At 45.4% G+C, this 143,177-nt stretch overlaps 2 protein-coding genes across 2 annotated transcripts in view; one reads left to right on the top strand and one right to left on the bottom strand.

The window, feature by feature from the left end:
* Positions 1 to 12,515, bottom strand: part of NINJ1 (ninjurin 1) — a 14,441-nt gene extending 1,926 nt beyond the window's left edge. Inside the window, exons 1-3 of the mRNA XM_054280816.1 lie at positions 12,325 to 12,515; positions 4,995 to 5,229; positions 754 to 915 (exon numbers count right to left, since the gene is read on the bottom strand). Of these exons, the coding sequence (XP_054136791.1) occupies positions 761 to 915; positions 4,995 to 5,229; positions 12,325 to 12,396 (462 nt within the window). The 5' untranslated portion in view covers positions 12,397 to 12,515 and the 3' untranslated portion in view covers positions 754 to 760. The remainder of the gene's footprint in view (positions 1 to 753; positions 916 to 4,994; positions 5,230 to 12,324) is intronic.
* Positions 12,516 to 50,533: 38,018 nt separating this feature from the next.
* On the top strand, positions 50,534 to 137,530 carry WNK2 (WNK lysine deficient protein kinase 2). Its single transcript, XM_054280817.1, has 28 exons — positions 50,534 to 51,247; positions 85,139 to 85,311; positions 86,293 to 86,513; positions 89,584 to 89,741; positions 96,707 to 96,795; positions 97,603 to 97,822; positions 100,288 to 100,576; positions 102,649 to 102,845; positions 103,451 to 103,594; positions 105,738 to 105,929; positions 106,950 to 107,453; positions 110,369 to 110,683; positions 113,421 to 113,470; positions 114,093 to 114,258; positions 114,339 to 114,455; positions 114,608 to 114,775; positions 114,985 to 115,030; positions 115,212 to 115,328; positions 115,773 to 116,728; positions 118,297 to 118,348; positions 118,788 to 118,843; positions 118,917 to 119,608; positions 120,106 to 120,320; positions 121,819 to 122,025; positions 122,925 to 123,023; positions 128,390 to 128,434; positions 129,917 to 130,170; positions 137,183 to 137,530. Exons 1-28 carry the CDS (start codon positions 50,534 to 50,536, stop codon positions 137,528 to 137,530), a joined length of 6,804 nt encoding a protein of 2,267 aa, XP_054136792.1.
* The last annotated feature ends 5,647 nt before the right edge of the window (positions 137,531 to 143,177 follow it).

The following is a 143,177-nucleotide window of genomic DNA, read 5'->3' as shown; positions in this document are numbered from 1 at the left end:
CTATTTTAAAGGCAGATGTTGACCGTGGTTCTTCTTGCATTACGAGCCTATAATTTAGGTTTATGTCCTCCCAAGCTGCTCATCATAGCTAGGAAGACACCCAGTTTGATCCCCACAATTCCTATATTTATCCTTCTGCATAAGTAAAGAACAAAGCTGCAAGTGCAGGTAGAGCACCAAGACTGTCCTAAATGGGCACATGTGAAGTGACAGTGCTCATCCCTGTGAGCTGAGTCTCCCACAGAGCACAGCCCCGTCCTGTGAAGGACAGAGCAGCCACACGATCTGGAGCCAGCCCAGAAACTGAGAGACTCCAGCATGTGCAGGGTTACATGTCAGATTGAACAGCCCTAGCTACTTGGAAACAGATTGTCTTCAGCATTAAGTAACAGACTGGATGCAAACCTTCCTCAAAAAAAGGAGAGGCATTTGGAGAAAGCAGAACAACATTATTTCCCTTATTGTCTTGGTCAGCAGTAAGGAAAAGGAGTGGCTAGGCCAGGACAATCCTTACACTTCCTACGGGTGACATGTGCTGCCATCAACTTTTGAACTCCACATTCACAAACACATTGTAATAACTTACCAGTTCCCAGCAGCTTCTGCTTTTGCACTAATGGGAAGTGAGCTCAGGTATCTGCAAGAACTTCAACAGTACAGATCAGCCTGTGGCTGTTTCTGAGGTGCCCCAGTGTGCCCTGCATTCCTGGATGCAGTGCTCTGCTACCTCATGCTGCAGGAGACCACACTCACCTGGTCCTTACTGTCTTGATGCTGGCTCAGCAACTGGTTTCTGCACTCCAAAGGCAGTGATAAAAATATTCACAACTACTATAATGAATACTAGTCCAGTTGCAAGGTTGTTGAGGAAATTCAGCTTTCCATGTTTTGCAGGGTTGTTAAGGTCATATTTTACTTCAAAGAGAAAGGAGAAAAAATGTTTAATAATATGTATATTTCAAAATCCAGGATAGAAGGTTTCTGCTGCAGTTACAGAATTTATCTTATGCTAAGCTATTTGGATCAGTCATATTTAAAAGGAAGTAAGATTCTGCAGCGTCACTGAAAGTGCTAAGGGAAAGGTCTGTAACCACAAGGAGCTTATTAACTTCAGTAATTAGCATCTAATCTCTGTGGAGACACATGGGAAGTAATGGATGCACTAACATCACTAGAAATCTTTGAGTTCTTGAGGTTTTGAAGCCTAGCTTTGTTGCAGACTTTAAGCATTTAAAAATTATTTCAGTCTTGAATACATGAAACTTGAAGCCCTGACAGGATGAAGTTAAATTTCCTAGTTAAAATGCTACAAATCTCATTACCAGGGCTGGATTTTTTCTGTACTGGTGCCCTTCCCCAGCTTGTACCCCCTTGTACTCCCTGCCTTTGCCCTGATTCTGTTTTTAGAAAGCAAGGGTACTCTATCTGTTAAACAGAGGGGGGTGTCAGAGCAGTGTAGCTGCAGTCCTTTCTACAGAGAGCATCTGCTGTGTAAACATTTTCCTTTGTTTCTTGCAGCTGTTTTTTGGTTGAACTGCTAAAGGGAGTGAGGGAGGCTCGCACAAGCATTAATGGAGTGTAAGCTTTGATTCCAGGCCTTGTGATAGCATACAAATTACTTACATTGGGCTGATAATAGGTTTGGTTTTAAGACAGTGGGCACTTTAATAGGTTTTAAGTCTGGGGCACTTGCCTGGCATCATAGAATCATTAAGGCTGGAAAAGACCTCCAAGGTCATCAGATCCAACTTTGACCAAATACTATGCCCACTGAAATACCATGTGAAAACCCAAGAGTTTCCTGTCTCTATTCCCTGGCAGGAAGGGCCCTGCAGCTGAGACCCTTGGCTACATTCCTTTGATGCTGATGGAGCAAGTGCTGATGAATTCTGGAGCATGTTTTGAGAATGGGTTTTGTCTGTTGAGACTCCGAGTTCTCAACAGCATGTATCACTGGAGCTTGTGTCTGCATGTGCACATCATGTGAGAGAAAGTTTATACCAGACAAGTTTTTACAGCAACATAAAACCTAGGGCTCCTTCTGATGGGCACATACATACACACACAACTTATGACTCTACCACACAAAATAAATCTTGTTACTTGCTTGTACCATCATCGCTGTGTTCCATACTGCAGAAGTGAACCACTGAACCAATATCCCTTGTTGTTGAATGGTGGCAAACACACTTGTGATGCTGAAGTGCTAACAGCCAGGTTCACCTGGGGTCCCTAACACTGCTGTTTTGGTTTCAAGGAATTCTGAGCACCTGCTCAAGTCCTGTTTGCTAAAGCAGTGTAGCCAAACATCACAGGCCAGGCAAAGCATTGAAGAACAGTGTGGGAGAACTGGTAGCCCTGAGAAGCTACTGCATACCTTTGCAGACATTAAATAACTTAAATTCAGTAAGTACTTCGACTTTAAAATGAGTTTACACATCTGCAAAGTATCTGGAGGCATGTGGATGCTTGCACCCCAACAGGACCTGGAAGGACTCCATGTGAGTGAAGAATAAATGAAACTTAATCATGAGTTCTGAAACATAGAATAACAGCATTTGGGACAGTTGGATAAAAATAGAAAGGCAATAATGGCCTGACCTGTTATGTGAGTTAAAAGCAATCACTCTGAAAGGCAAACTGACACTTTCAGAGCTGTCCCTTTGTCAGAGAAGACAAGTAATACTTGTCAGTTTAGGAAAAGCTCTAAACTTTCAAGTAGAATTGCAGTAATCCTATCTTTGTAATTACAGCACTTAAGATGAGGGTGCTTGTGAAAATGATTTCAAGCCACTGAAACTATTTCAAGACATTCTTTGCTTTTCTTCCAAAAAGTTAAGGTCACCAAATCCCTTCCAAGGACAAGTTTGCTGAACATTTCTCACATTGTTTTTGTGAAAGGCTCTTTAGAAGGAGGAAAAGCTTTTAATACCTAGTAGAAACTGTGAGAATTGGTAGCTCCCAGGATAAAACCCTGACTCAAAGAAAGAAACTGGATCATGGCACAGACTTTTGTTTGGCCGTGTGAGAGCTTGAAGAGACAGAATTTCATGGCTGGACAGAAACAAACTATTCCTGCAAGCCAAAACTATAAAATATACATTGTGAAAAGCAAGTTCTTGGTCTGATACCTGCATTTTCATACCTTTGTGTCCTGTTTCCTGTCTTCTTCCTGTCTTTGACCTTAGCAGGACAACACTGCTCCAAGGGTGCATCACCATAAGCCAAAGGCCCTGTTACCCTCAATGTGACAAAGATAAAATTGACAGCAATTTGTCACAGTACAAGCTGGCTTGTACTGGGCAATTGATTTGGCTATAAATCAGAAATCCAATGGTTCCATAAACTGGCCCCTGGGTTGACAGACAGGAACCTCAACCAATTACATTCCATCCTAAGCTGCAGACATCTCACTGGTCAGGAGCTGGGCTGTGTGGGGATCAGATCAATCAGCAGTTGGGACCAGGGGTTTCAAATCCCCTATATATACTAGGTTTGGACACCCAAACACTCTGTTTGTCAAATGGGGCTTTGAGGTGTGTGTGTCGGCCCTGTCTCCAGCCACCTAAGGGACTGAACATGTGGCCCGTAACATAATAGCAATTTAAACCATTTCAGCAGTGTCTTGCAGAAACAAGTGTTAAAAAGCAGTATCTCAGCATATACTGAGAAACTATTGCCCAGCAGAAAGACAGGGAGCTTGTTTACAGCCTCAAAGCCTGCTGAAGCAACCAGGGAGACGCCTTCAACTGAGGAACATAGAAGTATTTTACTGATTTTTCCATTACTTGTTTCCCACACCTGCCAGCATCAACAGGTTGGGTTTTTTCCAGTCCCCTTCTGCAATCTCCTCTGAGCCAAGACCTGGATTCTGCTTTTGCACCAACTCTAACAAATGCAGAGACAGCTGTATTCCATCTCTTTTGTAAGAAAGAAAAAAGCCACATCAACTGTGACTATTACAAGCCATGTATATCCTGGATCCCTAGGAACTTTCTCCTTGAACAGAACGTTGTTTTTTCAGCTGTGATAAGAGAGCACAACACTGAAAGATTGTCAGGGATGCCAAACTCATTAAATGCCATGTGTGAAGTCTGCCTTTTCATTTGCATTAGGCCCAAGGTCAGTTACCTAGCTCCCACTGAGGTAAAGGATGAGATTTGAAAAATGTTATGAGAATAAATGATCCCACATCACTAGCAGAAATGATCCACAGCTGTTTCCTACCATTGGCAGTGTCATTTATTCCAGCTGGGCAATGGTAGATGCAGTTTGATTGCAACACAGCCAAGCCAAAGACAACATGCCACACCAACATGACGATGGACATTTGACTTTTACTTCCCCTTTGGAGTTCCCCATTCACATTATTTTCTTATATGATATGGAAAAAACACATTTCAGTCATAAGATTAAGTAACAGGTCTTGCCAAAACCATTATTATGAAACTTGATAGACCTCACTATCCTATTTGACCTACTGATGTTTCTTTTACAATATTTCATAACTTTCCTTCCTCCTCAGGCTTTCTGGAGGAAAAATATTCATAGTATGGGCAAATGAGTAGGAGAAAGGTGATAAAAATTGAAGATTTCACATAGCGTTGCCTTTCCTCCCTTTGTTGCAGTATTTCTATGGTTTCAAGAGAAAATCTGCTTTTTTGGATATCAGAAAAATTTCTTTACTGAAAGGTTTGTCAAGCATTGGAACAGACTGCCCAGGGAAGGGGTTGAGTACCATCCCTGGAGATAATTAAAAGATGTGCAATTGTGATGTTTATGTACATGGTTTAGTGGTGAACAGGGCAGTGCTGGGTTAACTGTTTGACTAGATGATCTTAGAGGTCTTTTCCAACCTAAATGATTCTGTGATTCTAACCTGCATCGGTTCTGAGGTAAAGGCTTTTTAAAAGCAAAGGGTGTTTATTTACCATCCTATAGGCCGTGTCATATAAGAAAAATACGAGTCAGTGGTTCTTGCTGTTGCTACCTACCAAGGAATATCAAGAGCACTCCCACCATAACTTGCAGGGTGAGCGACAGACTGATGAGAATGATCAGCGGGACGTAGAAGGAGAAGGAGGGCCCTTGCTCCATGACAGCTTTGAGCTGGGAGGCGTTGGCCATCAGCAGGGCGATGTCCAGCATGCTCTCGGCCGCGCTCTTCTTGTTGGCATAGTGGTTGATGTTGATGGGTCTGTTCCTTTGGAACCACTGCCACCTTCTGCGCTGGAGCCAGCAGAGAGGAAAATGGTTATTCACATCTCTGTATTGGTGGTGAGTGGGACATCACTTGGCCCACCAAACGACTCCTGTGACCATATGGGCAGAACCACAGCAGTGCTGAGATCTTCTGTGCAGCTTTCCCCTGTTGCCCCCGTCCTCCAGAAGGAGAGCAGAAACCTGCCTGCTTCTACTGCCCTTTTACACCTTTTCCAGCTTGCCTATAGGATCAGTTCAAACAGTCAGCATGTTTCTACCCTGGGAAAAGAGGAGACTGGAAAGGCTGAAAAGTTTGCACTGAAAAAGTTGAGAGGGAAAAACCACTGTAACACAATCCAGCAAACAACAGGCTATTGTGACTAATTTACTCCTGAAGGCACACTTAAAAATACAGATATTTATTAAATTCACTTTCTCTCCTTACACATCCAAAAAGTTCTGTCATTTCTCATGAATCTTCTTTTAAAGACAGATGTGAAGTTGGCCACTGTGTGAGCTTTGCTTGCCCTCCTTTCCTTGCTACTCCTTCCTTCCATGCCACTCTTTCCATGCCACTGTCCAGGGCCATCCATACACCCATACACAGATGTTTTTCCACTTAACTATCATCACATCATATGATGTGTTGTTGCCAAGAATTGCCCAATTACAAGGGAATCTTTTTTCCCCCATTTTCACATCAGCTGTTTCGGGTTGTTTTTCATTTGTTTGGTATTTTTTAAATTGCTCTGCAAACAAACAGGAAAATAAAAACCAATTGCAGGGCAAACTTAGGGCTAGTTAACCCAACAGGATGAATATATGAGTGTTTCCTGATGATGATTCATGTGACCTGACTTGCAATTTCACTGCTTGTCTCCCAGCGGTGCCTATTTCTCTATGGATTAGATGCAGCTTAGGGTAACTAGGTTAGACTTAGCAGCCCAACTCTGTGAGGAATGGAGAGTAAGTGATCCTCTATCCTGCTGTCTCTGAACAGGTTGGGAATTTCATTCTTTCTGCTCTTCTAGACTTTAAAAATAATTGACAAATATATGAAAAGTAAACTTGTTCTAGCTGTCTTCTTTAAACCTACTTCTTAGAGACTTTTTTACTGCCCAGATGTGTTGCTCCTTGCCAGACTCCTGTGAAGGGAGTCTGGCTTTGCAAGTTAGCTCAAATGCAGAAGACACCCTCCCATTACTCTCCTCAGCAGCACTAAACATTATCAACTCCCAAGCCAGGCTTGCCACAGTCCAGACCTAAAAGCCTCCTTTTAAACAGGGTAGATATATTAATATACACATTGCCAGTTTTTTCAGAGCATTTAAATACCAAACGACCTGTTTTCACCAGACATGTAATCCATCACAAGCCTAAATGTTTGACTGAGTGTAATAGGGCAGCAGAAAATGTCAGAGGTTTTTCTCAGCCTGTGATCTTGCCTTCACCAGGAAAAATGACCTGTAATCATGAAAACCCCTGAAACATTCACTTCCTGCCTCCTGACTGATGCTGGAAAACCAGAAAACAAAAACCCAAAAAAGAGAGCAAATTAGCCTTGTCTTCTGGGAGCAAGCTGAAGGCCACTGCCAGAGGTATTGAAGCTGATGCAGTCAGTACTACATGGGTACTTTTTAAGATCAGATTGTGTGTTACACAGCAATATGTACACAGGTAAAGAAAAAAGAGATGTTGCCTTAACCTCAGGAGAGGGACAGTCTGTACAACAGAAATTATAGTAGAACTTGGTTATGTAGCTTTATGTTTTCAGAGGGATTCCAGGCATGCAGCAACGTGTGCAGCCCACAGCACCAAACAACACTTGCTGTGCTTTGATCACCCACAGGAGCACAGAGGGACAGTGGAACGTCTGGAGATTTTCTAGGATACACCTAAAGGAATGCTCTTCCTGCAGGTGTCACTTGGCAAAAGAGCAGTATGCATTGCACAGGACCTGCTTCAGCCTCAGGGCAACCAAAACATCTCCTCACACACATTCAACGTCCAAATTCCTTGGTAGAGACAAGATAAGCCCTTGTGTTTGTGTCTCCAAAGGACTTTGAGCAAAGCCAGCACATGTGTTCACATGAAAGAGCCATGTGCAGCTGGGACACCATTCCCTGCAGTATTCCCTGCCTGCCCTCAGGGCCTCACAGCACAACAACCTGCCCTGCTGGTCCATGCACAGTTAGACAAAGGATGGGAGTGAAGAGCTGATTTTCACAGTGACATGGTGCTGTCCCCAAGGCAGTACCACTGTGGGTCTCCTCACAGAAGCAGGGGCTGTTTGCTTGCCCAGAGCACTGCACTCTGCAAGGACAGAGCTACAATGCCATGTCATAAACAGGCATGGTTTTGGTTCTGTAGGACGGAACCTTCAGTCCAAGACTGCACAAGTCCCTCTGTGTTAGTACACACTCTGCATCTGCTTTGCTTCACTCCCCCTTTCAATGGTACACCCAGAAAAACTGAGTCCCTCTCAAGTACAGAAAGAATTTATTGGTTGCATTTATTAAAAAGCAAATACAGGTGGCTCTGCAGCAAATGTCCTTAGGTGCTGAGTGTATGACAGAGAAGCCCCACCTGGTGATTCAGCAGGAAGGAAACAGCACTGAGAATGGAAATATCTGAAAACAATAAAGTATCTTTGCTAAACACAGCAAATTGTTATAGAAAGGATTACAGCAGTTTTCCTTCTATTTGGGGTTAGTTATTAGTGCAATTTTATGGGCCAACAGCTTTGATTGAAAATGAGACTGGACCAGAATGACCTCTGGGTTTGCAATGCCATAGAGCAAGCTTCCTGAAAATCTTGTGTTTAGGATAAGTCTGAATTATAAAACAATGGAAACTTGCTAAATAACAATGAAGCTATGCAGAACTAAAGCTGAGCCATACTGAACTTAGTGGGGCTGCTCTTTACTGTGTTCTGCAATATTCTTCCCAATCAGAACGGATAAAAAGATGCTAAAAAGCAATTTTGTTTAAGAAGTAATTTACTATGGTTTTGAAGTATTAATCCTTCAGAAAAATACCACACGGCTGATTTTTCCAGATCTTTGAGGGAAAATTTCATGTTTGGAAAAAATTCCAGTTAAATCAAAAAAGAGATGGATCAGACATAAAAGGAATAATACAGGACTAAAATAGAACACCATTTCAGAACTTTTATTTTTTTGGAAGATCAAACTTACTGTTACAGGATTGAACGAGCAACTTTGCATTAGTATTTAATAATACTTATAGTTGTAGAATTTCTGTCCGTATCTCCATCACCTACACACTGAAATTGTAAAGGGCCATTTATGGCCACTCTGAAGTTACTCCTCCCCTCCATCTCAGGGACCTTGCTGATCTAAAACCAGTCAGGTAAAATATTCAACAAAGAAAAAAAGTATTTGCCCAACAAAAATATTTTAAGCCATATCAGTCATGTAATGGATGATTACAGATTCACAGAATAGGCTGAGTTGGAAGGGACCTGCCGGGGCCACCCAGCCCAGCCCCTGTCCCTGCCCAGACCCCCAACAGCCCCACCCTGTCCATCCCTGGCAGCGCTGCCCAAAGGCTCCTGCAGCTCCGGCAGCCTCGGGGCTGTGCCCGTTCCCTGGGCAGCCTGGGCACTGCCAGCACCCTCTGGGGCAGAGCCTTGCCCTGAGCTCCAGCCTGACCCTCCCTGGCACAGCTCCAGGCCATTGCCGCAGGCCCCATCACTGGTGCCCACAGAGACATCAGTGCCCCTCCAGCGCCGCTCACAAGGAGCTTGTGACCCCCGTGAGTCTCCCCTCAGCCTCCTCCTCTCCAGCTGAACAGACCAAGGCTTCCCCTCCAGGCCCTTCACCATCCTCGTGGCCTCCTCATCTCTAATGGATTCTTTGTACACGGCCTCAGAGGATACTCTGTGGTTTATCCTTCAAAATAACATCAGATCACTTGCTCAGTTTAGTACTGACTCAAGAGAGAAAAACCCCTTCTCTGGCCCTGGAATGAATCATCAGTTTCATTTCCCATGGAAATTTCATTCTGAGCAGAGGGGGCAGATGTTCACACAAGCAGTAACCCAGTGTAACACTAACTAGTTTGTGAGAACTCTGCAATCACATGCTGCAGTTGCTGGCAAATACAAAAAAATTTTAAAAAAAAGAAGAAAGAAAAAAAAAAAGAAAAAAGGGAAAAACTCAGCATGTATTTGTGTTTCATAGACATCATGATTTTCTAGCAGCTCCAAAACCTTGTGCTTAAGAAGAATCACTTTTATACAAACAGATCATGCAAGCATGACTACATTAAGAAAAAATCTGTGGCAATCATGTTGAGTCCTGGGAGCTAAAGAAGTTAATATTAAAAAAGGGAAAAGTACAGTCTGCTGAGGGCCAACTTTAGCAGCTTTAACAGCTTTAGCACTGTTTTCCTAAAGCTGTACTGGTTCCAGGGTCCAGTTAAAATATTTCTACTCATTAAATTACTGTAAAATAATCAGCACATCTCATGACTAAATTTGTGAAATGAAGGAATAACTTAAATTTGTTCACACAGCTATTTAAATAGAAGTTTGCTCCTGTAAAATTTTTTCTGCCTTGCATTATTACTACTCATTCCACTCATTTGGTCTTACAATACTATTTCTCACAACTGGGCTGTGGACTGTCTATTTTGTGTGGTTAACACACTGTTTATTATAGCTACTTAAAAATATTCAAGCAAAAACTTTACACCAATAGTATCAATATTTGGAGTATATAGAACACTCCAAATTCAGTTTGATATGAGTAATGAGAACATACTATTTCAGGCTATATGCAGCAAAATAATTTCAAGTTCCTACAGGCTGGTTACTTGCAATATGATGCCAAGAAACTGCTATGTTTCAAATTACTTTCATGTTCCAAATTACCCCTGAATTAATATATGGACTTCAACACATTTTTAGGAATAACATTATTAAAACTGTTTATTTCTACTATCCAATTCTTGTTCACCTTTTTCATAGCTCTTCTTTAACTCTTCATCTAGCACGTCCTGTTATCTTGGAAACACTAAACTAGATTTTACATCATGGTGGATGGAGAGTGCTCCAATATGGACCATGAACAAGGAAAGCAACTAGATGGATGAAAAACTAGTTATAATCTGTATTTGTATGAACAGATCCTTTGAAGAAGAGATGAGATACTTGTGCCAGGTGTAATCACACATATTAGTCAGTGAGGTGTGCCATGCCAGACCAATCCTAGAAGCAAGGAATTTCTTGCTTCCAAAAGTCTGACATCTGCTAAAAAAATGTATTCAAATTAATGCTGGAGTAAAAATAAACCACATCAAACCACTGTGTGACCCTTGTTCAGATCTACCGAGAGCTTAACTGGTCTTTTTAAAATTCTTATGCTTTGATTGCTTTGAAGGTAACAACTACATCTGCATTTCATGCCAGCTCTTCTGTTGAGAAGGCAGTGGTCTGTGGCGAAGGTGTGCAAGAGAGTCTGTTTTGAGGAGAGGACAGATGCTGGGACAGGCAGGAAGGAAACAAGAGTGACCCATGTTCCCATGCCTGTGAGCATTCCTCAGACACACTCTTGACCCCAATACAGAAGATTCAGGCAGCTGCAGATGGTCCCTCCAGGTTTAGGTGGCTGCTGAGCTGGGGTGTTCTTTTGTTTGTGGGAATTGTGAACACTGGCAGACTTCTTAAGGTATCTTCTATTCAGAGATGGGTTTTTGGAAAATCCATTTGTTTTACCTGGCATATACTTTGTGTGTGTGAGTGTCTGTGAGAGAGAGGGAGAGAGAGAAAATTTAAAAAGTGTTTATCAAGTTCACTGAAGTGCCACTGTATACATTTAAAACAATGGAATAGCATGTCTCACTGCTTATTCTTTATATGGCACTCACTGAGAACTGGAGTTTTGATGGGAAAGATGTAACAAAATGAGGGCTGCTTGCAACTGAAGATGAAGTAAAACAGGTAAGCTACTGAAAAATTCTTGGAGCAGACCACACTGGGGGAAAATACCCCATCAAGAGTACTTGTGATGCAATCACAAAACTGCATCAAGAAAATGAGAGAACTCCTGAGAAGTCAGAGGTTTAGAGGAAACCACTGCAGACCACCAGTTTGACTTGCATATCTTAGGCTTGATTAACTTTAGGTAGGATTTCCAGGATTTCTTAAAACCAGATTTTTATTTTTCTTGGTTTCATATTCATGACTCCAAATGTTTGTTAGGGAGGGAGGGTTGGAGGAGGACAGATGTGCTACACAATCAGCCCAGTCTGTCTGTAACCATAACATTTTACCAGCGACACAGAAGAGGGTTTAGTACAGTGGTTTCTGTGTGGCAGAGACTTAGGCTGGAGTAAGAGCTGCCTTTAGAGTTTAGTCCTTTCCAAAACAAGATAAAAGACACTCTTTTACCCGTCTGTTTTCTTCAGATAAGTGGCATGTTCTGCAAATATCCTTTATACTTAAACAGAATGCGAATGAACGTTTCCCAGTGAGGATGTCTGGTCATGTTTTGACCATACATAGTATGAAAAAGCTGCGTATTCTGGCTTTTATTTTGATTACTGCATGGAAATTAACCATACAGGCACAACCGCTTCAGTAATTCTTCCTGCTTTTGTAATTGCTTATTTCGCGCGGATGTCCTCCCCCAAGCCAGCTGGGTGGGCAGAGCCCTGCAGGTGAGGCGAGCTGCGGGCGGGCCCCGGCCGAGGAGGGCCCTGGTGGCCCCGGGTGACAGGTGACAGCTGTAGCAGCCAGGAACAGCCCCGGTGACAGCTGTAGGAGCCAGGAGCGGCCCTGGTGGCCCCTGGTGACAGGTGACAGCTGTAGCAGCCAGGAACAGCCCCGGTGACAGCTGTAGGAGCCAGGAGCGGCCCTGGTGACAGCTGTAGGAGCCAGGAGCGGCCGGGGATGCTCTGTCCGGCCCTGCCCGGGCACACGGCCCCGCGCAGCGGCCTCCCCGCAGGAACGGCAGGCTAAAAAGCCAGCAAGAAGCGAGCAGCACCGACCGCCACCGCACCCCGCGGAGTCCCCGTCCCGCCCGGGCTCGGGAAGGACACGGCGGGACGGACACGGCGCCGGGACCCCCGCCCCGCCCCGCCGGGCCCGGCCCTCACCTGCTCCTCGGCCGCCGAGTCCGCGCCCTCCGCCGCGCCGTTGAGCTCGTGGGTCTCGCTGCCAGAGTCCATGGCGGCCGCCCGGGCCCCTGTTGCTCCGGGCGGGGCAGGGGAAGGTTCCCCGGGGGCAGCGGCTCCCGGAGCTGGCCCGGCCTTGCCGCAGCGCGCCCGGAGCCACTCCCGCCGCCGGGGCCGCCTTCCCCCGCCTTCCCCCGCCTTCCCCCGTTCTTCCCCCGCTGTTCCCCTCCTCCTTGCCTGCCTCTCCCCGCTCTCCCCTCCCTGCCCGCGGGCGGAGGTTTCCGCGCAGGGCCGGGCCCGGCGGAGCTCCGCGCTCGGCCCGGGGCCCCGAGGAATCAACGGTTCTGACAATATCAGAGTCCTGAAAGTGACCTGAATATTTTTATTTACTCTGAGCTTTCATGAAAAGCCAATGATCGAGGCAAAGGATAGTGCCCTTCCTTCCTAATTAGCAGGACCTGGAAAGACATTTCAGAACGTTTTCCAGACATTCTGGAAAGACATTAGTGAAAGATTCCCTGTCCATGGCAGGAGGGTTGTGACAAAACGATCTTTGTGGTTCCTTACAACCCAAAACATTCCATGACTCTGATTTTGGTTTTGCTTGCTCACATGCAACTGGTGTGGGCTTAATACCTGAAGCAAATAAGGAAATTTCCAGCCTCTGTTGTTGGGAAGATCAGTTTCAGCAATCACATTTTTCCATTTTGGATTTAAAGTCTTGAAGCCAATGATTATGTATATATATAAATATATAATTTTTTTTTTTTTTTTTTTTTTTTTTTTGCTTAAGATGCCTTTCTTGGCACACACATGTTTGGAACAGACTTTATGAGAAAGAGAAGGTTTCCAGCAGTGTGGACTTGTGCCAGAAGGAAATGAGTAAGCTCCTATGTAGAAATAAGCAGAAACATCTATGCAAGTTGTTTAGCATTAAAATGGGGATGTCTGGAGTTTGTGAAAATGCTCTTACTGTGAATATACAATTTACCAATACTCTTTTGGATTATTTTTTGATGCATTTAGAAGTGTAAGGTAGTTAATTTTCTCTGTAAAGAGCAAGTACTACCCATTAGACAAAGGACTTCTCTGTGCAGTAGTGCTCACTTCGCCTGGGCTTGCTGCCCTCCACACAGTCCCTCATTGCTGTGCAGTGTGCTGTGTTCACAGCACATCACTTGTACACTTGAATCAGCCTCTCAGCTGCTCCATTCTGCCTTGTACAAACTGCTGTTCCATATTCTGGAATGCTGGCTGCTGTTTGGTGGGCAGCCAACGTGTCTGCAGTGCAGATGTCAGTCAGACTATGCCTGGCAGGGCTGATTTTAGGGAGAAGAGGGACCCGATGGCTCTGGGAGTGCTCATGGGTATCTCATCTGAATGTGAAGTTCAAATTTGCAGCATGGCCACAAGTCATCTGGAGACCATAGGATTGTGCCTGGGCCCAGCATGGCATGGCATGGCATGGCATGGCAGCGTGTTGTCTGACTCCAAACCTCGTGTTCAGAGACAGCTGTGTGATCCCCCAGCCTGGCCCTTTACACAAATTATTGGCATTCCTCCCTGGAGAGTTTGATGATCAGTTTTTTACATATTTTTTTAGAAAATTATGACAGCCTGCCAGGTTGTCAGGTGGCTGTACTGTTCTCTAATTCTGGAGCACGCTTCCTGAGGAGATCTGGCACTCCTGGCTTAAGCCTTCTATTAATTCCCTCCTGGAATGCCTGCTTTGGGGTGTGCTTATACTGCTGCACCTTCCCTGCTTCAGCAAGAGTGACAACACAATGCTAGCTGAGAAAATAGGTGCAGCCTTGTACTTAAAACAGGAAAGAAATGCCAAGAATTTGGATAGAAGAGACTCAATTGCAGGAAATAAAGCTCCTGGTTTTATCCTTGGTCTTAAAGACTTCATAGCTGTTATACTTTCTGGCTGAAATTGCATAGGTTAGTCTATTTCTATATATTAATTTCTTCTTTCAAAAGTCCTGGTAGAGTCTCTGCACCTTTTTTAACCACAGCATATATATATGTGTATATATGTGTATATATTTACGCGCTAGTGCAATTAGAGGATGTGGTTTTTTTGCAAAATTTGTTGAGGAAATTGTGGAGCTGAAATGAAATGGTATATAAAGTTGCAAATTTGGCATGGGAAGCCTGGTATAAAAGTTCTGCTGTGCTTGAGCATTGTCTTTTTTAAAACGGTGTGTTAATGATTTCTGTTAGCTGGTAAAGTGTCTTGCTCAGAAAATCACATTTGCATGTGCCTGAAGCTGCGTAACTTAGCGGTTTCTTACAAAATCCACAAACAACATAGTGTTTAGGAGATGGTGGTGTGTTTTTAGAGGATGTACTTCAGTTCACTTCAGAGGTGCTGAATCTTAATCTAGGTAATGAATGAGACCAGGAATCAGTTGCATTTATGTTCCTGAACTGTGTTGTCATTGTTTCATTCTAGCCAACAAAACTTTATTATGATTAATGAATTCTTTTAATAGATTTTGTTATATCAAATAGATGGAGAATGATTTAAATACATCTATGTGCAAATCTTGGATTTAATGTTTACTTTTGAAAGGTGAATTTAAACTTTTTTCATCAAATGCATGGGCAGTGATAGGCCAGAGATGACCCATTTGCAGCAATATACCCCAAAAGAAAGAATTCAAAGAAAAATCAAACCTAATGTATTTTTCAGGATTGTGCAGCAGTGGAGCAGTGGTCTAGAAGAGGGAGTGGAAGGAGGTTATCTGTAAACCAAACTAAAGAATGCATCTGTTTAAAATGCCAGGTCTCATTACAGGTGTGAATCTGAATTGTATGTCCCCACATAACTTGTCAGCAACCAGGTCAATAAGAGAAGAATCAGACCCTAGAACTACTGTTGGGAAAGAGTAATTCAATGAAAAGACTAATCTAGTTAAATGAAAAGGCCTTTGTGTATGGAATTACTCCCAAATGTAAGTCATAGAACAATGCATGCTATTGAAATGCATTTAAAAAAAGAAGAAAAAAAGAAAAGAGGAAAGGAAAAAAGGAAATAAATTAGCTGTTCCAAGGGTTCTTTTGTATCAGACTCATGTTTTCAGGAGTGGTTCCCAGCTTCCAAGATGCATGGGGAGAGGAGGGAGAGAGGAAGGCAGAAAAAGAAGCCCCCAGGAGCCCAAGCTCCTGCCCTGCAGTGGCCCAGAGGGAAGGCATGAAAGAAGCAGCCTTCATTACCCAGTGCAGCCTCTTCCCATTTGTTGTGTCTTTTATTAATATTACTAACCTTAAAAACCCACCAAAAACCAAAACCAAGCCAAACCAAACAAAACCACCAAATCCCATACAAATTCCAAAACAAACAAACAAGCAAAGCCACCAAAACAAAGCAAACAACCCCCCAAAAAAATACAACTACAAAAACCCAGGTGATGTTTGCCAGCTGTCCCAGTTCTGCAGCATCAGTCAAGCTTTTAGAGCTGCTGTGTAGCTGTAGCATTGTGTCTGTGCACAGGGCTGTAGGGCCTGATCCCTTTTGGGGTTTTTGTGCTCTCTCAAGACTGAGTTCAGGTTCCACAGTGTGCAATGGAATAAGTTTATGTGCATTGCATGTGCCCATAAATACTGCAAAACAGGCTTGTGAGTGTGACTGGTGTGTGCAGCATGGGAACTCACGTGTCTGGAGTGTACAAGCAGAGGGGCTGGTTTCGTTCTCTAGAAAGAGTTCCTAATTAAGGCTGTTTTTTCCAGAATTTCTGGAAGTTTTTGCTAGATTCTCTGGATAATCCAGGTTGAAAGAAACATCAGGAGGTCAGCTAGCCTAACATTTTGCTCAAGTAGGGTAAGCTGTGAGGCCACACCAGGTGATTTAGGGCTGGCTCATGCTCATTGGCCTTTGAGCATTTTTTGGTAGTTTCTTTGTCATGATAATATTCCAATATATGAATTTGCAAATATAAATTTCCATCCCTGCCATGCTTTCTTTTGCCAGATTCATAGACGGAAGCTTTTTGAAAAGTGAGGAATTTGACAGTATAACTTTTCATTTGTTTGTTTGAATTTTAAAGAAAAACACATGAAATCTTTAGGTCTGGATGATTTAAAGTGACCAGATAGGTACCAAACACAGATTGTTGTTTACTACTGACACACAGTTTAAAATAGTAAGAGGATATTCAAGCCCAGATGGAATTTTGTGGCCAGAAATCCCTATTGCTTGAATTTCATGCAGCACCACTCCCAGTTTGCTCAGTAGCTTGTGGCTGAACCAGAGAAGGATAGTTGGCTTTGTTGGACTCCTTGGCATTGCTTTTAAAGCTGACATTAAAAAAACTTGACAGCTTTGGGATGTGGTAAAATCTCAGCCTATAGACTAGACTGGACTGAAACCATTAAATATGATACATAAGGAAATTTTAAAATCTGTTTCACCTTGAAGTGGCCTCAGCAGAACCTGTAGACATTAATTCTCTCTGTGATCTGTATTCCCCTCTGCAGTTATGGTGAGGGCTGCCTGTAAAAATACAAATTTTCTGTTGTTTTACTGGCAGACTATCAGAAAGACATTGCAAATATTTCTCTCTTCTGGTTCCTATCTCCAAAACCTCATATAAACATAAGGGCTTTTCCTTGCAAGACATGTTGCCTGATGAAAGCAGCGCCACCTGGCTTTCTCTTCCTTTTTTTCACCAAATATTTGTTGCAGTGTATAAAACTAATTTCAACTCAACCAGTTTATTAGCACTGTTGCTATGTTTTCACTTCCTTATACTAGCAATTATTTCCCATTGTTGTTTTTTCTACTTTTACTTGCTGAGTGACTCTTGTGTTTTTATTAAATCTTGATGATTGCACTACTTGTGAATGATTTTCTTTGACTTAGAGTATAGTGATCATGGAAGTAATAGTACATAAAATAAATACAAAAGGTATCAAGAATATAATAATGTCAGTTATATAGCCCATGGATATATAAACAGCTTGTATTTACAGGGTATTTGTTCTAATTAATTCCTATCTGTTTTCATAGAAGCTTTGTAGAAACTTACATGGAATGTAAGTTTAGGATAACTGCCCCATTAGCATGCACATTTTACTTTTTTAACTTTGCTGTGACAGTTTCTGCCATTGCCAAACTGTGCTGCCAACATCTCTGTTTAATGCTCCTATTACTCGTGAAGGAGTTGAACATCAGTCCAGTGTTACTGAAATCCTGAGGTGTGGAGGAAATTTCCAATAGATAAATGGTGTTAAGATCTGCAAATGTGGTTTTTAAACCCTCTGTCTATTCAGAGATTAAAATCAGTAGTTGTGCTTCTACCTAAAGAAATGCTTTCATTGAGCATCCTGCTGCTGAATCTGCCTGAAAGCTGAACCCTGGTTAACTCACCTCCCTGAGGGTCTGAGCATGGAGCTGTTCCCCATCCACCCCAGGCATGTCCAGATTATATGGACAAGACTCAGGTCCCTCTTGGCTACAGGGTGAAGATGCAATTTTACTTTAAATCATAGGCCTTAGAGGAGGTAAATTGGTAGTACTAGATAAAAGTTTGGGATTATGCCCAGAAGTGAGAGAAGTTTGGGGTCTCAGCCCAGCATGGAGCTGCTCAGCAGTGCTTTGGGGAGCAAAGAGAAAGTCAATCCAAAATCACTCTTTTGCTGATCCAGCAAGTATTTTCAGGGGAAGTGACATGGCTGCAGTGTGAGAGGCAGATTACCGTGACCCTGACAGTGACAAAGCCACGATTATGGTGTCTGGGGCACAGGCCTGAATCCCTCCTGTTGATAAAGGAGTTAGCTGAGTGCTCTGACAGCTACACTGCTGCACTTTGCTAGGGAAAACACACTCCTTCATTTCAGAAAAGAATTTCACACATCTGCTGGAGGAGGAAAACCATTCTAGGCTGTGAACCCTCATTGAAGCTGGTTGACTTGAATGTCTGAGGATAGAAGGAGAAAAAGCTGCTGCCTCAAAGCATTGGCAAGCCAGGCATGCTAATGAGAGTAAGCCCCAAAGGGAAATCCAGCACTGCTGGCTGTGTCCAATCCCATTGTGATAAAACAACTGGGTACAGCCACAGAATCCCCTGATTTGGCTTGGGATCAGCTGGTTCAGGATGAAGCACTGCTAAATGCAATTCTGTAGTGGAGCTGGCTCCTAAGGGAGCTTGCAGTGACTAAACACAGGCCAGATCCAGTGCTTGGAGCAGAGTCCAGGTGCCTGCACCTGCACCCCTGTGCTCTTATTCACTGCCAGCCTCCACAGGCCCAGGGAGGGCTGGGCTCAAGGTGTGGATGCAGGCAGAATTGAATCTTTTCAGCTAGAGCTGTCTCTGCTGTAGGACTGTAGAGAATCACTGCAGTGCAGTGGCTGTCAGGAGGGAGAACTGTGAGGCCCTAAATCAATGTGATGGATTGTACAAGGGTTATAATTCAAGGGGAAGTCATTAGTCCCTTCTGAGGGTTTCCTTCTTGAGCACCACCAAACCATTTTTCTGACTTCCTAAGTAGGCAGGGGGATTGAGTATGAATTTATCTTTCTCTCTGCCATTACTTTCCTGCAGGATTAATATACAAACCAGAGGTAATCAATGACAGAGACAGGAAATGTCCTAATGCTGAGGCCAGGGCAGTTGTGGTTTGGATGCTGTTGTGTGCTGCATCTCTAGGCACTTGGTTTTTATTTCAGAAGAGAAACTCCAATGGCAGTGTTTAAGAGTAACGAATACTTACACCACAACACTGGGCAGTCTCAGGACCTTTATAAAAGCATTGCAACTATAGACTCAAAATACAGAACAGCAATTTTGAAAATATTAAAAAAAGAAAATGATCAAGACAGAAATTAACACCTTCATATTTTTAAGAAAGGAAAACACAGAATTTCAGCCTAGCTTGGAAATGCTGCATTTTTTTTATATCGGTGGTGATAAAAAGGTGAATTAGGAAGATGAGAAAGAAATCTGTATGTGGACTCCTTAGCCTGGCTGCACCATGCTCCAGCCACCATGTTTATATTATGGTGTAAGCCTTGGTTTATGTTACAGTGTAAATATTGACAGGTATTATTGTCAACAATAATTGTTAGTCTCCTTCTGGGTAAGGAACATTGCAGATTTCCCTGGCTGAGGCTTCTGCAATGGTGCTGCTGTATGGGAAGTGAGGCATTAATACCTTGAGCATAGACATTAAAGAGCTCCTGTCAGGAGAAATGCAAAGGGTGAGAGGTAAAACTGCTCTGATGTACTTAATTGCTACTGGCCAGTCACTTACCTTCTAAAACCACATTTCTACCAAACCTAGTACAACTGCCATGAGCATGAAAAGCTTCAAACTGGGGCTGTTTTCCAGACTAGCTGTCTGAAAATATTATAGGAAAACTAAGATGTCCAATTGTCCCAACTTCAGGGGTGCCAGTTTCTGGTTACATATATGTTCCAAATACTTTTTGTCTTAATGTATTAAAAAAATCAGAATTAAAACTCCTGAAAACTTCAGCTTTGATATCTTTATGTCAGATCCACTGGTGATTTCAAAGACCATACAGTTTAGACACCAAGTTGGGCTTTAACATCCTGGTTCCAAATATCATTAATTTTTTGTTTTATTAAGTGTTCTTAACTGTTTTTCAGACTAGATATAGTCAAATGCATCTTTATTAATTTTGGTGGACTCTTAAAAGCATCCATATAATGGGATAAAATAAGAGGTATGTATATGAGCTAGCAGGTAAAGAGATCCATCCTGTTCTGTTCTAGCAGAACAGCAAAGCTGTTAGGAAAAGAAATTAGATGTTTATTCCATTTTCACTGCGACATGGGATCAGTGTGGCTTTCCAGGAATTTAAAATTATTTTGGTAACCTTAGGGCAAGGTCTGAAGGCGAGTTCACAATGTAAATCCTCCCAACATCCTGCCTTTGGATGGTGTTCATCCAAGTCGTAGACAAAACAATGCAAAGTGAAATTGCACTGTTATATGGGATGAATTGTTGGAAACCAGCATCTAGGAGTCTATTATTGTTATTGAAATGGCTCCAGTTTATTAAAGGAAATTTAATCCACTAAATATATACAAAGCTTGTCTGTCAGTTTCTCTGACTATACAACAATAGATTTTCTCTTTTTTAAAAAATTTTTTATTTTTCTTTCTTTTTTACATAAATCTGGCAAAAGCAGTAGGAAAGGGTATCTTTGGTCAGTGCTCTGAGTCAGTTTATTCTGATATTGCTCAAGGCACAAAATACATGTTTATGTTACCACGTTGAAGTAATGATCCCAAGAAATTATTTGCTTTGCTTTTAAGTGGTGTGCCTTGCTGTAGACAGCATTACTGTCCATTCAGGAATTCACTGAAAGTACAATTAAGGACAGGTACACAAGGCTTGAGAAAATCCCAGTCCCATAGAGCCAAACCAGCACAAATTAACCAACTGCATGTTGTAGTTCTTTAACCTGCTTTGATCCTTTGGGACGATTTGAAAATGGCTGCTGTGTTTAACTGTGTTTTTCACGAAGGTTTTAACAAAACCCTTAAATTCCTGAATAATCAAAATAAGGGGCCCTATTAAACAACGAGCTAAAGCCTGGTTAAGCAGTTGCAGACAAAGTAAGTAATGACTCTGTGTCTGTAGGTAATGCTGAGTGGTGGCTGAGGTGCAGGATTCTGCCCTTTTGGGAAGGCTGCGGGGGAAGCTGCTGCCTTGTGCCTGTGGAGTTTCCTGGGAGCAGCTCTGCCGTGGAGCTGTGCTCTGGTGTGCAAGGCTGTCCCTGCAGCAGCACCTGGCATGCCATCACATTGAGTGCGCTCCAGACAGGCAGAACAAAAAGCAGCTTTGTGCTGAGGCCATTAGATGCCCTGAGATTTCTGCTGTGCTGAGGAGCCTGAGTACGCACTGAAACAAGAAAGCTGCTCTCAGTTTCCAGCTCAAGTCAGAAGACAAAAATCAAAAGTATGGTGAAACATGCCTTCAGAAATTACCCATAATAAGCAAGGGCTTTTAGTAAAGGTAAAGCAGGCCTGTAGACAGTACATTTGAGGTAAGTCTTTCGAAGTATGATTTAGAATGCAATTGTAGACTTTTGCACAGGTTTTTCTGCTATGCCACTGAATTAGCAAAAGGAGAGAAAGATTTAAAAATTATTTCTTGTGTCTCTCAGTTTATCTGCTCAGGTTCAGATATACAGCTTGCTTTGATTTAAAGAAGCTCAAGGATATCTGGGGCCATTCTCATCAAACACAATTCACTATAGACTTGCTGTAAAAAGCACCTAAGTGTGACTGGAAAGGCCAACAGCCTAATTTAGGAGAAGATCTGCAGACATATGCAAACATAATCAAAAACGCTTTTTCATGGGGCTAGTGATTTGAGAAACAACCTGGCACAGCCAGGCATTATCTCCCTGATAGGTATACTGAAAAATGCACTGGAAAGAGAGTTAAACTGCCTACCCCACCTCAATATTTATATCCTAACTGGGTGGTACTGTGGTACAGAGCACAGCTGTGTGTGCTGGCTGCCAGACAACATTCCTGAGTCTGCCAGTGCAGAGCAATCATCCTGATGCATCTCTACAGACACTTCTGATTGTTGAGATGAAGTCACTCATGGGCAGGGGGCTGCTACCAACACGATTTCCAAGCTGTGGATTGTGGCTGAGCCTCTTGCTCATCATGCATGTGTGTACTCTGCATCTTTTGTGGGCCAGTGCTCCCAGTGACCTTAGGGAGGTGACTGACAGGGCGTTTGGGCCGGGTGAGCCCACTGAGGTCTCTTCCAACCTGACCCATTCTATGGTTCTGTGATTCTGTACTGGAAAGAGAGCCTGTATTTTTGAGAGTTGATCCAGATCTTGTCGAAGTTGAAGGAAATCCTGCAGTGAGCTTTAGCTGTGTTGAACGTGAACCAAGACTGCGATAAAACATATAAAAATGCTTGTGTTAAAATGAAAAAGAAAAAGACATTTGATACCTGTTGTGCAGCTTGCATGTTTGATCTCCCTTGCCTACAATAGCTTTTCTTTTTTCAGACTCAGTGTATACAGAGTCTGCAGCTGTGGATTTCCCTTCTTAGCTGGTAGTCTTTTTTAGGAATAATATACGCTGGCAGGAGGGAGAACCAGGCTGCTTCCAGAATAAAAATGTACTGCCTGCATCAAATGTCCCATTGACTTTCACATCCTGTCTGTGAAAAAAACCCCTTATTTAAAATCTGTATTGCTGTGGGGTCTTGTTGGGGTGGTTTTGGGTGGGAGAAGGTTTTGTGTAGAATGGAAATGAAGTTAAGTGAACATGTACGGAGACAAATATCTTCATGTGTGCCCTCCTCTGCCAGTGCTTTCCTTCCCCCATTTCTGGGGGAGACTCCACAGCTTCCAACCCCAGCTGCAAAAGTGACCTTTGGTTCTAACAGAAGGTCTTTTTCTACTGAGGTATGGGCTGGAAGAGCAAAGATATCCTCTTTACAGAGAGTTTATCAAACCTCATCATTGACAAACAGGGTCTGAGACCACTAGCCAAGGGGTTTCTCTGTTCAGACTGGAGCTGCGGGAGGCGTTCATGCAGGTACATGGTGGATGGCTGGCAGCCCTCCCATGGGGAATGGCCACCATCCTCAGGAATGCTAATCCATCACATAAAATGGAAAAGCCTTTGATTCAGACAAAGGTTAGGTGTGTTACTCTTTATTCTAGATCTGGGGCTTGAATTAAGCTTGATAAAAACCCTGATGCTCCTGAGTACTATTCAGCTCTGAGTAAATGCAAGCCAGGTCCAGGGAACAGCACCCTGCAAGCCCTTGGGAGGGGTGAGGAAATAACTCTTGGGTGGGTTCAGGCTGTCAATTAAAACTTAATTATAGCCTTTGGCAATATGAGAGCAAAGGTTGGGTCTAAAGCCTTTGTGCAGTCCTATTAATAAGTCCAAGCCATTAGGTGACAAATTAGGCATTGGTCATCATTGACAAGATAGGTCTTGCCAGTAAACACAATCAACATCAGGTGTGAGGCTGTAATTGTGAGTACAACTGTGCAGTGACAGAATACAGCTCACCAGTAGTCTGTTTAATGTAAGAACTCTGCAGCCTACCCACCTCACACCATTGCTTCAGACAGAATGAGTGTGGAGAAAACCTGAAATAGGACTGACTTCCCCTAAAAACCCGGCAGAAGATGTGAAGAGATGGGAGGTCTGGATAATAGGAATGTCTCTCCCGAGAGCATCCAGCCCCAGGCAGCTTGTTGCTAGGCAGAGGCACAAAGGATACATTACACACTTCAAAGAGGAGTCTGCACATTTGATTTTAAGAAAAGAGCTGAATTTTTGCCAAGATTTACATATTTAGGTTTTTTGCGCATGGCGTTTGATATTAATTTTAAAAGCAGTCCATAATTTGCCCTGCTGACTGTTGTGTTTTAACTGTGGCACAATTCTAACACCTCCCATTACATTTTTTCACCTCTGCAATTACCTTATGTAAAATCAGGGTTGCTGGGTTTTTAAAATTTTTTTGAAGAAAATTGCCTAGAGTACGATTACTGTGCAATGGCTTTTTCCAGTGCTCTTGTTCATTCTCTTACACAGTTGAGCATGTGTTCTTAAAATGCAATAGTGGTAATATCATGCAGCTGCAATTTCATTATGGAAACATCATCTTCAGAGGATGATGGGACTTTGGGGACACAGCATAGTACAGGTTTCCACAAAAGCATCTTGAGGTTATTTTACCAGCATGATTATGTCTCTCTAGGCATGCCTTGAGACTTCTGCAATGCTCTTGGACTGAATGCAGAATAATAAAAGCTGAAAAGTAGCTCTTCCTTAAGCTTTTAAGCAATTTGACTGCCTTTTTGGAGTTTTTAATAGCTGGGAAGTTTAAACTGCTGCGGGAGTTAATCAATACATGTATATATTTTGATATATCTGCATTTACACACATCAGACAACATCTTGTGTGTGTGGGTGCTCATGTAAATCCTGTTGGAGTACATCTATTCAGTGATCAGATATCAACAGATTTCTTTTTCTTTCACTTTTCTCAGCAAAAGACAGGCGTCATAGAACCTTAAAGCTGGCCTTACCTGTTGGCCTTACTACTCCATTACTGCCCTGAGCAGCCTGTTCCAATGCTTTACTGCTTTTTCAGTGAAGAAATGTCAAGTTTTGCTTTACTTTTCCATTGCTAGGAAGCTGGGCAAAACCATAATCTAAACCATGCTGCTGCTGTGTCCTTGTGCACATCTGGAATGACCTTGCTCCTTGCAATCTTGGCAAGACATTGCTGATAACTCAGGCTCAAACCACTTCTGTGATGGAACACACAGTGTGCTGTGACATACTGAGCTTCCAGTAATCTCGTACAGGTGCAGGTGAGCGCACTGGGGGTGGAAATGGCCTTTTCAAATCTCTTTGAATTGGAAGTACCTCCCCTGGCTGCTGTCTGAGATTACTGGCGCATCCAACATTGCTGGGGCATGTGGTTGTTCACAGCCAGCCCAGCCTGATGGGGCTCACGCACCACTCAACCATCAGCCATGTGTACAACCAACTCCTGTTTGCCACCAGCCCACGGTCTGCACGTGGGGTTTGTCCAAGGCCCAGAGGCTCTGCAGCTGCAGCAGCCATCTGGCACCTGGGGGAGTTGGAACACTCCGTGCACCACCTGAGGATGGGCTCGGATTTGTATTTCTGGATGGAAGAATCTGAGGGATTCAAGGAGTCCCAAAGTGTCTGGAGTTTTTAATTATCACTTTTATTATCAGCCAAACAGTTAGATATATATGTTTAAGGTGTTTTTTTAGTCTTCTCTAATGAGTCATGCTCTCAGTGAAACATGGTCTGTAATTATGTTCTCCCTTGGTTTTCATAGTCTCTAAGCATTTTTTTTATATTTGTCTAAAGCTTGTACTGTTTCTTCTGTCTCTTTTTAATTTTTATTTTAATTTTGTGACTAAGAGAAACAATTTAAAAACCATTCAAGTGTTACCCTTGATGATGTGCTTGTCAGACAACAGCTCATAACACTCTTGTAGGACTAGAATTATTGGGCATCTTCAAAGCTCAGCTGGCAGAAACCAAGCAAGAGAATTAGCCTGATCTATGGGATAGAAATCCCTTTCTGTGTTTGCCAGAACAGAATAAAAAGGACCATTGTTGGTGTGAGGGAAGGATCCTCCACCGGGGCCCTGGCCGCTGGCCTGCATTGTGAGACGTGGATTATCCACCACTGGAGGTCTGCTAGGAACAGGCTGGAACAAGATGTAACTTGGCAGGAGTGGTGCATGCTTTGAGGAGCCTGCCTCAGAGCATCGGGCTGGGCTGGGTGAACTCTCTACAGTGCTGTTTTATCCCTGCTACTCCAATAGAGTTGTCTTTTTGCCTCTTGACGGGCAATACAAGTGTAAATGCCTGTGTGTAGCTAAGCAGCAACTCTGTCTAGTTCTGAAGTTTTGCCCCCAGAGTAATTTTTTCTATCTCTGTCTGTGAGAAAATAGAGAAGTGGAGGTTCAGACCCCAGGGGAAGGCTGCAGAGATGGAGAGGAGCATGCAGCTCCAGTGGGAGCATGGAGAGGGAAAGGCCATGAGCTGTTCCCATGGCACTACGCTCCAAAGGGCCCCACACACAACACTCAGAGCATGGAGAGCAGATGGACAGCTCTGTCAAGGGGACTTAGAATGCAGGATGCACACAGAGAAGACAAAGATACACAGATGGGTTCCAAGAGGGTACTCCAAAATCTACCTAAATTCCTTTTGAATCTGCCATTTAAAAACTTTGGGAGTTGAACCAGATCTGGAAAATTCATGCCTCTAGGAAAACCTGCTGCAATTCTTTAAATCTACCCCATGCCTTTGTAACCTTTTGAGTTTGCAAAAAAAGGTCTAATTTATTTGTTTATTAGAAATGATAAGAAGAAATGCATTTAAATTGGCTGTAATTCAATGGAAGGCCTTGTGGATTCTTAGAATGATGTATCCAGGTAGAGCTGGATGGGGCCTTAATTTGCTTGGAAAATGCAACCATCCTGAAGTGGTGGATGTTGTGCTGTTAATAACAGTGGGTTGTTTTAATACGTTCTGACTGACAGGGATGAACGCTGTTAAGTTATGATGCATCAGTATTAATGACCCAAGAGCTTCTTCTCTTACTTTTAAAATTTTTTCTTCTGTTTTTCTCCAAGCAAATGTATCTCATCCAGTCCTCGGCTGAGCAAGGTGGGAATGTAGCAAAATCACTCCTCTCTTCGTCCCTTCTGAGGCAATTTAACACCCAAAAGGTGTTTAAGCAATATTCAGCTAGTAACTATCCAACAGGGGTTTTATCCAGAAGTTATCACATTTCATTATTTGAATCATTCAGAGTACTCTGGAAATGTCACAGCATTCAGTGAAAACCACTGACAGCTATTTGGATCCTTCCTAGGGCGTCCTATTATTGTTAAAAATGTATCCAGTAAAAAATAATGTGATGAAAACAGGCAGAAATCCTCTCTATCTCTCTTGATCTAGTCTAAATTTAGCATGAAACCCTTGCTTAGTTTTGAATAAAGACAACTTTGCTTTACTATCTTGTGCATACTAATACAGTCTTCTTTTAATGATAAAGAAGGCAATATTCTTAAAATTTACTTTATCATCAGTTAGCTGGTTAGTGTCATGATACTTGGCTTGGTTTTACTTGGTTTACAGCTGTGACAAATAAAATCACAGAATGGTTTAGGTTGGAAAGGGCCTTAAAGCCCTTCCCCCTTTAAAGCCTTTCCCTACCCATACCTTCATTTTAGCTCAACAGTCACAAAATTCGGCAGCCACTACCATCAAACTTTGATTTTTTTACATATTTGCACTTAGATATTTTTACTGTCATGTTTTTAAATAAGGTTTACCAGGTCTATCTCAGATTCTGTGTGTCTCAGCTGCCAGAAAAGGTAAGGGAGCTGAGGTATTAACTACTGCTGCCACTCCACACATGCAGCACCCCCAACCTGATGTGCACATCTTATCCACCTGTTTCATGTCTTGCCTTCAGAACATGTTGAAGGGAATGTGCAGGTAGAGGAAGCACAGCTCACTGAAATGAGCCTCAAGCCAGGCTTCCCTCACAGCTTGGCTGTGATATGTTACTGACATTGCCTGGTCCATTACCTCTTGCTATTGAGTTGTCTTCCTTTGAAGAAACTCGTTTGTATTGAAGAAGGAAGGTCTGAACAAATAGGAGTTAGGAATAGAGTTGCATGGCAGTGAAGCCCTAATGAAAATGCACAACAAGCTGGAGAACTGCTGAAAGCAGAAGGCTGTTGAAAGTGTGGTGCATTATGTGCTTTATTTGTGTTTTTGGCATCAGAAAGTGGTTTTGGACAGTGTGAGTCTCCATCCAGCTACAGCAGAAAACAGCACCTCTCTGCAGTTGCACTGGAACTGTCTCTGTTTGGTAAGGTATGTCCTCTCTGACAGCAGAAATAATGACCCAGTAAAAAAAAACTTGACCAAAGGTTTTTTAACTCCCAATTAGTGTTTCCCTGCTGGTTTTCCTTATTTTCCTGTATCTGAAGCTGTTTTTTATCTGTTGTTGTGTTCATTAACTTCAGCTCCAGAATGAGCAGCTGGAATCAGCACGTTTCCCTATAAACTGATGAAACCTGGAAGAAAGATTGCAAGACCCTGATGCATCTTCCCATAGCTGCTGGTCCATGATGGTGAGGAACCAGTTAGTGACCCAGGGTGAGAGCCTGCTTCAAGCAGGCAGCGGCTGCTTGCTGTGCTGAGTCTGGGCCAGCGAGGAACACACCCATTGCAGCGCTGGCAGGAATGTCTGTAGCGTTTTCTTTCTGTTGTTTCCTGGTTAGAAACTGCACATTATTTCACAAGTGCATATGTGTTAGGAACTCCGTTTACCTCAGGAGGGAAGGCTTCAGGCTATGGTGAGGAGGAAGGAGACGGATTCTGTCGGAGGGTTTATTCCATGGTCACAGAGACCTGAATCGTAGTAACAGCTCCATATTTTTTTTTTTTTTAATATTCTCCAGGTTTTATTTGGAAATCATGGGAGCAAGGCTGTTTTTAGGTTCTGAGAGCCTGGACTTAGGTTACTCAGAATCAGTTGGGTTTTGGAATAGAATCCCAATATTACCAGGTAGGTTGTGCCTGGGCCAGTCTGACCCCTGCTGCTGGGCCAAAGGCAGCAACTGTGGTGTATCACCCCAGAGATACCTTTAGCTGGCTGGAGATTGCAGCTGGGCACTGAAACAAGTCCAGGCTTGGTAGGAACTCCGTTTACCTCAGGAGGGAAGGCTTCAGGCTGTGGTGAGGAGGAAGGAGACGATTCTGCCGGAGGGTTTATATCCAGAGCTTTATTCCATGGTCACAGAGGTCTGAATCTTGGTTACAGCTCCAACAGAATCCCGGGCACATGGTCTGATTCATCTTTTAAGCTCCAGAGGGAGGGGGAGGGAAGGGACAGATGAGCACCAACCAGATGGGAGGGGCAGGGTCTCAGGGGAGGATGACACCCAGACAGGCCAATGACCTCTGGGCATAGGGGCATCTTTTGAACTTGACCAACCACACGACGACCTTCCTGGAATGTTAGGCCTGATTGACAGGACTCACTCAGCAAGGGGGCGAGGGGGGAAGGGGAAGAGAGGTATTGGCACACCTGGGGAAGGGACCCGGAAGTTTAAGACAGGATATTACAACACACTGCAACACGTATGTATGGCAGTGTGGGTTATCCTGCTTATTTTTATTATAGTCGTTAAGGTCTTATGTGTCTCAAAATACTGTCTGCTTTGACAAGGAAATGCCTCTGCTGTTTGGCTGGGAGCTTCCTCTGTGCAGCGTGTTTCCAGCAGATAAGGTGTTTGAACCGCTCAAGTGGAAAATGTGAAGGAAAACCATCCAACAAACGGGGAAGGTGCCTTTATTGAGTTCCAGCTGGTCGTGTGGATGGGGGAACCTGAGCAAAGGGAATCTCTGGTGGGGAGCTCGTGTCACCAGGTGAGGCTAAGGTGGAGCTGTGCCTGCTGCCCACTCTGTGCAACACACGGAGGGACAGAATCACAGAATCGCTCAGGCTGGGAAGGCCGCCTAAGATTGAGTCCAACTGTTAATCCACCCCTGTTCATCACTAACCCACATCTCTAATCCATTCTTGCAACATTCTAAGCTACTCTGTTTCTGTCAGCTGTCTCTTGTGCAGATTTACTCACCAGGGTCACTCACGCTGGGGAGTTCTGCTCCAGGAGCCTGTTTCTGTGCTTTGCCAGGTGGATGCATTAGGCAGGGAGTTGGACAATTCCTGTGTCTGAAACTGACTGTGTATTTCAAAGTCACAGTAATTAACTCTGCCATAGGAGCTGATCTGCTGAACTGTTCCCCCAGCTAACATCTGAAATGTGTTTAATGAAAATTCCAGAGCTAATGGGTCTCGTCCAAAAGCACCTACTTCCAATGACTTATTCCAGTAAATCTATGTTTATGAGAGTGCTCAGGTAATCTCCTGGGGGTTATATTACATCGACTGTAGATTAATTTCAGGCTGTTGTATTTGTTCTAAACAATTTTCATAATGAAAATGAGGTCTCATTTGTTTTTATTTACTTTGTAATTAATGTCAGCTACATATTAGATACTTGGAAAAATGTTTATCAAAGGCCTGGGGTGATAAATTGGGCAGAAGTCTCCCCAAAACAAATGGCCAGCACAATCTGGAGAATGTTCTTGAGATTTCAGTGGTTTAAAGAAGGTGACCTGTGTGATTATTATTAAATATTTCTGTTTCCATTGTGGGGGTCAAAACCAGTTTCCAGAAAAAAAAGGGAAATAATGAATTAACTCATCAAAGTACATCTAGGTCTGTTCTGTAAGGAAGTTTAGCTGTTAATTTATTCAGATCAAGTCACCTACCTCCAGCTGTCTTAAAACACATTCAGAAGAAGGGGAATATTCATTCTAGCAAAAATAGTACACTCCAAAACTATAAAATTAAGAGTGGGTCCTAATTATTCTCATCTCTGGAACAGAAGAAACTGCAGAAGGCGTTAGAGCAAAGAGGGCAAGGAATTAAAGGCGGATGACTCATATCACAGCTTTCAAGGAGAAATTTCATTTAATAGATAAAACCTGAAGGCTTCAGATGAACATAACCAACCAAGCCACAAAATGGATAAAATTTAGGGTTAATAAAAAACAACCTACAATAGAAAAGAAACTTGAAGCATCTCTAGACATTGCAGAGATGAAATTAAAGGAAGCTGATCAGAGTGTGGCTGTGACCATATCATAAAATGTGAGAAGATGGTTAATAATCTAGATAAATGCCACAGCAAATGCAACCACATCCTGTTTGAGGTCCACATCACCGCCTCACCTGCAGCACAACTTTCAATTCTGTTTGCAAAAGGATTTTTAAAATAAAAACTACTGAGAAAAGCAGGTAAGAGATAAGCCAGACAAATGGCAGGCAGGGAGCATACAGGCAGGAGGGGACGTGCTAAGAGATCTGAAGAGAAATCTCACACTTCTGTGTACTTTGGTTGCAGAAGCAAGTGTTTTAAATCAAGAGACATCAAATCAGATGTATTGAAAAGGAAATACACAGTTTCACTGAGGAGCCACTTGTTCTCAGATGTTGCCTCTTTGCTGGACAAACATTAAGCACTAGAAAAGATGTAAAAAAAACACCCCTAAAACTGCTTGAGCTGCCATAAATGATTGCCATCCTCAGAAATCTACTTCTTAAATCCAGAGCAGGCCCCAGGGAACTGCAAATGTACCAAAGGTTTTCTAGGCACCATATGGTGGTTATGAAAAAACCTAACACAGGCCTATTTTTGAGTCAGCAGAATGGCAAAGAGGAGGGCTAAGCTTTGGAAAGCAGCATGTTCATGGTTATGAAACCCACAGTGGCAGACAGGCTCAAGCCCTCGACACTTCAGCAACACTCAGTCTATGTCTATTTATAAGTCATTTTGCTAGGGGGACATTAATCAAGTGAGAAAATACTCTTGCTCCAGCCTGCGAATGAAGCAAGTGTCATGACAAAAGAAAAGCAAATAGAGCTATTTTAAGATATTGGAAGAGGCATTAAATGCAGCCATGTGCTCGCGGAAGGTTTAGCCTTGGCTGCAGTCTCTTGTCCTGGGCTGTGAGAGCCATGGCAGCCCAGCCTTGCCCTGGGCAGCTTTGCAGAGCTTGTGTCATCCTTGATAAAACAAGGCCTGATATCGTACAACTACCTACAGAAATGCTGGCAAAGCATTTCAGAGAACGTTCATAAAAGCAGGCTGAGTGCCTTTAGGACATCTGCCTTGCATGAGGAGATTTCTGTTGCTGTGATCTCTTACCCCGTGTCTGGGAGACACCGTGTGATGATTTTTAAGAAATTCATTAGAAAGTGTTCAAAGGAGGGACACAGGATGAGGAGGGGTCTGGAGGGGCCCTACAAAGAGTGTCTGAGGGCACTTGGTTTGCTCAGCCGGAGAAGGGAAGATTGAGGTCACAGCTCCAGGGGCTGCAGCTCCTCCCGAGGGGCAGCTCCAATCTCTGCTCTGGGACAGGGACAGCACCCAGGGAACAGCTGGAGCTGGGCCAGGGCAGGGTCAGGGGGGACATCAGGGAAAGGCTCTTCCCCCAGAGGCTGCTGGGGCACTGAACAGACTCCCCTGGGCTTGGCCATGTCTCCAAGGCTGCCAGAGCTCCGGGAGCATTGGGACAACACTCTGAGGGACAGCCGGGGTGGGATTGTTGGGGCGTCTGCGCAGGGCCAGGGGCTGCACTCGATGGCCCTTGCAGCTCAGGAGAATCTATGAGTCTGTGGTTTTACTGGTGCTGTCACTGTCCTTGTCCATGGCACGCCCAGAACCTCTGTTCCCTTTGCTGCTTTTCCAGCTCTGGAAGACCCCGCAGCTGCCGTGTTTGGGGAGGTGGGGTTATGTGTATATTCATGTGTCACACTGGGAAAATGCATTCCAGGCAGTGGTGGTTTCCTTGCTATGATGCAGCTCCAATGTCTACTGCACTAATTCTATTATATCTTTGATATAAACAACCTTAGGGATAAGCAGATTCATTTAAATAGCACAAATTTGAAACTGATTCTTTATTGTTCCAATATTTCTATTATTTAGTAATTAGATCAAATGGACCTGAACCCAATAGCAGAATTTGGCACTGAATAGTTAATTCTGTAATATAATCTGCAAGATCACTGGAAAGAGCCAAATTCAGGGTTCCAGTGCAGAGGATAGAAGTTTATTTTTGCTCCCCTGTGGCTTAGATAAAGGATGTTCGATCTACTGAACACAGATAGAGTTTCAATTACTTATTGATGTTGGAGTCTATTGGTAAAACTAGAATAACACTTTAGAAAATGTAAATGCTTAAAAGAGTGAGCTTGAAAATTGCCTACTGAGGTATTACCCTAATGCCTTATAGAGTGCAATTCTGCCCCACAAAATGAAATAGGAAAAGATCCAGCTGTACCAGGATATTGCGCAAAGGGGAGAACTGACAATTTTTATTTAAAATAATACTAAAAATATTTTATTAGCTGGTTTTATTTAATTTTTGCAAATATTCTCTGCAAACCTCGGAAAAACTTTGTAAGTCCATCTGCACAACAGATAAAAATTTGTACAACAGATTTTGTTATTCAGATTTGTCCAAAATTGTAATGAAATGCAGTACAGAATGGTCTGTGTCCCGTTGTCAAAAGTTGCCCAAAAATAATTAGAGTGCCTCTCTGATGCATGACCTGAAAGCCCCATGTTTTAGCTGCTTTTCCAGCTTTTAAGATCTTTGGGATTTTTGCACTGAACCCTTGATTACAGAAGTATTTAAGAAGCAATGATATTATGAGGTGACACTATTTGAAAGCATTTATGATCCCCTATAAAGTGCAAGTTAATTATTAAAAACCCACTCACAACCAGTACCAGCAGAAACATTGTTTATCCTGTTTCCTGCAAAAGCCGAGCTATTAAGCCACCTAAAGACCCAGTTAAAGAAGGTATGGAAGGCCAATGAAAATTCGGCATCCTCATTCAAATCCTCAATTGTTTCCCACAGTATTTTCCACCATCCTGAACCATGGCTGGCTTTGAGTTTGATGTCCAGTAGAAATGAGGGCTTTTGCCAGTTTAGGCTGTATATTCTAATTTTTACCAATTGTTCTGAACTGCTTTAACTTGGTGCACAAGGAGTGACTTCCCAGGCAGGATCAGCATGTTGGAAGCTGGCTTTAGGTTGTACTGTGCCCAGGTGAAGTGCTGAGCCACCCTCAGCTCCTGGTCTGTCCAAGGACAGCACATTCAGCCTCTGGAAACTGTCATCCTATTTGCAGTTTATTACATGTCATAGAATCCCAGAATGGTCTGAGTTGGAGGGACCTTAAAGAGAATTTTTTTTCACCCCCTGCCATGGGCAGGGACACCTCTCACTGTCCCAGGCTGCTCCCAGCCCTGTCCAGCCTGGCCTTGGGCACTGCCAGGGATCCAGGGGCAGCCACAGCTCCTTTGGGCGCCCTGTGCCAGGGCCTGCCCATCCTCACACCCTTGCATTACCAATGTAATGCAAATTGCAGACTTAACTTTCCAGTGTGCCCTGAAGCACACCCAGCCCTCATTCATTCCCAGTGACATGCTCACAGTTCCCTGAACCTGTTGCTCAGGCATTTAACTGTGAAAGCCACGCACTTCTTTTCCCGGTCTGATTCAAACTTCCCTGTGTGATACCAATATGCTTTGCCCAGATAAAAGGTGACATTCAGGTGATGCCTGTTGTTCCAGCTGAGGACTGTGTTTGCTCGGTGCTGTCACCTGGTGCTGCCAGAAACCAGGACTGGAACCTCACTTTGGTCTCCAGTAGCAGCAGGGGATTTGTCCCCATCTCTGGCGTTCTGACAGAGGCCCTGAAAGGTGATGTATAGTCTCCAGATGAAATTCCTAGACGCAAACCAATTCTTACAGCTATGGAAATAACAGATTTTGAAGTCTTTGAAAACTGGCTTCCTTTCCAGGAGGGTACTGGGAGAAAACCCTGAGATTGTCTGACGTGCCTGAAGCCACTCTGGGGTTCAGGAGCAGCAGACACGGTGCACATCATTTGAAACTTTGATCAATGACTCAGCAGCTTGGTCCCATCTCCCAGAGACATGAGCTTATGAACCACTGATCTCTCATCCAATATGCAATTACACATCTTCCTCTTCCACTCTTTCCTTGGGTTTGCACCCATGATTATTATGGATTGATCCTTTAGCAGTGGGGCGCTGGGTGTCGTTTCATGCTTGTGGGGATACACAGGATTTACTGAGCTTCACAGGGCCTGGGTGGAGCATGGCATGAGAAATGGAAGTGGAGGGTCAAACAGAACAACTGAGGCTCTTCTTCATTCTGCTGCATTCTCATATAATGGAGCATCATTAAAACCTATGGTAAAAGGATAATAAAGCTCCCAGAATTTATCTGACATTCTAAAAAGGAATTTGCATGTTGAAGAAAACCCTTCACTGTCTTTTAAACAGTTCTTGTTTCCAAATTCACATTCTCTGCTAGTTTTCCATACTAGTATTATCTTAGAATTCAGTGGCTATTATCAGAATTCCATCTTCTAATACAGCGGTTCAATATTTTGGTACCGTGCACTTCATGTGACCTTTTTAATATTCTGTTGCTTGACTGCTGCCTATTCTTATTCTTTTTGCTATTTACAGTTTTCTAGCCCCATGGGGAAGGAATAACTGCACTGACTAATAATGACAATGTGGTCTGCTGGAATGAGCAAAATAGTTCCTCAAGTGGCTACAGGCCAGCATGGTTATGGAGTTAGGATTTGCAGCAGTCTCATCACAGTGGCAGTCCCCTCTGTTCCCAGAGCAGTTTCTGAGTGCTTTGCCATCATCTCAGTCACTTGCAGAGAGCAGGAACAGCACTAAAGAGCTGTTCCAAAAACATTTACAAGACTGTGGAAAACTGTAAAGAAAGTGGGCATTATGAGTACAGGTGTTACTAGGTTTTTCCTCATCTAGTTCATCACGGGGGTTTCTTTAGAGCAACAGACTACAAGCAAAAAGAAATGAAGCCTTAAAAATATGACGCTAAGAAAGGACAAGAATCTGCAAAAAAATCAGGATCAGGGAATTAAGTTTACATAGCAAAACTGAACTTTCAGCACAATTTTTTTATGAAGTAAGAGTAGGATCAGAATGTTCCCTCCTGCTTTCCTTCCAAGCAGAAAGGAAAATTGGCAGATGTCTTTCAGTCTCTCGGTCCCTCAGGGCTGGGTCCATGGTTGCTGCTGAAGCAGGACTTGTCCCCTTGAGCAGCTATGACAGCTCCATAGCACTGAAAGCTTGGAAGTACCAGGAGATTATAGTAGGAGTCCTAGTAAAATATATGTATTGTATAAGTGGCCTTGCCCCTATCCTAGTTGTTCTAAATGGGCTGCAGCCATGATGTCCTTAATTGGGCGGCAGCTTTGGCTAATGAAGACAACTGGGATAAAAGGGGGTGGGTTGGCTGGTCAGGGAGAGCCTTGGAGGAGCTCTGATGAAGAAGCAGGAATAATACTGCTGTGAAGAGCTGCTTGTGAGAAAACCACTCAGGAGGTATGGGACTCTAGAAATATGATAACAATAATATGAATACAACAATTGGTGACCCCGGCGTGATAGAAGATAGGATGGCCAAGAGTTGTGGCAGCCTGGGAGCTGGGACTCTAGAAATATGATAACAACAGGAGATACCTTGCCCTGCCCTGGAAGGTTGGCTTGGGAACTGGGAGGTCTGTCCTGCTTTCAAAAGTTCGTTTAAAAGAACTAAATGTTATCAGAACTTCAGAGATAGGCTATTGGTAGTTTTGGGTACATGGCTGAAATCCAGAGGATGAATTTAAAGAAGGGAGTCAACAGTATGTATGATAACAGCTCATTATGGATTTATTATGTTTGTGTTAGTGAAGGAATTATTCTACTCCTGCATGAATGAAAGGGAGCAGATGCATCCTTCAAGTGCCTTAAGGGGGCTTGTAAAAAGATGGAGACTGACTTTTTACATGGGCAGATAGTGGTAAGACAGGGGGGAACATCTCTATATCTGGATTAGATACTAGGAAGAAATTCTTCCCTGTGGGGGTGAGGAGGCCCTGGCACAAATTGCCCAGAGCAGCTGTGGCTGCCCCTGGATCTCTGGCAGGGTCCAAGGCTGGATGGGGCTTGGAGCAGCCTGGATCAGTGGAAGGTGTCCCTGCCAGGGCAGGTGTGGAAGTGGATGGGCTTTAAGGTCCTTTCTAACCCAAGCCATTCTTGGTTCTGTGATACTTGTACACTTAAAGCAGCAGAAGAGGCATATGAGTTTAGGGCACGATAGGACCCTATCTTTTCCAGCTGTTTCTTCACTGTGACTTTGGTAATACATGAAGGGCAGCACTCCTGGGCTGCAGAGTGTTTTCCCTTTGTTTGTTTAGTTTCTGTTATGGGATAGAAGCTATAACACGTAGTTCTGAAGAATCATGGAATATGGAATCGTCAAGGTTGGAAAAGACCTCCAAGGTCAGCCAGTCTTCAGCCAAAACCCAACCTGGTCACTAAACCACATTGCCAAGTTCCCTGTCTGCTCTCATTTTGAACAGCCTGGACTCCACCATATCCCAGGGCTGTTCCAATACTTTGCCGCTCTTTCAGTGATTTTTTTTTTCCTAATATCCAGCCTGAACCTCCCCTGGTGGAACTTGAAAGTGTTTCCTTGCGTCCTATCACTTTTTATGTGGGAGAAGAGATTGAGAAACCCCCTGATTGCAGCCTCTGGTCAGGGAGCTCTGGAGAGCAAGAAGGGCCAGAGCTGCTGCCTGAGAAAGGCAGATGTCTATAAATAAAGTGCATCAGATGTAGAACCCGATAAAGAGAGAGGAAAGTGTGTTCTGTGACTCTGTGAGCCAAAGGAAAACATATGGCTTAAGCTTGGGTTGTGTGTGCTGCAATTAACACTGTAAAGGTTATCTGAATATTTTCCTCCCATAGCAAGAACCTAAATTATCCCTTTTATCCCAGAATTAGCAGAAACAAGAAAAATACAGACTCTTCAGGAGGTGGTTTGCAGCCCAGTCCCCTGGGAGAGGAAGGGAGAGGGTGAGACACCCCTGACATTCAGCAGAGGAATCCCAGTTATGCCTCCTCTTTGCCAAGTCCAAATCTGTCTCTTGTGAGAATGCTGCTGGATTGGTAACATTCAGCATCAAGGAATTTGTGCTCAGCAAGGCACTGGCTCCCAAATGGACGTGTCTGGGGTCTGATCTCTGGGGTCAAAGGGAAATGAAGAGCCTTTCTCTCCTGCACCAGCCCCTGATGCACAAAGACAACTTTTCCGCTAAAGCCATTTCTGCTTCACATTTGCCCCTAATCAAAGAAAAGGGACTCACATCCTTATTGGCCTGTGGAAGAAATCTCTGAGGCAGGTGCATGAATTCTCAAAGCAATTGGGGTCATGGCTCCCTTTGCAAGGAACTATGTGTTAGAATTTTTCTGGGCAACTTTGGCTCCTCAGCCTAGAGATCCCATAATATGCAAACACTAAGGAGCTGCTAACAAGGTCAGGTTGATGCATAGAGTATATTCCCTACAGCTTCAGAATGACCTGTGTTATAAACAAACCCAAGGAAGGTTTCCTACTTGTCCTAAGGTGACTCCAAAGCCTGTCCAGCCCTTGGCAGAGAGCTTTGTGTGCCAGTGATTGACTCCTGGCTTTGTGTTCCCTGTGGCACCTTGCAGGGTTCAGAGCTGGCACAGCTGGTGTGAGGCACCTTCATTTAATGAGATGGGGCACTGTAGAATTGCTGTGAAAGGAAGGAATCAAGATGTATCCTGTGACATTACAAATTAATTTCTCCTTGTAGGAACTGAGTAAATTGAAAGTAATGTTCTTTGAAGCTTCTCTAACTCAGTCTTGCAACCTGCTGTTGAAGGATGCATTAAAGCAATTGCTGTATCACAAAGCCACAGACAGTGTGGTATCTCAGCTGCTTCTGCCTACCCTTGTGTTTGCAAAACTTCATTAGTATGTTTTTGCAGTAAATAAATGAGAAAGGGATCACAAAATAGCTCACATGTGGCTTGTAGATGCTGCTGTGTAGGCTGTTCACTAGCAGCCTGCCTCCTTGCAGTCAGGGCTGGAACAGCCTGACTTAGCAGAAACTGATGGAAGGAAATCCCACTGCCCTCCCATTCCTCTGAGAGCAGCAAGTGCTCGGGGCAGAGCTAATGTCCCTTTAGGATCTGGATTATTTGGCCTTTGCACATTGTATGGTTCCTAATGCCACACATCCTCAAATGTTCCTGGCAAGTGTGAAAGCCAGAAGGGGCTGCAGTTCCACCCAAGCTACAGAAGCTCAGTAGAGAGGCCCTGGCACAGATTCCCAGAGCAGCTGTGGCTGCCCCTGGATCCCTGGCGGTGCCCAAGGCCAGGCTGGACTGGGCTTGGAGCACCTGGGACGGTGGGAGGAGTCCCTGCCATGGCAGGGGTGGCACTGGGTGGGCTCTAAGGTGCCTTCCCACACAAACCAGTCTGTGATTCTGTGATACCCACCCTTCAGTTGCTGAGAACCAGCTGCACCTCAGTGTGAGGAAGGCACTGTTCCCTCTGAGACTGCGCAACTTGTGTTTGATCCCTCAACATGCCTTTCTGCTGGCATCCCCTGCTTCCAGGGGAAGAGCAGTACCCACTACTGGTATTTCCAGTATTTTTTCATGTTGCCAGACAGACAGTTGTCTGTTTGCACTTTACAATCCTAGCATTTGGGCCCAATTCCTCCAATAAATAGTCAGGGGTGAAATTTTTTTTTCTCCTCTCAACCTTCACAAATTCCCCAGCATCCCATCTCCCTACCTGTGCCCTCCCTCCCCATGGTTTCTCCCATGGTTTCTCTCAGCACTTGGAGAGCCCTGATCATGAGAGGGGAGCCCTGGATAGAGAGGGCAGTGATCTGCTCCTGGGAAGAAGAACCTTCTGTCACAGACCTGAGTCTCCACACCCACACTCCAAAGGATTTTCCTCAAGACTCAGTGACTTAGCATAACCTTTTGGATCATGATTCCCTTTTAAAGGAGTTACAGGATAACCCTTACCCCCTTCCTTCTTCCTTTCCTTCTTCCTTTTTCCTCCTTCCTTTCCTTCTTCCTTTTTCCCCCTTCCTTTCCCCCTTCCTTTCCCCCTTCCTTTTTCCCCCTTCCTTTCCCCCTTCCTTTCCCCCTTCCTTTCCCCCTTCCTTTCCTCCTTCCTTTCCTCCTTCCTTTCCTCCTTCCTTTCCTTCACTTTCCCCTTTCCTTCTTCCCCAATCATATAAAAAACCCAGTTTGCTAAGCCATTTCCTGTGTTTATTTCTCTTGTGGGATGCAGTTCCTGATGTGGAAGGCGCTCCTGCTCCCTGCTCTGGCTCTGTGTTCACGCACAATGCTGGAGGATGTGGTGCTGCAGGAGGGTAGGTGCAGGTCCAGGACCATCCTTCTGCTGCCCACAGCTCTCCAAACACAGATAAAAGGGCTGCCTAGTTTGGAGCATGTGCAGTCTAAGTAACGTGAGAGCCAGAAATACTCAGGAGACTGATACTCAGTGAGGGAAAAGGAGATGCTCCCTCAGAACACCAAAGAAAAGCAACAGATACACATCACTAGACAGGGGTGGGTAGATGTTTTCATGTGTAAGAGCGAAGTGGGAGACGGCGAGAGAGGAACCTGGGGAGGGGAGACTGCTGCTCTGTAGTGCTGTGGGGGCAGGAATGGCAGCAGAGCACAGCGACTGCCTCAGATGGAGACAACGCTGAAAGCATCGCTGCCTCTGGAACATGTTCTGGGCTCAGAACACAAGTTGCTAAGAAACTTTTATATTAAAAGGCATTCATCTTTAAACCCTGGGAACACAGTAATAGCTTCTCCTCTATGCTAGGGAAGCTGCTTTAATGTCAGTCCTGACATTACTGAGACAAGCAATATGTGAGAGAGAGAAAAATACCTTGAATTATCTTGAGCAAAGATTAAAATCTAACATTATTTTTAGATAGCTTGCAGGGTTTAACTGAGGTTTAGTCATTCTGGTGTGACTAGCAAGACACTGATGAAACATGGAATCATACAGCTGTAGAGTACCCCAAGCTGGAAGGAACCCACAAGGATCATCCAGTCCTGCAGTTTTTCCACTCTTTTTTTTTTTGTTTGGGGCTGTTTTGTTTGGGCTGTTTTGTTGAGGGTTTTTTCTCTCAGTTTTTCCTTCCTTTCCTCCCTGACTGGTGTTACTGCCATCCCAACAGTCCCAGACAGATGTGAATACCAGCCAGCAGCCTGAGATGCCTGGTGGCTGCAGTGGTGGCTTCATTCTCCCTGTTGCCCCACTGCATCACGCCAGTCCACTCAGGGAACTGCACAGTGCTTGCTGCTTTTATTTCCCAGTGCTCTGGGCACACCAACGTATATCTGGCTTATTTCCCATGTCAAATTCACAATTTAAAACAACTTATATGACATGTAATGGTCCCCTAAAAAATAAACAAAGGGTAAAATATCCCCCAAACCACTGCTGATAACAGTAGTGTGAGTAGTTGTAGTGGAGCTTTATTATTACTCTCACTATGGGACCTGTCCCAGGGTGTTGGCACCTTTCCCATAGTATGTTGAGCTTCTGTCGTTGCTCTGGGGGAGCACTGCAACTCTGAATGATTCACTGAGAGAGAGAACACCCTGCTAGGGTTGACATTAAACATGTTAAGGGATTCTAAAAGTAACATCCTTGGAGCTCTGTGCAATGAAGATTGTTGGGTGGTTTTTTTCTGGGTGAAAATGATGGCCTTTATCACATCAGCTGATAGACCTGGAAAAAGCAGACGTTTTGGAACTCAACCCGAGTCTAACTTAAGACTTGTGTAATGACACCAGGGTGGAATTGGCAACCAGCAGTTCTGCATGAAAAACATTCACTACATGTTTGCCAAAATTACCTGTAACATGCAGGTGTTCTTAACATGTGGTTTTGAACTGAGAAGATCACTGAAGTATTTGGCAGTCGAGCCAAGTAGACAAATATGCACTCTATTAACAAGGAACTTATTATTTCTGTTCATATTTATTTGTAATATTTATCTAATCATCCACATTTTAAAGGACATGATGTGTCCACAGCTCAAAATACAGATACACATGGAGTTGGACATTATGATCCTATGGCTCCCTTTTAGCTCAGGGTATTCCATGATTCTGTGGATGAGTAGATCTGTACTGCAGGATCACAAGTTGAATAGTGGATAATAATTATATTGCAGGGAATCTCTCCCTCAGTGCTCTACACCTGCCACATAGGTGGCTGCAGACTGAATTATGGCAGCACAAATAGAGATCAGTTCCTTTGAAACCATCTAATGCTTCAATGTTATGGCAAGACCTTCTCTCTTATGCCACTTGGTGGTGCTTGGTGATTTTGGCTCTCACATACATAATTTTGTAAACTTACTCTTCAATTACACAACCAGTTGTCACTGTGGCTTGAAAACAGGCCAAATCCCTGCCCAGAAAGTAAACCATAAATTCTAATGAGCAAGGTGCTGGTGCCTAGCTGCTAATGACTTTGGTAATCATCTCTTCTTCTCAAAAGCAATAAAATATATAGCGTGCTAATTTCAAGGAAAAAGTTAAAATATGGGCTTAGAATGATATCTAGCATGAGAGATGGGTAGAATTGTGTCACGTTCGGTTAATTTTTCAGATTAAAAATCATGTTTTAATTTCCCTTGCAGATTTTTGGGATGTATCTGGGTGGGAGACCCCCCATTCTTTTGAGTGCATGTTTTTACTCAACAAGCACATGCACAGTGAGCAGACCCACAGTTAAACTAGGAAATTATTATATCACATGCTGATCCTGCCTTCATTTTAATCAATGGCCAGTCAGTGTAATTAAACCAGAACTGGGACCTTAGCTTTAGAACCTACCTGGAAATTCAGCACATTGCACCAATTTCACTCTGTTGTCATCTAAACTATCTCTTGTTAAGTATAAATTAGTTGCTCTGCAAATCTTATGGAGTTCTATTTTCGTATTTTTGTCCAACACTTATTCTAAATTATCAGACAAATACTACTAACCAATGAATGATATCTGATGTTTTGAAAACACTGAATTTTAACATCTGAACCTGAGCTCCAGACCTTGATGTTTGGTACCCAAAGTGAAATATGTTGCTTTTATTTCTGGAGGTATGTTGTAACTGAGAGGTCTCAAAGGCTCCTCCTAAACCCTCCTCGTGCAGGATGCCAACTGTCTTGGCAGAGTCCCGAGATCAAGGGTTCATGATGAACCCTTTTGCTGCTGTCAGGGAGAAGAAGGAAAAAGAACAAAGGACTCAGTCCTGGAATCTATTGTCAGTGGTCTGAGGTAGGATCTTCAATGGATTTTCTGGCTTCTTGGGAACTGGAAACGGTAATTGCAGCTTCTTTATACTGTGGTATTTCTCACTTTCTTCTTTATTGTGTTGGACTGACAGATGAGAAGGAAATTTTGACATAGCAATGTGCCATGCTTATTCATCAAACACTGAAAATTGGTAGTATATCAATGCTCTTCTGGAGTATCGTTCTCCAAGGCATAAGAGTAAGAGTGATATTCTATTAGGACCTCTAAAAACAATTCAGAGGTAGCTGTGTCTCTGAACATACACACCAGTGGCTCTCCACTAATTCTTATTACAAGAAAAAAAGCCACACATGTAATTCTGCCCAAAAGGGTGATGCAGCTTAACCTGAGGTAGCTTGGAGAAAATGAGGCTGATGGGGAGGCCTTTTCACCCTCAGCACCTCCCTGACAGCAGGGTGCAGCCAGATGGGGGTTCTTTTCTCCCAACTAACAAGCGACAGGACAAGAGGAAAAAGCCTCAAGTTGCCCTGGGGGAGGTTTAGATTGGGCAATAGGGAAAATTTCTTCGCTGAAAGAGTTGTCCAGCTCTGGCACAGGCTGCCCAGGGTGATGGCAGAGTCACCATCCCTGAAGTGATTTAACAGATGTGTAGATGTGACACTTGGGTTACTGGTGATTAAGGTGGCTCTGGGTTAATGGTTGTACTTGGTGACCCTAGAGGGCTTTCCCAATCTGTGGCTTTTTCAGATGTTTGCAGGGGATCCAGCAGAGAGAAGAGCAACACTGTACTAAGCAACTGCACACGTCTGCAGGAGATGACACAAGGCCACCTCTCCTGTGTAGCCCACACTCTGTGTCTGAGCACTGAGTCCATGGATGCACCTGTTTATCCCGAATGTCCTGCCTGCTTTCCAATGATTCCAGCAGAGCAGTCAGCACTGGCTGAAAGGCCTGGTCATGTATCTCAGTCACCCTGGGACTCCAAAAGGCTCCTTGTCCTTGTTGTGACTCCCAAACAGGCTTGGAGCTCTGTGTGTCCGTGTGGTGACTCCCCTCAGGAAGCCAGTGATGTTTGCTGCTTACTTAAAAGCTCTTAAAAATGCAGTGTCAGTGTACCAAACAGGAGCTTCTCATGAGGAGGGTGGAGCACGAAGGCTGTTTGGAGCACAGGTGTTGGCTCCACAGGTCTTTCGTTGCCATCCGTGTGTGACACAGTTTCTGTATTCCTTTAGTGGTTGACCTTTGTAAATATTGTTTTAACCTCAGGTTAATGCCATGGTAGAGGTACTTGTGACTCTTGGGTGTTCCTCACAGTGGTGTGTTCAGAGGCACTGGAACCAGTCAGGCACATGGCTGCAATCCTCACAGCACAGCACCTGTTCAAACTCGTCTGTGACAGGAGCCTGTCACTAAATGCACACTGCATGAAGGGAGGATTTTGTGCTGAGGTTTTGTGCTCTCACCCTTTCTTCAGTTCATGGAAAAGCCAGGATCAAAGAGCTCAGTATAACGAGCAGCGTTGCACGGAGACCAGATCAGCAGATATTCTTATTGAAGTTAGAAGAACTTATGCCCCATCTTTTATGTTCAGAGGAATAATGGCACTGTCGTTACGTCTTAAATCTGCATATTTTGTAACACAATGTGTTCGATGGGCTCTTTGATAAAATATAGCTTCATGCCAAAAATAAAAAGTAAATGGTATTCACTTGCTCAACTTAAATACTTAACATTTTGGAAAGTCCTAAGCATGCTATTAAGTGTCACATTCAACTCCTTGATTTGGTCTATTTTGCTCTGTTCCTTGTTTTGATCTAATTCTTACATTGCTTTTTCCATCTCTTTTGTTTTCATTATAAAGGTACCTGAGGGATCACAGCGGGAAATGGCACAAGAGGTGAAAGAGGTTTTCAAAAAACCCAATCTACTCTTTGAACTCTTGCAATCCCTGTGGCCACGCAGGAGCATTTGGAAATTAATTGGGTCATTCATTTGGGCTTATGGCAGGCTGAAAGCCATTGTTTTCTGGCAAAGAAAAGCAGATAAATAATTAAGTACAAACTTTGAAATTACACAGTAATTTTAAAACAACTATTCATCATTGGTCAGATTTGGTGTGGGAAAGATGACAGGCTGCCTGTCTGAAAAATAAATCTCACCTTTGTAGAGTGGTGTGGAGAGATAATGCTCAATGTAAATCATGGAATTGTAAAATAACAGTGTTTTTGCTGACTAAGCTGCCCTTCAGGGAGGCTTGAACACAATTCCCTAGGCACAGCTGGTTCCTGGGCTGGGGAGCAGCAATCACACCTCATAAATCCATACAGCAATGAAGATACTGTCCATTAACTTCTGTGCAGCACCATTAAGCTTGTTTATTTAAGGAACCTGAGAGGTAATGTGGTAGCATATTATTATGCCTATTAAAATCTGTAGGAATTAAGAACATGGAGCATTTTTTTCTGTCTAAGCTCGGCATGCATGTTAGAATGATGTGTTGTACCAGATTCCCCCTGCAGGGCAAAGGAAGATAAAGGGAGCCCAGCCTGTCCTGAGGAGGGTGGCACACGCCTTCCCACCGCTCGCACCCTGCCCTTGCCTGGCTCCCTGACCTGCAGGGTGAGTTTGCCGACAGCATCCATCATTCTGACATAAAGAGATGCTTGTTTATGCCTTTGTCATTAGTTTGTATTAACTCAGTGACTGAGTATCATAGAATCAGAGTCATTAAGGTTGGAAAAGACCTTTAACATCAAGTCCAACCATCAAATTGAGATAACTGATACTTAGGAAGAAGTTCTTTACTATAAAGGTGGGCAGGCCCTGGCACAGGTTTCCCGAGAAGCTGTGGCTGCTCCTGGATCCCTGGCAGTGTACAAGGTCAGACTGGATGGGGCTTGGAGCAGCCTGGGACAGTGGCAGGGGGTGGAATGAGATGACCTGGAATCCTTTTAGGATACTTGGACCACTGTATCTACAGTCTCTATAAACAAATTATTAGAACAGAACACAGATGACCTAACGGAGAATATATTGGGAAGTTGGGTTTTTAAATGGTCATTATTGTTCTTTCTAAGAAAAAACAATTACTACATAACACTACATTCGGGCCCATAGCACATGTGCAGGTGTAAGAGCATACCCTGGGTGCAACTGAAAGTAGCTCTCAATGGGTGTTTGACCTGATTTCAATCTGGTCATAAATTATATAAAAAACTGGGTTAATAGAAAACTGGAGGCCAGTACAGAGGTTTCCATGGTGTCCTGCAAGCATTTATTTTAAACAAATAAAAAATTTCCCAGTGTCTGAGAACCTGAAAGGCAAGCTGGTTGAACGGGACTGAACTTCCTCACTCGAAACTAACAAACATGGAAGGAAAATAAGGGCTGTTATTAAGTGAAAATGGTTCTTCTTCTCCCTTTTAAAACTAACAGTAGCTGTTATCTGGGACAAGCTGTCCTGCTCTGTGTCGGTGAGTGACCGACTGTTCCTGCCAGAAGTGAGGCGAGCCACAGACACACCTGTGGTGATCTGCTCGTCAGGTGCAAATGCCCATCTGTGCTCTGGGGTGACGTGTGTCTCACTCAGCACCGTGCATGGAGGGAGAACTCCACCGGGGGGATGAGCATCCTTTCATTCCTGCAAGGAGCAGTTCTCCAAGTCAAAGGCTTGATTAAGGTCACAGTCTGAGGTAACACCTTTGCTGCCTGTTAGTTGAAACATGCTATAATTTCCAATGCCACCTGCATACCAGTCAGCTCTGAAGGGTGAAGCTGCTTCTAGCCTGCTCTGATGATGGTTGATGATCCAACATTCAGGAAAACTGCAGCTGTTCATCTTTTTTCATGCCCTTTGGTAACACAGCACACTGATGTAGTAAGCTGTGTGGGTAGAACAACATCCTTGTGTCTGTGTGTCTGCTGGCTTGCACAGGCTGAAACAGGTGAGCAGGAAAATCAATAACAGGCTTCTGTCTTGGGTAAACTGAGGAAAGTAGAGCTCATAAAATAGCCCATGACAGGATGGAGAAGGTTGGAGGGGAGCACGGTGGGTCACCAGGTGCTCCTGCTCAAACAGAGTCATTCTGGAGCACAGGATTGTGTGCACAGACAGCTCTGGAGCATCCCAGTGAGGGAGGCTCTGCCCTGCTCTGTGCAGCCTGTTCAGTGGGAGGTCCCCTGCCCAGGGTGGACATTGTCCCTTATGGACAGGTAGCTTGTAGGTGACTGTTCCCAGTGCTGGGGGCTGTGGGTAGATGGCAGAAACAAAGCGTGCGCCAGTCTGTATTTTGGGTGCCATTGCAGTCTACCCCATATGCCTGCTGAGCATTCCTCATCCATCAGGCATGAACCTGGGACAGGGGACTGGCTTGGGACTGCACAGGGCATGGCAGAACTGGGCACTGGATCCCTCCATGGCTGTGTGTCCGTTGTGGTCACTGACACTCGGGAAGGCTGGAATGACAGCTCCCGATGGCTGAGGAAAGGTTCTCCGTCTACTGGGTAGCAGCCCTCTGCTGGGATGGGCCATTGTTTGCTGCCATGGAGCGCTGGATCAGACCGGGGCCAGTGCCAGAGCTGCCCTTGCTGTGCCATGCTGCTCGGCAGGGTGGCACTGCCCCAGCGGGGTGTGGAGCCCTGCCCGCCGTGCCCCGCCTGTCACACCTGTGCCCAGCTCACCCACCTGGGCACGCCGAGCAGGCAGAGGGCAGCATGGAAAAGGCCAAACAGCTGTCTGGGCAGAAGCATTTTCTTTCCATTTTAGAATGTTAAAGATCATCATGTAGCAGAGCACTTGACAGTGGATCATGATTAAGTCTGTGACATGAGAATTCTTGCCAAGTTTTCAGTAGACATATGGACACAGGAAAAGCCCTGGGCACCATGTGGCACTGGACAGCACAAACACTCAGCTGTGAGAACAGGTCTTGTTTCATCTGTGGAGCCCTGGGAAGGGGTCAGGGGACACTGGTGCAGCATGACAGTGCTCATGTATCTTCCTGAGGCAGAGGCGAGATGTTCCCTACACCTGAGGGTGTACAGATTCCCTCTTTGGTCAGCTCTAGAATATTCCCATTTTATCCTGTCCACCTGCAGAGCAAAATGCTGCCAGCTTCATTTAGCCCTCTAATTACCCTGAAACTTATTCTTTTTCTACATGGTGGTGGGAATTTCTCTTGCTCTGAACAGAGTTTTAGGTCAATTTATGTAATAAGTAGGAGAAGGTGTCAGAGCTCTTCTCCTTCCCTTCTTTTCTCCTGGTAACTGCAGACTGCTCCCTGTGTACCAAATCTCCATTTGTGCAGAGAGGTGCAGAGCCCAGCATTTAGGACTAATATTCGGGAATTTGGGTTTCTATACAGCACACAAATCCGTGTTTCATGCCACAACTGCAAGTCCTAGAAATATCACTGATATTTGAACACTTCAAAAAGCAAACCACTGAAAGATCAAATGCATCCATGAGGCTGAATTATTAGTGAAGTGTGAAAAATAAAACACCAGTACAATAACTACCCAGTTTCTTATTTTAAAGGGTTTTTAAAAAAAATCATTCTTAACAGAAAATTATTTAATTAAAACAAGAACTAATTATGGTTGCCTGACAGTCAACTTCCTTTCCTTCAGAAATCTCAGGGATTTTACTTGGTAAAACTTAGCTTTTTATTTTTCTTTATTTATTTAAATTTTAATAACAAAAACACACGGTATGTTTGTATGAACCTAATACTTGAGAAAGCAGCTTGGCAGTAGAGGCGACCGGAGTCCTTTTGTGAATTTACAGAGCAGAAATGTCACAGCTGTTACAGGGCACAGCCTTTGGCAAAGCCAGCGTCCCATGTCTCTGACCTCACCTAAAGATGGATTACAGAAGTTTGGGTTGGAAGAAATCTTAAAGCCCATCTCATTCCTAACCCTGCGATGGGCATTGCTAACGCTTCCTCTATCCCACGATGCTCTAAGCCCCATCCAAACTGACCTTGGACATTTTCAGGGATGGGGCAGCCACAGCTTCTCTTGGAAACCTCTTCCAGGACCTCCCCATCCTCACAGACAATAATTCCTTCCCCATATCCCATTTAACCCTGCTCTCTGGCAGTGGGAAGCCATTCTCTTTTGTCCTGGCCCTCTAGGCTGTTGCCCAAAGTCCCTCTCCAGCTCTCCTGGAGCCCTTCTTCTCCAGGTGACCATCCCCAGCTCTTCCAGCCTGTCTCCAGAGCAATGGGCCTCCAATTATTCTTGTGGCCTCCTCTGTCCCAGCTCCAGCAGGTCGATATTCTTGTGCTGAGGCCCCCAGAACTGGAGGCAGTGCTCCAGGGGGGTTCTTTGAAGCACAGATGGATGTCGAGATCAAAGTTTCCCTCTATCTAGGCTAATTTGAAGTGTTGGTCACAGTGAATGATGGGGTCAATATCCATAGACTGATTATTGAACTGCGTGGAATAAAGAAAAAACCACAAAAAAGATAACCCAAGGTCATGAGGCCTGTCATGTGTTGTGACCTACCACGCAGCACATGGCTGGGCTGTGCGGTGTTTGCAGTGGCCATGCCTGAGTCGGTCCCTGTGCATTTGAGGAACGCTGATGCAAAGATGCTGTGTGCAAAGAGTATCCAGTTCCCTTCAAGTCACCTTCCCTTTACTTGCAGGCATGATAATCGGCTTCTTGGCACAGCCACCTCCTGGATCCAGAAATCCGAGGGAGTTGAGGCCCGCGCCCTGCACCCATTGCACACCTGCGCGGGCACTGAGCGCTCGGGGGATGCTCTGGGGGAGATGTCTGGGAGCGATGCACTCGGGGGATGCTCTGGGGGAGATGCCTGGCAGTGATGCACTCGGGGGATGCTCTGGGGGAGATGCCTGGCAGTGATGCACTCGGGGATGCTCTGGGAGGGATGCTGTGGAGGGCAGGCTCTCGGTGGATGCTCTCGGCGGGGTGCTCTGGAGGGGATACACTCGGGGGATGCCTGTCGGGAGATGCCGTGGGAGGATGCTCTCTGGGGATGCTCTGGGCCCGTGGGGGCACCTGCCAAGGGGCGGACGTTGCCGGACACGGAGCGAAGTGGCGGCGGGGCGCGGGACCCTCCCATTGTCTGCGGCGGGGCCGGGAGGGGCGGGGGAAACGGGGGCCGAGGTCGGGGGGCGGCCGCCCACCCTCCGCAGCCTCATTGGCGGTCGCCGAGCGCCGGTGCCCGAAATGGGCGCCGCCCGGGAGCTCTGCCATTGACAAAAAAGCGGCGGCGGGCGGAGGCGCGGCGGGGCTGCCGCAGGGTGCCCGCGGGCAGGGGCGCGGAGCGGGAGGTGCAGCAGGGCCGGCGCTGCGGCGGGGGCGGGCTGCGGCGCAGGGGCGGGCCGAGCCGAGCCGAGCCGAGCCGCGGAGCCCCGCACCGGCAACGGCTCCCCCGGCCCCGCGGCGCACCCGGGCAGGCGCACGCTCGGCGGAGCCGCCCCTCCTCCGCCGCCCGCCTTCCCCCGCGCATGGCGCTGAGCGCGGCAGCCCCCGGCTCCGCACGTAAGTAACGGCCCCGCCGCGCCTTTGTGCGCGGGCCCGCCGCAGGTGAGGGGCTGCACCGGTCGTCTGGCGCTCTCGGCCGCGCCCCTGCCGGGCACCGGGGACGAGGGGGAGCCCGGTCAGAGCGGCCGCGGCCCGGCCCGGGGGCCCGGCTGGTCGGAGCCCCGGGGCCGGGGGAGGTGCGCGGGGGCCGGGCCGGGCCGTGGCGGCGCCTCAGGGCTGCGCTCTGCCCCGCGCAGGTGGCGGCGCGGGCGCGGCTCGCGGTGACTCCCCCGGGCCGGGGCGGCGGCGGGCGCTGAGCCCTCGGCCCGGATGGAAAGCGGGGGTGATGCCAGAGCGGCACCTCGGCGCGGCGGCAGAGGCGGCGGCCGTGGCGGGGTTCCAGCGGCTGCCGAGCCCGGCGCTCCCCCGGCCGCGGAGACCGGCGTGAACATGGATGGGCCCGGCGGCGGGCGGAGCGGGGCGGCCGCGGGCACGGACGCTGCTGCGGCGCCGGCAGCCCCCGGGGCCCCCACCCCTCCGGCCCGCGGCCCCGGCTCCAGGGACCCCAAGCTGGTCCATCAGCGGTTCCTGCGGAGGAGCGTGGTGGACTCGGACCAGGAGGAGCCCGCCTTCGACCTGCCCGAGGCGGAGCACCAGCGGAGAATCATCCTGCTCCCCAAAACCCGGAGGATAATCGCGGAGCGGGCCAAGGCGGGGCAGGGGGCGGCGGAGGCGGCGGGCCGGGAGGCCGAGTGCTCCGGGGAGCCGCGGGCAACGCCGCCCGCCAGCAGCACCGCGGGCGCCGAGGAGCAGAAGGAGCCGGGCAAGGATGCGGAGCGGAGAGAGGCGCAGGATGCTGCCAAGGACCAGGGCAAGGCTAAGAAAGAGGAGCCCGAGGAGGAGGCTGATATGAAAGCGGTTGCCACCTCGCCGGATGGCAGGTTCCTAAAGTTTGATATTGAACTCGGGCGGGGATCCTTCAAAACGGTCTACAAGGGTCTGGACACGGAGACGTGGGTCGAAGTCGCGTGGTGTGAACTGCAGGTAAGCCTAGCTGATCCTCCTGTGCTTTTTTTTTTTTTTTCCCTGCCTTATAAGCCGGGAACTGAAGGCGCCGTGCTGGTGTCATTCAGAGCGGCTCAGCCCTGAGCAGCCTTTATGGTCACCATCGCTTAGAATCCAGTGTCTAACTATAGCGCAATATCCCCATTGGCTCTGCATCCACCACCTTATGTACACTCCTCCCACGCTTAACCCCCTCGGCCCGGCGCCGCTGCCGCCGCGGGGGCCGCGCAGGGCCCGCCTGGTGCAGCGCAGGTCACGCGTGGCTCCGCGCCCTGGCGAGGGCGGAGCGGGGATGCTCGGCCCGGCCCCAGCCCCTCTCGGGCAGCCGCTCCCGGTTAAAATGACACCGACAGTCGGTGATTTGAGAGCGTTTGCAGGGGGAAAATTTCCTTTTGTGTTATGGCTTCATAAAGCTGAGAAGCTGCTCCCCCCGACCTTCCCTCTCCCCTGCCATGAAATTGTCACTGCCCTAGTGAATGAAACCTCCTAATATGCCCCGGTGCTTGCCCTTTTCTAGGTACCACGTCTGCAGTACTTGTATGGTTAGGTCAAAGACTTATCTGTCCAAATACCTTTGAAAAGGCAGATTTTTACATTAAAGTTCTAGATCTTCAGAATGAAGTAGTATCATCCAGTAATATCTAAAGAGAACGAAGGTTTAGATGCTATCTTTTGCTGTTACCCTGTTCTTGGCGGATTTTGTAGCATTTAGTAAAAATCACAGTAGTACATGCCTATTTTGTATTCTTATAGTGCCTGTAACCTCACTTTTGTTGGCATCCATTGGAATGAGACCTAATAGAAAAACCTAATACAGAATGGATATTGGTTTTGTTTTCAGCCTGAGTTACTCTGTAACTTAGGTGAAAGGAGGTTTAACTCTTATGATTTGGGGTCTTTAAACTTCCATTGGATGGCTCAGCTTTATGGCCTACAAGACTATTTGAAACTGGTATGGAAATAACGCGTTATTGTACGTCTAAGCTCTTGGTTGTTTATATTTAAATGTTGGCCCAATCTGTTTGTAAATTACTCCTGGCTGCCTGGGATAGCTGGGGATGGATGTACAGCCACATCTTTATTCTCTGATGATTTCATTACACAACATAATCATAATTCACTGCAGAAGTGCTCTGTTAATAAGAATTATGGGGAACACTTCTCAGTCTTCATGGTTGTGCATTCCCCAGCTTTTATCAGCCAGGGATGCGGAATGGGAGGCACAGCAGTCGGGCAAGGTATGGAGGGCTGGTGCTGAGGGGCTGCTCATCTCCTCCAGCCCGGGGGTCTTGGTGGGTTTGTAGTGAAAGGGGGGTCTGGGGGATTGTTAAGGGGATTTAAAAGAGAGGTGCTGGAGGAAAGCCTGGGGGCAGGTCTGGCTTTGCTGGGAGCTAAATCCGGAGTGTGTGAGGCTTGTGCTTCAGCAGCCTGAAATGCGGAGGGATGGTGGCTGGGTGGAGGGCAGGTTGGGAGAGGCTGGTGCTGCTCCTGTCAGTCCGTGCAGCCCAGGCCAGCCCCATCACTGCAGAGCCATAGCACAGACCCAGGATTCAGCGTGATGCCGGGGTTTCTCAGAGGGCTCTAGCAGGGGGTTGACAGAAAGGGATTTTCCACGTATTTTCTGTAATGGAGCAGCTTTAACGACCAAAGCCTGTCAAATGTATCGGTGAACACTGCTTGGAAGTGCTAGCCTGCATCATGTACACCTAAGGAAGAGATTAGGCAGGGAAAACTGCAGCGTGAAAGCTTTCTTACCTGGTGAATGGCCTTTATATTCTTAATTACACTTGTTTAGGAATTCTTGTACTGACTGTATGTGAAGAAATCTGTATAATGCTCAAATTCCTACTAGTTTTCATTATATGTGCTTCAGCCCAGATCAGGTCTTACTGCTAGATATTTTCAATTTGATACAGGATTTGCTTTAGGCTTCTAATTGTGGAAAGAAAACTATTGTTTGGCTGCTGTAGAGGAATTGGTGTGAATCCCTCGGAGACAGGGGCTGCTGGGTCCCTTTTGGGTGATGCCGAAGGTAATGTGAGATGGTGTGTGACTTTGGAAGCCAATACTTGGGTCTGGATTGGGAAAGCCTCATTGAATGACAAAAGCCTTTAACGACTATAGGATTAAAGCCTGTGCCTCCGGACTGGATTTGCATGGAGGAGGCAATGGGAGAAGAGTGAATGGCTGTGTTGTCTCTTTGACTTGTAGAAAGCTCTCAGTTCAGCTGGGGAATTTTAGGGAAAACATTCAGAGGATGCTGTCAAGTAAATAACTTTATTCATGGCTGTTGGGGGGCTTTTTTTTTTTTTTAATTTTTTATTGTGAGCTGTGTCAGTTAGATCTGCCCCATTTGTGTTTCTCTGCACAAATTTGAAGTTCCCTATAGGTAGCAGGAGGCTGAGTGGAAGCCATCATATCACCATGCTGTTAAGAGACAAAATGCCTTCCTCTGCAGCCTCACACCATCAGAACCCAGGCCAGAGCCTTTTTGTGGAAAAATTGCTGCAACCTGTAGTATTTATTTTTTTTTTGTGGAGATGCACTTGTGCTTGTTCCACTTGGAGCGGGGAAATGAAAGTGGACAGCATTGAGGTTCCATGCAGGCATTAATCCTGGCCTGGCTCAGTGGTTTTTCAGCCCACTTGTGCTGTTGCCTGTGTGTCTTTGTCCATCTGTACAAAGGCCTCGCAAGCCATTCTTGTTCAGTGGCTTTATTTCATTGAAAAGACGGCTTTGGGGTTCAGAACTGAAGTCATAGCTCTGATTAGGGCAGGACCCAAGTGCTAGCCAAATGATCTGGGCTTTAGACCTGTCTGAAGAGGTGAAAGCTGTGGTTGGATTCTAGCTAGAAAATAAGGCTATTGTTCCTTCATGAAGCTGAAGTACTAGAGGAGGATTAGTGTGCCCTTGCAGTTTTGGAAGGGTTTGCATTCCAAGGTTTTCAGAAGCTATAATTAATATTAATTGATGGTGTACAGTCGCTGTGTGCTGAGGCTTTGGCATAACAGTATTACAGTGTTGCACTCCTGAGTAGTGTTGGGTCATGAATAAGGAATACAGGCTTTACCACTCCCCTGCTTGCAAGCCAAATATTCTCTTTAGTTAGATGAATGGTTTCAAAATCCCATCATGTTTCCCTTTGGGAATATATAGGGACCCTGTAAAGAGTCAGACCTGGTATTGTGAAATGCAGAGGCCTCATTGTACTTTATGGTTCTTGCTTGGACTGTGAATACCACCATCGTATTCAATTTTAATTTTTTTTGTTAAGGAATGGGGAAAGGTTGGGCTGTCTTATCCTGCTGTCACAGGAAGGTGTGAGATGCCTGGTGATCATCACAGTCTTATGCCCCTGTATCAAAATTCCAGGGGTTTTTTTATCCTGAAAAGGGTAGTACCTCCAGGATTTCAAGTAGTGTGGTAGTTTGGCATTCGTTAGTGTCCTTGCTGGCTGGCAGCTTTCATCTGATGTCGAAATAGTAGCAGGTTACTATCTATACTGGTAATTTATTGGCCAGATAGACTTTGTAGTGTAAATGCACAGAATGATTTAGAAAATCTGAGAGAAGAAAAGAGACTGAGACTGTGCCTGAAAGCTTGAGTCCGGTATTGCTGTCTGCTCACACTAAGTGAAGTTCAAGACCAATTTTGTCTGTTTCCAGTTAATTCTTGTGAATATGACTTCTGTTTAAATTGAAACAATTGGGATTAGCTGTGTTCTACAGTGTCAGTATGAAAATGTGTGCCTGTGTCACTGGTGTTTGCTACCCGAGCTGTTGCCCTGGCATGGAGAAGCAGGGCAGGGATATGGTAGTGAACTATTAATAGACTGCTTCTCAAATTCAGTAAATGAAATGGAGCTGGGTCAGGCTTCACATTCTGCTCGTGAATCACACAAGACTCCTTTCTTTTGCTTTGAGCACATTGTGCCTCAAGGTTGGTTGTATGCCCTTAATTCTGGTGAAATTCTTCATGCTAAATGTGTGGGTCCAGCTGCCCTAAGAAGAAACTACTTCAAATCAGAGCCAGGTGTAAAGGATATTTCTGGTCCCTTTGGTCATCTCATATCCACAGCTGATGGGGGGTGCAAAAAGTTGATGTTGCAAGCTGTCGCTGTGGTGATCCTTGCAATTGATACACAGTCTGACATGAGTGACACGTGAGTTTACACTGGTGATGTTTTATGGCTGGGGTGTAACAGAGGTTTAAGAGTTCGGAGGCAATGGTCATGATGTGCTAAAAGATGCTGGCTGCTGGAGTTAATGCATTTTGGTAGTCTCAATGATTAGGGATGCTGCAGAGGTTTGAAAGAGTGTGTCCTGGAAGGTAGCAGACTCACTGTAAGGGTTGGGTGTGAAAGCATTGCTGGGGAGGGAGGCTCCTGCCTCAGGAGCCCGCTGCAGCGGTGCATGCGAGCTCAGTGAGAATGGAGAAGTTTGGTTTTTGGATTTGCCACGATGTGGCTGGTGACGGCCAGCAGCAGGACACCTTCCCGTGTGTGCATTAAGCTCTGGATTGGGTCTGCTGGCCAGAAGACATAAATATGAGCTGAGTGTTGATGTGTGATGCCTGGGCAGGCCGTAGGTGCCAGGCAAGGGCAGCCAAAGGTGTGTCACACAAGATGTGTGACACTTGGCACTCCTGCTGGAACAGACGTCTTGGTTGTGCTGCAGCAGGAGGGGCTTGCAGAGAGCAGCTGGAGAATATCCAGAAGGGTCATGTGGAAGCAGAACTGGTTTGCTTCATATATATGTATATATATGTGTGTATATATATATATATGAAGTTATGTTTGGGAATGTATATTTTCCTTCAAGTGACACTTATAGACAGTACGGGTGCTTTCCATCCCAGTGTTGATTTTGGTGTGCCTGAAACAGAGGTTGGCCAAGGAGGGCGGCAGAGGATTTTCTTTGTGGTGCTGATAAGTCCAGTGGAAACACCTTTCAGTGCAGCACCTTGCTGTTGCTGTGTGGCTCTGAAAGGAGGGAGCAGGTCCCTGGCTGTGCTGCCCTCGCGCCTCCTGGGGAGCAGGGCCAGCCATCCTGCAGGAGGGTCACAGCCTCCTTCTCCAGCACTGCCTGGCTGCAGCTGCTTCTGCCTGCACTCTGCACCACTACAGGAGTGCTTGTACATTCTTCTAAGCCCACTTTCTACATAAACCACAAAACAGAGCCCCTTTTATGTGTCACTGGTCCCTTGCTCTGGAATGTACTGATCTTCAAACCATAAGCAACTTCCTTTATCCCCGATTAAAATTTCATCGTCCTCCAAAGGAATCAGGTCCATATCTCATTCTGGCATTGCACTTATCCCAAACAGTGTGATTGTTTAGGAATTTTGTCCATTCGGAGTTAGCTACATAGCTTCTGAGAGATTCTTTTCACGTGCAAATGGCCATGTTCTGTAAAGGACACTGGGGGTTTGGCACATGGGGTGGATCACAAGTCCTGCTTGTTCTCCCCTGTCCCATGCCATCACCTGTGTTGTGAATACAAGTTGAGACATGCCACTGAACACCTCTAAGCCTTAGGAAGCATCTTATTTCCCAGCTGGTTGTCTGTAACAATTGGTGAACCTTAATTGAGTTTCAGATCAGATGGTAAAAAATGTGCTCTGAAAACTTTCTGGAGTGACTCTTCCATGATGTTCAGGTAGTGGAGGGGGTGGTGATGTCTCTCTGCAATCCCTTAAAGAAATAGAAGTAAACTCATACCTGTACTCATCTTGAATTGTATTTTATGGGAGATGCTCCATCTTGGTCTTGAATGTTCTTACCTGTGCTTTCAGTTCATCATAATCCCCAAAATTCTTTTTTAAAAAAATTACACCCACTGGAAACTGATTTTGCTGTATAGTGTTAGTAGAGTAATATGGCTGTATGATACAGTGCTTAAATGTGCCATGGGAATAATGGGCAGAATGAAAGACCATGTTCTGGGAATGTCCATCTTGTTCAAACTGGCAAGGAAGGAGTAACTGAAGACCTAACACCATCTGTTCTTCGGTTTGCTGCAGTGGGCTATAAACTACTTATTCATGAACTCTGAGGAGAACTGAGGGGAGAAGGCATGGCTAACACTGTGGGGGATTCTAAGTTTGCCATGTTATGTGAATTCAATCTGATCTTCATTCTTGACCTTCTTAAAGGAAAATTAAATGTTCTTAGAATGGTGTTTGATCCTGTGATGTATCTCAGCACCACCTACTAAAGTCAATTTGAGTTTTAGATATTGGTTCAATTAATATTTTTTGTAAAAAAAATGAAAACCTAAAAGGAAATGAGCATTTTGCTTTGTTACACACCAGTCCTGTTTTGTAATGCTCTTGTGTGGGAGGAGGCTGTACAGTAGCTAGTTGCCAAAGCTATTAATGAATATCTTTTTCAGATTCTGGAAGTCCTGATATAGTTAATTTCTCTCTATTTTAAAGGACTTTTGTTTTCTCAAAATTCAGAGAATTTGAATGTAAACCTATATGGATGATGGCTGCCTTATTGTTTGTTTGGGAATGTTTTTGATTATTTATGTGTTTGTGTTGTTTTGGGGAACTGTCAAGTATTTTCCATTAACTTTTTTGCTAAGCACGAGCCTCTAAACTGGCTCAGAACTGAGAATGGTAATGTTATATTTTGTATTCCTGAATTAACAGGGCCTGTCCAAAGGCAGTGTCAGTGCATTTCAGTGCTTAAACTGCCTAAAACCCAGTCAGGCTAAACAGATGGAGAAAGGGTTTTTTTCTTTAGCTGAATGATAAAATTTGTTCTATATTCTATAAAATAAGGCTTTATTAAAAAGAGCAGATGACAGTTGGTCACCTCATGTATTGAGAACCAAGTATTGATTTTACAGAAGCAGGATTTGATTTTAGCCACACAAATACTATCTGGACCAGGCCCTGCCTCTGTCTGCTTCTGAAATGGATGTTCCCTTCTCTCACTAGTGCGTGCTCAAAGGATTAAAGTTGTGGTGTTTATTCCATATTTTCATAAAATAAGCAGCTTTTTCATGTTGCCTTGTCTGATGCTGGGCTGCTTCAGTTAGAGGAGCATTTCAGGTGCCCCATTGTGCAGCCGTGGTGCTTGGCTGAGCAGAATCAATCCTGCTGTTCAAACAGAGTGCTTGGAACGTGGGGGGGGAATCACAACATTTCCAGTGGATGTAGCTCTTTGCTGCTGGCCTGTGCAACGCTCTGCTAAAACCCTGCAATCAGTTTTACAAGAGCCAGATATTATCAAAATAGGCTTGTTTGGTTCCAGGCTTTGCTGATTAATTAAGGAAAACAGGCATGGTTGTTTGCATCTGAACTTGTTTTGTTTCTCTTTCATATCAGTGTGTGTTTGGAGAGTTGTAGATAATAAAGTAAGTGTTACACTAATGAAATGGGCTTGCTTTTATCTCAGTTATGACACTTATATTGCTAAGAATGGCAGAATCTTCTGTTTTCAGAGCATGAAATTGCAGGAGCTGTGCCCCTCGCTCTTTCCTTAGCTGCCAGGGTAGTAGTTTAAGGTGGTTTGGGAAAGGCTTCAATGAGCCTTGCACACGTGAGGGGAGCTGGGAATCAATCTCCCCTCATGGTGTAAGTTCTTCAGTCCAAGTTTGGCCGCTGTGGGAGGGGATGATGGGCAGTACCTCTTCCAGGTGCCACGTCAGGGGAGAGTGGGTGCCATCACTCAGCTCTGTCCCCGTGTGATGGGTGTGCAGTTTGGGTTGATTTCTGGGTCCCAGCTGTGCTCACACAAAGGGGGGCACACACATTTCCAGGCTGGAGCCGTTTGGGGCGTGTGCTGGAGGCCGGAGCTGTTGCAGGCACCTTGCCTTGGGGCACGGCACAGAGCCCTCGGTGTGCTGGCAGCTGAGGACTGGCTGTCAGAGCCCCAGGTGCCTGCAGCAGAGTTCATTTGCACCCAGGGCAGTTTTATGCCTTATTTTTACAGTCTCATGTTAAATGAAGGCGACTGGATAGTTTCCCGTGTGATACCAGATACTGCTGTGGAGGCAGGCTGTGGCTTCCTCTAGGCTATAGACAGCTCTGAATCCCTCTCTGAGCAAGAGGATTAAGCCTTCTTTTCAAAGTACAGAAAGTAGAAACTTGAAGCAAGTTACTGGTTAGGAGAGGGAAGTGATTTAACTTGCTGGAATAAATGATAATTTTTATGTTTAGGACTTGACAGCTTGAATTTCTGTCCTCACTCATGAGTACTCTGCCAGAACCCGTTCTCCTGCCGTGCAGCAGGTACACAACATCCCCACAGGGGCTGCTAATATGGAAGGCTTTGAGAGGCTGACATCCCTGACCGCAAGAAACAGTTAGTGATTAAAAAGTGTGTGATTAAAATGTGTATTGGTTCACTTGGATGAATCTATAATGACAAGTTTGTAACCAGTAAAGCTACAAAACTATTAGAGCAATTCTTTGTCTAAGTAACACTAAAACTTTAAGTACAGCTTCATTTACTGAAGCGTGGATATACTTTTTTAGTATATATAAACCATGTTTTTTGTTTGTGGGAAGGAGATAACAAGCTCAGGCTTATGCACTTGTGGACTTCAAAGAATGTTTGCTGCATGTTTGGGGCTTTTCAGTGTGAAATGAGACACTTGGTATAATGAAGCCTGGATATTCAAAAGTAACTGCCACAAGGAGGGGACTGGGGATTTGGTTTTAGCCATACAAATACTATCCAGACTTTTTCTTCCTTTTATTTGTGATGTTGCTGAATAACAACCCCATTTATAGCTAACACTGCTGGGGTTGTAGCCACACTGCGGGGGAATCTGTCAGCACGGAGCTGCTGCTGGGGAGTGCCTGGAACGGGAAGGTCTGTGCCTGGGGCAGGTGGCTTTGTCCAAGCAGGACACCACAAAAAATACACACTTTACAGACTTGGTTCCTGAAAATGAAATCCAGTGTTGCTGCTTTGGGTGTGATATGTGTGACTTTGGGTGCGATAGGTGTGTGACTGATGCTGTCTGGCTTTGTTGCGGGTTAGGGAATGGTCACAGGGTGTTTGTCAGCCCCTTCCTGCCCGCCTTTGACATTTTTTAGAATCACAGAAGGGTTTGGGTTATAAAGGAACTTAAAGACCATCTCATTTCAATGGGCTTGGATAATTTGCACTACACCAAATTGTCCCAAGCTCCATCCAACCTGGCATTGAGCATGTCCACGGATGGGGCATCCACCGCTTCTCCGAGCAATCTGTGTCAATGCCTCGTCACCCTCAACTGCCTTGTTAGGAAGGCTTTATTGGTAAAATGAATGCTACCTCACAAAAGCTTTCCAGTAGGCTTTTAATAAGCAGTTTAAACTACTTTTTTCCCTTCTCTTTCCTGTCTTCTGCCCTCTAAAAGTTAAAAGGGCACAGTCTGCACCTTGTACACTGCCACAGGGTATATACACTTATCCATTTTTCACATTCCTTATTTTTCTTTAGAGGGTCATCTCAACAATTGCATGAATTATCTCATATGAATTATCTGATGAGATGCCATTTCACCTGAGAGCCTCCCAGTTGTGCAGAGTGTTTCCTTGGGCACTGCTTTGTGCAGCCTCGAGACTATCAGTCTGTGACAGCTGGGACAGCATCTGGTGTCTCTGAACATCCTCATGAACCTGGGAGAGAAATCAGAATTTGCAGAGAAACAAAGGAAAATAGGGTGACACCTAGTGAGACAAGATACAAAGGCAATTTATGATGTCTTGTGCAATAATTGTTTCTGATTCTTAGCAGAGACTGATAGTTGGTGTCTTTCTGCCTGCCTTGTTGTTACTTTGGTACTGCAGTTCTGCTCCTGCAAGTACAGTCCGTGTGCTGGAAGTGCTTTTTTTTAAAAACAAGCTTCCATAAAGCTTATATGTTGTGCATTTTTGTAGGCTTTATCCTGTTTGCAGTATCTCTGAGTTTTAGAATTGAAATTTTAATTTATGATTTCTGTTAGAAAAAAGTCGTTAAAACATTTCCACAAAGCTAATTTTTGAGTGCAAAAAGAGATAACAATGTAATGTTTTGTGAACTGTGACCTTTGTGCCTTGGAAGATGTATAGGGTGTGTTTCCTAATGGATTTCTGACAGCAGGGTAGCTAATGAAATTCTCTGGCAGTGGAGACCTTGGTGCCTAATAGGATGTGAACTCCCCGTGTGGCTGCTTCAACACTTTGGTTATTTCTGATAGTGCTCTATCAAGTTTACCAAAAATTGAGAAGTGCTTTGTTTCCATGTGTTGCTGCCATGATTTACTCGCTAAATGTATTGTGGAACGTATTTTCCTTAAGAAGCAAAGGCTGAAAATCAGCCTTTTAAACCTTGTATTTTTGACAACCACTAGAAATAACAAGAATGGGTGACTTTTTTTACTCTTACAATCACACAGTGGTGTTTTAGAAGCAGCCTTAAATCCCACCCAGCGCCACCCCTGCCATGGCAGGGACACCTCCCACTGTCCCAGGCTGCTCCCAGCCCCAGTGTCCAGCCTGGCCTTGGGCACCGCCAGGGATCCAGGGGCAGCCACAGCTGCTCTGGGCACCCTGTGCCAGGGCCTGCCCACCCTCACAGGGAGGAATTTGTCCCATAAAATAATTCTTGCTCTTTGTGAGTTTAAGTTGATGCAAGATAACCAACTCCCAGTAGTTTTGTATGTGTTTCTCTTGGAGGATCCTTCACTAATCCATAATCTGTGACACAGCAAAGTGCTTGTGTGACTGAAAAAAATGGATGGACTGGTTTAACTGGAAGATCTTACATACGTTGGAATGTTAATTAGTCTTAGAGGTGTAAGACAGATGAATAATTAGTCATGCAAGCCTGTTCACCTGTTTTCAGATGTTCAGTTAAAAAAAAAAAAGTTAAAAAAGAAACACTCTGTTTCTAAGGTGCTCCTGTACCGAAGTTTTAACCCCCTGAGGCAGGGTTTATACATGTTTCAATAAGCATTCTGTCTAGTCTGTTCTTTAAGGATGCGACATATTTTGAAATGTGGTAACAGTCTCAGAGCAGAAGCTTTTATTCTTAGGTTGCCCAAAATTCCCATGTAAATTAACCTGCTTTAAAAAACTGCATGCACTAGTCGTGCTAGAGTGGTGGCAGGTCTTGAGAATCTGGCATGATCAAAGTGAACACACAATTGTTTTTAGTTGGTGGGAGGCACGAAAAGCCACACTGTAGCTGAGTAGAGTATGCAGCAGCGTGCAAGCCCTGCAGGGGAAATCTCAGTGCAAAATCAGCGTGTTTGCAAATACCTGTATTTTTATAATATAGATATAGTTGGTGGTTCTGGGGCTTAACTTCTCCTTAGGCTTAGATAGGGAGGTGAAAATACAGACTCAAATGCTTCCTTTGATTTCAGACAATAGTCTGGTAATTCTGCCTTTCTGTATGAAGCTGATTTAAGGAACATTGTAGCTGCTCTCTGGCTTCATTTTTTAGTGTTACGCCTTGTTTAGTAGCTGATGTGGGATAAATCTGGGAACAGCACTGCAAGTGGAAGTGCAGCCCCTAAAAAGATGGCTGTGGAGTGATTTGACTTGATTTAGGTTGCTTTGGTGTCACTGTTGAATTGCTGTTTTCTTCCATACTCATGGCAAGCATTTGCCCTTTGTGTTCTTGGGATTTGCTTAAGGCTTGTCCCTAAGAAGTATGTGGGCATTACTTTAAAAGACCACACAGACATGTGTAATAATTTCCATAATGAAGCATTTGGACAGGTGACATAAATACAAGAATCTAAATTTGTCGGTGTCCTCCTGTCCTCCTAAATTTAAGAACTTGTAAATGAGATTATGGCAGTGAGGATTATTCTTTGTTAAAAGGTGTTTTGAAGCATATGGGCTTTGAAAATTAATTGCAGTACATGGCATTCATAATGGAATAGGTAATGTGCTTCTGGTAGGTTGAATGATTTAAAAAAAAACCCCAAATCTTCTTTAGCTTGTGATTTCTCAGGTGCTTTCTTTTAGGAGTGCCTGGAGTCATTTAGGTGGGCTGTGAACTGGTTAGGCAGTTCTGTCTAAGGCTTTTACAAACATCTGGAAGTGTCTTTACTCTGCAACCAATAAATCAGCTCTCCTTTGAGTGCTGTGTGAGACATTGCTAACATTCACTGTCATACTCTTAAGGTGCTAGAAAGTTAAGAAATTTGGGGTTTAAAATGGAATTGCAGCTCCAGTGAAGGCTGTGCTAAAACTTGTTTCATTGCAGTCAATAAATTTTTCATGACAGTTCTAATTTTGAAAGCTTCTGAAAACAAAGCTTTAAAATATTTTAAGTGAATCACTTCATGACTCACAAGTTTCTTTCTCATCTTGAAAATGTCTGGACTTTTGTATGGGATGGCAATCCATGTCTACATCTTGATGTTTTATTGTTATCACTTTTGTGGTATTGAAACCATTGACTTTCATGAAAATCAGCTGGATCTGATGGCAAGACTAATCCAGCCTCCTGCTGCAAAGAGCCATTTCCTGAATCCCTCTGAGTATCCTCTTCTAAGGGATCTAGAATTTAACTACAGCTACTTAGAACCTCCTAGAGCTCCAACTTGTACATTTTTAACCTTGTGGACAAACATAATCTACAAGAGCTGGAATATTTAGTGTGTTTTTAATCTTGTAGAATAAAATAGGGATACCAAATGAGTATCCCTATTATAAAGGGATCCCAGCTTACTGATGTCACAGAAATTATTTTAAAGTACTCTACCTGAATTTTACCCTTGCAGACTAAAAAAACATGTTCTGGAAAAAGATGCTCTTTGCAGTAGATCATATTCTGTTTGTTTTGAGTGTGCCAACACAAACTGTGTGGTCTCTGAGAACTTTCTCATCTAAAGCTCTCACCAAGCTTTTTCCAGATGAAAGGCTCAGCATAGTGTGATGCTGCTGCTGCTGAGTACCCAGGGAGGCTGAACACTGCTCTAGTTCTTCACACACAGCAGAGGAAGCTCACAGATTATTTCTGTAACCAGGGTAATTGAAAGAGTGGAAAGGGCAAGGAGAATTTTTCTGGATTTACAGTTAAGGGGGAGTGGGAAGGATTGCTGTGGCCTGTGCTGTGTGTTGGTAGCCTGGAGCTGGGAGTGCGTGCGGGGGGGCAGTGCCTGCAAGGTTCTTTTAATAACATGTTTTACACGTGTATATTATTACAGGGGGAATTAATGTGGTTTTGTCCCATAGAGTTGTCTAGTAAGAAAGGGATGTGATAAGAAAAATCTCTTCAACCAGCCTTGTCTCAATTTTCAGAGGAGAAAACTCCCTGACTCTGGAGTTCCTCCCACTCTAGGAGAGGTAATGGGAATTAAACACAAAACAGAAACTACCCTGGCATAGTTCAGTTTTTTCCTTTTCATGTTAAGTAGGACATTTATCCTTTTCATGTTAAGCGTGTTTATTTTTCACCTTGTATTTCCTGGTTCCTCTCAGAAGCTGTGGGCTGGGGCTGGTCTTTTACCTTTATCACCTGCATAGTGGAGAATTGGAAATACTGAATCCTATTCCAGGCCAAGCCCACACGATTTGTAGAAGAAATTCGTTGTATATGTTTATTAAGCTGCAAAATCTTATTTTCATGTGAAATGTCTTAATATTGTGGTGCATGTTCTTGGTATTTGGTGCTCGTAGGGCTCTAGGTGTGTCATAGCAACATCAAGGATTCCCCTTTCTTACCCACAGGGTGCACATCTGGGACGTTTGTCAATTGAATCATAGCTCAAACCTCTGTTGACATATTTGTTTCCTATCCTATTTTCTCCTGTGTCATTTGAAACTATTTTTATTCAGGGAAATGTTCTGGAGAACATACTGTGTTAGTTAATAGGTTTTTTTAAAAAAGAAAAACTGACTAAAAATGTCCCATTGGGAATAAAGGGTCATCACAGAGCTTTTAATTTGCTATCCAACCAAGCAGCTGTGGTATTTAATCTGTCCTTGGAACAGCAGCCAACATATAAAAGCCACAATATGAAAATTATTAGTTATATCCTCCTCTCAGTTTAATGGGACGTCCTCTAAACTAACCTGTACGGGCCTGTGGTGGCTTCCTTTAAATGTAGTTTTGTTCTCTAAGTTTTTAATAAATAACAAGAAGCTGTCTGGGCTTTATGGGATAACTCATTGTGCTTCATCTCTTTATTTCCAGGTAATTGTTCTTTGCAATGGATATCCCTATTGTAAGGGATTCCAATTACTAATGGCACAGAAAATATTTATTTATTCTGAACAGACCTATTCCTTTAATTTCTTCAAAGTCCTATTTTAAGTTAGTTAAGCTCTGCTGAGTTACTTAAGAGGTGTTTTTTGTTCTGGATTTAAGTGCTCACCTATTTTTTTGGAAGAGATTGTTTATATTCTCTCCATCTGTTTTGCATAGTTTTTTAGGTTGAAGTATTCCTGAATTTCTTTCTCAAGAGCCTGCAAATTAAATTGAGTGAGGAATTTTTTTCTTCACTTTACATAATTTAAATAAACAATTGCATGTCAAATCAAGCTTTTAGTATAATGAATGCGAGGTGCACCATAAGACTTAGTTGTGCCATATAATACTCTGCAGTTAATGAAAGATCTTCTGTCTGAAGTTGAAAATACGAAAAAAAAAAAATCAAGCAGATTCTTCTGTGGCAGACAGTAGTTCTCAGTTGCTGCTGAGAAGTTGAAGCTGTCTTGTGAGGAATGTATTCAGATATCTTTTTTTATCATCATACCGAGATGGCTGCAGATGTGTCTCCCTGTGTGGTGTCTGCATCTCCCCGTTCTGCCTGGTGGGCAGGGTGGGCTGGGGCACCTCCATGGGACCGAGCTGTGTCTGTGGGGCGGCAGCTCTGGCCAAGCAGGGTCATGGGGCGGAGCAGGAAGGCAGGATTAGTTGGGTTCCCTGCTGTGAAATCTGTTTAGCAGGACCAGTGTGGGTATTTTGGGGATGGGAGATAAAGTGTGATGGGATCAGTGGGTGGTGGTGATGGCCGTGGGGCTCCTGTTAACTGTTGTGGGCCAACAGAATCATACTGAAAAACCAGAAACATTCTGTTAACTGGCATGGGCAAACAGAATCACGGACACACATTAGAGTTGGAAAAGATCTCTTAAGACCATCAAGTTCAACCATCCCCAGCACCACCTTGTACACCAGTAGACCATGTCCCGAAGTGCCAAATCCACACATTTTTTGTATACTTCTAGGGATGGTGGCTCCACCACTGTGCTGGGCCTGAACAGCAATTTCTGTGAAGAACTTTTCCTAATATTCAACCTGACCCTCCCTTAGCGCAACCTTAGGCCATCTCCTCTTGTCCTGTCTCATTTGTTGCCAGGCTTGTTACCTGCATAACTTGTTGCGTGAATAACTTGAGCTGTTTGGAAACAGGGAATTGTAACAGAGCCTGTTGTCAAGCAGGGCTGCAGGTCAGTCTGCCATTAGGGCCTTTTCTTCCCGTACACAAGTTGTTCTTGCACAGGCTGTCGCTTGATTGCCTGTGCTATTGAGGAGGAGAATGATTCATAGGAGAGAGTTCCTAATGTTCCTTCCTCTCAGAACTGCTGTGAATGCACTTGGGGCAATGCAGTGCGAGCTGGTCGTGGAGAGCTCTGTCCACGTGCAGAGGCACAGTTACACAACGTGGGCACGAGGAACAACAGGAGCTGTTGTCTGCAGTGGAACCGTGAGTGGTGGAGGGCAGTGAGCTTGGCATTCCACACCAACACACAGGGCAAAGGGAATGGGATTGTTGCAGGCACTGCTTGGTCTGCTTGATCTGCAGTGTTTGCACAGTGTTCACTACTGTTTGGACACAGCAGAGGGGAAATGCAGCTCAGGAAAGAGTTAATCAAGGTCTTCAGATGAGTGCACTGTGTCTGCCTTGTTGGGCACGCCAGGGCTTTCTGCCCGGCTGGCTTCTCGTGGGCAGGTTGTCCTTAGGGCTCTGCAGTAGCCTGGAACCTGACACACCCCCAGCTGGTGTCAGGTTGAATTTGGCTGCTGCTGGAAATCATGTTGCACTGCTCGGCTCTTTGGGTTTGGGCTTTCTTTTCTGGGAGGTAAATATTAAAGTAATGTTAGTGCAGCAGAAAATTGGGATGGCACTCCAAGTGTTTTACCAGGGAAGATAAGGGAAATGAATGGATGCTTGCAAGAAGGGTGACTCAGGGACTCAGGATGACTGAGGGAGGGGAGGAGGGAGGAGTTGGGATGTATTGGGATGGATGGTTATGGAAAGGGACATGCTCACAGTTCAGGAGCGGCCAGCAACATGCAGTCAGAGCAGGGATGCCTTCTTATCCCCCTCTCTCCTGGGATGCCTGAACCCTCTCCTGGTTCTTCACCTAAGTGGAGCTGGCTTGAGTCTTCAGTGTGAGGTGGGGCCTGGAGGATTTCTTCCCTCTAGGTAGGATTTTGCCCGAATTACTCTTTCTCCTTTTGTATGACATTTGCAGTGGGTTGTGGAGAAAGCCCTTGCCCTTTCTCTGCCTTCCAGGTGAGGTGCAGGATCAGTGCTGCCCCTCAGCTGCTGCTCTGAGCAGCACCTTTGTGCCTGCCTGGCCACCTGCCTTGCCAGGGCAGGGACACGGGCACCGCATGCCTGGAGCAGTGGGGCTGGGGGAGATGTGCACACGGGGGCTGGCCCGGGTGGCTTGGATGTGAATGCAGCCGCTGGGAGAGGAGGTTGCAGAGCCTCCTCTGAGGTGTTGCTTTAGGAAGGACGTGTCTAATTGGGATGTATGAGCCTCTTCAGGCTGTTCTGAAAAGCTGTTTCTGTTGAAAGATTAATATCCCAAATGCTGCAGTGCCTGTTGCCTTTCCTGGATTTTCCTTCTGACTGGAGTGCCTTGTCCCATGGTTCTAAGGCAGAGCAAGTGCACCAAGACCCCAAAAGGTTTTCCAGAAAATGAGTTAGTGCTGTATTGTGTACCTGGTCCCACAAGTAAACTAAACCCATGGCTCAAAGTCTGAGCACTCCCGTTAACCTCAGCTGGTGCTGAGTGTTGCAATGCAATGTCCGCTTTTCAGGTTCATTTTAACTAAGAATCTGTTGAACACCTGCTGGGGCTCTGCTCTTCCCAAAAGCAGGGATATGTATCAGTAGGGGAGTTGTGAATGCACAACCTTATTGTAGAAAATGTTGGGCACTTCCCCTGGATAACTGGCCACAGGCTCCTGGTGCCATCCACTGCCCACATCTCGCTTCAGGAAACACGTGGAACTGGTCCTTCAGGATCCAGCACGTGGTTATGCCAGCACAGAGAGATCTCAGTCTGTGGCTGATAGTGAGTCCATAGATAGTTTGTCCATTTGAGGAATAGTATTTGAAAAATAACCCAAACAGTTTCTTAAAGGAGTACTTGAGTGAATGAGTCTTCTTGGCCACCATGTACAGGCAAATAATTAATGGGCTCAAAATGAAACCAAGGACATGTAGGTTAGAGAACTGGGAGGCCTTTCTAACTAGGATCAGTTGGGCATTGACAAATATTCCTTGGGCAGGCTCACTGGAGCTGTGTGCAGGTCTGTCAGGAACAGTGTAAAAATCATTGCTCCTATTTTGGAGCAAGGAAGCAGATGTGGTATTTCCTGGTGACTTCCAGATCCACTTGCTGCAATTCTCTTACTCTGTGCCGTGGCATTGGTCACACACTCAGTGTCACAAGGTTTGCACTGACATTGATATGGTCAGTCCTGTGAGCTCTGTTATTTCAACCAGCACACAGATATTATAAGTTTTGTTTAGTTTGGTGAGGAGCCAGCCTGAACTGAATAGTCATCTCATCTTTAAACTGAGATGTTGGCAAGTTCTGTTTGCATTTATTTCATAAACAGTGGGCTGAACTGGTTTGAGACCACGTTAAGGCTTATGGTGCACAACTGCAAATAACTGCCAGTCAGCAAAAATCATCCCTGCTCTGCTGCAGAGGAATCAAACACCCGAGAGCGGCAGAGACTTGTCTGGGTGCAGGGAGTGCCCTGACAGTTGTCCTTAAAATGGAAGAACATATCACAAAGGGCCACCAGAGTGAGTGAGAAAGGAGAACATTGCTCCTAAAGCAAGGCTGGACCTCAGCTCAGTTAGCCTGGCAAGCCAAGGGGTCTGTAGAAGGGAAAAAGCACTGTAAGAAAGAGAGCTGTGAAGGCTAGAGGATGAAGTTGGCTTGGGAAGGACTGGCTTTGAGCAAACTAAACAAGGAGGAGTAAAGGTTTAGCACAGCTTTGCTTTAGCAGTGACATGACAAGAATTGTAATTGTTTTAATATGAAGGTTGCTAAATTTATAAACAAGATTGATTATCCAGCATGTCCTGCACTTGACTTTGGTTGCTCTCATGTGAGAGGCTTCCACAAGAAGAAGCTCCTCCTTCTAAGATCTTGAGCTACTGGTTGTCTCTTTTTTCACATGTCAGGAACATATTGTCAACATTTTTAGGTTTCATCCAACACCTTGTAAGTAATGAAGGTGGAAACTTCAGAGAAATATTAACACACCCCCACACATTTTATTTGTAAATATATTTTTAAGTGCTCATATTGCTTCTGAATTGTGAGGTTTTGCCTTTTTGTTTTTAAAGAGCTGTATTATCCTGAAGTTATGTCAGGTTTGCTCCTGCAGGAATCCTTGAGTTTTGAATATATTGGTAAACACACAGATTTCTGTTTTCCAGAGAGTGCTTCCTATTAAAAAAGAAACAGGGCAAAAGGCTCTTTTTCTGCTGATGAGCCTTGGTGCCTCTAAGGTTGTACATTTACACTTTTGTTTATAGGTTTGATTTTTGTTGGAGTTCTTGGTGATGGCTGGAGGCTCAGAATCAGAAAAATCACCCAAGTGTCCGATGCCTTGAACTTAAGAGCAGAGATAAACTGGTGTGGCCTGGTTGATAGTGGTTTTTCCAGCACTGGAGGATTGGAGTGGTTTTAAGCAAAATGTTGCTCTGCACAGGAAGAGTGTGTGACTTGCTCAGCGTGCAGAGATGGACATGGGGCCTCAGAGCCAGGAGAGCAGCATCAGAGCCTGGCCCTGGCCCTTGGGGTCCTGCCATTCCTCTGGGATTCCAGCCCAAAGTGATGGGGTCACATGTGAACTAATATTGTCATCCCTAATTTATCAGCCTTCATTGTTACAACTGGGGAAGTGATGGTAGGGTGTTCCCAGCAGATGTTGGTATTTCCTGCTGTCTTTCTGATCTTGTTTTAAATAGCCTACTAGTGGTGATTCTTTTTCCTTTTTTCCTTAATGACAGGTTTGAAAAAAGGTTTTCAACCAGGGTTTCTATGATTTAATTTGCAAGGGTACCTGGACATCATACAGAATCCTGCAGAATGAAGGAGCCTTATCTTGATATCTTCTAGAAATGCTGTGTCTAGGAGCGTTTGCCAAGGTCACTGTTTGTAAGAATTCAGTCTTCCCAAGGATGCTGTATCAAGTGTCTTGCTGCCTTCTACTCAGCATAATCTGAAAGTGTCAAGCGAGTGCCAGTACTGTCACAGCTTATATGGTGGGGCTGGGTTGTAACAGAGGGAAAATGCAGCACTTCAATCTCAAAAGCAGTGAAATGTTAATGTGTCATTTTTGGCTGGTGCTAAAACACTGAGGTTAGTGCCTGCTTTCTCACAAAACTTGGTATCTTGAGAGTAGGTCTGTTCCTGGCTCAGCGTGTGTTTAGTGAAGCAGCCAAGTAAAAAGACTTGAAGAAATTGTTGGTTATTAACTTAAGGTTGGTAAAGTGAGACAGTAATAACAAAAGAGGAAGTAATCTGATTTGTTGTAGTGGTAAATCAGCTCTAAATTTGTTACTGTATTATCATTATGTTGAAGGGGTTTTTTTTGTGAAATTATGAAAAAAAAAACGTTCAGCATAATGATAATATGTTGAAAAGTGTTTGTGAAAGTGAAACACTCCAAAAAGTGTTTGTGAAAACATTTTATTGGAAAGACTATTAAATTATTACTGTTTTTACTAGGCATTATTTTACCATACAGTATGGTTTCTATAAGGACACAGTATGAGTGTGTGTTTGCCCTCCTCCCTTTCTGTTACGGTAATATAATTGCTTTTCTTTCTTCTTGATATAGCCCGAAATGAAATGGAAATGGTGTTGCTGTTGTGGCCAAGGTTTACAGTTGTGAACCATCTCATCAATCACACCTGCTCTCCTTCCAAATGTTTCCTTTGGCAAGAACATCTGTTGAGGAGAATAGCTTTATTCCCTAGGGCACCATTTTCCATATGCTCCCATTTTAGGATAAAATTAAACCAGTGGACCTTGTCAATGTTTTCATAACCAAAAATGGGTCCTTGTGCTTCTGTTAGTAGAACATGAGCAGTATTATTTAATAATGACATGTATCACTTCCACTGGTGCTCTTCTGGAGAGTGGTGCTGGCTGGCTGTGAGTGGAATTGTTCTTTGGCACACGAAGCAGATGGTGTTTAGTCAGAGAAGTGTCATATGTCCAATCTGGTGCTGCCTGGCTTGCTGACAGGGTAGTGGTTTGTGGAATCAAGAGCTTGGAGGTATGGTAAGCACCAGGAGGAGAAAACAGGGCTCCTGTGTATTTCTTGTGAGGCTAGTAGAGCTGTCAAATGGCCAGATTTCCATGGGCATCTCCTCTTGATGAGCCTGTACATTTTGTGCAGGAAATGAAGGGCTCCCTGCGTGGTTGGCCGGGATCTGAGCCGAGTGGGCAGGCAGTGCTGAGCCCAGCTCTCAGGTGTGGCACGTTAATTCATTGTACACGCACGGTCGGTGCAGCCTGCTCGGGGTGATGGCGCTCACAGGCTGGCGTCTGTGCCTCTCTGGGGATGCACCTGTGTGGAAGCTGCATGGACAGAGACAGCCCACGAGGGTTCAGGCTGGTGGTCATTTCTCACTGCATCTCTCTCCTCCTGCAGAACTGTGACCTGGCAGAATCAGCATCTGTGGAACCCTTTGTGATCCTGGTGTGGATGTGACGGGAACACTAAAGCAGTGCACAGCTTTGTCTGTAATAAAGCATTTGTTTGCAAAGGGGTATGAGGGCCCAGAAATCCCTGGCAGCTTTCAGGGAATGAAGCCCATTGATAGTGTGAGCACATGAGGATAAAGAGTTGCCAAATTGCACAGTGATGTAAAAAACAAACAAACCCCTTTTGTTTAAACTGTGCTTTCTGAACTTTTTCAGTACCTCTCCCCAGCTACACATCAGCGTGAGCTGTGAAGAAAAGCAAAAACTGCTGTTCCAGACTTCAGCTGGACTTTCAGGTGGACTCATAAACTGCTGTGTGTGCCTCCTACTTGGATACAGTCTATGGCAAGCAGGTGTGTGGCCTTGGGTTTTAATGTGCCACTGAGTTTTAATGACAGCCCTGCCCTCTTATGTAAGCTTTTAAGGCATTTTCATGCCTTGTGCTATTTATCATGGTGTCGTAACTGCATTTCCTCTGCAATATTCAAAAAGGACATGTTTCCTGCAAGGTCCTATCCTACAACCTTTCTTTTTCCCAGGGTGGGGCAGGTACTGGTGATACATGGTTAATGCACTGCTTGCATTTTGTTCAGACGATGCTACAGACATCGGTGCTTTCGTTTTTCTGTACACGTTCCATTTTCCCCAAGACTGCACAATGACTTGTTGACTGATGAGGCCCTTTCATGTACTCACCTGTCACTTATCGTGGGGCCTGTGGGAAACACAGTCCTGGGATTTAAATTCCATACAGTGGGTGTCCATTACTACCGGTAATTAAAAAAGTCTTACTCCAATTGCTTTTCCTCTTTCAGTATTAATAAGGCTGTTGTTTCACAGGTGGAAAAAGCTTTTATCCTATGCAATCACAGGGACCTCAGAGATACCTTTGCAATCGTAAATGGCCGTATTGATTGGTCTTTATTAATAGAAGAGTCTTCATCCTCTAAGGAGAGATGAAGCTCCTGAATTTTGTAAAGTTAAAAAAATAATTACAGAGCCTTTTAAAGTCACATGGAAGCTTTGCATAGTTCCTAGGTAGTTTCTCCAAACTTTTAGTCATGTTTTTCATGACGCTGTATTTTGGTTTATTTAAAGTTTTACTGAGCAAGGAGATCAATCTTCAGAGAAAAAAGTTATTTTTAAAAACTTCTTGGCGAAAGTGTATACCAGTAATGCTATTTATGGATTGATGGATTGAACCATTTTAAGGTGCATTGAACCCAATGGTTCTTCAATCCTACATTTTGCTGGCAATACAATTTTCTTTAAAAAAACAAATCTAAGCAATCAAATGAAGTGCTGTTCACTCCAGTTAATATGATATGTGTATGCACTACTGTTCTCTTCTTCAGATGTCTTGTTTGAAGAGATTTTAGTCCTTTTATTTACCTAAATTGATAAAGGGCAAATCCTTCTGTTGGTCTGTCTCTCTGGGGGTGGGTTCTTCAGTTCCATAGTGCCTGGTTGGTGTGCCTGAAGTCAAACAGCCAAATGAAAGGGATTTTTTGTTTGCTTTGTGTAGGTGCACGTCAAGGTAGCCAAGAGCAGTGTCATGTCTATAGATCCCCACTTAAGGGAGTTGATAAAGTCAGCTTTTGCTTTTTCCTGTCAGCTGAAGAGAGAGAGAGAACAGAGCAGAAGGGTTCCGTATGTTTTTCTAACTTGTATTGGGTTTTATGAATGTAGGAAACAATATGTGATTAAACATACAACAAAGCTTTTTGGCAAATAGTCTCTGTAAACACTGTCTTCTTGCACTACTCCATGAAACTGGAGCGTGAAGCTCAAACTACCAGGCAGTTCTTTCCCATAACTTAGCTTTCCCATTTGAAAGCCTTTTGAGTATTCTTTAACCATCTGGATCCTGGGCTGTCACCAGCTGTTGAGGGCCATGGTTCTCCCCCTCAGGTGAGACCTGGGAACCTGGAGCACTGCACCCAGCCCTGGGGTCTCTACAGGAGAATGGTGTGGAGCTGCTGGAGAGACCCAGAGGTGGCTCTGGAGCTGCTCTGATGGCTGGAGCCCCTCTGGAGCCAGGCTGGCAGAGCTGGGGGTGCTCACCTGGACAGGAGCAGCTCCAGGGAGAGCCCAGAGCCCTTTGCAGGGCCTGAAGGGGCTCCAGGAGAGCTGGAGAGGGACTGGGGACAAGGGATGGAGGGACAGGACACAGGGAATGGCTCCCACTGCCAGAGGGCAGGGATGGATGGGATATTGGGAATCAGGAATTGTTCCCTGTGAGGGTGGGCAGGCCCTGGCACAGGGTGCCCAGAGCAGCTGGGGCTGCCCCTGGATCCCTGGCAGTGCCCAGGGCCAGGCTGGACTTCGGGGCTTGGTGGTAGGTGTCCCTGCCTGGGGTTGGGGAACAAGATGATCTTTAAGGTCCCTTCCAACCTAAGTCATTCAGTGATTCTGTTCTTGAAATCTTTCAGAAAATGAAATGTAGTGTTTCCTAATTATTGTTGTTTCCATAGAGTCCCTGTCAAACGTTGTTTGTTAACTACAGTCCATATAATAATTCTTCCATCACATTGTAAAATCCATACTGCTGCAGGCCACAGATTTTAAATTACAAAACAGCTGTGATCAAAGCTGAACACACCAACTCATAAGCAATGTGTCTGTGCCCACCAGTTTGGAATCTGCAAGTACGAGACATGGGTTGTTTTTGTTGGGTTTTCTTTTCTTATCCAGTTTTCAAATTCTTGTCACGATGGGCTGCAGGGACTCCTATGACTGAGCATCACTCACATTTGTTTAGATTTGGGACTGCTGACTTTGTTCTCAGGGGTAGTGTCTAGCCAAGATTTGAACTTTCTTGTTTGCGTTTGGTAAGGACCATTTGAATCAGTATCTTGGGCCTTAGCCAAGGCCCTGTAACATAAGGGGGGCTGTAACAGAATAGTTTCACAGACTTCAAGTTACAAAGTACTTCTGTGGCTGTCTGATGAAGCCTCCTGTGTGTGCCTTGGCTTGTAAGAGTTTCTTCAGTGAATTTGGTCATCCCTGACGCTCTCAGAGAAACTGTTCAGCCTGAACTGCCCAGCGTGGAGAGCACAGCCCAGTGCTATTTAAGGGTTCTCACAGCCCACCCTTCAATACCCGGGTCTGTGCTGAGGGGCACGGTGCTCTCTGCTCTGGGAGCTGCTCTTCCCTGTTGGATCAGTCCATGCCAGGCTGGCTGTCTAGCCCCAGCATTGTTGTGCTGCTCACACGCAGTTTACATGAGAAGCTCAGTCCCTCTTTGTGGCCTATCACTTTTATGCTGCAGAATTCTCCTAATTCTTTCTAAATTTCGCATTTGTTACTAGCGATGAGCTTTTTTCCCACGGTTCTTTGTAAAAATTCAAATCACTTTGTTAGAATAAAACCTCAGCCCTGCAAAACCTCATGAAAAATCCTCAAGGATGTGTATTTTTATTGCCTACCCAATTTTTAATTATTTAATGTAAACAGATATTTTCTGTTTCATTAAAATTCTTAATGTGAAGCAAATGCATTGCAGAAATCTGAGTTTGTTATGTCAATGTTATTATATTTATCAACCCAAACATATAATCTCCTTGGAAAATGGCCCAGATCTGTTTCTCACATACTCATGTTGATGTTACCCTTTCATGCCTTGCTGTCCAAGGGATGGGGAGTAGTTAAATTTTTAACTATTAGTGTGTTTTAGTTGACAAGCTCCTGTTATTCTTTTGAGCGGGGCTGTAGAATGTCAAGTTTTGCAGGAGGAAAAATCAAGAAAAAGGAACTATTTTGTTACAAAAGGGATGCTTTCAGCTTCATTCCTAACCATTATGGGAGACTGTGATGAATGTATCCTGTCTGGGAGTGCAGCATTTGCCTTGGAGTGTTTTCTAACAGGTTGTCAAGTGGTGTTAGAAATGCACCACAAGTGACAGCTCCTTACAGCACTTAGAAAGGTTCACAAGGAAGACATTTCCAAACTCCAGACACATAGCTCTGTTAAATATTTAGGAGCTGGGATACCCCAATCTGAAGAGTGGCTTTGTGACAGTGAAAGGTCCCTCTCCTCAATTTCCCAGAGCTTTGCAAGCATTGAATGCTTGTCCAGTCTCTTGAGTTGTTATGGCAGTTGGGCTATTTGCTTTTTCCTTCGTCTCCACACTACATTCTTCCCACTCGTGTTTTCTTTTGAATTTTACTTCCAGCAGCAGCAGCAGCAGTAGGCAGTTGGTCCTTTCTTGGGTGCTGCATGCTGTGGAGCAGGGCTGGAACAAGAGCGGTGTTCCTGGAGCAGCTTCAGGGCCTTTGAGGCTCATGACTTTTCAGATGCAGGAGTTTATAGAGTCATGGAATCTCAGGATGGTTTGGGTTAGAAGGGACCTTAAAGCTCATCCTGTTCCACCCCTGCCATAAGCAGGGACACCTTCCATTAGACCAAGTCACTCCAAGACCTGTCCAACATAGCACTGGGCATTACCTGGGGAGTTAGGTATTTGCAATTATATCACCCTCTGCAAGGATGTTTTCTTCAAAACAGAGCAAATTATTCTAAAGGAATATTTTCCGGTATTTCCCCTCAAAGGTCCCTAGCTAAAACTAAAAGCAGGTTGGGATGAGAAGAGCTCTCAATACTGCTGGTTAGGTGTTGGAACCCAGGACATCCCTCTGGCTGCCCTGGATGGCCAATGCCCTGCCAGGGGGCTCAGGGACCCTGGCACAGAGCCCAGGACCCCTGTGCCTTTGATCTTGACCCATGGAAAAAATTACCAACCTTAAATGAGGAATTACAAGCCATGAAAGTTTTAAGTAGAATGATAGTTTGTCACAGGGTGAAAAGTAGAATTTGGGGGGTTTTAGAATGGGGACTCGGGGTCCCAAGAGGAAGAATTTGGGCGTGTCTTGTTCTTCTTTCTCCTTCTTCCTAGCCTGCACCTTCTGGGTGATGGCGGCACTTTTGGATTGGTTTAGAGTCGGAACACACTGTCTGACATAGGTGATAGGTATTGGAAAATAATTGTAAATAAAGTACAGGTAGTTTTTAGTGTAAAAAAGACAACACCGGCCTGAAGGCGGGGAGTGTGCCACTGACTGACCTGCTGAACGGACCTCAGCAGGTCAGGGAAAGAATGTTATTATAGATAACAGAAAATAAACAACCTTGAAAAGCAGAAGAATCCTGACTTCTCCTTCAGTTGCTGGGCTGGGAAAAGAGACTCTGTGACACATCTTGGGGTCATCCTGACCACGGAGACCCCTGAGATTTAGGGTGCTGCTGGGTGCACCGAGGAATTCCTTATCCTTTTTCTGTGTGTGTTAGAAATGCAAAATGTGGGCACAGAAGCATTAAATGACTTGGTGTAGGAGGCTTAGTAGGCCGCAGTGTGAGGGAAGAGCTGAGAAAGTTTCTCTCCAGGATTCATTGAGCTACTGTTGGAGTTTAAATTAAGATCTGTGCAAAGACTCATCAGTTTTCTGTTTTCCAGCTATTTTGCATTCCTATCCCTCAGTGTAATTAATTACAGCATGTCAGTATAAAGGCACATATGAACTTGGTCAGTCTTGCATGTTTTGTAGAAACAGGGACATGAAAATTTCTGAGATGCTGAACTTACACTGAAGGCTGTGTGGGCAAGTTTTCCATGCGTGCCTGGCACCAGGACAGCTCTTCACTGGGAACAAGATAAAATGTGTCCAGCTCAATAAGGCTAAGTCATTGGCGTGATAAAGAATGTGGATGGTACAAGATGTTCTGCATGGAGAGCTCGAGACAGCTGCTGCAGCTCTGGCCACTGAGACTGATGGTGGTGACAGTGATGGTGACGATGACAGACCTCACTGTGGTCTGCAACTTCCTCCTGAGGGACAGGAGAGGGGGCAGGCGCTGATCTCTTCCTTTTGGTGACCACTGATAGGAGCTGAGTGATCACCATGAAGCTGTGCCAGGGCAGGGTCAGGCTGGAGCTCAGGGCAAGGCTCTGCCCCAGAGGGTGCTGGCACTGCCCAGGCTGCGCAGGGAATGGGCACAGCCCTGAGGCTGCCGGAGCTGCAGGAGCCTTTGGGCAGCACTGCCAGGGATGGACAGGGTGGGGCTGCTGGGGGTCTGGGCAGGGCTGGCATTGCATTCAATGATCCTCGTGGGGTCTTCCTAACTCAAGGGATTCTGTGGTTCGGTGGCCAAGGGGATCTCCTCATGCTCAGCGCTTTCCTGGGCTCAGCACAGAATCAAGTGAGAAATGGCTTTTTGTGCTGCTTTCATGTGACACAAGGTGATTTTGTTAGAGGAGTAGTCATATTAGAGGTATATTCATAGATGTGTAGGAAAGATGATTTGAGGAACTCTGAAAATCTCACCTACAGTTTACTCCATCTGTCTGTTTGGTGGGGAATCTTAGGGTGTTTTGTGGGTTTGTGGTAATTATTTTACTAATTTGAACTTGAGGTAGTTTCCTAAAATAAATGTATTTAGTGTGTAATTGAAGACTGCCAACCCTTCAGGGACGTCATCGCAGTGCTTGAAGGGCTATTCCATGGGCATCTTCTAGGATTGGTAAGGCTGCCTGATCTGGGGTTCACTGACAAATGCAACACAGTCCAAGGGCTTTATTTGGGAGTCAGAAAATATATATTCTACTCTGCATCCTGCCACAGAGGGTAGGGGGAAAACAGGAGTGTGAGAAAGCAGCGTTTGTCTTGGACAGTGTCACTGGGAGCTGAACTAAGCCATCATCACAGACCAACTGAGCATCCTATTGCCTGTTTAGGGTTCCTGGTGGACTGTGATTAATTCACTGGTACGAATATTTCACTTTCGGAGTGTTCTACAGATTGAAGTGTGCAATTGCTAGGTTATAACGAGATGGGAAATGGTAGCAATAATGGGATGAAAATGCTGTTTTCTTGTTGGAAAGGCAGGATTGAATGCTGCCCCAAGATTAAACTTGCCAGAGCAAAGCTAAATCAACTTTGCTTATTCTGCTAATTCTTCACACTGTGTTTATTTTGGTTGGTGAAGCTCATTGGCCAAGGGAGCGTTGCATGCTGTTTGGGTAAATGACAACATTTGGTAAATAACAGTTTTGGTGCCTCCTCTCAGACTGCAGAGGGTGGTGGGGCTTCTCTGGCAGGCTCTCAGGTGGGCAAGAGGTGGCATCTCTCTTCTTTAGGAAAGATACCGTGTCTGTGTAGCAAACACACAGCAGAGAATAATGGAACCCTTGAATGGTTTGAGTTGGAAGTGACCTCAGAGATCATCTTCCAACCCCCATGACCTTCCACTAGACCAGAAAATATAAGGGGATTTCATATCCATACAGTAAGTTAATTTGCAAACTGCCTTGGAGTGAGGAGGTGAGCTGGATGAAGCCCAAAGGGGATGGCTTATCCCAGCTCACGAGCACTCAGCGCTGGGCCGGTGCTGAGACAGCTTTTAATGGTCACAGCACAGCAGGGGTACAGCCCTTCAAGGGCAGTGGATTCTCTCTGCTCCTGTCCCCCATTTCCACCTCTTTGAAGGTGATATTTTAGGCACAGCACTGAAATGTCTCTCCACTCCTGCTGTGGGCCAGCCCAGGACTGAGCCTCCAGGGGACAGCTGGAGCATCCCTCCTGTGCCGACAATCCAGCCCTGGAGCGAGGGTAATTCACCTGCCCAGTTACTCTGTTTGTGGGTTACAAGAAGTAGGCTGAAGCAGAACGCTTTTTTAAAAAAACAACCAATTGTTGCTTAAACTTCAGTAAATGCTGGGGTCAAATGGGATTCCAGAAAATACTGAAACACCAGGTTCTCGTTACGTGCCTGAAGTGGTTTTTTCGTGGTTAGGGCTTTTTCTTTCAAGGGGATCTGGTATGTGGAGCTTTTTTCACACATTGATTTCAGAGTTTCCTTTGAGAAAGGTGTTTTGTGAGGCAAGTCAGAACTGTTTTGGTATGTCATCTGCATTCACAGGCTTAGGTGGAACCTGTGAAGCACTGGTAATTAAGGAAGTTGAGGAGGGGCTACCTGAAATTAATTTAATTGGTTGTGACAAGAACTTCTTTTGTTTAAGCATTGGTTGTCACGGTGTGGTTATGTTGGGAGGTTTTCACCTGTAAAACACACTCTGCCTGTGATGTGCAGAGGTTTTCACCTCTGAAACGCATGGCCTGTCCATGGTGTTGTGTTTCTTGGGTGTGTTTGTGGCTCTTTGGGGATTGGAGATTTGGGGTATTGATCCCCCTTCCTCCTGCCCTCGCAGGATGAACTGCTGAAGTTCTGAGGTTCAACAGAAGATGTGAATCCCACTGTTCCTCTGCTGTAAGGCTTTGAGGTATGCCTTAATCAATTGAGAAAGCAGCAAGCTATATCCAACAATAAACCACACTCAGCCTCTTCTACTGTGCCAAATTTAGCCATAAAGGTCTGAATACAATTCCTAATTTTCCATAGATTTCTAGCAATGACTCAGGCAAATAAGTAAATCTTCCTCAGCCTGTTCCATAGCTCCTGTTCACTGAATTGTGAGTATCCATGGGGACAAGGACTGCTTTTATGCCTTTGGAAAATGAGTTCCCCCTGGGAAAACCTCCCTGCGCTTCAGTAGTGCCGCTGACAAATAGCAGGCTGTAACTTGGCCGGGGTTACTGACTGAGGAAGAATGTTGGCTGGATTCTGATAGGGAGTGAAGCTGTGAAATCTTTTTTCTTGATTTGCAAGTTGTCTCATGGCATCTACCATTTGTTCACAGAGAGGGGCTTTTATCCTTTAGGATTGCTGTCAGTGCTAAGTGCTTATAACTGAGTATATGGGGTGTGGGAATGAAAGGTCCTGGATGCTATTAAATATTTATTGCATAGGCAGGATAATACTAAAGATATACGGCTGGTACATGAAAACAGGACTGCTACTGTCCATAAATCCACAGGAAACTGACAGACAGTTCCACAGGAGACGGCTGGCAGTGGGTCCCAGGCTGACTTCACACTTGAGGCCATCTCTGATTAGAAGAGCAGTTGTGGTACATGTGCAAAAGTGTGTACTTGGAATGCAGATGTGAAAACGGAATGATCTGAACAGATGTTCATTCTGCTGATGTAGGTATTTGATTTCTGTCCCTGGCTCAGAAGTGCCTCTGCTTTTTCTTTCTTCATCACCAGCGTGGGTCAGGCTTCTGCATGATGGAGGTGAGCCCTGCCCTCATTTCTGACCTGGTGCTCCTACTTGCCTTACAGTCAGGCCTTCATCTGTTCAAAATGAGGGAAAATTAAATAACCATCAGAAAAAGCAGCTATGTCAGTTTAAGAATTTAAAAACAAAACACAAAACTTTTAAGAAAACAGTATTTATAGGCTAGCTGGACACAGACGTCCGTAGGCCAGGAAGTAGGGGAGATATCCAAGTGTTTAAAGCAGTTTAAAATTTTTTGACATTAGTGAAAATTCAAGACTTTAAAAGGAGAAAATTTAAAAATTTCTGTGAAACTGCAAAGCAGCACAACTTTCTAGTTTGCAACAGCTGTGCTCCAGACCCTACTCCTACACAGGTTCTACGTATTGAATGTGAAAAATTTGTGTAGTCTTCTTTGCAAGGGCCCCTTTCTTCGTGGTGGGGGGATGGAGTTCATTCCCAAATCGATTTCCTCCTTGCAAGGAATTAGGCGAGAAACTTGACCTTGTTTGTTAATCTTGGAAATCTTCTGAAGGCTCAGGTGAAAGCCAGTCTCCTGCTTGTATAATTTTCAAATCCTTAGTCAGAGCCCATATGTTACAACCTGGAGGAAATGATGCTTGGGGATGACTAACTGAACACGTTCCTGCTGTTAATTTGGGTGTCATTCCAGAAATTTAATTAGTAAGTTTTCCCTTTCCTTTTGTTAACACATTTACTTACTGATTCCTGTCTTTGCAATTGTTCCCCATAAGGAACTTAATGAAGGAATAAAATTTATATTAACAGAGAGAAGCATTTTCTTCCCGGCTGTGATGAGTAGGGAGAAGCAGAGAACATACATGTGTTGCATTAGCAGAAATTTGGTTATAGATAGAATATTCACTTCTTTGTATCGTCCTCCTGCAAATATCATGTTAATCCAGTTTAAATGAGTGTGGGATTTACCAGAATTGAGGCTCTAAAGTGCTGATCAGAAATTCATGGAATCACAGAATGGTTTGGGTTGGAAGGGACCTCAAAGCCCCTCCAGTGCCACCCCTGCCATGGCAGGGACACCTCCCACTGTCCCAGGCTGCTCCCAGCCCCAGTGTCCAGCCTGGCCTTGGGCACCGCCAGGGATCCAGGGGCAGCCACAGCTGCTCTGGGCACCTGTGCCAGGGCCTGCCCACCCTCCCAGTGCAGAGTTCCTTCCTCATACCCAGATGATCTTTAGGGCCCCTTCCAACCCAAACTATTCCATGAGTCTATGACCACCTTTCTTTGTCATAACCTTTGTCATGACCTTCCCAAACAATCCTGTTTTAATGTAAGTAACATTAAAACGTAATGCCTGGAGGTTGTTTCAGGCTTACATCCTTAGTTTCAGGATGAGGACATTTTGCCTTATGTGGATTATATGATGGGGAATGAGTGTCTCTGACCCCAGTGAAGGTTTCTCGGGTTTGGATTAAACCCTGAGTGAGTCATGCAGTTAAACAGGTGTTTCTGCTGCTTCAGAGTAGAAAGCACTTCGACCTTTAAGCCCTTTCAGAATCAGCTTATGTTTTTGCCAGTGACTCATGTCAGGTTGAGCCTGGAGGAATTTCGAGGAGGCTGTTTGAGCCCTGATGGCACCAGAGACCCCTCCTGTGGTGGAGGCTGCAGCCGCTGGAGTGGCTGCTCTGCCCGCGCCCTCACCTTGCCTCTCCAGCTGGAAAACAGTGCTCAATTCTTCAGCAATGCTCAGTGCTTTTTCTTCAATCTGATTTAAAAAATCCTGATTTTTTTTTCTACTGTAATTACAAATAAAACACGCATTTGCCTTCCAGAATCACTTTGTTGCACTTGCCAAAAATGATCCTGCTTGTCATATGTAGAATATACAGAATATGGTTGTGTGTTGAAGGATAGTTTTAAAAGTTACCAATAAAGTAGCAGTGGAAAAGTTCTCACAGTGCTCAGAAGCCTGGAAATGAGAGTCAAGGACTATGGTATTACTTTTTTTTTTTTTTTTTAATTGGAAAGTATTTGCAAATCTGCTGGATCTGTGAGGCCACCTTTCCTTTTCTCTGCCAGCTCCCACTCTGCTCTTCCTGCCTTGAATGGGGACTTGCTCCTTCTCCTTCCTAACAGCAGTGTGTCTGATTTATTCTACAGGTTTTAAATTAGAAGGAAACTCATCAGTAGGGAAGAAGTGGTGGATTTGAGAGCAGTTCTGTGGCTCTTCTTGCCTGACTTGTTAGACAGCTTGGTTTTTTTGTTGGTTTTTTTTTTAGCTTTATTTTTTTGCTGTAGAAGAAAGGTGGCTGGTGCTGCCTGGCTCGGCTGTGGGTGTTCTGTGTGCTGCTGTCCCTGAGGGGCATGGGGGGCTCTGCCTGCCCTGGGCACCCTGCACTGCCCAGCCCCTGGGCTGCTGCTGCTGCTGGGGCAGGGTTTGCTCTGGTGCTGCTCCACGGGTCTCAGAGTGAGCAGAGAGCACCCTGAACAGCCCCAGTGCCAATGGAAACGCTCCCCCTGTGCACACTCAGCACTGGGGCAGGGCTTTGTCATCCACCAAGAGCCAAATCATGGTTCCAGCCCTGTGTTTCCTGTGATGAAGTCTCCGTGTGAAGTGTTTGTAGCCATGGGAATTCTCATTCCCATCCTGAACTGTCTGGGATTGTGGGTGAGGACAGGCTGTGGAAGTGGCAGTGGCTGATTCTTTTGCATCTTGGCTACCAGTCAGCTGTGTTCCCATTTCATTCATTCTGTGTGCATAGGAGCGCAGCTAGTATAGATGTGCCTAACTGACTTGAGAAAAGAAAGAAGTCTGAGGTCAAAATACAAACTAATTAATCTTGGTAATTAGTGAGCCTTTGGCTTTCTGACTTAGAGCACCTTCTAAAGATCCCAAAAGCTCAATTTCCAGGGCAGGGGTGGGCAGTGCTTTGGCCAAGGGGGGCAAACCAAGGGGGGCATGATGGTGGGGTCTGGGGTGGAACTCCCATGCTGCTCTGTTTCATCATCCTAAGAGGTTGGAGCGAGTGTCCAGGCTGCCTCTTTGAGGTGTCCCTGTGCTGGGGAGGTCCAGGCAGCCCTGGAGCCATGGGAGAGACAGAGAGTCTCTGCATGTGCTGGACAGGGTCACGTCATAGCCTGGAGGGGAAATGGCCTGAAATTCCCCAGGAAAACCAGAGTAGTAGAACATGAGATTTTCACATTTCCAATCTAAAGAATTTCCATGCATATGCAGCCTATGCGAGAAGCTGAAGGACAGTTGCAAACACTTCCTTCACCAAAAAGAAGGGAAAAGTCTCTAAAATAAAGCAGAACAGCAAACACATAGAAACATTTATGTGTTTGGTTTTTTTTGGAAAGTAACTTGGTTTTAATGTAGCCTGAGGTGAACAGGACGGGCTGTAGAACCCGGTGCGGTGAGCAGCAAGGACCTCAGCTGGTGCTTTGTACCAGTGCATCCAGGAGCAGCTGAGGGCAGTGGGAGCCGTCCTGGCTGTGAGAACACCCAGACCTGGAAATGGCATCCTGTGGCTATTAATCCCTTGGATGGGGAGCCTCTCGACACCCAAACATGAAGAAATAGCTGAGGGTTGATCCATCATGCCACGGCTGTGTTCGTGGTGCCTGAAATATTAGTGCTGTCACAGGAATGGCGTAGCACAGGCATCTCTTTGTCTTCTTGATACTGGAATTAGGCCGAGTGCCCTAGTTCATAATGCTGCTGCTCTCTTACATAAAAGATTTTATGATTGCTCTTGACACGAGCATAAAACAAATCTAAAATTCTGAACACCCTGGCAATGCAGGGCCTTTATTTTTGTCCATCACTAATAATAATGTCTCGTTTTGGCTTATAGGACAGAAAACTCACAAAAGTAGAGAGGCAGAGATTTAAAGAGGAAGCAGAAATGTTGAAAGGTCTACAGCACCCAAACATCGTGAGGTTTTATGACTTCTGGGAATCCTGTGCAAAAGGCAAAAGATGCATCGTGCTGGTTACCGAGCTGATGACCTCTGGAACGCTGAAGACGTAAGTACTGCGCTCCTGCAAGGGGCTAAGAATAGCAGCAGACATTTATAGCAAAATCCTACTTTTGTATGCTGAAAAAAACCATCTCCAGATAAAAGCAAAAAATGGAGCTGTTCTCTGGTGTCTGTCATTTGTCCCTGCGTTTGAACCGCAGTGGTTTGATGGGCAGAGTTTTGGCCTCCATCTCTTTCTGCCTGCTTCCCTGTTTCGGTTATGCAACTCAAAGCTGTTCTCTGGCGTGTTTCATTTTCCGCCTGTGACGTTTGGATTTGTCAGGGTGTGTTTTGTGCTTGCTCTTGGGCTTGTATTTGCATGTTTTGTTAGGGAATTCAAATGGAATAGCCCTTGAATGGTAGAATCTCTCAGAAGCTGAAGGTGCTCTAGGTTATCTCCTAAACAGGATGAATTAATAGCTTCTGGTACTGACAGTCTTGTTAAGGCTGATATAAAGCAGTTGGCATGAATTCTGGAACAGATTTTCAGCCCCAATGGGAGCAGTACTCACCCAGTGTGCTGCTCTGCCAGTGCATTAGCAGTCCCTAAGTCTTCCCTAAATGTCCCCTCCCAACCAGCGCTTCAGGTAACTAGATAGAAGTGCAGGGGTGTGGTACAAAGGTGTAAGTTTGTGGTTAAAATTAAACTTCAGTATTCTTCTGATTCAAAATATATGAACATATTCCAAAGCTCTTCTCTTCATGAAATGAATCACTGAACAATTAGACTTCAAAATATTTGGTTGTATTTGCACCAAAAATGCTCATTATCATCCTCCCTAAAACTGAATGCTCTAATTCCTCCTTTGAAAAGATCTATTTCATTCAATTTTGGGATATTTCTGTGCTGCTCTGGTGGCATCTAATAAGGGGCTTTTATCCATAGTGGAGTTTCAGAAAACATAAGCTGTGCTGTTAAAGCCCCTCAAATCTCTAACAAAATATTTTCGCTTCCTTTTTACCCATTTGTGTGTGTGTTGTGCTCCAGGTATCTGAAGAGGTTTAAAGTGATGAAACCTAAAGTCCTGCGGAGTTGGTGTCGGCAAATCCTGAAGGGTCTTCTTTTCTTACACACAAGAACTCCACCAATAATTCACAGAGACTTGAAATGTGATAATATTTTTATTACTGGACCAACTGGATCTGTGAAAATAGGAGACTTGGGTCTGGCAACACTCAAGAGAGCTTCATTTGCCAAAAGTGTCATAGGTAATGCTCCTGTTCTCCTTGGCTTCCCTCGGTCAGTATCGTGGCTGTCTGTTTAACATCTTCCTTTCCCATTTTGCATTAGTGATTTTAAAGTAGCAAATTGGTAGTGGAAGTTAAAGTGGGTTTGGGACTGTTGCCTCTATACCCCTATAAAAATAGGAATCAGTAAATAATGGTATCATAACTTCCTCTTCTCCTTCCTCCTGTATCATCTTTAATGCGTAGGGAGCCCAGAACCAGTGAAGTCAAAACAGTAGAAATTTCAGATATGTACTTGGCTGCTGTGGATCTGCTTAATTTCATTAATTTTAATGAACTCGTGTTTGTTTATATTTGTTAAGTTTCTCTCATTTTTAACTTCTAGTAACTGGTGGGGTTTTTTTTCTCTGTTGAGGGTCAGTATTTCTTCAAATAATTTTTTTGCAGGGTGACAGTTGTTCATGGGACATATTGGAATAATATCAACAATAACAATACTGGGAATAATATAAATAATACCAATATTGGGAATAATTCCAGAAGTACTAATACTGGGAATAATATCAGTAATATCAATACTGGGAATAGTATCAGTAGTAGCAATACAAGGAGTAGCATCAGTAATACTAATATTGGTAAGAATACTAGTAATACTTACGCAGGTTTTTATAAAATCAGTTATGAACAGAACACCATCAAAATACAGTCACGTCTGAAAGGAATTTGATACTGTAAGGGCTGCAGGATGCTGGCAAAGTGTCTGCATTCATTTTGGCAATCAAACTAAGCTTATAATTTTCATGAGCACTACTGCTCCAAGGAGAGGATAAAGGAGGCTTGGAAACACTGGTGATGAGTAATGCTGCCCCCTCTGCAGAGGGAGTAGCTCTAAAGGCATATCAGTAGCTGCATTTCACGTTGGCTGGAAGGGATGAAATCAGCACACTGCAGTGTCTCTGCGGGAGCCCAGCCAGGGCAAACCTGCTCCTGCCAAGAGCAGCTGGGTGGGTGCTGAGCAGCCTCACGTTTAGCTGGGCTGTTAGGTTGAAGGATGCTTGTAGGTATTCCTTTCCACTCCAAGGAATGGGGGAAATGTCATTTTTGTTCTGTTCTGGAATGGTGCCAGGTATTCCATTTGTTTGTTAGACTATTGCTATCACTTTTTCAGATTTGTTTTAAATGCTCTGGAATTCACGAGATTCACTGCTGAGTTGTGTTCCTTCTAAAGCAGAGCAGCAGCTCCAAAATAATTTCCTGTGGCAGCTGTTAACCTTTTCTGAGCAGCAACCTCTGCCTTAGTGACAGCTTTGACAAACACCCAGAGAGAGCGACTACACTGAGCCTCCATGACATGGGTCTGGCTGATTTGCTGAGGCTGTAGGCATGAGTGTCTTTGAGGTGGAAGGACAAGGTGGAAGAACATAAACAAGGGAAGAGATCAATCTTGAATTTTGCGAAATTAATTTTACAGAAATGCTTGTTCATAAGTTGAGTCTGCTCCAGAAACGTGTGCAAAAGCAGACCCTAATTTTGAGGGTTGTCCTTTATGTTGCCATTTAAAAAGAGTTTTGGACAAGTCAGAAAATCCTAGAATGGTTGGGATTAGAAGGGGTCTTAAAGATCATCTTGTCTGCCATGGCTGGGATACCTTCCACTACCCCAGGTTGCTCCAAGCTCCATCTAGCCTGGCCTGGGACACCTCCAGGTATGGCGTTTCCTTAATTTCTTTAGGGACTTGGGTGATGGCTTGTAACTGGAGGAGAGGAGATTTACACTGGATATTAGGAAGAAACATTACTGTGAAGGTGGGCAGGCCCTGGCACAGGGTGCCCAGAGCAGCTGTGGCTGCCCCTGGATCCCTGGCGGTGCCCTAGGCCAGGCTGGACACTGGGGCTGGAGCAGCCTGGGACAGTGGGAGGTGTCCCTCCCTCTCAGGGGATGAGGTGGCTGGGGTGGATGGGATGATCTTTAAGGTCCCTTCCAATCCAAACCATCCTGGAATATGCCGGAACTACTTTTTCTGATTCTATGTTACTTTAATTAGAGTTGTGCTTTTGCTGCTGATTAGTGATGACATAACAAAGCATGGATGGGATCTGCCAGGGCTGGGGGCAGTTTGGGTGCTGAGGCTGGACAGAAAGAGTTCATCTGGGTCTTTCTCATGATCCAAAACCTGCCACTCTTTTTTTTGGCATCCCAACAGCTTGCTGCTACTGTCCCTTGACACACCATTGCACTCATCTCTCTTCCTTCATCTTTTCTATGTAGAAAGGAAAGAAATGAATTACAGTATGAGATACAGTTCCTGGAATGAATTGCCCAAATGTTAATAGTTTTCTGTTTTGCTTTGTAAGCCCTCCCTTTTCAGAGTAGTTTGCTGAGCAAATGTTGCCGGTGTTGGGGTTGCTGCTTGTCCCCGAGCTGCATCTCCCAGTGCCTCACTTCATATTTACCAAGGTGCATCAGATTCCTGGTACCCTAATTCCTATTGAGTAGGACCTTGTTCTGTGAGTAGCCTCATTGATTTGTCCCACTAAACCAGTGACAGAATTAGGTTTGATGTTTTGTGCACGACTCTGTAGGTGATTTGTGATACTTCTGGCTTCCAAAGTGCTGTCTGCCTGCTGGTGGTTACTCTGTATCTCTGGAGGAAACAAAAAAAATGCAAATTTGCACTGATAAAAGCAAGAGTGAAGGTTCTCGTTTCTTCTTCCCTTTTCACCTCCCCGGCCCTTTACTCATCCTTCTCTCCAGCCAGACAGAAACCATTCTATCACTTCAGTATGGGCAGGAAATGAACCATAGCTCATTTTCTCATTCATTTTTGAAATTTTTCGTTCTTTTCCTTCCCCCTCCCCTCCATCCTGCTTCCCCTCTGCTCTGCTTCCCCACTTTGGATTATTGTCAGCAAGCCATGGGCATGGAAGTGCATACATTGACATTGGATTTGTTCCCTGGGAGATGCTTGAGCTCTTTTGAAATTATCTCGTATGCACCTATACACAGTTGTACTGGGCACGCTTCTCACAGGTGAAAAAGCTTTTGGTAAAGCCATTTGGGCTCCTGTAAAAAACCAACATTATCTTTGTAGGTACACCAGAATTCATGGCCCCGGAAATGTACGAGGAGCACTATGATGAATCTGTGGATGTCTACGCCTTTGGAATGTGCATGCTGGAAATGGCTACCTCAGAATACCCTTACTCAGAATGCCAGAATGCTGCTCAAATCTACCGGAAAGTAACCTGTGTGAGTACACGTCCTGAACTGGTATTGGATCCTGTCACTGGAAGGTTCAGAAGCATATTTTGGTGAGGTGTCGGTACCGCTGAATGTATACTGCATTCTAGAAGTTGAGGTATCTGAGCTCTGGCTTACACAAGCCTGTTTCAGGCTTATGTGTAAGCTTACAATTCCACACTTGGAGTGTGTTTTGATGCAGCTACATGAAATATTTTCGGTTATCTTTGTCACTGATTTTATCTCCATCGGCCGCAAATACAGCCCAATGCGCTGATGTGTGGTAGTTTAATTCTTCTTAAAGTGTTGCTTTCAACCCAGAGCCACTCAGAAATAATTTTAAAGCTCACAAAAGGCCTCAGAAGCTGCTCAGCAGTGCAGTTATCTTCATCCTCTGGCTGTAGCAGCTCCCTTGGCATTGCAGGGAGGTGAGTGTGTGCAGCCGTGGATCTGCTGGATGGTTACCATGCTCTGCACCATGGGGTGGCTGCAAACCATGCTGCAGCCTCTCAGAGACATGGAATGGGTTTGATGGCTCAGGTGAGTTCCTTGCCTTTATCTCTGTTATTCAAGGCTAGGTTGGGCAGGACTTGAAGCTGCCTGGTCTAGTGGAAGGTGTCCCTGCCCATTACAGGGAGGTTGGAATGAGATGGTCTTTAAGGTGCCTTCCAACCCAAACCATTCTGTGATTCTGTGATCCTAGAGCTGCATGGTGACTCGATGTTGTTATTCCATGCTATTCTTTATCACAGTGTTTATTAGCTTTGGCACAAGGGATGTTGGCTCTGTTTTGGTATGGTCCTTCAGATATGACCTAAATGCTACCAGCGTGGGCAGCTTAGGGGGCACTTCCTTGGACTCTAGGGGTTCTTGGGGTGGCTCAAGAGGCTCTTCTAATTACAGGCTCTGTAGCCTCATGTCCTGTCTGTGAGACTGGTCAGGCACTCAGTGTACCTGAGTAGTGGGAGCTGCTATTGCTGGGAAGGTGTGTGTGCACCTGGAGCCACGGAGAACATCGAGCTCTTCATTGCTCCATGTACCCAGAGAAGCTGTGTGCACACCTCGTAGCCATCTGCAATACTGGTAATTAAGACTTTGCCAGGCTCCTAAGCCTCATTTATCAAAACAATATCAAAGATGGCAAAGAGTAATGATTAATCAGAGGATTCCTAATTAGATGTTATATTTCAATTTTGAGACTTTAAGTAGCCGTTGTTTTAAACACTGATGGAAGAAGCCTGAGCCAACTCATTTTCTACGGCAGTAACATTTACACAGCTCAGAATTAGATGGTAAATTATTATAGTTTTGTAAAACTGGCTTTATACTGGCAGCTCCAGAGAGGTGGGAGATTATATTTGTCATATAGAAAAAGCAACGGTGGAGAAGCTGTTGGAAGGTCCTTGTTGGGGGTATTTTTGAAGCAGAGCTGTCTGGCAGGGAAAGCTGAAGACAAAAGCATCAGGTACCAGCACGGAGGGCGTGCAGTTTTCGTCTGAATTTGGGGTAGTAGCAGTGGGAGCAAAGGCACCAGGATTCCTTAGATGGCAAAATTGGCATTGCTGTTTTTCCAAGGAAAGGGTTAACCAGCTCCCCGTGGAGTGGAGAAAGCCCTGTCAAATGCCATGAGCTGCACGACTGTCAGGCTGGAAGGAGGAGCAGGGGGTGGACCTGGGGTGAGGGTGCAGGAGGAGCCTCGTCCCGTCCCAGGGGAGATGCCGTGTCCCAGGAGGAGCCTTGTGGTGGGCTCCACATTGTGGTGGGCTCACAGCTCCTCCAGCAGCGCTGCCTCTGCAGGGGAGCTGCCGACGGAGGGACCCCGCTCCGAGCAGCGTGAGTGGCCTGAGGGGCTGAGCAGAGCTGGAGGAGTTTGGGGTGTGGGGTCGTGAGCCAGCACCAGGCACTGGGGTCTGCCCTGAGCCCAAGACCACTTGGAATAAGGGTTAGGTTTGGTGATGCAGCAGCTTGTGCGAGCCTTGGGGCTTATAAACTGAAATATAGTCGAAAATGGAGAGTAGGCTGAAACCAAGAAGTTGAATTAGACTGTTTTCTTCCAGTATTAGATTAGTTTTGGGGCTCTCATTAAGAGCAGAAGGTGGCTCTGAGCTTCTTGGATGGAGAGGGTGCAGAGCCCCTGGATGCTGCAGTTTCTCAGTGGGACATTTGCTTCTTTATGAAGCTGGGGCTTTTTTGCACTAGAAATATAAATATTATTTCTAGCGTTTTAAATTGAGGGTCAGTGCATTGCGAAATGTGTTTGCTGTGTCTAGCTGCCTGCTGCCTTTATTTAAAAAGTATAAAATAAAATAAAATAACTTTCTTTTCCTGTCTTGGGCTCAGCATTGTAGTAGCAACTACCAGAGGTATTGATAGCATTCATAGGGGTTGGAATTGCTGGCTGGAGTTTGCATCAAGGAGTGCCAACCAACAGAAAGTTTAGACTGCCTACCTTCTGTTGGGTCCCACTGAGCTGATGTTCCTTCTGCTGCCCAGCACAGGCAGGGCGTGATTTGGGTTTTGCCACTCTAATATGTCTTCAGTAGTTTGTACTCTGTGTTCTAACCCTCTGCCACCTCCTTACCTGGTACTAGGACATGAGATACACCTCAAGTCCCAGCTGTCCAAATCACACGTGTTGGTCATCCTTATTGGTGTAGAAAACGTGAACATTACCCTTCTGAGACATTATTTCAGCATATGTCACATTCTGCATGTCTGTAGTGTAAGATTATTATACTTAATTTATTTCAGCGACCTTTTATTCTGCCTGACTGTATTCTTATGGCTAAATTGCTGCATTAATTTTTGCATTTCTGTTTTTCTACGTGTGCCTGTATGTTTGCAGTTGTCCAGGATAAGGAGGTGGTCATGTTTGGGAGGGGCAGAGGGGCTCATTTCTGTGCCAGACAAGACATGCTTTCTCCAGCCTGTCACCTCTCTCTGCCCTTTCAGCCTGAATGACGGAGTGTAAACATTTCAAAAATGGATATGTACCGTAAATAGAAAACACATCTCTCCCAAGCAGTGGGGCCAAGCCACATTTACCGCAGTTCACTTTGAAGTGATTTCCTGGTCAGCATATTTGCAGTGCCCTTCGTTCTGATGCCATAATCTCATTTTTCATGCATAACTTGATGGTTTTTCTTACTCAGATTTTTTTTGTGTTTAATCATTCTGCCAAGTGATTTTGATGTAGACAATAGTGATGAAACATTGGAATCCGTGACCTTCCCAGGCTGCTCCAGCCTAGTGTTTTCTTAGGCATGTGCTGCAGAGTGCACAGCGGAGCAGCTGCATCTCCAGAGAGTTCCTGGCCATCTCCTTGGGTTCAGTGGTACAAACCTGTGCTTCAGAACAACCCACCCTGTGGCAGTGTTCTGGTTTGCATGTAAAGCTTTCATACTGTTAGTTCTCATCAGCTATTGAAGGTTTTCTCAGCAATTCTGTATGTGTGCTTTATGCCAGAGTGCACACATACAGAATTAATGCTGCGGCTGTGGCGCAATGACAGCAGGCAAATCATGCTGTCAGTGTCATTGCATGGACTTCTTGTGGCTTTTGGAGATCTTCTTAGATCTGCAGGTAACCCTCTTAGCTTGGCATTAAGATGGAGCACCATTCTGGAGGGAAACAGAGATGAGTTTATAATTGTACACTGTGATGTCATAGAACAAAATCCTGGTAAAATTGAGAGCTTTACCTTCATTTCGCTGACTTCAGAGAGTGTGTACCAAGGTGCAGTTTCAGTTGGAAACATGGCTTCACCTTTTTTGGTAGAAGGTTTTTTCCTTTTTTAGGAATGACACGAGCCTGGAAGGTGGAGTGGTGGCCCAGAGCAGGCTGACCCTGGGGTGGAAGGCACCTCTAGGGCCAGGAAAGCCTCTGGAGACTGACTGACGTGGGCCAGACGTGCCAGTGACTTGTGTGGCATTCGCTGTGTCCCTTCAGAGCATCACGTGCTGCTCTTCCAAAGTGTGCTCTGCTGATGGAAAATGGCCAGTGGCTGTTTTTAGACCCTGCAGAATAAGCAGCACATTTCTTCCCTCAGCATGAAGGATGCAACTTTTTCTCTATGTGTCTGGCGGTAGACTCAGCTGCCTTCTACTGGAGGGCAATGGATCACAAATCTAATTTCTTCAGAAAGAAGGGTATGGAAATAAGTGGTGGTGAGGGAGTCAGAATAAATCATCCTGTTTGGTACAGAGAAGCTCTCAATTTGATCTCTCGTTTTGCTGTTGGTTTATATATGTGTATATATATTTCAACATTTAAGGAATCTGTATTATCATTATGCCCCTTATGCCACCCAGTGAGCTCTGCCTTTCACATGTGGTGGCATTGAATTTATTTTAATTTAGAAAAGGCTGTACAGCTTTCAAACTGTCATGGATAATCTCTTGGCTAACACACTTTGAATTTTGCTGCTGTGTTTCCTTGGGAATGCTCAGGGAAGACAGATGGCTTTTGTTTAGGTGAATGAGATGAGCCCTTTGATGGCCAATGGAATCCCCCTTCATTGTCAGGGGCACTGTGCTGCAGGGGAGGGTTTGCAGCATCCCAGTGAGCTGGCCTTGGAGAGTTTAATGAAGAGTAAGGAAGAGAAGCGTCCTATAGCACAGGGACAGGGAGAAAACACTTTGCCAAAGCAACTCTGTTCAGTACTTCACAATTTTTGTCCTCGTTTGTTTCAGCCATCTACTTGTAGCTTAGCTGTTCAGCAGATGAGCACAATGGATATTTGAGAGGAGTCAGTGTTCCATCCAAAGATGGGGAAAGTGTTGGTGGAAGAGTTGCTGTTTTTTTTATTTGTGGAAGCAATTTGTAAGGTCAATATTGGGAACCAGTCATTGGGGATCTGGTGCTCTGGGCTCCCTGTGCCAGGGCCTCCTCACCATCACAGGGAGGAATTTCCTTCTTGTGTCTAATCTAAACCTGTCTCTCTTCAGGTTAAAGTCTTTATTAGATCTTATTATGCTTTCTTCCTGGAGAGTGTCACACTAATATGGAAATCAGTTTTCTCATAGCAAACAACAGTGAATTGAAATGTATAGATTTATCCTTCTTCCTGATGGAGAACCCACTAGACTCCTGTAGCTTAAACATGAATTATGGTGCAGAGGAGTCCTGCTGAAAATACATTGTGATGGTGCTTTGTTTTCTTTCATTTCTGATTCAGGTGTCAGAGCTCTCCTAAGAGCTCACCGTGGCACATTGAGCCAGCCTGGGCACTCCAGTGCCTTTTGACACATTTTTCTGATACACAAAATTTGAACCCTTGTCTCATCAGTGAGATTTAGGTTTGCTTAAGCAAATAATTCTTTTTAGTGGGTCACAGCCAGCCAGCCACGTGTATGGATTATTTTGTTTTGTTCTCACAAAAATGGGTTTCTTAGGATCGCTGCAGCTTTCTGCTGAAACAAAACCAAGGAGCTGAGTCTTTGGGTGACTGTTCTGTATATTTATTATTATTTTTTCAAAATCTACAATTTATATATTTCATGCTAGAATTTCAAGACAAATAGGGGGGTGTTGATCTAAAATTATTAATTAATCAAGTTTGAATCTGAGGCTTGAACAGAATGTTCATAAAAGGATAAAAATATAATCTGATGCTGAAATATTCAGAAATTCTGAGAGAGGCTCCAGCCCTCACTGAAATTCATCCATAAAAATTATTCAAGACTTAATTCAGTGTATTATTTGCAGACCCTCTTTGAAAATACTTGTTTTCTTCTTTTAATCCACTGAGTGAGCCAAAAGTCTACTCTGCGGGGCTCCTTATCTGTGACTGCATGAGCCATTATTTACTGTTATTTCAGAGTGAAACTTTAAAAGGATTTGTATGGAGCTAAATGTTCAATTGCCATTCAGTTATGTGCTTAACCACATTCTGTTTTTTAGATAAAGGAAATTGTGTTTCCTTTTTGTTTGGCTCATTGACTTCATTGGAAGTACTTGGGTCCTTCAGTGATAAGGTCCAACTGCATCATCTCTTCTTAAATAAATTGTGTCATATTTTCATCCATATACATCTTGGTTTAGTAAGTAAAATGTTTTTAAAAGGGAATCAATTAATTCTGTGATTTATGCTGGACATCAAAAATAAAAATAAGAACTTCTTGCGTTGCCACTTGTCACCTGTAGCTGAATATATACATGGATGTGGGGACACTGATTCTGCTTCCCAGGGTTTTCTTCTGCAGTGGGTAGTTGGTTTTTCTCCTTGAAAGGCCACGCTCATAGGTTGCTGTTCCAAATCTGTTCCCAGCAAAAATGCTAGCATTTGACAGAGATTTAACTAGATTTATAGGTTGCACCTGTTCTATCACATATTCCCAAGGGGTTTCTAACAACATCCTGGGAAATTCAGGAGCAGTGCAGAGATGTTGTATTCTCCTGCTTCCCTGCTTGGTTTTGGGGTTGATCTTTAATTTTTCATGCAGAGGGGAATACGTTGGAGAGTGTTTGGGTCATGGAAATGCAAAAGGTTTGTGGGAAACAGGAATATGGACTATTCCAAGGTATTTTTCACTCATTTTCAGTACTAGCTATCTGAAGAAAAATGTGATTATCTGTCCTTATTCATTTAGTGCTTTGAGAGTTGAGACAAAAACATAAAAGGAATAATTTCAGAAATTGGTTATTGAAATTTAAACTTAGCTGTTTCTTGAATATTCACTTTAGAGACCAGAGGATATAAAGGTAAAATTTGCAAAGGTTGGTAAAGAAAAAGGGATACTTTCCCTGTGTAGGGCTGAGCTTGTGCACATTAGTGTATTAGTTTTGAAGTGCAATGGTATTTAGAAGTATAGTACCCCTAGATCCTTAACTCAGTTTTGCATTAAGGCTAGCAACTTAAAGGTTTTAATAAGTTCCTGGGTTGAGTTACCTTTAAAATGCAGAGAAAATATACTTAATTAAGAGGTGTAATGTAATTCTTTTTCACATTAAATTGTTTTTCTTTATGCTTTTAGGGTATAAAGCCAGCAAGCTTTGAGAAAGTTACCGATCCTGAAATTAAGGAGATAATTGGGGAGTGCATCTGCAAAAACAAAGAAGAAAGGTTTGTTTCAAGGGATCGAGTTTTGCATTAAATAACGTGCACGCAGGGATTTCAGAACTGCCTGTGGATTTCTGCTCTGGTCTGTGGGTCTGCCCTGTGCAGAAGGAAATGCAGCATGGAAGTGCAGGTCTAAATTTTTTCCTGCTTTCCTGGCATTCAGTGCAGGACAAGCAGTGCTGTTGTGTCTCTCAGCCACTCAGCATCACTGTGGAGCTGAGCTAGGGTATTCTTGCAGTTTCTGGTTCAGCAGTCCAAAACATGCCAATGGGAAGGTTCTGTAGGGGGCAGGGAGGGTGAGAAAAGCGGGTGTGGTGGATTCATCATGAGCTGTGGTAGCAGATTTCATTGCCCTCTGGGTGTGGAGACACGTTATGCCTAGTTTCCAGCTTTGGTTTTAAAAATTAATGTTTTACTGGTCTCTGCCAGTTTGTCTCGTGCTGAGTATCTCCTGACTTTCACAAATACAGTTTTTAGAGACTGCAGCTCACAGCCTAGAGAGAATCCCTTCTCTGGTACTCCTTAAGTTCAGATACTTAAGAAAAGTTGAACAAAGCTATAATCTGCATTTCTCAAAGTGCTTATGGTGTATGAATATTGCTAAAGCTTTGAGAAATAGGAAATGTCAATTTTTTCTTTTTCAATTTCACTTTCTTTTCAAAATCCCACATCTTTTCAGAAAGAAGACAAATTCATTATGTGTGAACACCAAACAGTGTAAATATTTCACTTTTAACAGCAGTTTCTTTTTACAAACCTTTCTAAAGTTGTTGACATGCAGTGTTTGATTCTTCTTTATATTCTTTGCAGATATGAAATTAAAGATTTATTAAGCCATGCCTTTTTTGCTGAAGATACTGGGGTAAGAGTGGAACTTGCAGAAGAAGACCATGGTAGGAAATCCTCTATTGCCTTAAGACTCTGGGTAGAAGATCCTAAGAAACTGAAAGGAAAACCCAAAGATAATGGAGCCATTGAGTTTACTTTTGATCTGGAGAAGGAAACTCCTGATGATGTTGCACAAGAAATGGTAAAATACACTTCTGATAAAAATGTGTATGTATAGAAAGTAGTGCATGAATCCCAAGGGACAGCAGGAACAAGCTGGGTAAACTAATTTCACTTGAACCACTCCAGGTGTCCAGTTTAGGCACTTTGCATTGATTTTGGAGTGACTACTGCAAGAAAGGGGTGAACGGGGAGCAGCTAACTGAAACATACTGTTTGAAAACAGATGCCTGAAATCACAGTTTACATAGCTGAGGAACTGTAGAGGTCTGGTCTACTTTTATATTTTGCACGCTCTTCTGCCAGTTTCTAGAGGCTGTTGGATGTCTTTGAATTTATTTGGAATCCATTTAGTTCCGGGCAGCAGCTAGAAATACATTACAAGAGTTCAGAAGTTCAATCACAAAGTATTCTGCATTGAATTCTCCAAAACACTTTCCCCCATCTTTTCTGTTGGTGTTCCTTTGAAGGAATGTAGATGAGAAAGGTCAGTGGTCAGCTGCTCCACCCCCAAACTTTGAAAGGAAACTGGATTCACTGAGTTAGGAGTAAGCTTTGGATTTTTTAACTGATAAGTTTCACTTGCTGAATTTCTGTATTTTTATACTTGTGGGGTTTTATTTTTATACTTGTGGGGTTTATACTTGTTAGGGAATCTGTGTTCCATTTTCGCTACATTGTCCTTGAACTCCTGTTTTGATGGTGTCTTTGCTGCCATTGTTTTGGTGTTCTAATGTCACAGAGGCTCAGGGGCAGTAAGCACTGAGCCAAGGGTCTGAACGTTCCTAGGCTTGCAGAAACATTCCTGTGCTTGCAGAAATGTTCCTGTTAGACTCTAAATCCCTAGGGATCCCATTTAATGATGTCATCACCGCTCGTGTTCTGCTCAGGAGGCACTCATTTTGGTAATGCTGCCTTGCTGGGCTGGAGCTCATCACCATCTACTCCGAGTTTAGTGGGAGGAATTCAGGCTCCTTTGTCTTCTTGTCGTTAGTTTGCAGTAGGTCCAGTGTTTTTCCAGCAATATATTATTACAGAACTCATTTAGTTTAAAAATTGCTCTGGTACCATTACTTACTGTTATATTTTACATTTAAATATTGATAGAGATATTGGGAGTTTCAGAGTTCTCTTAAGTTGCTTGGTCCATAGTTGTGATGCTTTATTTTGAAGAGGAAATAATTCTCATGAAAAGTATATTTAAAAGGATCATTCCCAAACTACAGTGACACTCTACCTGTTCCCAAATAATTTAAAAATCTGTTTTCTACATTAATGCATACCTAAGAGACTGTCCATTAAATGCTTTCAAACCTGAGGCTGTTGCAGAGGCAGAAAAAGGGGACGTTTATTTCTAAATGTCTTTTTCTAGTCCTTATGAATTGTGGAACACCAAAGCCATGTGCTTTCATCTGTTTGTTGCTTTGTGTGCTGTGGAAGAGAGGAATGCAGGAGACCTTCTGAGTACAGGGAATTATTTATCATTGCTGACGGGATTCTGGTAGTCAGGCAGTCCCACCTGCCCAAATGATATGGGCAAAGGGAAGTGGAAACATTCTAGTGGGTTTGGAAAGTGAAGTTAGCTCTTGAAGCTGTGTTTTAAGGTGCTTTGCATCCAATAAATTTAGCAGTGAAAATCTAAGCTGTGAAAGTGTCTTATGTTTGGGCAAGAGCAAAGCAAGAAAGCCTCAAGGTTTCCCCCATGGATGTAAGTGCTTTCAAATCTGTCAAATATGCCTGTTAAGAATGTAGGGAGAGCAGAGACAGCTCTGGTATGGCATTATCAAATGAAAATTTGCACCCTGCACTGCAGGACATTATGCAAACAAATAACACAAAGATGAATTTCCATTTTATCTGTTGAGCAGTTGAGTTCTGAGAAGCCTCATCCCCTTTTCCATCAAATGGGAAGAGTCTGCTTTTTCTTTGTAAAAGTCAATCAATCCTGACTGACTTCACTATTTAAGAGAAGTTATTTTGAAACATAATTCTGTTAACATCTTGTCCATGATGATTTGCTGTGCTATTAAGCGGAGCAATTTGGATAACTCTGTGTGTTGGACGAGTTAAGATTCAGATTTAGGGGCAGTTTGATTCACTCCAGGTGCATTTTTTAGAGATTCTTTTTCCTGTTTTGTCTATTCTTTTAGTGTTAAAAAGGAAAAAAAAGAGGGAAACCCATCTGCCATTAAACTTGCTCTCCTCAGTGGAAGTTCAGTGGTGGATAATTAGAGCCAGTATGTAGTCAGGTCTTAGACATTACATCCTGGGTTTTTTTAATGCGTTGGGAATAGAAATTTTACTGAGAAAGAACCCCACTCCATCAAGCTCTTGAGTTCCTGTTCTTGTGAGAAATAAATTAATATAAATTTGTGTTGTTTCAAATGGATGTTTTCTTTGTTGGGAAGAGGTTCCAGCGTCACGTGTGTGCTTGTGTGCGTGCCAGCCACGTGCTCAGGACCTTGCTGAGTGTGTGTTCCCGTGCAGATTGACTCGGGCTTTTTCCACGAGAACGATCTCAAGATCGTGGCCAAGTCCATCCGTGACCGGGTGGCGCTGATCCTGTGGCGCCGGGAGCGCATCTGGCCCAGGATGCAGTCGGAGGAGCGCCGTGACTCGGAGTGCCTGGACAAGCTGAAGGCGCCGCCGGTGCAGCAGGTCCAGGTCACCTACCTGTCCCACACGGGCCACCACATCCTGTCGGAGCCCGAGGAGCCGGAGGCGGACCAGCACCCCTTCCAGCAGAACCTGCCCGCCAGCGTCACCTCCGTCGCCTGTGAGTGCCGCGGGGGCTTGGCGGGCACACGGGGATGAGCGTCTGAGGGGGGAGCCCACTGTGGCCTGAGCTCAGGTGAACTGATGTGGGTGCTTTTGCACAGTAGCTCAAAACCCACAAGCATTTGGGACAGATGCGTGACAATTTGGAAAGCAATGAAGTTTCAAGAAAACAGTATTATATAGATATCTTTATATAACTCTGTATATATTTTGCTACTAAACAATCATCACAGAGTTGCTGTTTTACTGTTCTGGACTTGTATGTAAGCACATTTAAGTAAAAGATGCATTACATTTAGCAAGACAGCTGCTGCTTCAATTCAGGTATTTTATAAAGGGCTACATTGAGGTCTGCTTTGAATACTGAAATATGCGTGTGTACCTGTACAGGAAAAATCTTCTAACATGATATGAGAAATAGCTACATTTGATTAACATTCACAATATTGCCACATTCACAAAGGTTTTTATCTGAAGCTAAAATGAGCTCATTTCATTTTTTGGATCATATACTTATTTCATGCTAGTTCCTCTGAGGAACACTGCAATTATAGCTCTTTGTTTCTAGCGCTGCAATGAAGTGACTCGTGCTTCCCATGGCTGTGCTGGACATGAGTTCACAAAATGTTATACTAAATACAACCTCCACTATTTATTTCCTACCCCTCCTCAACTTTTAACCAGAACTTGGTATTATTTGGCAATTTTCTATCAGATTATTTGAACATTTTTCTTTAGCATAGGACCTCTATAAATTAGGGTAGCACCCATTCTTATAATTTGAGATTAAATGTAAAAGTGGAAATTAATAACTTGATGTGTGCAATGTACACTCTATAAAAACCTGAGACTGACTCACAGCTTTTCCTTTATTACTCTACCATTAGATTCCTCTTTTTTTTTTTCCTTTGAGGTCCTGAATAATTGTTTGTAATAAAACAGAATGTTAATGCAGCAGAAATCCCATCATGAGAATAGGGCTATGTTGGCTCTTCAGAAACGAATTGAATAAATAGAGAGGGGAGTTTAATTTTGGAAAAGAAAAACAGTTGGGGGAATAGCTTGAGAGTACTGAAGAGAAATGTCGTCTCTGGTGCTATTAAAAAATAATTTGTTATTTAAAAGCCAAATAAGCAAAACTTTATTTAAATATGGAAAAAAGAGACAGAGGAAGGTGTTGGGAAAAGAAATACTATTTAAGCTTAGCTGTAACCTAAGATGGTTATTGAAACTCTGTTGCAGTTTTCTTTCAGTTTTGAATTTTAAATCCCTATTAAAGCTATTTGTCCTTGGGATACATCTAGCTGCACTCTGGTTGTCTCACTTCCTTTCTCAAGTGAAGAAAGCAGTAATTTAGGCTCGAACAGAGTTGGGCACTTGTGTTTTACACATTTTAAAAGTTGTGAAAAGACTTTTTAAAGTCAGTAATACCAATATTTCCAGTTCCCAAAGGACCCAGTCTTGCCCAGTGCCCATAGCTGTGCAGTTCCATAGGTTAACTGGGCAAATGCTCCACCAGAAACTCCACAGATCTGAGCGTGCCAAACCCATTGGAACCTGCACAGGGGTTTGTGTCTGACCTTAATTGCACTATGCTCAAGCAGAGCATGACTTGCTGAACTAAAATACAGCATAAAGAATTTTGTAATTTTCAGGGCTGCTGATAAAAGCAGTGTTAAAGTCAGTGCATCCCTGGAAGAGGGAACTCTAAAAGACCCCACGATCTGCTCTGGACATGACAATCGGGGTTTCCTCTCCTTTTATCCTACAAAATCTATAAGCATCTGCAATTCTGAATGTCAACCTTATGCCCTTTAAAGGATATAGTAAAGTGCCTGAAATATCAGTGTGTGCAGAAATCCATGGGGATGGGTTTTGGCTTAAGAGAAGCAGTGTGTGCCTTTTGTAGAGAATAACATTGGTGTTGTATAATTTATTTATATAAAGAAAGGGCTAGAGTAGTAAAAATGCTAATTACATAAACCATGGTGACCTTGCTCTAAGATCATCACTTGAGCACGGGGAGCTTCTAATAAACTGAACTTCTAATAAAAATGACTGTTCTTGCAGCTGACAGCACGTTTGACAGTGGCCAGGGCTCCACGGTTTATTCGGACTCGCAGAGCAGCCAGCAGAGCGTCATCTACTCGTCCCTGCCCGACACTGTCCCTCCTGCCATCCAGAGGGTGTACAGCCCCCCCTTGAGCGAGGGCCAGCCCGTGCCCCACAGCCTCCCCCAGCTCGGCCACTACCAGCAGCCCTCGGCAGTGAGTCCAAAGCTTTCTCAAATAGTTCTGTATCTTGGGGCACGTTTCATACTACCAGTTATGCTCTTGTTCCCAGTGGGTATGGGTTCCAGGGCTGTCTGTATGCACTCCTCGCTCACCTCTGCACATAGTGACCTGCTCAGTCCCTTATCAGTCTGTTGGCATTAGTTAGTGGCTTTGCAGAAAAACACAGGAGGGACATGGACCTGTTGGCGTGTGTCCAGAGGAGGCGACAAAGATGCTCTGATGGCTGGAGCCCCTCTGCTCTGGAGCCAGGCTGGGAGAGCTGGGGGTGCTCACCTGGACAGGAGCAGCTCCAGGGAGAGCCCAGAGCCCCTGGCAGGGCCTGAAGGGGCTCCAGGAGAGCTGGAGAGGGACTGGGGACAAGGGATGGAGGGACAGGACACAGGGAATGGCTCCCACTGCCAGAGGGCAGGGATGGGTGGGAGATTGGGAGGGACTTGTTCACTGTCAGGGTGGGGAGGCCTGGAAGAGGTTTCCCAGAGAAGCTGTGGTTGCTCCATCCATGGAGGAGGTTTCCCAGAGAAGCTGTGGTTGCTCTGTCCGTGGAAGTGTCTGTCCCTCATGCCGCTGTCTCTCTGCAGCCCGTCCTGCCCGCGGTGCCAGCCACGCCCGCCGTGGTGCCCCAGCACTACCAGGAGCCGGCGATGCCGTTCCCCGTGGTCCCCAGCACCGTGGCCTCGCTCCCGCTGGGGCAGCCGCCGCCGCCGGTGCTGGCCGGCCAGCAGGTGAGAGCTGGGCTCTGCCATGGAGCCGTGTCCATCTCAGCCCTTCCCTGTGGCTGCTCTGCCTCACACAGGGTGCCCAGAGCAGCTGTGGCTGCCCCTGGATCCCTGGAAGTGTCCAAGGCCAGGCTGGACAGGGCTTGGAGCACGCAGGGACAGTGGAAGGTGTCCCAAGTTTCTCTGCAAAACTTCCCAGAGCACCTATGTTCCTCAGAGACAGCAGTGTCCAGTGAATGCCCATGCTAGGGAGGGTAGGGCAGCAGAAGAATGGAAATTAGGGTGAGAAATTCACTTACGCGCAGAATGAATTGTTTTGATCTTGTATCAGTATGCACTGGTGGATCAAACATGTGGAATCAATGTTGTATCTCCTAACTTTTGTTTATTTTTCCAGTTTGGGTGTCCGTGCATTTACACTGCTAAAGTTATAATGAGGCAAAGGTACCTAATCTGCCTGGATATTTTCCCTTCCCTGTGCCTTACCCAATTCACAAGCATTTCTTAAGACACAAGCTGGATTTGAGAGGGAGGTTTTAGGAAGCAGCTCCATTCCCTGAGCACGTTTTTCCTGCTGTAACGCGATGTCTCCTGGAGTGGGAGGTGGCTGAGCCACAAGTGCCAGTACCCTCTGTCCCCTTGGTGACCCGTGGGCAGCTGTGTGAGCTGCAGATTAACCCAGCTGGGGCACGAGAGCAGAGCCAGCTCTGGGAGCTGGCAGCTTTAGGAGCTCCAGCCCAGCGCCGTGGGCATGCGGCTCTCCCACCCCAGAGCTGGGGCTTGGTCCTGCAGGAGCTCCTCCGTGGAGTGAGTTCCTCCATCCTTCAGACAGTGTTCAGGTGCCTCCGCCTTGGCCCTCAGTTTGCTCTGTGCCATCACCAGAGCCAGGCCAGATCCTGCACTGCCGTTCCCGTGTGTTTGGGATTGTAACTGGGGAAATCTTTCCCAACGTGAGATGGCAGAGGCTCTGTGTGCTGCAGGGCCCGATGAGGCCACCAGCCCTGTGGTCCCAAGTAAGTCACCTGAGCCAGCCTATGCCTCAGGGTCATCCTTTCGAACCAGAATGGTTTTTTAAGTATTTCCAGGACTAATTAGAGGAACTGAAAAAGAAGATACCAATAGTACATAAAATGTGGGGGGTTGTTACTGATAATTTCCAGCTTTAACGCAACTTTTTCTCTGTTCTGCTGTCTAAAGCCTGGCAGGCCAGGGGAGCACTGCTTTCTCTGGAAAAGTAAAGCTGCTTTTTTGGCTACTGCATTGTCACTACAGTACATCAGAAATATCTAGAACCTAGCTTTTGCTGCAATTATTGTGGTTGATGGTGTCTCAGGTAATAAGTGTTATATTTTCCATGCCTGCTCCATTATGTAGCAACTTTGGCTTGCCCGGATGAGCTGAATATCAACTGTATCTTGTAAGTTAGTGGGTGGGGATTTCAGGGGACCAACTGGAGCAATCTCTGGGATTTCAAGAGTCTGAGTCATTACAAATAGCCTCTCCAAGACAGTTACCACTTATCATTTTAGGTAATATATCTTGCATTTAAATGTGTTTTAAGCGTGGGCTCCTGTGCAGTGTTTGAATTAAGAATGCTCATCTCTCCTGGGAGCTGTCCCTGCTGGAGCATGACCAGGGCAGGGAATGGAGCTGGGAAGGGGCTCCATGCCTGGAGAAAAGGGGGCTCAGGGAGGACCTTCTGGCTCTGCACAACTCCCTGACAGGAGGGGGCAGCCAGGGAAGGGTCGGGCTCTGCTCCTGGAGAACAGGGACAGGATGAGAGAAAATGACCTCAAGCTATGGTGGGGAAGGTTTAGGTCGGATATCAGCAAAATTTTCTTCACTGAAATAGTGGTTAAGCATTGGAATAGGCTACCCAGGGGAGCGGGGGAGTCACCATCCCATGAAGTGTTCAAAAAACGTATTGATGCAGCGTATGGGGACATGTTTCAATGGTGGACCTTTGAGTGCTGGGTTAGGGGTTGGACTCAGTGATCTTGGAGGTGTTTTTCAATCTTAATGAGCCTGTGATTCTGTACTCCAAGCAGCAGGTCTGTCCTGACAGTGAGCTGGGGAGAAGCGGGGAGCGTGGCCAGCCGCCTGGCTGTTGTGCAGTAACCCTTCCCTGTTGTGCCCGCAGCAGCAGCAGCAGCAGCCCCTCTCGCAGGCAGCCTCCCTGCAGCAGGTGCTCGGCAGCCAGCCCGTGTGCCCGCTGCCGCCCGCCCCGCACCTGCTGCCGCCCTTCCCGGCGCAGGGCGCGCAGGTGCCCGCCAGCAGCACGCCCCTGAAGCCCCTGCAGATCTCCACCGTGCCGCAGCTCCCGACCGTGGCCCCTTCCCAGGTAAGGAGGGGCCGTGAGCGCGGCCATTTGAGGAGAAATTTCCTGCTAATCATTAACATGATTTGCAGGTTTTGTGTGGCTATTTTGACTGCATGCCAGTTTAATTAGGCGATAAGAATATTATTGCTCTTTCTTAATTCCTCTATATTTCTTTGTTATTTGTTTGGTGAATCAGAAATCTCCTTTGTGCCCAAATCTACACCATCCAGTTAAACGCAGCTCCAAAATGGCAATAATTTTTTGGGGGTTGTTTTGTTTTGGTCTTTTGCACTGTTCCCTCTGGCACAATCTCCTCCCCATCCCAGGCTTGAGGGCATGAGCAGTTGCCTGTTTTTATTGCTATTTTCTGACCTCCCGACTTCACCACTTCCCCCAACACTTGCCAGCCGTGTCGGTGTTGTTCTGCTCTGGGTCTGCTCTCTGGAGCAGGGACAAACGCTTCCCTTGGCCTGAGAAGGTGAATGGTGCTGTGTGTAGTAGTGGCAGCACCATAATGGGAAGCAGCTTGTGTCAAAGGGCAGGAGCAAGCTGCTGCCGTGATGCCAGTCTGCTCCATCAGTGGGAGGTTTTGATTGTAAAAACCCTTTCTCTGGGCTCTTCCATGCTGCCGGAGTTGCAGCTTGTTTGAAAACAAGGGTTTAAATTGCCCCACTTAATTTTGCATGAAAGAGTTTTGCGTTAGGTCTGGCCCAATTCCTTTTAATTTCTGTTCAAATGAAAGCAGCTTTTAATTAGGATGTTGCTTGAAGGCTTCAAGCTGGTGTTAGAAGTAGTTCTAAGCTTCTAAGGTACAAAAGCGTCCCCCTCAAATGTATTTTTTTGCTTTTACTAATGATTTAAGCGTAAATCAGTTTTTATTACTGCTTGCGAAGCTCAGGGAATGAATGGAAGTGATTAACAAACAGACATAATTATCCTCCTGGCACAGGTGGATTTTGGGGACTTGTGTGGCAAATGAAACTTCTCTATACCATCAGTGAAAGCACTGATGCAGTTTATGCAATATTCTGTTTTTTTCAGATTCCTCAGTTTCCTGTCATTCCTGCAATTACTCCTCTGGCAGGGCTTGACAGCCTTCCTCCAAACCTGTCCGACATCCCTGCCGCAAACGTGCCCCCCATTCCCGCTCCCTCGCAGTACTTTGCTCCGGCCGTGATCCTGCCCAGCCTGCCCATGAACCCCACGCTGCCCATGGCGCCCAACTCCCCCGCGCTGCCCATGCAGGCTGTCAACCTGCCCCACACCACCGTGGCTCCGCTGGTCCTGCCCTGCCAGCCCATGGTGCCCAACATGCCGGCGGCCACCATCCCGCTGCTGGCCGTGGCGCCGCCGGGGGTGCCGCCGCTGGCGCCGCACGCCGCGCTGCCGCCGCAGCCCGTGTTCCAGCCCGCCTTCCAGCCGCTGCTGCCCGGCGACGCGCCCTCGCCCCACCACGCGCAGAGCTCCCAGCCCGTGGGCCAGGCACCGCCGCCGCCTCCGGCCCTGCAGCCCGGCGTCGTCCACCCTGCCGAGCCCGCTCACCAGGTAAATCCGCCGAGGGCGCTCCGGGGCGCTGCCCGCCCTGGGGCTCTGCTCCTCGCCAGCGTTCATCCTTGTTCTCAAAAGGTTTTGTTCTTCTTGCTCTCAGTTCTGGAGGTGGTGGCTGAAGCTGTGAGCTGTGGGGAGCAGGTGATATCCTCAGCCAGGGCCAGGGGTTATCCAGGGTATAGGGCACAATACAACTGGCTTGGGACAGTAAATGAGCAGAGCGCTTTCTGAGTTTCCTCTTCCTTCTTGCTCTCAGATCTTGGGAAGTGTGAGCCGTGGTTCTCCCAGGTCAGGAGGGCGTACCAAGCCTTGCCAGAGCCTGTAGCTGGTCCATGTAGGATGCAGGGGCTGCTGGGTGCACACAGCAAATACAGGGGAGCTGGCAGGAGCAGCGGAGTTGTTTTGGTCTAGAATATATTTAAAACAGCAAAGGGAAGTGGCCCTCAGGTAAGGACTCTGGAAAGCTCTGTGGAAAAGCACTGTCAGACCTGCAGGGCAGGGATGGATTCTAGCTGCAGACCCTTTCCCCCTTGAAAAAAACAAAGCATAAACGAGCTCAAGCAGTATTTACACGGAAACTGCCTCAGGACTGACAGAGTCTGTAAATACTTCTCTCGCCACATCTGTGATATGTCAGCATGAAACAGTCTGACCAGAGCAGGAGAGGACACTCAACCTGTTAATAAGGCATTTGGAAAATCTGTATTCTGCCACATCCCTTCACCGTAACACCCTAATTAAAATTTGTAACATCCCATCCCAACCTGTCATGGCATCTTCAGAGCAGTACATAGTTTTTAAATTTCTCTCTTCAGCCTTATATTTCGTACAGGATTACTGTCGTTGAGAATGTCAGCAGGATGGAGTTTGGGAGTGTTACTCAGTGTTCCCTGTGGCTTTAGAGGGAATGGAATCAAGCACACTGGACACAGTGAGCATGGCAAATACCAGAACTGGAGAGCTCATGTTCCCAAACCATCCTGACAAAGTCATTAGCTATCAAATATGTGTAGAAGAATTGCATATGGAAGAATTTAGGTTAAAAAATTGCTATTACAATGTGCAGAGGAATATTTTAAAAAACATTGTTTTGATTTGAAGACTTCTATTGGAGAGGTACTTCTGTATATAATGCCATGCTGTTTTCACAACTGATGTTTAGCACCTCTGAGTTTTGTTTTGGCTGGGTACATCTGTATGGGCATTCACTTAAGAACTGCTCTTGATGATCCTTGTGGGTGCCTTGCAAGTCAGAATATTCTGTGATTCTGTGATTTGACATTGAAATATTTTGTGAATTATTCTAGTTATATAAGATTTAAAATTGAACCACCCTTCTGTGGCATTACACCACACTTGTCAGTCTAACAACCCCCTCCTTAGGCAGCCATGTAACTCTGAGGTGTTATGAAGCACATCCTGTCTTTACTTTTATCTACATTAAAACCTGGAATAATAGTTTCAGCCATACCCAGAACCTGCTGAGAGCACGCAGCAATGAAATCATGTGGCCTAGTTCTCATCTGAGTCTTATTTTTTTTAATGTATTTTCCAATAGCCTTAAGTCTCTATGTGATGATACTTCAAAACCAGTAAAAATTGGGTACACTTTTACCTAGTACTAAAAGTCTTTTTTTCTTCCATATGCTTCTTTCTTTCCTTCTTCCTCTTTCCACAAGCTCAGTCCCCCTGGAAAAATACATGATGTACCTAAAAGGAGAACGTTCTGATTTTAAATGTACAACCCAAAAGGACTGTTATGCAGAATAACAACCCGGTCTCTAAGGTAGCTGGCATCCTGTCGCCTGGATCTGGTTCCCACCAAGTGCTTACGCACTTGAGTTATTTTAATGCACTGGAGAAATCTACTGAGAAAAGTGAAACTCCCTCTGTCCACACGAATGTGTTGGTAGGATTGGGGTCTTGGGGCTTGGCACATCAAGGGTTGAGACTTCAGTGTGTAAACTGCACTAAACTGAAGTAGGACACTGGTGTATATTCAGTGAAAGAGTTAATTGTGTCATTTGTGCCAGGTCCTGGTTCTATATATCTGGCAGATTTCTTAAAATATCCTAAGTTAGGTTATGGGTAGAATGTGTTTTTCTCTGCATGGACAGTGTGGAACTGTTGAAAGCAGAGCAAGGTATTCAGGAGAATGAATTCATCACCTAAGATCTTAAAAGCAAGTCCAGAGGAGGCCTTGGAGATGCTCTGATGGCTGGAGCCCCTCTGCTCTGGAGCCAGGCTGGCAGAGCTGGGGGTGCTCACCTGGACAGGAGCAGCTCCAGGGAGAGCCCAGAGCCCCTGGCAGGGCCTGAAGGGGCTCCAGGAGAGCTGGAGAGGGACTGGGGACAAGGGATGGAGGGACAGGACACAGGGAATGGCTCCCACTGCCAGAGGGCAGGGACAGGTGGGATATGGGGAAGGAATTCTCGGCTGTGAGAGTTGGCAGGCCCTGGAAGAGGTTTCCCTGGAAGAGGAGCTGCGGCTGCCCCTGGATCCCTGGCAGTGCCCAATGCCAGGTTGGGACTTGGAGCAGCCTGGGATAGTGGAAGGTGTCCCTGCCCATGGTAGGGGGTGGAATGAGATGAGCTTTGAGGTTCCATCTATCACAAATCATTCTGGAATTCTGTAATTTTTCCTTTCTTAGCAAAATCTGGTTTTGTCCCTACTAATAAACTAGTACCTGATCAATGCACCTCGCCATAATTGTACAGAAGGAATCCTTAGCGCTCCTTTTGGTTATTTCATAGGAAGTTTATCTCTGTAGATGTTACTGAGAGCATCCAAACCCAGCTGCACTGTGAAGTTTGAGTCCTTTCTTCACGAACACCAGTGGCTTTGCTCCCCCGTCACGTTGGTGTTGAGCCCCTGGCGCAGAGACGGTGCTAACAGCTCTCGTTGTGTTGCAGCCCATGCCTGGACACAGTCAGTTTGCTCTGGAAGCTGGAGCCCAGGTGCCCGTGCTGCCAGTGCAGCCCTCCATGGTCATGTCACCGCCGTTGCAGCTGCAGCCGGAGCTGGTGCCGCCCTGCGTCGCTCCCGAAGGCGCTGCCCAGGCCCACGGCAGCCTTGCCGCAGCTGCCCCGCCTGCCCCCATAGAGCCTGGCCTGCCTCTCCAGCCCTCTGCTCTGCTGCAGCTCCAGCCTGATCTTTCGCAGCCTCTGGGCCAGCAGCTCCCAGCTCCCTGCTCGGCTGTCACGGCGGGCACAGAGACATCTCAAGAGGTAGAGCCCTTCCTCTGAAGTAACTCACCGGCCTTAAGCTTGATCTTCTTAGTTACTCCTGTGTGAAACTGGGCTTGTTGCACAAGGGAGGTTATCTCCTCGGTGCGTTGAGCTGCTGCTCCTTGATGCCAGCAGTTCTGAGTCAGCAAATAATTGGCTATTCCAAATGAAACCTCATGTTGCAGCTCAGGAAATGTCTCACTGAATTAATGAGGCAGCAGGACTAAGCACCTCCTTGTCCGTAGCTGAGCCCAAGCACAGAGATAGAAATCAAGAAATTCTCACTGTGGGTGAGTTAGAAGTTGTTCTGTAGAGTTTCACCCATGTTCTGTCCAGTCTTGTTTTAAATGTCTCAAGCACTTGTTCAACCAACCATCATTTGCCTTAAGAAACTACTCCACAATCTGAGTCTTTGTATTGTGGAAGCCCCCTTCATCCTCTTCAGTTTGAGCCCTATTCTCATTTCATTTAGCATTGTATCCTCCTGTTTTGCCTAATGTCTGGGATTTTTGTTTCTCAGGATACTCATAGGCATTCCCAATTCTCTGTGGTCATAGAAGCAGGATGCTTTTTATTGTTTTCCTTACAGAATTGTCAGCTCCTCGTCTGCTATTTTGACTTTTCTTTCCACTCCCATAATTGTTTAATCTTCAGTCTTGACAAAACATCACAGAACATTTCTTTCTCTTCAGCTGCCTGTTAACAAAACAAAACAAAAGCTTTGGCATTTCTACCTGATTTCAGGAAATAAGTCTAATTTTTTCTCCACTCCTGGATGGAAATGTCCCGCTGTGATTCTGCATTCAGAGTGGTTCCTCTTGAGTCTCTGCTCTGAGTTATCTTTCTTCCCAAAGTATGTATTTCACCTTTTCAAAATTAATCTCTTGGTTTTGCCCATGTTTCCATGACTTGTCACATGCCTTGACCCCAGTGCAGCCTGAAATTCCATTGGACATACAACTCAATGCTGCCTCCAGAAGATGCTCCAGAAGGGCTGTGCTAACACTAAAAATGAATTCTAGTTCCCCATTTTTCCTGTCTGTCAATGGCAGTTTAATTCTGGCTGCATCAGCGTTCCTGCTGTGATGTAGGATGTTTCCTGGTGAATGTGTGTATCCTGTTGGTTAAATGTAGCAGGAATGGTAGAGCCTGTCTGCAGTGCTTCACCTGCAGACTCCCCAGAAAAGCTGGGCTGGCTCAGGCATATCCATCACTCAAGGTATTCCTTCTCCAGCTGTCTTTTTTCTGAATGCACAACTCATGGCAAGGTCAGTGCTGGTGCCTTCAGTGCAGAGTCGGTTCATGAGAGATTCTGGAAATATGAACAAACCTCCTTGTTAGGCACTGTGACAGGGGGGATACAAGTTCTCCTGAGAAACTCATGGCCACTGAGGCACATGTCTGTCCTTCACATCCCACATCCCTCAGAACATTTAACCACTGCTTTGCTAATTTCTTTCTCACATCCATCCCTAAGTTAACCCCTTTCTCTCATTCACTTTAAGAAATGAAGCAAGTACCGATGCACATCCTCTCCCTGCTGGTTTTCTGGCATACATTGCTAAAGTTTCCTTGGATGTAAGAGAAGTTTCATACCTGTCTAGATAATCAAGACACTACATTTTGTTTCTACTCTGCCATGACATTTTTATCTCTTCTGTTGTGATCAGGCACGTTGCAGCACTTGCATCCAAACCAACCTGAACCAGTCAGGCAAAAGAGGTTTTGTAAGGCACTTGGTGGAGTGCTTTACCAGAACGTCGATACATTATGTCTGTGTTCTCACCGTTCATTGATGTTGCAGTTGTATTGAAACTGCACGTAAGCTTGGCATGGCTTAGCTATGGTGTTGGCAGCCAAGGAGTGGGGCTGGCTGGTTAGCTGCAGAGAACCAGTGATGGCCACTTCCCCTCTGAGCTTTTAACCCCAGCTCATCACTGCTTGAGTCCTCCGTGCAGCGATGGCAGTGGAGGAACTTGTTTCTAGCTCTGCATCTGTAGAAGGATTTTATAGACATGTTTTTATAAATATATATAAAATTATATATATTTATGGGTGTATCTGGTGTGAGTGTATATACACAGCTATATACATGTACGGGGGTGTGTGTCTTTGTGCATACGTGGTAAGTTTGTTACAGCAGGGCCTGCAGCATTGTCACAAATTCTGTGAGAATGGGTCTGCCCAATGTGAAAGTCATGCTATGATGTCTGTCCAGAGCTGCAGCCAGTGAAGAGGGAAGCTTTTAGGGGAAATTCATGTAGAGGACAAGAGGACACGATGCAAGGGTGGCTTTCTTAAATGATGAATTTTCATCTTTTGTTTGTAAGTTCCTCAAATTTTCCCACTAACCCAAACACAATGAAAATACTGAGCATATTTTCAGGAAACTATATAAAGCAATGAGCCAAATTAGCAGATACATTCAAAAATAAAAGACAGTGGAATTGTCCCTCAGTTTTTGCCATGGTAGAGAGAACTGTTTTATTCCTTTCACCATCTCATCTGCTGTGGACAGAGGAAGGGAAGTGGGAGGTTAGTGTCTCTGACTAAGTGGTTGGTGCCTTGGACAGAAGTGATGTTGAAAGGATAAAATAGGGCATTTATTTTATTTCTAGGTTCCAAGAACTGGTTAAACAGAATGGTTTTAGAGTTACTGATGCCAACCCTTTCCTAAAGGTGTTTTTCATCTGCTAATGCAATGTGTTTGCTTAAATTACTTTTTCTTGCATTTTAGGAGCAGGCAATACAGGACAAACTCCAAGCTCTGCCCCAGAGTTGCGAAAGGTATTATGACCTCTTTGGCGTAAGAAATGCTTGCATTTTGGAGGCTGTTTTATCTGACATGATCAGAAGAAGGAGGACTGTGAGCATGTCTAGGGAGAAGCTGACAGTGTTCTGTGTGCAGTGTGCCCATTCTGGCACCTGCAGCTCTTTTAATTCCTTAGTTTGGATGCAGCATCCTAGCCTTGGTGTATGTACAGCTCTATGGATCTTCTCTTTTCCTCCCTCTACAGCAAACTGTACCTGTTTGACCTTCTGCTGGGAGGGCAGAAAGACAGGAGCTGAGAAAACTTCACCTTAGAAAAGTAGGAACTAGTGCAGGTCAGAGAGGGCACTGTCAGGGCCCCTTAAGGGATATATTCAGAGTGATGGGACTTCTGCTGTGTTGCTGCCAGAAACATTAATAGATCATTTCTTGGTAGGTGTTGTAGCCAGAGTATGTGCCTGGTGTAGAGTAGTGCCCTTTGCTCACTGAGTATCTTCCAGTTGACTCAGTTTAGGCCAAAAAAAAAAGTGCAAATGTGCCCTTTTTTGCAGCCTCTCTTATAGCTTACATGTGATGCATGACTCCGTTGTGTGTGACTCTGCCTTTATTTTGGGGCTGTTCTTCCTTTCTCTTGTGAAGCTACATGAGTCCAGATGTTGCTTCTGGCAAAGAGATGAGTGACAGCTTGGAAGGAGCAACAGGAAGTGGGAAGCAAGAAGGAAAGTCTTCAAAGAAGCATAAGAAATCCACACGCGCTCGTTCGCGCCAGGAGAAGTCCAACAGACCCAAACTGACCATACTAAATGCAAGTACAACCTGTTGGAGGGTAACTCTAGGTTTCCTTTGGCTTTGCCAGGAATAAGGGTTGTTGATCTCTGCATGCAGGTGTGTAACACAGGGGATAAGATGGTGGAATGCCAGCTTGAAACCCATAACCACAAAATGGTGACGTTCAAGTTTGACTTGGATGGTGACGCGCCGGAGGAAATTGCCACTTACATGGTGAGATGTGGCTGCCCACGGGCTCTCAGTGCTCCCAGTTGCTTCAGGCAGCTCCTCGTGCATGCTTGTTGCCTGAGCTGCCTGGCAGCTGTGGAATGGGGCATTAATAAAAAAATGTCTGTTTTCCCCTTTATTTTGATGTGGCCTTCTAGGTGGAGAATGAATTCATCCTGCAAAGTGAAAAAGAGACTTTTATTGAACAAATGAAGGATATCATTGATAAAGCAGAAGATATGCTCAGTGAGGATACAGAAGGAGAGCGAAGTTCTGACCAGGGAATAAGTCCCCAACAAGATGCAGATAGGCTGGAAATAAGCGAGGTAAGAAACGCTGAATACAGATTCCTAGTTTGATTCCTTTTTTTTTAACAGCCAGATACTTAAATTACTTTTGCATCTTGTGTTAAAAAAACTAAAAAGGTTTCTTAACTAAAAAAATAATGCTTTTGCTCTGTTAAGCCTTACAATACAAGTGGGATGCTGGTCCTCTTGCACTGATCCAGCTATTTCTTGTGTTGTCTCTTTAACAGGAGAAGCGTCAGTCTCAAATGAAGACGCCTGTGTATCAGCAAAATGGTAAGAGTGCCTTTGAGTTGAGTTTCTAGTAGAAGGTGTCCCTGCTCATAACAGGGAGTTGGAACTAGATGGCCCTTAAGGTCTCTTCCAACCCAAACCATCCTGTGTAATTAAGACAAAGTCATGATCTGGAGACAATGGAAATTCATGTGTTTACCTGTAATTTTCTTTTCATCCCTAGTTTTGCATACCGGAAAAAGGTGGTTTATTATATGTCCAGTGGTTGAAAACCCTACTACAGATGCCCCTGAGTTTTCTCCCCCGGTGCCTCCCAGTGCTCAGCAGACAGAAGGGCCAGGTATCTCCAAACTTTATAGAAAATGTCTTCTCAGAGCTGCTGTGTTGTCTCTCTTCTGTCCTCACCTCACTCAGCTGTGATGGTTTCACTTAATTTAGTCAGAGTAAGAAAATGATGAGTTTTGTTAAGCTGTGCATTTAGATGCGCACGTGCATTTACATATGTTCCTGGCATTGAACCAAATTGGGAATCTTTATCTGAGTTTCAGTAAAGTGTCAGTATTTTAGCTATACCTTATGCTGCGGGGTAGCTGAAATTCTCCATCACTATGTGTCTTTTCAGTGAAATATTTTTTGCTGAAATAATCTGAAAATTCTCGTTTGATGTGCATAACAGCTATTTGCTGGTGGGAATTGCTAGTGGGTTGTCCCTGCAGCTGACCAGGGGGCTTGGCAGTGATTTCCTTTCCTTTCAAGGTTCACCTTTTGCTTGTGTTCTCTCTAGACGCGGAGCAGTCAGATGACCAGCCGGTGAGCTCCGCGGTGACAGAGGCGCCTGGGCTCGGGGCTGGCCAGCAGCTTCCCCTGCACACAGGGGTCACTGACAGCCCCCTCGGAGCCGCCCTGTCCCTGGCACCGGCTCCCGCTGCGGCAGCTCCTGCCAGCGTAGCGAGCCAGCCGGAGTTCGCAGCGCCGGCCCCGCTGGCACCTGCCCCGAGCATGGCGGAGCCCGCGGTGGCCGGCGGGGCCCAGCCGGAGTTCCCGCAGCCCGGGGCGCCGGCCCCCCGCGCCGTGGGGCTGGAGGAGCCCCCCGAGGCCCCGGCCCCGCAGCTGCAGCCGCCGGCGGACGAGGCGGCCTGCGTGCCCGACGTGGAGATCGCCTGCTGCAGCGTGGGGCCGCCCGCGGCCGCGCCGGCGGCTCTGGGGCCGCTGCCCGCGGACGCCGCGGTGCTGGAGCGGCAGCCGGCGCCGCAGGGGCCGCACCTGCCGGAGGGCGGCCAGCCCGGCGCGGGGCCCTTCGGCAGCCAGCCCTTCCCCGCGGCCGCCGGCCCCGACGGCCTGGCCCTGGCGGGCTCCCAGCTCCAGAGCCCCACGCAGGTGCCGCTGGCCGCGGCCCAGCAGCCGCCGGTGGCGCAGGGCGGCGCGGGCATGGCCGGGGCAGGGGTCGGCCTGCTCCAGCAGCAGAACCCCCCCGGCACCGCCGAGTCCGACGGCGAGGGCCCCCCCAGGGTGGACTTCGTGGACAACACGATTAAAAGCCTTGATGAGAAGCTGCGCAATTTGCTGTACCAGGAATATGTTCCGACTTCTTCGGCATCGGCAGGGACGCCAGACACCTCTGTGCCACCCGAACAGGGCGACAGTGAATTTACCTTAGCCCCTTTTCCTGAAGAGCAAGCTCCTGCCCCAGCGCTGGATGGGAAAGAACCGAGCTATAGCACCCCGGACACCGGCCAGGAGGTGAAAGCTGCTGCCCAGCCGCTGCTCAGTGCCCCAGGGGCTCTGCCTTTCATCCCCCCAGAGCCCGCCTGTAGGGCTGGCCCCAGAGCAGAGCTCAAGACTCACTCTCCTGCCGTAGGCCACGTGTAGATCTTTTGCTTCCCTAAACATTTCATATCTCTGTTCCAGGGTTTGTTACCTCTGCCTGCTGACTGCTTTCCAGTGTGAAAGCTCACTTAAATTTTTCTTGTCAGATGCATCCCAATTCATTTTTCAGAAATGCTTATTAGTGAAAGCCAGACTTTTCCTTTGGGTTTAGAAGTGGTATAATACTTTAATTCATCTCCTCTTGTGTCCTATCCAAAGCAGGCAGAAATATGTCCATTTCTTTGTAGTTTAAGAATGTAAAACACATGCGTGGTGTAGTCACTGTAGTTCTAATGAAGGTGATTCTGCTTCAATTTTAAGTATAAATGAATGGCAGTGGTACAATTACTGCCTTAGAAGTCAGCTTGGATAAAGCAAACATTTCAAGTACCTTTGCCTTGTCCACATGCTGCAGCCAAAGGCAGACATTCCATGGGCATGAGTTTCTTCTGTTTCCTGTAATAGTTTCTTTTGTCTTCTCCTGGGCTTGGTAGAGCAAGACTGACACGGAAGCCTCTAAAGAAAAAGGTAGCAGGCAGTCAGGGACAGTGGTTCTTCTGTCTCAGTTGAGCCCCCATGTTAGGTTTTTTCAGATAAAATTCCAAGTTTATGAAATCATGATTTGCAGCACATTGTGCTAGATCAGTGTCTATTCTAGGCCCTGGCACAGGTTACCCAGAGAAGCTGTGGCTGTCCCATTCCTAGCAGTGTCCAGGGCCAGGCTGGATGGGGCTTGGAGCAACCTGGGATAGTGGAAAGTGTCCCTGTACATGGCAGGGGAGGGAATAGGATGAACTTTGAAGTCCTTTTCAACCCAAACCATTCTATGATTCTATATCTTACTCAAAAGTAGCATTTCTGGAGATAATTCCATCCCTAGCAAGGCTGAGCCTGTTCTGTGCAGCATCAGCTGGAGGGACTCCTGTTGACTGCCCGAGAGGTGCTGTGTGGTACAGGAAAGCAGCTGTACTGGAGTGACTGTTGTTTTCTAATGATAAATGACTTTCTACAGCAAACCCAATTCTCTCTCTGTGAAAGGTGCTATGTCTCTCGAGTAATTGGAATTCATCCTATTAAAATCTGTGTCAGTAAGGAAAGAGACATAGAATTTCTGAGGACAGACGTACAGATGAGGAACGTACAGTCTGGCTGGAAAAGCAAACCAGAACAAAGCCCCAAGCATGTGTGTATATATAATATACTGGGTTTCAGTAGCTTGGGCTGCAGTTCCAGCTGCAATGCTGCCACTGCTTTATTTCTTTCAAGGAAGAAGGAAAATAAATGGGGGAGTTGGAGGCAAGACTTGAAGGTCCCTCCACAGGCACTGTGAAATAGTTCCGTATTCTCTGGTAGTGCCAGGGCAGCAAGGGGAAGTGAGGGAAGGAGAACACATTCTGCTTTGTGAGACTGAAATTGCGTTTCTTTTTTCCTTTTACTGAAAGTTGAACAAGCCAGAAGTCACTGGTGTGAGTGCTCATCCCTCAGAGGCAAGAGGTGGGTCAGCAGGCGGAACAGGTAATGCTCCTCTGGCCACCCCTGCTTGGTGACAGTGGGTGTCAGTGGCAGGAGTGGGGCAGCAGCCCGGCCACGTCCAGCAGCCCTGTGTGTCTCTGAGACACCAAGAACACCAGAATAGTTCAGCCTAATGTACCATGCAGATGTCATTCTTTTTCTCCTTAAAAATTTTTAACTGAGTAATGAGATTCCACACACCTGTTATTATTTGAATTCCCCAAATCACTAGACCTGCCAACCTAGAGATATTTTATATTGCCATTGCTATTGCCTCCTGCATTTTCAATCCTGTATTTACAAAGACCGGGGTTTTAAATTATTCCTCAGTGGTACACTTCAGTTTATCACAATGAAACACTGGTTTTTATTACATTAAAGCATTCCAGACATAAATATTTTTTTCCCAACTTTAAATCAGGTCCAGCCACAAGCATCGCTTCAGCTCCTGCTGCTCCAGCAAAAGGCCTCCTTCAGGTAATCAGAACTAGGAGCGGTTTTCTGCTTGATTGTTACAGTTCCTTTTGTTAAACTCTCTTATTTTTGCCAGGTTGCACCTTCATCATCAGGCACAGCTCCACAGATGGAGACTTTCCAGAGGAGCGAGGAGGCAGAGAGGACGGCTTCGCCCGCACACGCAGAGAGCGTAACGCGGCGAGCGACGGCAGATGGGGCGATGAGTAACTTCCACAGGGATGGTTCTCCGGGCTCTGCTTCCTATGGAAAACAGGCTGAGGCTCAGGAGAGCGGCACGCCGGCCAAAACCATTGGCAGGTTTTCAGTCATCAGCACGCAGGACGAATTGACTTTAGCGGCGCCGCACTGCTTGAGGTTCTCGGCGCCCCCGGACGTGTACCTGGACGAGCTGCCCTCCAGCCCGGACATGAAGGCGGCCGTGCGCAGGGTGCAGACGGCCTCGTCCGTGGACGTGCTGTGCGACCCGGCCTCGAGCGACTCGGCCGACGAGCCCTGCCCGCGGCAGCCGGCCCCCGCTGCGGCCGCACAGCTCTCCCCGCCCAGCAGCAGCACGGCCACCGACCTCATCAAAAAAGCAGCTGCTTTTCTGCAGAGGTCTGCCAAAGGTGGCTCCCCTGGCCCAGAGTCTCCCAACGGGCAAGGTGCGAAGATTCCTACGATCAACATCACGTCCTTCCACTCGCAGTCGTCCTACATGAGCAGTGACAATGACTCAGAGTTTGAAGATGCTGATATGAAGAAAGAGTTGCAGAACCTGAGAGAAAAGTATGTTGAGTTGCGAGTGATATAAGGGAAGCTTGTGTTACTGTACCTGAGCGGCAGCTCGGCTTCGGATGAGCAGAACTGTAAGGAGTAAACTGGTTCTGGGCAAATCAGGCAATGCCAGGACCTTCCCCCACCTTCCTGCTGTGCATCGCCTTATCTGCCAGTTCCAGTTAGAAGAATAACTCATAGAATCCCAGACTGTTTTGGGTTGGAAAGGACCTTAAAAATCATTCCAACTGCTACCATAGGCAGGGACACCTTCTATTATGTAAGGTTGCTCCAAGCCCTGTCCAACCTGGCCTTGGAGTCAGAGACTCCCCCTTCCAGGGCTGGGGAGTTACCACAAATAGATTGTTGCAGCTTTGCATGCTTAGGGATGGGCAGCTGATTGTTTTATAACCAACAATTGTTTTGTTTCTTCTTTTACAATTAATGACACTGTCAGGATATGGTGCTTTATCAAATACATTGCTAGCACAGTCCTTTTATTTTTTTAGGCATATGAAAGAGATTGCTGAGCTGCAGACACAGCAGAAGAACGAGATAGAGGCACTGTATATTCGCCTGGGGAAACCCCTTCCTCCCAACCTGGGCTTCCTTCACTCTGCCCCGCCAAGCAGCCGGCGCCGAAGAACCAGCAAAAACAAATTGAAAGCCGGAAAGCTCTTAAACCCTCTGGTCCAGCAGCTCAGGAGTGGAACATCAAGCACAAGTAGGTACACTGGGTGCTTCCCCTTGCCTGTTGCTTGTGTCAGTCGTGGCTGTGCTGTGTGATGTGTGGGACTGCTGGAAAGGATGGAATGTTTGTTGGTTTTAAGCTGGCATGCTTTTGAACAGGCTTGTCCCAGGTCCCGGTGGCAAGCCATACCTGCCTGCTCTGCATTGCCTACAGTCCTTGGTAGAGGAATAATATTCCCCTTTAATTTGGAAAACAGCCTGGTTACATCTCCTCCATTCTTTAAATGCAATTTACTGATGTTTGTATTCACTTCTTAGATGCTGTTATGCTGTATTGACTAGGTGCTGTATCTTGTTTCCTTTTTGCTCCAAGATGCCATATATAAAAGATGGGATTCCATTTGCTCCCCCAAAGGATGGGAGGTAAAAGCATTTACAAAACTGGTGGATGCTTTGACCATGAAGTAATGTGAGATTTTCACACAGCACTACAGTCCTAAGTTTTTATCTCCTGGAAAAATACAAAAATAAAATTTACCTGGGAAATATCAATAAAACCCAGTACCTATTTCTTCAGCAAAATGTACAATAGAATATGCATAACTTTTCTCCAGCTTAGTTTGTGCTGTTATTTGGGGGAGCAGCAGCATTTCCAGCATTCACCCTTTATTTCAAACCTGGTGGCTCTTGTTTTCAATATCACTGCATCATAGGGCCCCTTTGAATTTTGTTGCATCAATCTTTATAGACAAGGTGTCGAGGATTTTGCTTGTAGCTAAGGATTTCAGCTGAGTTGGGAAAAACAAATATATTCAGAGGCAATAAGTTCTGTGGCCCATCTTGAGGCTGAATGTTCTTGCCCACAGGGACTGAAGCAGTGTTGGATACTGTCTGTACTTCTACATCTGTCTAGATAGTTACATATTGATACTTATCTGTAGATATCTAGATAAATGTCTCTATCTGTACTTTTGTCTACACAAATATCTCAGGTAAAGTGGCTTAAAAACCAAAATACTTTTGCAGTCATGTGCTACATGAATTTATCTGTAGAAAAATCTGAAAGTGGCCATGACAATTATACTCAAATAGCTATAAATAAAACATTCCTTGTATCTTTGCTGCAACTTTTATTCTTCTCCATTTGCCTAATTTCGCCTTTGGTGTGGGAGAGCAGATCTCCATGTCCTACTTTGCCATTCTGTGTGTTCATCCTCCTCCTCAGCACTCCAGCAGCTCTCTCTTCATTCTAGCAGTGTTCCTTCTGAGGCTCCTGAAAACACAGAGGAGAAACCGTAAAAATCAAACCTGCTCCAGGAGCTTCTTGGAGAAACAGGCTCAGTGATAGGAGATGCGGGTTATTTTCTGGTGCAGGCTCTCCCCAAAATGTGTGTGCTGTGTCCAGTGCATCAGAATAGCGAACGGCTGTTCCTCTTGGGGTCAAGACACGGATTATTTTCAGGCGGGGATTTTTTATTCAGAGTTTTCCTAGCTTTTGCCACGGCACGTGTTGTGTTTGTTTGCTCTTTCAGGTAACCTCTCAGACTCTAAAGACTCGCCCCACAGAGAAAGCAGTAACGCGCAGCCCGGGTTCCCCGCGGTGCCGGCCGGCGCAGCGCCCGCCCCGGGCAAGGCTGTGCAGACCCAGCAGCCCTGCTCCGTCAAAGCCTCTCTGTCCTCCGACATCTGCTCCGGCCTGGGCCCCGACGCCGCCGACGCCAACGCAGGCGCTGGCCAAGGTGATTCTTCCTGCTGCCTCTTCTGTGTCTCTTCCAGCACGTGCTGAAATTAGTTCCCTTCCCTTAGGCTGGAGCTTTTTAGGAGTGATAGAGGAATGTGAACCTTTGGCAATCCAAAATAACTGGCTTACCTTTAAAAAGAGCATTGCAGTATTGTCAGAAGAGCAAAATTTAAGTATCTTGTCGAGTGTTACCAGCGCTCGAGAAGGCATGCCCCAAGACATCCCTAATTCTTAGGAAAGAAATACCTTTCAGCTTTGCCAGCAGTGGCTCTATCCTTAATACCTTCTCTGGAGTCTGCCTTACAGATTCCTGAGAAAAAATGAATGGAAAACAAAGATACAAAAGGCTAGGAGAGCGTTTGCTTTGTTTCATTTTTTTAGCCCCTTGATTACAGTAGACCCCAAGTTCCTCATTATAAACTACCAAACTGTCTTGGGCATGAGAGAAAATAGAAATGAAATTAAAAGAAAACCAAACCCAGGGGACCAAGTTATATTTCCTTTCTATGAGGGGTTCACTTTGTGCGTAATTTTGGAGTCCCAGCCACAGGACTGTGCTCCCACGACCCCAGTTCTGAGATCTCTGTGTATTGCCCCCGTCATAGGCTTTGACTGATCTTGTTGCCATGCATATGGGAAGTTCCAATGATGATTAAAATACCTTCCTCTCATTGCACATCCTGCCAAACTAATCTACAAAATATCTATCTGTCCTCTTCTGCTGTTATTGCATCCTTTGTGTATGGTCAGTGAACTTGCTCCTCTCTGGCAAAGTTAAGGGGGAGATGTGGAGGTTTAACTAACAAAGCTGATTTGACTGATGGTTTAGGACATCTGATCACAGCTACTTGTACTTTATAAGTGTCTTTGTTTTCTTCCCTTTATATTCATTTACAGGCTGGACGGTTTTCCACCAAACGTCTGAGAGAGTGACCTATAAATCTAGTAGCAAACCTCGTACCAGATTCCTCAGTGGACCTGTGTCTTTGTCCATCTGTTTGTATTTGTTCTTTTGTATTTTATCACAGTCCATCTTTCTTTTACCCCCTTTTTCCAATTCCATGATTTAAATCTCTAATATGTTTGGCAGGATGCCCCTTTTTCTCAACCATCTTTTCTTTCTTTTTCTCTTTCTTTTAAGTAATCATCATGAACACACCTTATTTATATTAATTTTTCATGTGAAAGCTTTTTTTGCACTGCTTTTGGCTCATGCCTGGGCACCAAAAGCATGTGTGGAAGATCTCATCATTTATTATATATAGCCTGATGGTAAATTTTACCCTGGAGTTATCAAAGCTTTTGTACTTTATGTGATTTCTGTTGAAGTAATTTTATTTGCAATGTGGCAAATATACATGTCTGCTGTCCCAGTTCCAGCGACAACAAAACGAAATCCATCCTTCTGTAGACGAATGGTCTCTTTCACACATGTTTGGACTCTGAAGACATGCATGTAGCAAGCTGATACAATTCTAGAAGGTCACTGGAGGGTATAACTTCCATACAAGGGCTGTATTAACTCGATATACAGTACTGTTTATATCCACTCTATTTTCTTTAATTTTTTCCCCGCTCTTTGCATGTGGAAATGCTGAGACAACAGTGCTCCAGCTAGTTCTTTCCAAATCTCTGTCCCAGGTGGGCTTTTCCCCATGCAGTCACTTTAATTACTTTAAGTGAGCGATTTTTTAATGGAATCATAAGGCGCAGGAAGATCTGGTTACTCTAAGGGAGAGTCCCATCAACTTTTTGTGTAAGCTGATCTGGCTGAAGCACTTGACTCAGTTTATTTTCTTATGACCTTATGTGACCTCAGAGATGAAGTCAATTAGCAGTTCATCAAAGCATAAATAAGTAAAAAGCAATATCAGATATTCAGATGATACTTGGAAATGGATTGTTAGGAGTTTTGTCTCAAATAACTGTGCACCTTCTATTTGTACCCTATTTGTCTGACTTATAAAGTAATTGGCAATTCCACCAAACAATATCAAGCTATTTAATGAAAAAAATCAGACTTTTTTACCCAATTGTAGATGCTGCTTTTTAGGCAAACGGATTTTGCTTGTACAATAAAGATATGTTGTGCTGAACAGGTACTATAGGCCACTTACATATAACCTTAGAAGGGCTGATAACGTTTTTGAGAAAGTGTTTGGTTAAATAACTATGGGTTTACAGGAGTATCAGATCTCCCCTTGGAGTTCTGCACTGCTCATTACTATCCAAATGGGTCACATCAAAGGCACAAGACCACTCCAATACACTCCTCCTGATTTTATGAATAAACAGTATTTTAAGAAATAATCTCGAAACTTTTTTGTTTGAGCTCCCTGAAAGCACAAACACTCAGGTGACTGACGTTTACAGAATTTATTATCATGTAAGCTTTTCATGACTGGTGATGACATGAGACAATGTTACATTTAGGGATTTTTTCTTGAGAACCCGAGGAGAATTCTCAGCTCCCAAATATTCCTGTTGGGTGTTATAGTGGCCACAGTAATTTCTTCTTCTGCACGTGTAATTCCCAGAAGATGCTTCATTAATCTTCCATGGAATTACTATTCAGTAGGAAGCAAAAGGTCTGGCAATAAAAATCTGTGTATTAAAAATGTTTGGGTGCATGGATGTTGTGAGTGAAACCAAGGGAATATGTAAATCCTTTGAATCGTGAAGTTTCCTCATGCTTAAATAACTCAGCATGACTAATTGCTTTCTGTTCTCAGCCCGTGTGCTCTCTCGGGGTTTGGCCTCCCCCATCCCTGAGTCACACCAGGAGATGGGTGCAGTTCAGGCACTTAACGTGACACTGCAACCCTGGGTCACCCCTGAGGGTCCCAGTCCTGGAGCACAGCTTGGCTGCCAGAGGAGCCTCTCACCTGAGGTGCCTCTCACCTGGGGAGCTGGGCAGGTGCCCATGGCTGAGCTGTGGGCAGGTTTGCTGGGGCAGGAGGCTATTCCAGCTTGTTTTCCTGTGAGCCCAGCAGGTGGGATGTGTGTGTGAGTGCAGGGCCGGGGCTGTGTGCATTCCTGTCCTGCTCCAGGGTGCCTGGGGCTGGGACAGCGGCGGGCAGGACGGGCAGAAGGATGTTCTGTGGAGCTGGGATCCAGAGCAGCTGTGTCTGGAGCCTCAGGAAGGCCAGGTTGGATGGAGCTTGGAGCAGCCTGGTCTAGTGGAAGGTGTCCCTGCCCATGGCAGGGGTTTGGGAAAGGATGTGCTTTTAAGACCTTCCAATGTAAACCATCCTTTGATTCTGTTATTTGAAGGTGATGATGCTGGCAATACCAGCTGGCTCATCTTCCTTTCCCTCTGCACCCAGCAGGCAGGCAAAGGCAAGCATTTGCATTAAGTGCTAAACATGTCAGCATCCGTAGCCCATCCCTGGAAGTGTCCCAGGACAGGCTGGATGGGGCTTGGAGCACTTGGGATAGTGGAAGGTGTCCATGCCCATGGCCATGGCAGGGGATGGAGCTGGATGGGCTTTAAAGTCCCTTCCAACCCAAACCATTGCAGGTAGGACTCCATCCTCTGTGCAGTTGCACAGGGCTGGGACATGACTGCCCAGTGCCAGCACCTCCAGACAGTATGGAGTCCTGGGTCTATTCCATTAGTCAGGGTTTCCCTGGTATTTTTTTTCTTTGAGAGCTGTTGGGAAGCACTGTGCTGCATTTTCAGAAATGCTTCGAATCTGTGTGTTTGGTTAAGGAAAACCAGCCCTTTGGCAAGGTGGGGTATGCCAGCAGGAGACCTGCTGCACTGGCAGAAAAGCTGGCAACTTTAAAAAGAAATGTTCGGATGGATTAAAGACAGTATCACAAGGACCTTGCTCTGGTTACAAGATCCATCAGACTCGAACACTTTCACAGTGTTCTGCAGGACATTTTGATCCATGTCCAGTATTGACTTCACCTTTGTATTTTTGATGGGCTTTGGCATAATTTTATCTTGAAAAAAATTATTTTGCATAATTTTGCCTGGGCTAAACTGCAAGGGTGCCTTAGGGAAGACTTTTCACTGATTGTGAGTGGAATTTTCAAAGCTCCATTTGGCTTAGGCTTGGAATCTTGTGTAATGCAATTTTTTGCCAGGTTTGTAGCAATTCATATACTGTATGTGCATATGCAATTATGGAAATGGTCTAGCAGTTCATTGCCATTTCCATTTTTTTGTAGCTTTCCAGCTTTTTGGCAGCTGTTAGTGCAAATATGGGACAGTGGATTTTTTCTGTTCTGTATAATAGCTATTTAATTCCTCAGATAAGAGATCTGGAATTGGAAGTAAAATGCTCTGCTGAACTTTCACAATCTTACATTAAATCTTAATTATGATTCATCTCCTTAACTTTACTGTTCTTAAACATGTTAATTTTAGCAGTAATACAATTAATTGGGTGAATTAGATCTACAAAGTGAATTTTTAATTGAATTTGAGTTCATAACCAACCATGGCTGATAACTGTCAGTCCCTGCTTGAGGCAGTCTCACCGCTTAGGGAATGTTTCCCATCTCCCAAGCCCCACACTGGAGTGATGCTGCTGGAGGGAGCAGCTCTCTTCTCAGTGCCCGAGTCTCCTGTGATATTTTCCTCAGAGCTGGAGCCCCTCATGCAGGTGTTTCGTGAGTGTGTTGAGTATTACCAGTTCTGTCACTTCCCCAGGTCGGGTTTGGCACCTGAGGTGCTTGGAAACCTGTGCCTGGCTGTGCAGGAAGCAGAGGGGTTGGCAATGAAGGTGATTTCGAGCACGTCCTGCAGTCAGCTGCCCGCTTTTATTTCTCGCGGGCAAGTGCTTTCCCTTTGCATTCCTGTTGTGCTAAGAAGTGCCTGTTGCTGCAGGAAATAGCCTCTAGGATTGCTGCTGTGGGCACTTGTTTCTGCTGTGGGAATTGGTAGCTTACTTTGGGATAGGCAAGGTAAGGTATGTCTGAGGGAAAAGAGAGCAAAAGATAAAAGAATGCAAGACAGATGGTTGAGTTGTGAATGTGACTGTGTTTGCTATCTGGGCTTTGAAATGAGAACTGAACTTGGTCATGCTTGTGTTGTAGTAGTCACGTCCTGATTGTCTCAGGATAGAAATCCATATGAACTATATGAAATAATAAGAAATTCTTTCAGAGCAGTCCTCTGTTCCTCATGCCACCCATATCTAAGCACAAACATCTCTTCTCCCTTACTTCCTCCCTCCCTTGTTTCTTTACTTTCTCTTCCTCAGTCTCTGACTGAAATCGCTTCCTTCTCCTCTGAAGACTCATTCAGGGCCTGTGTCAGCCTGGACCTGCAATCTCTGAGTTTAAAGCTGCATTTCTGGCACAGTAACGAAATGTTACACCACTGTTTACTCTAGAGAAAAAGCACATCATCCTCTATCTTACTTTTTTTGCCCCAGTCTGATTTTGCTCATGGTTTCAAGTGCTTCTTCCCAATGAACCCACCATAGCCCATGTCAGACACTCATCTCCCCCCATCCCATAACAATATTCTTCTTATCAAGTCCAAAATACCTTTCAGGAAATTTTGGCACCCAAATAGCAACGGTGCCAATGTCTGGCAAGATGTGACAGTCCAGTCGGGGTCTCGGCACACTTCTGGCACTCTGCTGTCTATCTACAGACTGTAAAATCATGATGAATGATGGAACGAGACAATAATGAAAAAAAGAAGTAGTTTAGTTAAATTAAAACTCGGCTACCCTGATGGATTATTTTTCTGCACTCGGACAAGGCATAAGGGAAACTCATTCACAGTTCCATTCAATTGAAGTTCAGAGTCTCACATTTAGACACAAATCCTACAAATAAACTATTTGGAAACGATTGGCCTCAGACCTGCAGAACAATGTATCTTTTTGGACTTGTAAAACAAGATTTTTAGGGTTGTTTTATGGTTTGTCTTTGCAGCCAGACTAGCTTGACTTGTTCCTGAAAGAATTTTTGGCCTCCAATCACAAATTAAATTGACATTATTTCCTGCATTAATAGGAAACAAATCAAAACCTTCTATTAGGAAGCCAAGGCAATTTGGAAAAAAAAAAAAAAAAAAAAGGAAAATAAAATAAATTAAAAAAAAAATTAAAACCAACCAACCAAAAAACCCCAAACAAATGCATCTTTAAGTCATGAGCCCTTGCTTTTGGCATGTTGTGGTACTTCCCAAAGCTTTTGAATGGCTGCACATTAAGAAAGGTTTGAGCTGTCCAGTTATTTAGGCTTCCTTTACTCACCTGAACTGCTGACTTTGTCTGTCCTTTCTTGCATAATAACTACTTTCTGATTGCTTAAAAGTACAGAAGCTTGTCCGTCTGATTTGTTGTGTTTAGTCTTACCTAATTCTGTGTGTCTTGTATTGTTTTACCTTGTAGGGTCCACCTTGAAACGACTATGTCTAGGCAAAGATCACAGTAGTAGTAACTATCCCGTTTTTGTTTCTCAGTATTTCCTTCATGGCATGGGATGTTCTTTGCTTTTTTATTATTATTTTTTACTAAAAGCTAATTGATTAATAACTAGAGCTGATGCACTTACCAGAAGCTAGGCTATAAATTGTGATACTTTGAGAGTAATGCATGTGCTGTGATGTCTTGGGAACCTTGCATGCTGCAAGAGAGTCGTGGTGTTCTGTGTGTGAGACCGTGCACGCATGCGGCCAGGGAACTGGGTCCAGTGTCTGTCTCTAAATACACACCTCTGTGTGACTGCAGCTCTCTGCTGGAGGAACTGATAGCTTAGAACCACTCCAGCCCCCTTGAGCTGCATGCAATATTAAACACCAATTGAAGAGCTTTCTTCTAAAAATCCTTACTTTTCTCACTTTTACCCCAAGTGAAGGAAAAGGAATTGAGCAGTATTCACTTAGAAGTGACATTGCAGGTTGAATGCATGATCATTTAAAGGTTATTAATGTACTTTATATAACTGTAGGACTAATTAGTGTACTTGGTTTCATTGGCTGGTAACTGATTAACAGAGAAAATATGCCATGTTCATGTTTGCTTATACAATCATTTTACCACAGTTCTATGAACTTTTTGCTTGGAGAGATGGTCTTTATTTCCAAACTTTAGCTGTCTCAAGTATGTTAGCTGAGAAGTTACTTTACATTTTCTGCTTAGATCAAACTCAGACTCCTTCAGTTGCAGTCCCCTGCTGAGCTTGCTGTGTGTCAGACTTGTAGTCACTAAGCAGAAAAAGGGCAGAATTTTTTTTTTACTAGTTCTTCTAGGAAGAAGTGAACATACAGAATTAAACCTCTATCAGTACTCTTCCTGACTGCTTTTATCTATACCAAAAGTTCTCTATCTTTGTCTCAAACAGTCACCCTGCCCACTACAGCCTCTCTCCTCTCTCTTCTATACTTTCATGGTCCTGATGGGGTTTTTTCCCCCAAAATACACAAATAGCCATGTGAATGGTCCTTGCATCATCGAGAGAGGTGGTGGGCTCCCAGAGGAGCAGGAACCAGCCCTGCCTGTTACCTCTGTGACAATAACATTTTTCCAGGAGGACAGTAAACTTAGGCAAGTGAAATAAATGGCAAATTAATTTTATAAATGCTTGCAATGTTAGCAATACATCCCACCTCCCTCTTCCTCATGGTAGTGTCTGAGGAGATGTTGTATGGGATGTCAGCTTTATGGGGCTGCATTCCTGGCTTCAGTCCCTGTCCCTAATTTCACCCAAGACAAATTAGCAGCCAAGGTAACATGATGTGATAGAAAATGCAAACCCATTGGACTTGGACCATTTCTTTAAGCAAAGGTGTTCTGCAGCCAGGAGGGGGAGGGTTAGAAATCCGAAAAGCCACCACTGGAGTGGCAGTAGGTGAGAAGGGGTTTGAGCTGCAGGGATAAGGCAGAGACACCATCTCAGCTCTCTGTGTGATTTTCCAGGATCCTCGACCAACAGCCTGGTGACGTGTCCTGAGCCCCTCCCGCAGTCGACGCTGCAGGTTCAGGCCAACAACAGCAACAACAAGAAAGGGACGTTCACAGATGACCTGCACAAGCTGGTGGACCAGTGGACGAGCAAAACTGTTGGAGCTGCACAGACAAAACCTTCTTTAAACCAACTGAAGCAGAACCAAAAAAGGCAAGACATGGAGCCAAAGGCTAACCCCATGCAAATGCAGAATGAGACATGTGGAGTAAGTGGCCCTCCTTGAAGGACATACCTTTTGCTATGTGTCTGACAGCCTTTGCAGAACTCAGATGTGGAGGAGGACATAGACTAAAATTACTCCAGATAAATGCTTTCTATAAATGTCCAGCTCTTTTCATTCAGTACTAAATCAATTTTTTTTAATTGTCCTTTGGAATAATCTTAAGGGATATATGGGCAGCAATATATATATAAATACATATTTTAAAATTCCAAACTGCTTATTAACAGCGATGCAGAGCAATACTCTGATCGTTATCATCTGTTGCTCGACTTCAGTTTCAACTATTAGTAAAGTTTTCTTTTTGGTCTTTAATATTAACTTTCCTCGGAACAGGGACTGGTGGCTCTGTGGGTGGGAGCCATTGTTTGAGTGGAGTTGGAGTGAGTTCTGTGCTGGGAGTGGGGACAGCTGGGAGGGTGCTGACCCTTGCTTGTTGGACAATCCCATCCTCAGAAATGCTGTCAAAGTATCCTACAACAAATAAGGAACTGGAAAGCCCCCGTTGGTCCCTTTCTGTTCTCAGCAGCAGGACAAAGCCATTGCAGGTGCATCACGTCTGCATTCAGTGCTGCTGAGGGCTGACACAGAGGCAGCACAGCAAGAAATGAGCACACGTCCAGAATCCTAGTTCACCATTCTGGCCCACCCTGGTCTGGGTTTCCAAATCTCCTCACTAGTTGGAGAGTAATTTGACTAGTAATGTGACTAGTGATTTTTGCTGGGTTCATTTTCTTGGAAGACTGCAAATTGAGCTAAAATAGAGGAAAATAACAGTGAGGAGCTGTTTTGTAATCCCCTAAAAGCAAGAGAACTAGATCTGGATAGCAAACCACTGCCTTTTTGGGATGTAGAAGGAAAAAGTCCTGTAGCAGTAGTAGCTCTGTAGCTGTTGGTGAGGTAAAATGTACCAAAGCAGGAACCTCAGCAGTGCATCTGCTTTGGTACCTGCTGCTTCCTGAGTCAGTAAATAATCCTTTTGCTCAGTAATGCTTTAACCAGCTCAGGAGTAAGCAGTGTCTACTTAACACCCTAACAGTTTTCATAAAATAAGTCAAAGTTGGTGCTAGTAAACCCAAACTGAAGATTTCCATAACGAGGTGGGGAGGGCACAGATTTTTTTAAGTCACTTCTTACTTTCTTTTGATGCACTTTTTGCAGCATTTTGGTATCCTTCCCCTGAGACCACTGCAGAAGTTTGAAGTATTAGATGTGGGTGTTTTGCCCACCTGTATCTCTGGAGGAATGAGTGGTTATTTTACATATTTAAATCATCTGTCACTATCAATTTAGGGTTAATTTTACCTCCTGCAGTTTTGGTGTCTCTGTCTCGAAGCCTGTGGAGAAGGCAGTGTGTCACTGTGAGAGCAACAGGAATGTCCCCATCTCAGTAGACTGTGTCTTGGAGGGTTTGTGTCTTTCTCAACCATGGCAGTTGTTCCAGGGAGTCAGCAGAGCTGACTGAAGTCTTTTGGAGGTGATTTACCAGGAGCATGGAGAGGTTGGGATTCCCTGCTCTTCATTTTGCATTGCTCCTTGTTGTGTGGAGGAGTGGCATCAGCTGGAGCCCTGGGGTGGGTGAGACCTGGGGTGGTTTGGGGCATGAAGTCCTTGTGAGGACCATGCTGGCTGCAGCGGAGATGCAAGGGCAGATGGCAAACACTGCTGCTGTACTTTTTGTTGATTGTTTTGGCCACAAAGGTGGCACAGGATGCTGCAGGTGGCAGGTATGATATACAAGAGTTTGACAGGGGTTGGTTTGGGAGTTCAGCATTGTTTTGCTGTTTATACCCTCTGAAATTGGCCCTAACTGGGAAATTGAAGTTGAGGGAGAAGAGGGCTGCATGGTGTTGGAGAGAAATAGCCAAAGGAGGAGGAAGGGAGCAGCATGAGAGAACTCCTAGTGTGGACAGCTGGACAAGTGACCTGTGTATCGGAGGGATGAGCTCCATGGGGAGATGGCCATGTGGTGAATCACAGCTGAGTCCACTGGAAAGACAAAAAGAACTTGGGAAATCGCATAAAGGATGGAAACAATAGCTTTCCAAGAGAGAGAGAATCTGAAGCTCAGGATGTACTTCTTCAGTTCATCTGGTAACACCGTCTTTTGTCGCCTCTTTTGATCAAAAATGCCTTTGCAAGAAAAGAATAAGGAGCACTAAGCAGATTTCCGGCCCATCAGAGAAGGTTATAAGGTTTTATGTTGGAAATAAAGGCTGGATAAGTAGGAAACAAGGTGATTCTTATGCTTTTTGTGGTTTTTTTTTTTTTAACTGGAACAAACTAGTACAGAGTTCTTAGGGTGGGCTGTCTCACATGAGCTTAGTTTTGGGAAAAGCTGCTGTTGTTTTGGGAAAAGTGGTCCCTTGTGATAGTCACAAATGAGGGGCTGGGGGTGGCAGGATTTGTACCTTCACTTCTGCCTTGTCTCTGGGGATTATTGTAAAGAGAAATGCCTCCCTAAAGGGTTCCATACAGGAGTAGGAGTGAACGGAGTTGTCCCACAATGAAAAATACATTAAACAAACAAACAAAAAACCACAAAATGTTATCTATATATTTAAATAGAAAAATACATTTTTTTACTTTAAAATTTTCTCTTGCCGTTCACCTACTTTTATAAATACACAGTGCAGTTGTGTGGCTGACTCAAAATCTTCTCTTTCCCCCTGGAACAGAGAACTCACTTCCCTGAGTTATCTCTTTTTTACTCAAGACTCCTTCTGCCACTAGCAGCAAATTGTTTGCTGTGAATAAAATATATTCTTTTTTAACTAAGTGAAAGCTACTCTTTAAGGCTGGAAATAGAAGAGAAACTGGTAGTGTGTTAAATAAGAGTGAGTGGTTTTCTTTTCATCCTCTGCCATCAGAAGTGTAGACAGCAATAATGTAATTGGCATGTAAAGGAAAACTTCACATTCTGCTTTGTTTCTGTGGAAGTTACCGGTCCATTTGCCTGCAAATCCTGGTTGATCATATTAGAAATCTGGGGGAGACCTTTCATAGGAGGAGGAGCCTTCATCCATTTGTGTCACAGGAGCATTGAAATGTACCTTTTCAAATGGTTTTATGAAGCATGTAAATGCAGGTAGATTCTCAGCAGCAGCAGTTTGAAATGCAGCAGGAAATATTAGAACCGAGGTCAAACCGCCTGAGTGATTTCTCTACGTGATCTTTGGGAAGATATGATGAAATAATCATTTTTACAGGTATTTTGGTTAGCATTAGTCAAGAAATAAGTTTAGGAATATGAGCTGCCTTCTGTGCAAAGAATACTGAATATTGTGTACTTAAAGACACTATTTGGAGATGCCTGAGAAAGAAGGGCTTGCAAAAATGTTGTCTGTTCTCCATACTGTATGTAGCTCCACGGGTTTTACAGGAAAAACATCACCTCCATAAAGGCTGAAACATGTTCCCAGGGCACAGTGAGGTTGTTTCTGAAAACACACAGGTCTGTGTCACTGGGTGATGGGAGCTGGGGTTTGGACACCTTCAGCAGCACCTGAACCTCTGCTGGCATTTCCTGACTCGTGGGCTTGGCTGTGCTGCCGGGAGCAGCCGGGCTGGACATGGCCACGGTGCCAAAACCAAGCCACAGCCCCTTCCCTGTGCCTTCCCTCTCTGCTGGATTGGGAAAATAATAAAAAATGAATTTGTATTTGAAACTATTCAACACTGCCTTGGTCTGAATAGTTTTCCAGGGAATTGGAAAAGCGCACACACATCTCTTCAGGAGTGCCTAAAAGCTTTGGGGTTTCAACAGACTGGGTAGAAGTGATAAAAGAGATATCCATCTCTTTTATCATCCTTACCAGCTCATGTTGGCAGCCAGCTCTGAGTCTGCCCTGTGACTCAGTTTTGTTTCAGCAATAGCTGGTCCATACAGAAGGAAAACTCTGATGTTAATGGGGTAGCCAGCAAAAGGAAAATTGCCTAAATCCTGCCTTTTCAAATGGGTTGTGATAGTTATGGTCAGCTTTCACAACAGAATTACCTGGTTTCCTCTATTCTGATATAAACCCAGAAGTATTTATGGTGTTGGTATGTCACACCCAGTGCTTGGCTGTGTAGTTTGACAGTACTGGAGCTGTGAGTATCACTGGGGGTAGTAGCACTTTGATGTTTGCCTGGTAGAGCACAGGAAAAATTATAACAAGTCCAAACAACAGATTTGGGGTACTTGAACTACCCTAGTCTTTGTCTTGTGAAGTTTTTCCATTTTTACCATTGTTTTCTGGTATGTTGTTCTCTCTGTATGTATTATTCTTGTTTTCTAAATGAGTTTGTGTGATTATTTGGGGGAAGGGGAATAAACAGCCACAAAGGAAAAGCTGCCAGGGGAAGGCAGGTGTGGGGGAGGCAGGAGCTGGTGGCTGGTGCCTGCAGGGACACGTGCAGGTGCTCAGAGCAGAGCTTTGTCAGGGCAGGGAGAGCTGGGTGCGTGCAGGTGAGGAGGTGGCACGAGCAGAGGTGTGAGGGTGGCAGGTGAAGGTGCCACTGTCTCTCTGGGCTCAGGGAGATCATAGCTTCAGCAGAGGAGCCTAGTGGAGATGTGGAGGGGAAGAGCTTCCCTTCCTGCCCACATGGCACATCCTGCTCCCCTGAGAGCCCACGCTCGGCACTGCCCGCAGCTCTGGGCTCCGGAGCACAGGGGGCCCTGGGGGTGCTGTGAGGGCCAGAGCTGGCCAGGCAGGAGGGACAGGAGCCCACGGGGGCTCTCAGCTGGGCTGGGCACCCCCAGCAGCTCGGGCTCCTCCTCAGGTGAAGCCCTGGCCATGGACACAGCACTGTGCAGCACAGGGACATCCCTGGCTGCCACCCCACATCAGCCTGGCTGTTTGAGCTGCTGAGCCAGTCCTGTTCAGGGCTGAGCTGTGACCCAGCAGAGCGATGCACAAACCTCTTTCATCCCTGCCTGAATGTCCATCTGCTGCCCTTTGAACAGCACCTGCAAAGGGACTCGCAGTCTTATGGCTTTCCTGGAGCTGGGAAATCCACAGCTTTGGGGCTGCTTTTCTGGCATATGTTAATTCTGATGCTTCAGTCAGCATCTCCATGCAGGAGTTGATGGGATGTGTGGGCCTCCATCAGTGTTGAGTCATCAGAACTGGTTAAAAAGGTGATGGTTAAAAAAGGCCATACCCAAGAGGCTCCTACCGAGGGAAAGATGCAAGAACCAGGTGCCATGGCTCCTAAAGTGTGTATTTAGCTCACTTGAAGCATAGGAGGAAGGTAGAGGAAGCAAAGTTAAACCATTAACGTGTGTTTGTCGTGACATTGTCAGGTTTAATGTGTATGGGTAATGTTGGGTTTGGGGCAAGACAGTTTTTTTCTGGTCACACATCCGTAGCATTATGTGCAGCCACTGCTTTGCTGAGGAATTCAGCTGAGAAGGAAAAAGTTCAGAACTGGAATGAGTCAGATTTCTCAGGACTTTAAAAGAGCTGAAAATAAGGTTTTTCAAATTAATTTTAAAAAGGGCAAAAATGTAACCTCACATTTTTAGTGCCACTGAGTAATCTCTTGCTAGTACAGTCCAACTCCTGGCTCTGCACAGGGCACCCCAACAGCCCCACACATGCCTGAGAGCATTGTCCAAAATGCAGCATTTTCATAAATGTCTGTAGGCATTCCTCCAGCTGCTTAGTTCAGTGGAAACCACCATTTTGAGGATGCTAAAACAATAATAACAGCATACAGAAGTCTGCAGCTCTTAAAAATATATCCTTGATTCCTCTGTTTCTTGTTCTTTGGTTTCTGTTAATTTTGGTGAGGTTTTTAACATTATTGGTGTTAAATTAATGGTCCTGAAGCATCTCCTTCAGTTCAACGTTCACTATCAGATTCGGGTTTCAGGTGAGAATGAGAGACAGGGAAATGAAGGAGACCATCAAGTAGTCCTGTATTTTTCTAAAATTGCCCTTAGAACAGAGGTTAATGCCCCAAAGTAGGACATCCGGGTGGACATTGCAATTTTTATTGTTAATTGAGAAATTAAAATCACAAGCATGGAGTAAGCATCCCACACAACCTTAAACATATATTCATTTTTTCTGCTGAAATTTCACCTTCACACCAGTTTTATCGATTGAATGTGAAGTATCACATTGATGGGAGACTCCCAGAATTAAATAACACCCTTTTCTCCTTATGCCATAAATAGTTGGCCTGGTGGGAGCCCTGGCAGGAAGCTGTAAATTCTGTGACATGAAAATGTAATGAAATGCTGCAGTCATTTGGGGTAGCAGCAGTTCCCATGGTGTCATGCAGGATGGAGTGTGTCATTTGGGAAGCTCATCCCATATTGAGGGAGGAGAGATCTTTCTCAGCCCCTCGCATGCCAAAGCTGAATAACTGAAGTGTGTGTTAATAGAATTTTAGAAAACTGTCTGGAATTGGTCCTGGCAGCCCATGAGGCGGAGCAGCCCTGCTGTGCCCTCACTGGCTGTGCCTCACCTGGCACGACAGCAGCAGCGTCAGGCAGCGAGGCACCGTGAGGGATGTGCCACCCTCAGCTCCCTGCGGCTGGCTGAAACAATCTTGTACAGAAGTAAGGGCTGGAATTTTTAAAGTTCTTTTGAGTCTGGCTGGTAGAGCATGGGATTTGGGTTAATTCTACATTTAGTGAAGTTTATTTACTTTCATGCACAAGTTAACACTGAGTTCCTTTGGACATGCGAGGGTGTTAATTTTCACTTGTTTAATGATGCTTCCTGTCTTTTTAAACAATGAGGTTATATTGAGGTAACTTTCCTCTCTGCCTCATATCAGCCTTTTCTATTAAATTCCAAATATTCCGTCTTTAAAAAACAAAAGCAAAACCCAACCCCCCAACAAAAGTATAAAAGGAAAAAAGAAATGAGCCCAAAGGAAAGGCCCAAGGACACGGTGGCACCCCTGAGCCTGTGTCGCAGCTGCCCCAGGGCCCGGCGTTGGGCTGGCACGGGGAGAGCGGTGCCCTGTAGCAACACTTGTTGTGTTTCTCTTTTTGTAGGTAAGTTCGGTAAGGACAGGACTGGGGAGCAAGTGCCCCGTTCCAGTGGCTTGCCCCATGCCCACAGGATTAGCTCCTGGAGCTGCGCCATCCCTGCCCGTGCCCGTGCCCGGGCCCGCCCTGGCCGGCGCGGTGCCGCCGTACGTGATGCCTCTCTGTCAGTACGGAGCCGTGTTCCCCTCGCCCGTGTACGGAGTGCCGTGGCCGGGCCCGGTGGCGCAGCCGGGGCTGGTCCGGGGGCCCGGCATCGTGCGCTTCTCGCCGCTGGGCCGGACCTGCCTGCGCATGTACCCGGGGCCGCTGCAGCGCCCGGCCCGGCCCGCCAGCCCGCGGCTGCGCATGACCTAGCGCGGGGCCCTGCCATGGGGACTGTGCCATGGGACCCTGCCAACTGGACCCTGCCATGGGACCCTGCTATGGGGACCCTGCCATGGGGACTGTGCCACGGGGACTGTGCCATGGGACCCTGCCATTGGGCCCTGCCATGGGGGCTGTGCCATGGGGCCCTGCTATGGGGACTGTGCCATGGGGACTGTGCCATGGGACCCTGCCATTGGGCCCTGCCATGGGGGCTGTGCCATGGGACCCTGCCACGGGGCCCTGCCACAGGGACTGTGCCATGGGACCCTGCTATGGGGACTGTGCCATGGGGCCCTGCTATGGGGACTGTGCCATGGGGACTGTGCCATGGGACCCTGCCATGGGACCCTGCCATGGGGACTGTGCCATGGGGACTGTGCCATGGGACCCTGCCATGGGACCCTGCCATGGGGCCCTGCCATGGGGGCTGTGCCATGGGACCCTGGCACAGTGACCCCGCCGCGGGATCTTGCCACGGGACCCTGCTACGGGGACCATGCCATGGGACCTTGCCACGGGACCCTGCTACGGGGACCCTGCCACAGTGACTCTGCCGCCACAGGGACCGTGCCACAGTGACCCTGCCACTGAGACTCTGCCGTGGGGTCCTTCACACGGGTGACGCTGTCAGGGGGTGGCCTTGCCGTGGGTGACCCTGCGCTGGGTCCCGGTGGTTTTGATGCCGTCAGGCTGGAGTGTTTGCTCTGTCCATGCCATGGTCTGTGGGATGAGGCGGGCCCGGGGCACAGCCATGCTCTGCATCAGCCATCACTGTGAGGCGGCGGCACCACAGATCATTTGTTGTCAAGGCAATACCTGCTTCTGTCCCATTGCTGAAGACACTTTATTCCTTGTGTTCCGTTTCACACTTGTGATCCTTAACATCATTGTACTTGAATTGATAATTAGCAAATTGTACTAACCATGCAGGAGTTCAGTGCCTTGAATCTCAGCTTTCCAGTCCCAGCTGGAAAGAGATGTACAATTATTTGAAAGGTGTATTTTATTTACAATCTGCTTGTGAGTTGGAGGTCTTTTTATTTGCAAAGATATTGCAGGTTTACAGTTGATGTTCCTCATCAGTTTCATTCTGCTGTAAATGCTTTGTTTTTATTCATGGGTTGAATTTTCACTTCTGAAGCTTTTAGAAATAAGAATTGTGAGGTGAGATTTGTTTGACATGCTTGTTTGATGCACTGATCGTAAAATTGTTGGTGTTTGTACAAGGAGTAGTGAAGTGTACATTGTAATGTAGAGCATTTACAGAGTGATCTAAGGAAGGTGTATACAAGGACAGGGGAGCAGCTTCAGGCAGTGCTCTCCGTTCTCCTCCCCAGCCTGTGGTAAAGTCATTGGAGATGACGACTTAATTCTGTAATGGGCAGCAAATGCTGTTTTCCTCTGGATCAGCAGCACACTGGATTTCATTTCCTTTCCCTATGTTGTGCTTTTATAATTAGTTAAATCACAAGCTCGTGCATGTTCCATAAGTGAGGACAAGTAATGGAGCTGTTGATTGTAGCAGACCGGGTCTGCAGGTGGCTGTGGGCCCGTGTGAGCAGAGCACGCGTTCGGTTCTGCTCCAGCCACTGCGCTTGAGGCCGATGTCTGCTCCTTGGTGTGCCAGCTGTGGTAATGCTAGAACAGAATAAAAATGTGAAGCTGTTCTTTTTCATATCTGACACTTCAAATTTGGTGTCTCACTGCCTTCTGTTTGGATTTTTTTTATTATTTATTTCTATATTTATCTTTGTTTTTACCCAAGTTTGCGCTCCAGGTGGCACGGACACCTCTCTCCTGTTCGAAAGTTGCTTTTTTCCTATTTTACTGTGCATAGAGCCTCCACCTGCACTTAGTGTAAAGGCACAAGGTAACCACTAGAGCTGGTTTGCCATGGTAAGTCTCCTTCCTTCCCTGAGCACTACGGGCAGCATTACAGGCACAGGACCCAGCTGTGGCCATACCCAAAGGCCCCACAATGACATTTTGTAGCCCTCTGCTGAGGGGCAGAGATGTCCTGTGCTGCCAAGCTGTGAATTGTATAGTTCTATTGTACTTCAAGCATTATACCTGTCTAAATTACTTTGTTTGTACCCTTTGAATATATTATTCCATCAATTCAGTTAGAATTGAATTTTATAGACAATTATGCAGAGTCTTCTGCCTGGGCAAAATACTTACTGCAGTAAGAGATTTCTGTTCTCTGTACCATGTATCTTTAATTTGTTTGGGTTTTTTAGATTCATGTCGGTATGCTTCATGAGCAAACATGGAAAATATGTTCTCACACCGGGTTCCCTTCGGCTCACACTGAATCCTACAGTTTATGTTGCTATTGCCTGTATAGTCCATCCCTTGTATACTGACAAAGTCAGTGGCACTACAAGTCCCAAGAAATTGTATAGATTAAAAAGAAAAATAAACATTTTGTGTTTGAAAATGGCGTGAAAAACCCAGTGTTTTCCTAAAACATAGAGCAGTGTCAATTTCCAGCTGTTGCAGGTAATTCTGTGTTTGTTTTCCAGACTCGTTCTTGTCCCTGGACTGTGTAGCAGAGCAGATGTGGTGCCTGCAGCAGGTGTTGGGTGCTCCCCACAGCGTGCCCGGGGTGTGTGCTGGCACCTCGGGGCCGAGCCCTGAGCCCTGCCTGGGGCTGCAGCCTCACTGCTTCCCTGGAGCACACGGCTCCCTCGGGGCTGCGGCGCTGCTCATGGGGCTGCTCAGTTTGGTAGGTGGGAAAGAGGCCCATGAACTCTCTCCTGAGCTGCAAACACTAGGGAAGCCCTCCTGAAGGATCCTGGCATCATTTCAGTGTGAGGAACTCGGTCCTGTTGCCAGCACCCTGTTGGCAGTCACCATCATTGGGTGAGGCTGCAGGAGAAAAGAGAGAAGGGCACGCAGGTGTGGCACTCCTGCTTGTGTCTCCGTGTGGCTTTGCTGTCTGTGCTGTGCTGGTCGGAAGCCTCTGCCCCACGGGGGCTGCGTTGCATGGCTGTGCTCCCTGGGCTGGCTGGGGAGCAGGGCATGGGGGCACCTTCCAGGGCCAGTGCACCTGCCTGCTGCACTGGGGCCGAGCAGGGGCTCAGAATGTGTCGCTGGCATTGTCGTACTCGTGATTTTTAATTTCCTGATGGCCCTCTTGGCGGCAGCTCTTCTGGCTGTTCACTGCAAGCCATGGGTGTTTTGCCCTCGGCTGTGAGGATTGTGTCACAGGGTGCTTTGACCTAGGTGGCAATTAAGCAAATGACATGAGATTAAATAAATGGAGCAACTTCTTGAGCAAAAGGTGAGCCAAGAGTAAGACAGAACTGAGGGGTCCATACTGCACCTAAAAAGATCCCCTACAGATCCCAGAACTGAACTTGTTTTATTCCTGACTGAATCTTGCTTCAACATGCAGCAAATGGGTCAAAGCTGCTGGTAGAATCCCTGGTCTTGCTGGTTCCAGTCCTGCATGTCCTGTAGCTCTGCCGTCACCCAACATTCCCAGCCAGCACTGTGCTGCAGGGACATGTGGGAAGTCAGCACAGAGACTCAGCTTCAGATACCAGGTTTCAATGAGGGAGCTCACAGATCCTCTGATTTTCAGTCTTTCAGTTATAGAAATTCATTACAAATCTTGAAAAAATGTTTAACCCCCATAGTCACCCACCCAGCAGTGGGAAAGTTTTGCAGTTTTCAGTTTGGGAAGTTGGGAAAATAGTTGAAGTCTGCCTGTGTGCCTTTCATTTGGCCTTCTGATTGCCTTATGTGGTGATGGAGTATCTTAATGCATGACCACATCCTGCTTTCCCACTGCATTCCCAACTTGCTTGGAGTAAGAGTGGACATGGAGAGGAGCTGCTGCCACTGGCACTGCTCATCTGCCATCTGGGATGCAGGGCTGGGCACTGGAGATGGCAGGGAGAAACTCTGCAGTGGTGTAAGGCTCTTCTGCAAATCTGGATCCAACCTCCCTGGAACAGATTTCACTCAAAAGAATGATGCAGCACTGGCCCTTGCAGATTGTTTGCATGTTCAGCTCTGGTCTACAGTCCACAACTTCAAAGAGGGAATATTTTTAAAATTCCTTTAAAAAAGAAAAAAAAATATTTGAGAAGTTCATTTAAAGAGGAAATGTTGCCCAGAGAAGCTGTGGCTGCCCCTGGATCCCTGGAAAGGATCCTGTCCAAGGCCTTGTTGGATGGGGCTTGTAGCAACCTGGGATGGTGGAAGGTGTCTCTGCCCGGGACAAGGAGTGGGATGAGATGGGCTTTAAGGTCCCTTCCAACTCAAACCCTTCTGGGACTCTGTGATTACTTAACCGTTACTCCATATCTGTCTTTACAGTGCTCCGCTTGTGCCTTCTGCTTTTCTCTGAAACCTTTGGCATTAGCTGAGGGCAAGAGACTGAATGGGTGAGGTGTGGCATTCTCTGTGCTCCTGCAGAGTTACTTGTGTTGGGAACAGGGTGCCAAGAGACAGGATTCCTGAAATGAGCTTCTTCCTCCAGAGAAGAAGCTGTTTGGTGTTTGTGGAAGGAAATCACTAATACTTTGAATCGTTAGTTTAACTTGGCTTTGCCAATGGTAGCTCTTTCCCTTCGAGCCTTTTTCATAATCCCAGTGCATTACTGTCAAGTCTGGGAACATGCAGAATTTTTCCAGAGAAGCCCCATGGATGTTTTTTGGGTCTGTGTTGATTTTGTTCGGTTTGCATGTGTTTGAGCAGGAAAAACATCTGTCTTCATATATACTTTAGAAGTTGGCTTTGGAGAATTGTAACCAGAAGTCTCCTTCTAAAATTTATGTGATGTCAGTATTGCTTTCCCTGTCATCCCCACTCCCCCCACCACCCCCACTGCAATGAAGGAAAAGGTTCAAGGCTTTTGGAGTGAGATTGATGTTTAATCATCCGATAGCAGTTATTATGGCAGAAGCTTGCCTTGTTTTCTGCCTTGCTGCCAGCTAGTTCCCCTCAAGTTTTCCATGGATGCTGTTGAAATTGTTGGCTCAGAGACAGTCACACATGAAACAGATTCTGACTGTGTGTCATGTGCAGTAAGGTTTCCTTGCCTTCTCCAATTCTTCCTCTGCCCTCCTCTGTCCTGATTTTGGGCGATTCATGTGGAGCAGTGTGGGCATGGTCTCTCTACAGAGCTTCCGACAGGGGGCTCACACTCTTCTTGTCATGCTGGATGAATGTCTGATATGGGATTGAATTTATAAAACAACAAAACCATGATTGTGTGCTATTTCTGACTATGATCATTCACCATGGGTTGAGTCCTTGCAGAGCACCTCAGTGGTTCGTGGTGTTGGGCACCTGGCTGGTGCTTGGGCAGACTCAGTGTCAGTGGAGTTGTCTGATGTGCTGACTCTGTTATTATTTTATCCCTGACAGTCAGTTTGCTGTCTGTACACCCCAGAAATTAACCAGTTTGTTGATCTGGTGGGAATTGTGCTGTGACTCACGTGTGTGCCTTTTGGCAGGGGCAGCATTTCTGGCTGTGGAGTGATCCCTGTAGATTCAGCAGGACAGGGATGCTCCAGCCCCAACCATGCTGCTGCCAGGCTCCAGAAGTGCAGTGTAATGAGACAGATTTTAGGGGCTGTCAGGCTACAAATTCTGCTTTATGAAGGGATTTGGTGCTCAG

This window comes from Melozone crissalis, unplaced genomic scaffold, assembly GCF_028551555.1.
Source record: "Melozone crissalis strain CALT ecotype California unplaced genomic scaffold, PUWL_Pcris_2 ptg000029l_1, whole genome shotgun sequence".
Classification (NCBI taxonomy): Eukaryota; Metazoa; Chordata; class Aves; order Passeriformes; family Passerellidae; genus Melozone; species Melozone crissalis.
The sequence above is the reverse complement of the archived record's forward strand: the minus strand, read 5'-3'. Positions and strand labels throughout refer to the sequence as shown.

Bases quoted from the DNA above. Each gene is read 5' to 3' on its own strand.
- WNK2 (XM_054280817.1), top strand. From the start codon at position 50,534: ATGGAAAGCGGGGGTGATGCCAGAGCGGCACCTCGGCGCGGCGGCAGA. The intron at 102,846-103,450 runs GTGAGTCCAAAG...GTCTCTCTGCAG, and splicing joins ACTACCAGCAGCCCTCGGCA to CCCGTCCTGCCCGCGGTGCC. The intron at 115,031-115,211 runs GTAAGAGTGCCT...TTTCATCCCTAG, and splicing joins GCCTGTGTATCAGCAAAATG to TTTTGCATACCGGAAAAAGG.